At 50.0% G+C, this 144,179-nt stretch overlaps 1 protein-coding gene across 1 annotated transcript; it reads left to right on the plus strand.

Annotated features, from left to right (window-relative positions):
* Positions 1 to 320: 320 nt before the first annotated feature.
* Positions 321 to 88,583, plus strand: LOC144159751 (uncharacterized). The gene is made up of 11 exons (XM_077691446.1): positions 321 to 332; positions 11,516 to 11,554; positions 22,509 to 22,606; positions 27,189 to 27,269; positions 42,420 to 42,654; positions 45,695 to 45,854; positions 58,345 to 58,478; positions 61,929 to 62,055; positions 65,019 to 65,237; positions 76,594 to 76,746; positions 88,380 to 88,583. Exons 3-11 carry the CDS (start codon positions 22,561 to 22,563, stop codon positions 88,581 to 88,583), a joined length of 1,359 nt encoding a protein of 452 aa, XP_077547572.1. The 5' UTR covers positions 321 to 332; positions 11,516 to 11,554; positions 22,509 to 22,560.
* Positions 88,584 to 144,179: the final 55,596 nt, after the last annotated feature.

Raw genomic sequence — 144,179 nt, forward strand, 5'->3', positions numbered from 1 at the left:
TCATAGCTGGCTGGCTAGTGGCGCAACAGTTGCTAGTGGCGCAACAGCTATTGGCGCAACATTTGCGCAATAGTTTATTGCGCAAGCTGTTGCAAGTTGCGCCAAACTTTTCCCGGTGCGCGTGTTTCTCCTACTGCTCGCAGTTAGTGCGGCTCCTGGCGGCGACGGCTCGGGCGCCTCGACCCCCACCCTACGGCCGCGAAGAATCCCCGGGCTGCGCGCCCTGGCGCAGGCGCGGGAGATGGGCACCATGCTCCATCGGCGGGCCATGGGGCAGCGTCGTCGCAGCAGCGTGAGGGCGTCCACCACGTCTGCCGCCGCCGCCGCCGGTGGTGGGTGCACACTCTCTATTTGTCATGCGTTACGTATTTGCTCGTGCGTCGCAATACCGCATTGTCTTCGGCAGAGTGTCTACTCAATGTTTCCTGGAGCGGTTCAGTGACGTGCTTCCGTGTGCATCGGATTAGTATCCGGCGGTGGCTGGTGCATGCGCGCCACAGGGGGTGTCGGCGTTGCACTGCCTGCCAGTTTCGTTGTGAGTCTGCTCAGGCGTTGTTGCATCAGCTGTGGTATATTGACACCACCTCAGAACGTGATGAAACAGCGCGAGGCAACGAGCCGCAGAGCAGGGGACACACACGGCGTGTCTACAGTGACCATGTTAGCGTGTCCACAGTGTCTAGTTATACCACAGTGACTGGGACCTTGCACTGCCTTTCGTCACTTTCGCATATAATTCCTCGCGTTACGACACTGCAGGCGTTTCACCCTTTTACCTTCTCAAGGGAGCGAACCGGCCATGCCTCTCGATACTTCGTCTACCGACACACACCAGTGCACCGAATATGCCCAAGAAGACATCACTAGGGCCGATGAAGCACGTCGGCTCGCCCGTTTCCACCTCGCAGTTTCGCAGGTCGGCCAGAAGAGGAGCTATGACGAACCTCCCCGCGTGGTGCACTTCTCATCCTCGTCCTGCTGTGGTGCTCCACTCGTCTCGTGGAACTGTCCGAGAAGATGATTTCTCGCTATGCCGGCCCTGACAGAGCACTCCGCAAGTTACAGGTGTTAGCTATGAAATAACGTCCACCGTGTCTTCTGGCTCTCAACCAATACCTTGGAGTGACGTCGTCTACTTTGTCCGCCTCAAACCATGCTACTCACGCGACTCCCCTTCCTCTGCATCGCCACACATCACCGAGTCAGTGCTTTTCCTGCTGGTGAGCTGTGTCGTAGGGTGGTCACCAGAACACGAAGGTCATCGCTCAGTGTCTAGAGACTCCGATGGGAAGGGTGCAATCCCCCCGAAGTGGGTATGTGCCGTGGTTGTGTGGGCAGCCTAGCCAGCCGTCGTAAAGAAGGCGCTCTGGCGAGCAAGTGGGGGCACGCGCAGAACGACCTAGCTGCCTACCTGAATCTGCCTCGCAAATTATTTGTAAAGACATTATTATCTGTACATAACTTGCAATCAGGCCTTTTCCCTGCTCTGCAACACTATATTGCTTAATTTTCCGATCGTTCGCGTCACTGTCGAGCTTGGTTGAGTTGTGGAGGCCGAGAGCGAGCGCGTACACAGGCAGTAGTAGTATTCCAGTCCGTTATTAGAATAGCTCCAAAACATTTGAAACCGCCAATTCACGCATCTTCACGAGGGGAATCATGACGAGTGGGCGAAGCACTGGGGATCGTTCTTACCGTAAATCACCCGTGAGAGTGCTTCTAAAATGATTTCCAATCCAATCAACTCCAATAGAATTCAATCCAATAAAATCCTGTTGAATCCAATCCAATCCAACCCAACCCAAATCAATCCAATCCAATCCAACGCTCCTCCCGCATGCGCAGCACGGCTCTACAGGAGCACACACACACACACACACACTCTCTCTCTCTCCGTGTCTCTCTCTATCTCTCTATCCTTTTGTGAACCTTTTATTTTGTTCTTATTAACCTTTTGTGAACCTTTTGTTCACAGATGTTTCGATTTACACGGTGCTGTGCCGTGAGCACGGACGCCGGACAAGCCTTGGCCTTAATATGCTTCGCCCCTAAAACTGAAGGGTTGCACGGTACGGGGCATGGGCTTGTTCTAGCGTGCGTCGTGCGTCCATCCCTCCTTCTCCACCTTCAATTTTCCCGGAAACTTCTCGCGACCCTGCGTTTATTAATTATACAAGTACACCGTAACCGATATTACGAGTGGTCTCAGGAGATTAGTGTGGATTTCGAAGCCGCACCTTAGCCTTTGTTCGCCCCTGCATATCATTGCGCAAAACCATCATCAAACCTCGTTCTTTGACGGCCTTGAGGCCCTTTTTCCTCTATACGCATCGAGGGCGGCCTGTAGGGGTGTCACTGAAATCACCGTAGCGGCCCGTTTCGAAAGCAGCCGCGGGACTCTCCGGCCCGCTCCCCCCTGTCGCCGTAGCTTTTGGGGCTCGTTCAAGACTGCGATTGACCGTTTGTGCGCGTTTGAAATAGTGAATAATGTGGAGCAGGCATTCTGTTTGCAAGCGTGGTGAGTTTACGAGAGTATAAACGTTTATGAAACGATCTTACATTCGGTCTGTATGGGCACCAGGTGTGTTTCACAGGCCGGTGTCTCGAAGCCGGCATATGCATGCAGCTGATTGCCATTCCGCTGCCCTGAAATTTAGTGGCAGTGTCTCCGTAAGCAGTGTTTTCTCCAATGGTCGTGTTGCGGCCATACACACTATGATGTAAATCGGCTTTGTGCGCTTACATAGTCTTGCGGGGCACTCATACTGGACAGCAGGCAAGTTACGCTTGCCGATATCACATCTCAGATATTATTCACTTCATCTTGCGTGAAAAGCAGAGAAATAAAGCGCTGTATATTTAACTGGAAGCTGGAATCCGCACAAAAAATGTTTCTCAGTCAGCGGTTATTCGCTGGTTAGCTTGACTGCAATGCAATCGGTTCGTCAGATCGCAACTCGCCAGCTTGCTTCGAGCAGACTCGATAGAAAGACGACGCTTATTTTAATAGCACTTTATTTTTTACATGCGACGCATCTCTTGCTCTCGGGTATGTCCCTCCAGCGTCGTCGCGGCGTCCGCACACCACCTGCGCATGCGCAAACTCTCCTCCGTTCTTCTCGCCAACAGCTGTGTGCAACGCGCTCTTTGTCTCATTATCATAACAGCTGCGCGCGCTTCGCTGACGCTTCTCTCTCGCATGTGCTCTCGCTGCGCATGCGCAACTCTCCTCCGTTCGTCTTCTCTGCCTCAAGTGCTGAATATAAAGCGGTGAGCGCGCTGCGCCGGTTCAGTCAAGTGCGTTCGCTTGACTGCGCTTGACGACGACGACTCCGTTGCTTCTTCCGATGTAGTGCGATGGAAGCAACAGTCCAGTCAGCGAGTGGTTTGACACAATCGAGTACCAGCGTCAATCCAAATGCTGATGGCAACTCTCTCATGTCGCGTACGCATGTGTATGAAAAGTAAAATTACGCCCATCTTCCCGCGTATGAGAACACCCGCATGTGTTGGAATGCATCATACGCGTTTACAACACGTTTCATGCAATTTAGAGAATCAACCCAATGAAAACGCCAATTGACCCCCCCCCCCCCGATGCGTCGCATCACATCAGGGTTCTCTCGCGGGAAGATGGGCGTAATATTTTGTAAGTGGTTGTCACTGAAACCGAAGGAACATATGCGGACAATTTTTATCAGAAATAAATTGACAGCTTGAAGTGAGCTTGGGCACTACAACGTCGATGAAATTGACTGTGGAAAAACACGTGTGTGATTTTTTTAGGCATGTTCATACAAGTATCGCGGGTTCGAAGTTGTAAGCGAGACACCATTAGGAGACGACGCGTGACATTGCAAAAGACGAGCAGACGCTCCGATGACGGGATGCGAGCGCTGAAAGCAAATTCTGGTTCGACATGTACAGCGTATGCGGGACGCTTCGCGCAGCTCACGGTAGGCTGCTCTGATAGTACCGCCGGCCACGCACTCCCGGGTTCACCCCACGGAGCAATAAATATAGGAGACGAAACGGCGCATTCTGGCAAACGCGGGCGAGCGGCCAGATAATGTCACAATGAAAACCAAGACGAACTGAAAAGCTTCGTAGCTGCGGCGGCGATGGAGAGGATAGCGGTACCGGATGGACGAAATGATAGCGGCCGCAATTCATTCTGTGGCTGCGCAGTGCAATGCCAATCGTGGCGGCCGCGCAGTTTCTTCACCCGTGGCAGATGCCGACAAGCGCTTGTGACATTATCTGGCCGCGCTTGGTAGCCTAGTTTCTCCTCCTATCTCTTTCTTGCTCCGTGGTTCACCCTAAGCGGGCTTACCACTGTACGATTATCCTGCGCGACTAGCAACTAAAACGCCTATCCTAACGAACTCATTTGAAGCATTAGAAACCATCGAGAACGCCAACACTACAAAAACACTTGCCCACAAGATTGTTCACCAGGTAACCGCACTTAGGTGAATGGCTTGGACGCTCGCATCGATTACACACCCGGTCATGATCGAGGGCGCCTCTTCACCGTGGCATCAGGCAGCTCATAGAGTTTGTGTGCACATACGTACCTCCGCTGTTTTCCCGACACCGACGCCTTCGTACCACACCTCATCCTCAGCATTTTTGCAAATACACCGCTTCAAATTTACAGGCGAAAGCTTGCAAGAATGCAGGACCCCATTAGGACGCAATCAGCACTGAAACCCGTATTCTGAATAATTACCGCTTCACTTCGCCACACCCAGAAAACTGATTGATTGTGGGGCTTGCGCGGCAGCCCTTCACAGTCGATGGGGCGCGCCGTAGTGGAGGGCCCGGGCTTAATTTTGATGACCACCAGTTAAATTTCGCCTCTCCATCTTCTTGGCGAACTGATGGAGGCGAAATAGTGATGTTCTTTTGATGCGCGAGCCGAGAGGATGATCTCGACTCGCTCCGATGACCGACGACCGATGCTTGCAGCGGGTGAGGGATGAGGACTGCCTTCCTTGCTAGATATTAGGTTTATTTACATTATTTACAAAACTCCAACTTTACATCAGGTCAGAGTGACGGTTACATTGTCACTCTGACAGCAGCAGCCTGTTCGGCCGAGATCTATACTAAACTAGCTCCCCTCTCGACCGACCCTCGACAAAACCCAACACTCCGGTTTTGATAGCAAAAACCCCGCCTCCAAAAAGGGGGCGTTCAAGAAAGAGAGAAAAACCTTTCAAAACAAATTATAGAAACCCTTGATTGGCCACAGTAACCAGCCAATCACACACATGTCCTCACCTGCGGTCACGTGACCTAACCCTCTCTCTTACATACTCATAGTGCGTTTCCTACGCACGCTGTTGCACTCGGCCAGAAAATACAGGCCATCTGCGGCCTAAAGTGAACCATCCATTACGTTCAGCGTGCGGCATCTGCACAAACAACAGCCAAGCCGAGGGCCCGGAGCGGTCCTCGCGCGGCTGACCTCCCTCCGCGCGGTGCCTCCCGCGACGCCCGCGTCGCGGGACAATGAGGGTTGCTAATTCCCTCCCAGACGAAGGGCGCCGCCGCCTGCCGCCAGTGCCACCGGAAGACGCGCTTCAGGCCCACTCGGTGGTCTCCGAGGCGATTGACCCTTCAACGACCAACGCCGCCGCCGGAGTCGAAGATTTTCCAAACTTACACCGCGCGCGCTTTCAACACTAAGAGATACGATCATCTGGCCGCCCGTCAGCTTGTTATGCCGAATGACCCTGCCACCCTCGACGCGACAGAGGCACTCAGGCTAATCGCCCCCATCCTTTGACACACAAAAGGACGGGCACAACAGCTCTCCGCGGCTCCGAACTTGGCGTCCGCGCGGCTACATGAAAGGGACACTGAATAGCCGCAACCAGCGTACGCGACGCCGAACATGAGCCACCGGCGGCTTTCCTTAATTAAATGAGGAGCCCGAACATAACACCTCCGCACTAAGAATGTTGTCCGTACACTAGCTGTACGTACAACATTAACTCTCACTGCACGTTATGTCTTACTGCAGAGCCAGAACTAAAAAAAAACACTCAAGGCGTTACGCGAGTACAATACAACGTACAATACAGTACAACAATACAAAATTAACCTGGTACGCACCAACCCAACCAGCACAAAGCGCCGGCCAACTGCACCAAAAACGGATACAACACGGCATACTCAGTGCCTTGGCCTAGCCATGGCTTGCGCAACATCAAACAATAAACGAAAGCGCTCAGCTACAAGGCCCGTTAGAACAAACTCGCGGCACCCTCTACCATTAAAGGCAACAAACCCCACGAAGGGTATACATGTTTAAACTTGACAACTGAATGAATGACACCATCCATTCTTAGACGTTAAGCGCATGCAGGAACATTCTTTCAATCTAAGGAAAGGAAAAAAAAAACCACCCGAACAAACCCAAACGTACCAAACGAGGCTACTCCTGTACCAATAACAAAACGTTAAAAGAAAGTTCTCTTCACGCACTCGCGGACGCCGGTTCTTTCGGGATGCGACACAGATTCTTCGTCCCTGTTGCGGTTCACCTGCTGTCCACATTCGATGTACTGAAAGTTCATTTTTCAGTACCTCAAACACTAGTTCGCACACAAGCGCCACAAGTGGGCCCTACCTGCACATTCCATGGCCCACCATGACCACATGCCAACGAGCGCAAATAAAGAAAGGCACTCGCCATTGTACCCAGACGTAAACTCCCTAGCGCGCTGTAACAGCGGCTCGGCTGTACCTCTCAAGGAGACAGTTAAAACCGCCAAGCTGAGCTACTCGTAAATCACGCGCCTTACGACAGCTGAACACAACCAACAAATGCACAAACACACACAAAAAAAAAACTGACAAGGGGGAGAACGACAGTACAGGTAACTAACAATAACTCTCATCTAAGCGATCCCTACACACCCAGAGAAAAACACAAAAAAAAACAACTAAGTGTGCGCCAAACAACACTGACCTGTTCTATCTAGCACTGTACACTATTCAGCGCAAACACCCCTTTCCACGGCGGCACACACCGACCGTCGCACGGAAGCGGGTTCCGTTTCATGCACCACCAGCTGATTCTAAGCAAACCCTGGTGTGGCTCGCCGTGTCCCGTGCTCCCGGGAGAAAAGGAACAGCCTACGCGGCGGTAACGCGTACGACGTTGTCGCACCTGCGCCGTCACACCTGCCGCCGCCTTCCGCGTTCTCGGGCCTGTCGGAATCGACCTACGCGCACGACGCCGCGGACCCCCTGCGCATTCATGCTTCCCGCTCGCAAGCTCCACAATTAGGCGCGCCTTGCATGGCCCCTGCACTTCCTCTGACTCCTCTGAGATTAGCATGCTTTCCGCAGCTTCTCCCGATCTGTGCACTGGCTCATCCACGCGGGGCTCCTCGCGGTCGGCCGCGGAATCTATGTCAGCGCATGGGGCGGTGCTACTCTCGACACCTCCCTGCGCGGCCACGGCAACATTGCCCGCCGCCACAGAAAGAATCGCTGCAGCTAAGACATTTGTCTCACGCGATTCCAAGATCTCATCTGCAACAGTGGGAACGCCAACGTGTTGCCCAACAACTGGGGTGGCTTCGGCCACCTCCACGACATTCCCACTCTCCTTCTCCCGTGGCGCTCGAAGCGCCCACGAGGGAACAAACACCGTGAAAAGATTGGCGTCCTCTTCGAGTTCGCCGATCCTGCGGAGCTTCGCTTTCTCGTAAGCGATCTCCGCCCTCCCTTGGGCTAGTTGAGCACTGAGCTCCTCAGCCGTCCATACGGACGGGCTATCCGCGCCCCGGCTACCCGCTAGCCTAGCTTTTTCCAAAGCGTGCTGGGCATTTTTGAGAGCTAATTCAGCTCTCAACTCCTCGATCTCGAGCACAATGGCACTAACCTTCCGGTCAGTGCCGCGACATCCCGTTAGCATAGTGGCCATGGTGAACCCGGAGAAAACAAATCAGGGCCCACCTGTGCTCGCTCCGGGTTCGGTCGGGTCGCAGTGTCGCTGGTGCAGCAGCTCGTGGACCCGATGTGCCGCTCTCGCCGCTGGGATGAGGCCGCGCTCCCTGGGCCAGAGCCCACGAGGCCTCCCGCTGAGGTGTCGCCCCGTTCAACCGCGGCTTACGCCGCCCTGGGCCAGAGCCCACGAGGCCTCCCGCTGAGGTGTCGCCCCGTTGAACCGCGGCTTTCGCCGCCCTGGGCCAGAGCCCACGAGGCCTCCCGCTGAGGTGTCGCCCCGTTCAACCGCGGCTTACGCCGCCCTGGGCCAGAGCCCACGAGGCCTCCCGCTGAGGTGTCGCCCCGTTGAACCGCGGCTTTCGCCGCCCTGGGCCAGAGCCCACGAGGCCTCCCGCTGAGGTGTCGCTCCGTTGAACCGCGGCTTTCGCCGCCCTGGGCCAGAGCCCACGAGGCCTCCCGCTGAGGTGTCGCCCCGTTGAACCGCGGCTTTCGCCGCCCTGGGCCAGAGCCCACGAGGCCTCCCGCTGAGGTGTCGCCCCGTTGAACCGCGGCTTACGCCGCCCTGGGCCAGAGCCCACGAGGCTTCCCGCTGAGGTGTCGCCCCGTTGAACCGCGGCTTTCGCCGCCCTGGGCCAGAGCCCACGAGGCCTCCCGCTGAGGTGTCGCCCCGTTGAACCGCGGCTTACGCCGCCCTGGGCCAGAGCCCACGAGGCCTCCCGCTGAGGTGTCGCCCCGTTGAACCGCGGCTTTCGCCGCCCTGGGCCAGAGCCCACGAGGCCTCCCGCTGAGGTGTCGCCCCGTTGAACCGCGGCTTTCGCCGCCCTGGGCCAGAGCCCACGAGGCCTCCCGCTGAGGTGTCGCCCCGTTGAACCGCGGCTTTCGCCGCCCTGGGCCAGAGCCCACGAGGCCTCCCGCTGAGGTGTCGCCCCGTTCAACCGCGGCTTACGCCGCCCTGGGCCAGAGCCCACGAGGCCTCCCGCTGAGGTGTCGCCCCGTTGAACCGCGGCTTTCGCCGCCCTGGGCCAGAGCCCACGAGGCCTCCCGCTGAGGTGTCGCCCCGTTCAACCGCGGCTTACGCCGCCCTGGGCCAGAGCCCACGAGGCCTCCCGCTGAGGCCTCCCGCTGAGGTGTCGCCCCGTTGAACCGCGGCTTACGCCGCCCTGGGCCGGAGCCCACGAGGCCTCCCGCTGAGGTGTCGCCCCGTTGAACCGCGGCTTTCGCCGCCCTGGGCCAGAGCCCACGAGGCCTCCCGCTGAGGTGTCGCCCCGTTGAACCGCGGCTTACGCCGCCCTGGGCCAGAGCCCACGAGGCCTCCCGCTGAGGTGTCGCCCCGTTGAACCGCGGCTTTCGCCGCCCTGGGCCAGAGCCCACGAGGCCTCCCGCTGAGGTGTCGCCCCGTTCAACCGCGGCTTACGCCGCCCTGGGCCAGAGCCCACGAGGCCTCCCGCTGAGGTGTCGCCCCGTTGAACCGCGGCTTTCGCCGCCCTGGGCCAGAGCCCACGAGGCCTCCCGCTGAGGTGTCGCCCCGTTGAACCGCGGCTTTCGCCGCCCTGGGCCAGAGCCCACGAGGCCTCCCGCTGAGGTGTCGCCCCGTTCAACCGCGGCTTATGCCGCCCTGGGCCAGAGCCCACGAGGCCTCCCGCTGAGGTGTCGCCCCGTTGAACCGCGGCTTTCGCCGCCCTGGGCCAGAGCCCACGAGGCCTCCCGCTGAGGTGTCGCCCCGTTCAAGCGCGGCTTACGCCGCCCTGGGCCAGAGCCCACGAGGCCTCCCGCTGAGGTGTCGCCCCGTTGAACCGCGGCTTACGCCGCCCTGGGCCGGAGCCCACGAGGCCTCCCGCTGAGGTGTCGCCCCGTTGAACCGCGGCTTACGCCGCCCTGGGCCGGAGCCCGCGAGGCCTCCCACTGAGGTGTCGCCCCGTTGCCGTTGAATCGCGGCTGCTGCCGCACTGAGCCGGAACTCACGAGGCCTCCCGCTGAGGTGTCGCCCCGTCGATGCTTGGAGTCTGGCTCGTCGTTGGTCGGAGCCGAACCTTGCGTTGAAGTAGTCTCTCCGCAATGCCCCACCAGCTCCAGCCCATGGTCGTGGTCATCCTGTCGACTGCGCCAGTTAAATTTCGCCTCTCCATCTTCTTGGCGAACTGATGGAGGCGAAATAGTGATGTTCTTTTGATGCGCGAGCCGAGAGGATGATCTCGACTCGCTCCGATGACCGACGACCGATGCTTGCAGCGGGTGAGGGATGAGGACTGCCTTCCTTGCTAGATATTAGGTTTATTTACATTATTTACAAAACTCCAACTTTACATCAGGTCAGAGTGACGGTTACATTGTCACTCTGACAGCAGCAGCCTGTTCGGCCGAGATCTATACTAAACTAGCTCCCCTCTCGACCGACCCTCGACAAAACCCAACACTCCGGTTTTGATAGCAAAAACCCCGCCTCCAAAAACGGGGGCGTTCAAGAAAGAGAGAAAAACCTTTCAAAACAAATTATAGAAACCCTTGATTGGCCACAGTAACCAGCCAATCACACACATGTCCTCACCTGCGGTCACGTGACCTAACCCTCTCTCTTACATACTCATAGTGCGTTTCCTACGCACGCTGTTGCACTCGGCCAGAAAATACAGGCCATCTGCGGCCTAAAGTGAACCATCCATTACGTTCAGCGTGCGGCATCTGCACAAACAACAGCCAAGCCGAGGGCCCGGAGCGGTCCTCGCGCGGCTGACCTCCCTCCGCGCGGCGCCTCCCGCGACGCCCGCGTCGCGGGACAATGAGGGTTGCTAATTCCCTCCCAGACGAAGGGCGCCGCCGCCTGCCGCCAGTGCCACCGGAAGACGCGCTTCAGGCCCACTCGGTGGTCTCCGAGGCGATTGACCCTTCAACGACCAACGCCGCCGCCGGAGTCGAAGATTTGCCAAACTTACACCGCGCGCGCTTTCAACACTAAAAGATACGATCATCTGGCCGCCCGTCAGCTTGTTATGCCGAATGACCCTGCCACCCTCGACGCGACAGAGGCACTCAGGCTAATCGCCCCCATCCTTTGACACACAAAAGGACGGGCACAACAGCTCTCCGCGGCTCCGAACTTGGCGTCCGCGCGGCTACATGAAAGGGACACTGAATAGCCGCAAACAGCGTACGCGACGCCGAACATGAGCCACCGGCGGCTTTCCTTAATTAAATGAGGAGCCCGAACATAACACCACCTGGGGATCTTTAACGTGCACCGAAATCTGGAACACACGCGCGTCATACACAAAACTCATTCGGCTTCGCTCCTCTTAGAAAAAATAAAAGGGAAGAGACAACTGAGTAATGCGAAATAATTTCCACTCGCCTTCGTTTTGTTGCTTTTTTTTGAAAAAACGTGCACTTCTTGATAAGGCAACACGGCTTTTTTAAACACTTCTTTACACATTCAGTAATAAATGACGCCTGGTCAGGGGCTCCCTTTGGAGCTCTTGGTGTATTACTCCTGTATGATTTTACTTTTGAAGAAATTAATGAGCTCTGATTCGATTGTATTTGATTCTATTAGGCGCAACTGCTGGGGATGACGCTGACCGCACCACAGACGGTAAGTTGTCTTTCCTGCTCATGTGCTGGCTTTATACGGCTATGCATATGGCATGCTTCACTTTAGCCGCCTTATTAAGCTATATACAGCTGGGTACAGAGCGATAACACACTTCTGATCCCAACCTTTCGTGGCTCCCAAGAACGACGCTTTTTGACTTGCTGCTTAGGTAGATGACTGGTGTTCATGACACCAGAAATAAAGGCTAAACCTCTGAGTTTGAATGGTACCATCGAGTATAGACAACTTTCTTGAACTGGGTGCAAACTTTCTATTCCGTATATGCCTCTGTTGAAGGAAGAGAACCCCGACGGCACTTGCTAGCAACATTCGTCCTTTGTCGATTGGAGTACTTTGAGTAGTCCCTCTGTGCGCTTTAAATCATTGTCCCCCTTCCCCATGGAGTGAAAGACTCTCTGCAGGGACTACTGAACTGTCTTACGATGTTACCTAGGAAGATTTGCTGGGCTCGCTATGTCCCCTCAATCAAGAGGACTTAGGCAAGTAGTAACGTAAAAGCACAGAAATAGCTTAGGTAACAGGCTTACTTCGATAACAAGAAGAAACTGTACTATAAAGATACGAGGCTAAAGTTAGGGAAAGGTAGCGTCTCCAGTCCGCTGCCAGCGTTTCCACAAGGAGACTTGCCGGCGTGACGTCTTCTTATGAAAAACGTCTTGTCGACACGTAGGCAGCGTAAGGAGGGCGCTACCATGAAAAAGTTTTGCCTCTTGTTTGCTCAACGTTATTACGCTACCCGTGCGACGTAATAACGTCACCCGTCTCTTAACATGAAATTGCTTTTCTTTCAGTCATGCTGTAAGTACTTAACAATCCTTTGCATTCACCTTATTGGTGGAACCTTGGCAAATTTTTCTGTTTGCAGCCGTACATGATAGAACTGCCGTTTCTCGGTCCGTAGGTGAACCGGATGAAGATATCGCCTTTCATTCAGCCTCAAACAACCTTTTCTTCTAAGGAGCTGCTGTCGGTGCTGTTTATTCTTCTCCGTTGCTGGTGTTCACTGGAATATTTTGTTTTTTCGTGCCCTGCGTCACGCCCTCGAGTGCTTTGGCCAACCGAAATAAATGCATAAATAATAACGAATAAAGAGATACATTGGTAGCAGAAATAATTGGGCACGTCCCCCTCCTTCATCAAAGAATGCTTAGTTTTTGAATCCCCTTTAACCCTTTGAATCCTGAATTTTTGGTTTTCAACAGAAAACTTGTCCCTGCGCGTTTTCCTCAAATTTTGGACGCTAAGAGCTTACAAACTAAACGTCAAGCTTGTGGTGCAAGTAATTAGCGATTTGCAGAAGTTACATCTTATTGGGTCATAAGGTAATTAAAATTTTAAATTCCAACTTGCTTGTTTTCCTAAATTTCAGAAAGCCTTGAGCCCACTCATAAAACTTAACCTCGTAGTGCAAGGGTTTTTAGATTTACAGCCATGTCATCACACTGGGGATTTCGGTCCTTCGTGTCACCCCGACGTCAGCCTGGTCTTCACTTTTGTTCCTCTATCAAGCCTTCACCTCTAAAAAAACAAAGCATGCTGATATCTACGGCGAGGAGTATCCTTGAAGAAGTATTTCGCAGAAAAATAGCTGCTGGGGTCTTGTTGTCTATGTGCGAGGGAAATTCTGGTTAATGTCCTAAATAAAGGACACTAATGAAAAACGGAAGAAAATTGTGGCAACTAATATAAACACCTGGGGGCGACAGCACTTGGCGTCATTATATCGCCCCATTTCCATTGCTTGTGGGGTCCGCGGCTACAGATGGGACCGTATTACCCGCACGGCAAGCTAGAACACGAGAACCAAAGCCACAATCCCCACCACGGCGTAGTGGGGACGCCGCCGAGGGTTCGTTCGACTCACCGGAAGGTGCCAATAATGCGCTTGGAGCCAGGCGGTGCCGACAAACCCCGCTTTATTGCTCGGTCGTAAAATGGAACACGCACTGGACAGGCTGTCCGAGCTTGGACGGGGGACGGAGTCCCCACGAGCTCGGAGCCTTCCGTGGCCGCCGACTCGTCTCGTCTCCTAAGGGGACATGAGTGTCGCCTCGGGGTCGAGGAGCACCAGCTGCTTTGTTCGAACCGCACGGTTCCGCACCTCACTGGAAAAATCCCTAAGCAGAGCACTCCTGGTTACGACGTAACCTCGGTTGGAGAGAAGGGTCTCCAGAGCGGAAGGAGTGTGCCGGCGGGGAAGCCGGCGGCCAGAGAGAGAGAGAGAGAGAGAGAGAGTTTTATTTTTAACCAAAAGAGGGGAAATGTCTCTGTCGGAGAGCTTCATGGAGTCTGGGTGCCTCCGTCCAGGCTCCCACTGATGGCCTTCTCAATGAAGTCCACCAGGCCACGTTGCTCGTCCTTGGTCTTCTGGGTGGCCAGCTACTCTATAGTGTAGTGTCGTCTAATGTGTGCATAAATGCGGCACTCCCATAATATGTGTTGCTGGTTGGCGATCACATTACAGGTGCGGCATACGGGGGGTGTATCTGTCTTTCTACTTTGCATTAGGTGTAGTCTAGCAGGTGTGTGTAGTGTACCGGCTTGTGCTTGTCTGAATGTAGTCTGTTGGTGTCTTTCTAGGTGTGGGTGCGGCTGGGGTAACTGCTGCCTGGCTCTCTTGTAGCCTTTCAGGTGAAGCTGTCGTGGGCTTGATTCGGTTTCAGTGGGAGTTTCGCCGCCGTTCCCCGGAGCCCGGTAGCGCGCTTCTCGGGCGAGTTCATTTGCTTTCTCATTGCCCATTACGCCAGCGTGACCCGGAATTCAATATACCTTCACAGTGCCCTGGATATATCGAAATAGATGTGCCGCGATTTGGGGGGTGTGTCCTGATGCTTTAATTCGGCAGGCTTTCTTGCTATCTCTGTATATATTTAGGGGACGGGTTGGTTGACTGAAGCGAGATATCGCTTTTCCAATTGCGTAGATCTCTGCTTCTTCTGCCTTCTGGAAGTGCTCTCAGTGTATGATCGGTTGAGTATGTTCCAATATGCTACTGCCCATGTGTTGTTGGCTCCTGCCGCGTCTGTGTAGGCGTGCATTTGGTCCAGCTCCCTCTTCGGTTTCTTATTAAAGTAATTTGCTCTTATAGATCTTCTTTCTGTGTGCCGTATTGAATCCATATTATTCGGTATGGGGGCCACCTTGATATTTTGCCAGTCTCCTGGGTGTATTTTGGCAATAGGAGGGGCCGCTTGGCTGACAATGTATCCCAGAGACTCCAGGAGTTGTCGACCGACTGTGGTTTGGTTCAGTCTTGCCAGTTGGTTGTGTTTGTGAACAGCGACTATTTCGTTCACGGTCACTGTTGTCCCCATTTTGTCAAGGACTGTGTTTCTCGCACTGATAGGGAGACCTAACGATATCTTGACGGCTTTGCGGATTAGGGTCTCTATTTTTTAGCTGTGTCCTGGTAAAATTGGTGTATGGGGCTGCGTATCTTATTCGCGATATGACGAGGGCCTCGTGCAGTCCCAGCAGGTCATCCTCTTTAAGTCCCCTTTTATTGTTGGAGATCCGCTTCATAAGTTGAAGAACCTGCTCCCCTTTCTTTAGTATCTGGTTGGTTGTGGCTTGTCCCCCTCCATCTTTTTGGAAGTAGTGTCCCCGTACTTTGATAGTGGATGGAGTTGGAATAATATTGCCCGGCAGGGTTAAGTTAATGGGAGGATGTTTCCACCGCCTGTTGGCTACTGTTAGCAGTTCTGTTTTTTCTGCGGAGCATGATAGTCCTATTGTTGTTGCTGCTTGTTGTGCTCGATTGAGTGCTTCGTGTAGTTGCGTCTGGATGTGTCCAGGTGATCCAATTGTGCTGTATATAGTAACATCATCTGCATATGTGAGGTGTTTAATGTCTTCCACTTGCGATAGTGCCCTATGGAACTTGAATGTCGCTAATGTGAAGAGAGTTTGGGATAGCACCGCTCCTTGAGGAATTCCCCTCTGTGGATGAGGTATTGGTCCTGTTTCGTGATCCCCTATTGCTATCGTAAGAATTCTGTCTTGAAGGAATGCCTTTACGTAGTTATACATATTCGGTCCGCATTTTGTCGCCGCTAGTTCTTCGAGTATGGGGTAGTGGTCAACGTAGTCGAACGCCTTCTTGAGATCCACCGCCAGGATGGCTTTGAGTTGTGCCGAACTCGGTCCTGCCATTACTTCCTCATGGAGGGTAAGGAGTGCATCCTGCGTCAATAAATATTGCATGAAACCTATCATATTAAAGGGAATTATGTTCATCTCTTCAAGGTGGTTTGGAAATCGCTGGAGTACCATTCGTTCCATAAGTTTGCCTACGTTTGATGTGAGCGTTATTGGTCGCAAGTTGCTGACGGCTATTTTCTTTCCTGGCTTAGGGATGAATACCATCTTGCCTTCTTTCCACGTGATATGGAGAGGCTGCCTGCCTGTCCACACATAGTTCATGTTTTGTAGGAGTTGGCGATATTCTTCCCCTAGATTCCTGAGACACGGTGTGGTCATCTTGTCCGGTCCCGGTGCCTTGTTGCCAGTGCATTTACTGATTGCTGAGTTTAATTCTGCCAGGGTGAACTCGTCATCGAGGAGGGGATTCACTGGACCGACATATGCTTGATACTCAGGTTGAACCCGAAAGACTACGCAAGTTTCCTTTATAGTTTGTAGTAGCTGTTCGGGATCTAAATTCTTATGCTAGTCGGTACATTTTCTGTGTTGCCATAGTTTTAGTAGTAGTTGGGTTAATGAGGGCCCTTAGTAAGTTCCACGTTTCTCTCATTCCCATTGTGCCTTGGAGCTTGTCGCAGGTTTGCTGCCATTGTTCTTGGTATGCTCTTGTAGTGTACTCCCGGATGTGTCGGTTAAGCTCTGCTATTCGCTTTCTGAGGTTTCTGTTTGTCTTGCGTTGCTTCCATCGTTTGATTAGGCTATTGCGTGCTTCCCAGCCGTGGACGATGTGTTTGTGTACCGGTCCTTCGTTTTAATACTGCATGATGTTCTTGGTATGTCGGTGCACAACTTTTAGCAGCTGCTCGGTCCAGTCTTGAATGTTATAATGTGGTTGATTAATGCGCTCTTCGCGAACCTTGTCTCATTCTGTAATGCGCGTTGTCTTCCACTTTACACGTTTAGGAATGATATTGATTTTTATGCTGATGATGGCACGGTCGCTCCCTAGATATTCTTGCGTATTGCACCATTGCATGTCTACACCGCTTGATGATAGGGTTAGGTCTGGCGTTGTGTCTTTTTCTACTGAGTTGCCAATGCATGTAGGCTGCTGCAGTTCATTATGTAGAATGTATTGATGATCTTGAATTTCCCTTAAGAGGCGCTGACCCTTCTTTGTATTTCTAGAGTAACCCCATGCTGTATGAGGTGCGTTGAAGTCCCCCAGTAGTACGTGCTTGCTCTTGTTGTTTGGAGGGTGCATTATTGTTTTTATATCGGTTAGGTCATCGTTTGGGGGGCTGTAGAGGTTAGTAATGTGTAGTTGGTTGTGATTTGGTCCTATCTTGATGGTTAGGCTGATATCATTGGCGTCTTCTTGAGATGCTAAGAGATCTTTGCGAGTTAATGATGATATCTTGGGGGATGCCTGATGCGTGGTGTATCCCAAAAGCTTTGGGTTGTTGCCTGGCGCTTGCAGCGCAATAATATCTGGTTGGGGCTTGTTTCTTGTGAGCCATAAGTAGAGTTCTCCTTGCTTCTGCTTGAAACCTCGACAGTTCCATTGTAAAATTAGTAGATTATTCTTACTGTCCATAAAGTTTCTGCATGATCATGTCGAGTTGGCGTCGCACGACTTGTATTTGTTCTTGGAGCAGGCGGCATTCGGTGGGAAATTTTTCGGACACTCTGGCTTCTATCGTGTGTGTAATTTCTGTTACTCGTTGGTTCACGCATTGCATCTCGTAACGAATCTCCGTCATAAAGGATTGTAGGGTGCAGTTTAGCTCTTCTAACGTGACACTAGTGATTGTTTCATGGGTTTTGCAGCGTTTGTTTTCGGGTTCGCTGCTGTCGTTCTCCTGGTTGGTCGTTTTCATAGAAACGTTGTCTGCGAGCTGTACGTTGGGAGGGGGCGGGGGTGCTGTACCTATGTGTTGTTGGTACATTTGCGCATTGTAGATAGGGGCTTTGGGTATAGTTAGGTGTGGTGTGAGTGCCTCTCTGTATGTCCGGTTAGCTTGTTTGTAGGAAAGTGGCTGGGTCACTTTTTTGGGCTGTTGCTGTTTATGGCGGTAAGGTCCCTTGTCGAGTAGTTGCTGCCTGTTGGGGTTGCGATACTTGTTGGGTTGTCGTTGTCCGGGAGCCGGTTGATCTTGATGGGATTGTTGAGGGCTTGCTTGTTCTTTGGCTGTCTGGCTTTGAGCTGGCTTCTAGGGCTTCTCAGAAAGCTGTTGTTGGCTTCTAGATGACGATTCAGCGGCATGCTTACGTATGTTGAGCCTCTTGAGGTATGCCTGTTGCCGTACAACTGCGTCGGCGTCGAGTTTCTTTGAGCAGCTGGCGTCGTCCGAACGATGCGGTCCCTGACAGTTCACACATTTGGTGATACACGTGTGAGCTTCGTCCTTGTTGGCGTATCCACAGTTGGGGTAGCGAGCAGTCATTGCGCGGGTGCACACATCAGCTCTGTGTCCTAGGCCGAGGCATTTGAAGCATATTTGTGCCTTGGGACGGTGCGGCTTGCATCTGTGGATGGCACCACCCAGGCTCACGGAGAGGGGTATGTATGTTCCCTCAAAAGTTATAATTGCCGTCGTGGAGCCTTCCACCATTCTTGCCGCGACAATGTTGTATACGGGAGGGCAGTAAGTAGTTTCATCAGAGTGGCAGGATCGGTGTTGCGCTCGACTTCATGGATGACTCTTTTGCACGTTTCTCGAGCGGCCGGCGCGTATACACTGACGCTGTGGGTTGTCTGGTCGTGGGTGATTTGCGTGATCATCAGAAGCTTGTTAATCGTTGATATGTTATTGCTTGTCATCACGACGATATTCTTGAAGGGTTCCACAGTAGTAGCCATGCCTACCGCCTCCTCTGCGGTGAGGTTGCTTGTGAAGACTAACGTTCTATGCAAGGCGAGTGGAGTAATCTGGCTAAGTTGGAGACTGCCTGGAGCTCGGAGAATGAGTTTGCGCGGTTCACCTGACTGGGTTTGTCGTACTGGGTGGTGCCAGCCGTCTTCAGTGGTGTAGTACTTCATCGCTGGGCCTAGTCAGCGCTGGGTGGCACCGGGCGGGTCGGCGTGCTTAGTTAGGCTTAGCTCGGCCTCCCACGTTGGAGGCCGAAATTCGCCCTTAAACTCTCGGGAAACGGGCCCATATTCACTAAACTTTGTAGAAAGTCGTCGGAAGTTGTTCCGTACTTGGTCGCGATGGTCTGGTGGGCTTCCAAGGTGTTCCTCCGGGATTTAGCAGGGATTTCTTACAGAGCGAAACGCATGTGCGCCCGACAGGTGCGGCTGCTCGCAGCGCCCCCTCCCGGCGGCCAGAGGGCCGGCGCTTCGTGCGCCGATATCGCCGATGGGAAAGCGCGCGCTGCGCATGCACGAGGGCGCGCTGCCTCGCGTGGCATCCCCATCTTGGCGGCGCCGGGAAGCTTGCCTTAAGCCTTAATGGCGTCGCGCTGCCGGCATGGGGACCCATGTGGTCCCCACATGCTTGAATGCTTTGAGTGTGTTGCATAAGTGATAATTTTTTCTGATTTGCCTATTTTTTCAAAAGTTCCTGTAAGTGTTTCTTAATATTCTTTTGTACTAGGTGACGAATTGGATGCATTTATTGTGCGTATTTCATTTACGCAACGCAATTTCTTCCAGTTCTGGGGAAAAACAAACTATGTTCTTATTTTTGACACAGATGCTCCCATGACTGGAGCGAAGTATGTCCCCGCTAGAGATATTTTCTTTTTGCTTGAGCAATGCCAGCCGAGTCAGTTAACCATCTTGAATAAGCGGAAGCAATAACAATGAAGGAAGATGTGAACGAAGAATATGTATTGAAGAATGTTAAAGCAGGCTTAAAAGGCGCATGCTGGATAATATTTCGGCGCGCTCCGATTACTGCAACAAATATACACATTTGTTCAGGTAGTATACATGGAAAACGAAAGCACACTTCTTGCGTGTCGTAATTATTCCGACTTCAGTGCGATAACCAGGTAGGAGTAAAACGGTCTTGTACAGGTGCTTTCTAAGTTCTAATTTGCCCACGTCTATCCAGATTCATTTTTTAATGTTTGTCTTGTAACGCTTGACTAGAAGTGCATTGAAAAGAATGAAGTAATTCATCAGGCTGTTGGTTAGAGTGCCGTATAGAACATTCGTCATTTTGCAGATGATTTTTTAACACGCTAGATATTCCCGGATCTACAAAGATTTCCTTGACGTCGTATCCGTCGCGGAAGTGACACCAGTGCAACGGAGCACGCGGCCTGTAAAGGGTGCACCCCTGCACAGAGGGTGTTCTTGCGGGGAAGAAACCTTTAGTACTTGTTGTTGTTGTTTGTAGGGTTTAACGCGCCGACGCAACGCAGGCGATGAGGCGCGCCGTAGTGGAGGGCTCCGGATTAATTTTGACCACCTGGGGATCTTTATCGTGCGCCGAAATCTCGTACACACACACGGGCGTTTTTGCTTTTCACCTCCATCAGAAAAGCGGCCGCTGCGGCCGGGAATCGAACCCGCAACCTCGTGCTCAGCAGTGCAACGCCTTAGCCACTGAGCCACCGCGGCGGGTGGTACTTGACCTTGCTAAGCACATAATGTGTGTTGGACATTCCAAACTCTACCCGCGACCTCGTGTAAACCTTTAGTACTAAAGAGTAGGCTATACTTAGGGTTGTTCGTTTTCGGGTTTTACATTTTAACATGAAACAGCTTTATGTCGGCATACACCAAGATTTCTCTGACGGCATACCCGTTACCGCAATGACGCCAGAACACCTTTGCCGAAACGACCCGCCAGAAGGACGTCGCTCGCCAAGCACAAATAATGCTCAGCTTCAGACTTCGTTGCACATTTTCCTTTTGTGTACTGCCGGTTCCTATGACAGAGAAAGCAACCACAGTTCTTTTTATTTATGATGAGATTTCTGTTTCCAAGTTTAGGGACACCTTTATATGAAAAACAGCGGTTATGGACAAAGAATGTACTGGAAATCAAGCAGAAGTTTAGGCATTGAAGGAAGAAGCATTTCAACATTAATAAACAAGCACATAAATATGAAAATCGGAATGCCTGCCATTGGTACAAGTGGAATATTTGACAAATGCACATGAAACATGACATTAAGAGGAAAAGATTCCTTGTAAGCGAAGAGTTACAAAATACCCACAGAAGCAGCTGATCGGATAAGAAGTCGTGTCGTTGATTCCGAAGAAAAAAAATTTGATCCCTCCATCGGCGGATTTTGGGTCCAGATAAAGAGAAATTAAAACGGCCCCAGTGCCGAAATTTCGTAGCAAGTCATATTTCCGAAAATTCTATATGAATTGATAGGACGTGACACAGCGCGCCTCATAAGTCAGATGTAGCGTCGGCGCTTGAATGTCTCGAATTCCTTCAAGTCGGAAACTGTAGTTCACTTCAATCGTGGGAGTAAGCTCAGCATGGGCTTTCTGGTGTTATTAGCAAGAGAATTCGAAACCTACGAATCGCGTATGCGATGTAGGCTAAATATAGCCATTGCCTCAAGTTCCACTTGGCACGCACTTGTGTCTTCAGCATAAATGTCCACAATTTATCGGAATCTACTTCGTCGATACCAATGACATAAATCGCAAGAAGTAGCTGCGGCTTGGCTCGACTGGCCCGGTTATGCAAGCGAAAGCAGCCGACGCACTGTTTGCCTACCGAGGGATACGGTTTGTCGAGCGATTCGTACTGCGAGCACTCACTACCGCTGTTTCGTCAGTGTCCGAATTGTCGTCGAAGTCGAAGGCAAGGCGTTTATTTATTTATTTATTTATTTAGTGTACTCTCAAGGCCCGGGTAGGGCGTTACAGAGGGGAGTGGGTGTGATGACTGCATATAAGGTACAGGAGAAAGAAATGCAACAGCAGAATGAATGATTACACGAATGAAAAGGCAATACGTGTGCAGAATACAAAGCACCATGGTGCCAAAACAAACTACAACAACAAAAAAGAAGGGTAGGACACTGGTTACAAAGGCATAAAAAAAAAACACGCACATGCGGAGGAATGTATAATTCAAAGGCGATATTCAAACAAAAACAAAAACAAATACGCGCGCGCGTAATACAATGATAAGCGTACTCAGGCGTAGAGACATATTATAGCGGCAAAACTATAAGAACAAAAAAAAATTGCCACCACAAAAGCTCGTCGCTGTCGGGACAGCCCACAATTACTACTTTGTTCATTCCTTCGTTCAGCTACACGTTGCCTCCAACCACCAAATCAACGGCGCCATGTGTTTTGGCCATGCAGGATTTTTCTCTAAACCCTGAAACCACATTCTGGAGGAAGACTGTTTTCCTTCCTCTATCAGCACTGGCGGTTTTAACTCGTTGTGGCAAACCAAACCGGTGCACCTCCTAAGCGGCAAATTTCCCGTGTTTTTTGTTTCAAAGTTTTGCTTTGCCAACTTAATAAAGTTTCCACGGTGATCTGTCCGGCTTGTTAATCGGAAAAAAAGCGAAACTACAGCTACTTTGAAAATATGCGTGAACAATGAAAAAAAACTTCGAATTTAAATCTCCCACAGAGTAAAGCGAATGTAACCTGTAATTAAGATTTCTGCGCAAGAAATTTTCACAAAAATGACTTCGTTTATTCAGCTGTTCTCAGGCAAGAGAGGAACCAGAGCGCCAGAACGCTTTTGCACAACATCGTTGTGTCAATAATAGTCGCGTGAAAGGTTCGCCTAACGACCAACACCGCAGCTACATGCCTGTATGTTCACTACGGCTTTCAAATTCTCCGCAGATCCGAGCGCCGGAACGAACTCTGCGTCTGCATTTTGGTATTCATCTGCGGAATGTTGGGCGTCAAGTTCCTGATCACCGACCAGTACAGAATCAACCGTAAGTGAGGCAATGTGCATGTGGGCCTTTTTAAAAGGATTTATATATTTATATTATTTATTTAAAATACCCGAGTGACCTAGAGAGCAAAGGGGATAAAGGCCTTCAGAGTAAAGAGAGTAAAGTCCTTTAAAGAGAGTAAAGAGCGAACAGTAAAGGGAGTAAGACTAAAGAGAGTAAAAGAGTAAAGAGCAATGTAAAAGAGTTAAAATTTTTTTACTCTCTCTAAAGAGTAAGGGCCTTAGAGAGTAAAGTGGGTGCAAAGACAATCAGCCGCTTTGTCACACAGCCCGAATGAACGCATTCACCAAGACAACAAAAAGAGGCCGGCATTCGCACTCATGCCGTGAAGGTGGAATGAATGGGCCCAGGGTTGGCGTGAAAGTCACGCGCCAGTTTCTAGTGCATGCGCGGGCTTTGCCCATGATTGGCAAGAAGAAAAGCAGTTAGGTAGCGGAAGCAAGCACGAACCCGAGACGAAAGACATAAGCGTTACAAAGGGCAACAGACTAAGACGAAAATGTTCGGGATAGAGGAAAAGAAAACGTCCTGCGGAGGTTTTGCCGCAGTCTCTCGGGGTGCCGTGACATATCCGTGCAGGGTTGACGGAGAAGTCATTGCGTGGCTGACTGTATTAACGGCCCTCTGCCACGGGACATCGAGTAGGCATCTCAGACCTTGCACGTTGGTTGGCGCAACATGGCGCAACGACGGGTGTGAGCCAAACGTTCCACACTTCCGATGAACACACGCCCGCGCTTTCTCGCCTAGCGCGTCACGAGCTCCACGCACGAACAGCCCACGGATTGTAACGATCAGCGGTGGACGGCTCTCGGGAACAGCCGCGGTTGCAATTCAGGATTTCACCCCAAAACGATCACAGGGCCGCGCTGTCTAGTAGCGCGTCACAGGAGTCCACTGATCACCGGCCCGATTCGGTTCTCTGCCAGCGATAACTGCGCGCTCGGTGTCCTTCTCCTTCATCGTTCACCGGCCCCTCATCAGAAAAGCCCTCCTCCCCCCTAAAAAGAACTGAAGGAACGTAAAAAACGCTATCACAAATTTAATATCACAGAAAAAAGGAAGGAAAGAACATACAGAAACACAACCTCAGGAATCCGCAGTGACACGCCCCCCACGAAATGATATACAGTATCTAATGCGAAGTCACCTGATTGGAATTTTCTGTTAATTAGAAGTGATGTGCTGGTCATGACAGCTTTATACGTGCAATCGAATGGAAGAAATTGCTCGCTAATTAGAAGCCAAGGCCAGTTATATCAGTTATGTGGAAGTTATTCTGAATAAAAAATGGCCGCGTATCTGCTCTTTTCGTTCCAAATGTCCTCAAAAGACGATAGTCTTTGTAGACATTTGCCAAGGAAATGCCCCCAATAGCTTTCCCGCTCACCTCTCATGCTGTTCCTGTAGCGTCGCGCTCATCCCAAGGTAAACACACTAATGGTTTGCGCAAGGCGATTTGAATTTACCGCGTTCCACTGCTACAAGCCGGGTTCTTCGATGCCAGCGTTGCAGTACGGCGGAGATGCGCGTGAATCGAGGCGGCCGACTACAAGGTTTATAGAACCGCGTGGCCGTACGCCACGTGCGTTCCAAGCAGAACGTGGGACCTAGCTAGTGGAACCTTTCTTGGCTGTTCCCGCGTGATTTTTCATATGCCGCCAGGAGGCGGCGCGGGCAACAGCAGGCGATAGTTTTCTGCAGTAGATGTAGAATATCATTTGCTATCGAAAAACCAAGCATCAATGGAATTTTTTAATAAAGGAACACTGTAAATATCCCTTGTGTACTAATTGCTTGTCTTGTATTTGCGTAATGCCTTGTTCTTGTTCAACAATGTTGACAAGCGTGAACATATTAACCGGGCTTAGACGTTTACGTTCGGCTGTGAGCATATGAGAATATTGCGCAATATCTATTTTACTTTGGCCGGGTGGCTGAATCGAGTCACAAACAGATAGACCGACCAAATTTCTGGGTTTAAGTAGCCCAAGAAAGACTATCGTCGTTAAAACCGGCTGGAGGCCGTCATTTCTCCACAAAGTTCGAAATTTTGAAGCGCGAGAACAGCGCCGCACTCCGTACAATGTCGGCGTCATCACAACTGAGCGAGCGCACGATTGAGAAGCGGCAGGCTAGTCGGGGCTCGCTTGAGCGTACGCGTCTCTCTACTTTGAAGCCTTCACACTTCCATGTTGCGCACAGCGCCGTGTGCGCAGCTTATGGGGCGGATGCTTCAGGCGATAAGTCTAAACTTTCATGGAAACCCGTGTCGCTCGCACGACTTGGCTACAAAAATTAGCAGTGGCTTAGCCAGGATATACGTAGCGTGAGCTATGGTTCAGCTGGTTAATCTTAAGTTTCCTGGTTGTCTAGGATTAGCTGATTATTATGCTCACTGCTGCTTCAATGACACACTCACGGTATACGCATTATGTGACATGTATATTTATCAAGCGGCTACGGCGCAGTGTCACGTTCATGTGTCTGTTCATGGCTTGATCCCATGAAGCGTCGCCTTTCTCCTTTTGAACTTCAGCCGGGTTGCTGTGCGGCTGTGCTTCTGTGTCGGTCTTTGTCGTTGCTTTGTCTACCTTTCTAGCATTTTCTAGCATATATAGCTTCTCTAGGCTTTTCATTTCTGGCCCTTGCCAGTTGTACTTCTCCGATATTCATACTTTCTCCGTCGATGACGGGCTAATGTGAGTTATTCGCATCTCTGCGTGCATGCATTGTAGAATGGCGCTGCGGCCCCTGCAGAGGGGAGCCTGCCCTGGTTGGGGCTACATTCTCCATCGGAAAAGAGGCGAAAATATGGCCGCTCAGGCCGGATGCCGAAAACACAGCTTTTTCTGCGTGGAGAGGCGATTTGTTATGTGGCCCTGGGACACCGAAGGCTTGATGTAGACGCAACAGTTAGGGCGGTTCCGCCGAACTGCCCGCGGCATATGTGGTACATGTATCGATCAGCATCCTCTCTATACAACTCTACGCAATGCCTGGACGTGTCCTATGAAAAAATTACGCCCACCTCCCCTCGCGGGAACCCTGGTGTGATGCGACGCTGAAGGGGGTTCCATTGTGCGTTTCCGTTGGGTCGATTACTCGAATTGCGTGAGCAATCGTCGGGTAATGCGAGAGAGAGAGAGAGAGAGCAAACGTAGCGCGGACGACCGTCGATTGAGAGACCGGCCGGAGCGCGGCACTCCGCGTATATGCGGAGCGCGCCCGAAGGAGAGGAAACCGCGGAGAGAGAGGGCGCTGCACATGCGCACAGCGCGCTTGCGCTGCGCGCAGCCCCGCCCACCGGCGGAGTGAGAGAGCGCGCCGCACTGCCCGCGCCACAGATGTTGGGGGAGAGGACGTGCTATCACGGCGAGAGGAGAGGGGGTGAGCGGAGGAGAGACGCAGCTGTGCGGACGCGGACAACGACGACGCAGGAAGGACAGGGCCGCCGGCAAGAGATGCCCCTCTCTGCGACGCGTCTAAAATGAAGGAAGCTCGCACTAACGCGTAAGATTTGAAGGTAGCCAAGTTCGACGCAACAGCAGCGTGTTTGCTCTCTTTCGCCTCATTGCGTTGTTTAAGCGTCGCCGCTCTACGGGCGACCACATCTGGATGTTCGTCCTTCTCCATCGCACTAGGCTAGAGTTCCTGTATATCGCTTAGCGCAAGAGTTGCGCGTCTGAATGCCACATGCCGCGGGTTACAGTTCGTCAGGAAAATCCCGTTTTCAGGGCTGTGCACAAGAACCCATATTCAGTCAGTTCTGTTACACTGTTACATCCGCGACTGCGGAAGCAGCGGCAGCGGTGGCCGGTCAGCTGTTAAGCCGCCGTTTTGTTCATGCCGATCCTAGGAAGCCTACATGCGCCGCGCCTTCGTCGACGACGAAGGCGCGGCGCATGTACAAAGGCGCGGCGCATGTAGGCTCCCTAGCCGCTCCTGCCATTCCTCCTCGCCGCTTCCGCTCGAGCGGCGGCTCGGCGGCGGCTCTTACATGCGACACGGGTGGCTTTCACGGACGGCCTGGAACTCAAGATGGCGGATGGACGCGCAACTCTGCTCCCCTAAGGGAGCTTTATACAGGAACTCTACGCACGGCTCTGCGCGCACGTCGCCTTTCTTCGTCGCGCGCACTTATCGCTGCGGTGGCGGCGTCCTCGCCTTCCTCCGCCAGGTGGCCACACAAGTTCCGCGCGCATCTCCGTTCTCTCATCGCCTATCTCTCCCCGGGCACTGCTCCAATCCGGGCGCTTGTGGAAGGAGGTGTGGTTTGACCTCTAGCTCTCAAGGGCAAAACTGGTCGCCCCGCGAAGACTGCCCGAGGTAGCGTAGTGTAGCTTTCGCTACAAGTTGACATCGCTTCCGCAACACCTTTCCTATCCATGGTGATACCATGGGCTTCTCCAGAGTTCTCTTTTTCATGCTGTGGTAGAATATATTTTAGCTCAGATTAATTAGGAGAGATGAATTAAGTTACGCTTAGTAAAGGCACTGGTGATCTTCAGCGTAGAATCTATTAGCACCGGCTGTCCGTGTTGAATGCGTTTGTTCGCAGGCCGCCAGGAAGCACAGACCACTCGGGCACCCGATACTGCCTCACAGCTTCCTCAGGATTCGTTCAACACAAGCATTAACCGTAAGTGAGCTCACATCACATGGCCATAACCCATATTGTATTGCTTAAGTATGTTCACGGTTAAAACGGAAAAAAAGAACTTTTGACAAAGCCGACCCACATGCGACCCTGAAACTTCCTTAATCAAATCGGGACCAAAAGTATTCGGGATAACGCATCGCCTGGAAAGCAGGTCTCAGACATGCTTCCTCCAGCGGCATCGTTGTTTTGAAGTAGAAGTTAATAAGACTCCCGGTCTTTTTTTTGTGCCTCGACTTACCTTTTCACATCAGTGGCTGGTAAATGCAGGGATAGAAAATACTTTGGTAACATTCGTGGATGTTGTCATTCACTGCTTAAAGCACCTGCCGCGGCGGCTCAGTGGCTAAGGCGTTGCGCTGCTGAGCACAAGGTAGCGGGTTCGAGTCCCGGCCACGGCGGCCGCTTTTCTGATGGAGGCGAAAAGCAAAAACGCCTGTGTGCACGAGATTTTGGGCGCACGTTAAAGATCCCCAGGTGGTCAAAATTAATCCGGAGCCCTCCACTACGGCGCGCCTTCTCGCCTGCGTTGCGTCGGCGCGTTAAACCCTGCTATCAAATCAATCAACTGCTTCAAGTGTGGCGTGTCACCCGTTACGAGAGCAATGTTTTTTTATTGGTAGAATGTAAAACAGGTCTGCTGTACTGCTACTGGCCAGGAGCATACGCTGAACCAGTGGTTCAACAACACACCCGTTTATTCGCTGTTCACGACAATTGAGGCCTGGAGGTTGAAGACTGGCGTTACGGGCAATATTCGAAGGCCGGGTGGCGTAGAATTCCCCGAGATCTCACAAACGAAAGAAAGAAAAGGAAGAGGGCGAAGAGGAAGTGGCGCAGCCAACCAGTCCGGCTGCTTCTCCGCCGCGTGTGGGCGCTCGAGTGCGGGTTCTTTTGTCGTGGCTGCGGCACTGCCACAAGGCCAAGGAGACTTGCTTTCCCACCGCACGGCAGTGCTCCCGCCGCTTGATGCCAGCTTATTTCGTTGTGTGCCTGCTGCATTTCTGGTGCTAACAAAAGAGTCCCTCTAATACGCTTTTTTTGTGAAACAATATTCATTCGTCCATATGTACTGCAAATTGGGTTAAAATGTACTGCAGCCGGGCCTTTGCCAGTTTTCGCCAGTGCTCGTATTGTCATCTGCTGTAGACGGATCGCCTAATCGGAGCGCCGGTCTACAAGCTGGGTGTCGTGGGGCTTACAAAACAAATACAAATAAAATCAGCTTGCAGCTTTTGTTGTTCAATTGGCTCGTCGGATGCAGCAAGCGAGTAGACCCACACAAATGGAGGGATCCTATGAAAATCTATAGTTTTATCGCAGCTAGTATAGTATTCACCTATGAGGACTAATATTATACACAATTTCGCTTACCTTGAGGTCCTTCAACTGTGCAACATCGACATCGTCGCGCCGCACCGCACGTTTCCAATCGTCTCTTCGCTCGCGGTCTCTAGGGAACGAGAACAACCGCACTTTTGGTCCCCAATCGTAGTTTCCTCGGCACATTGGCACGCAGCACCGGCCCATGCTTCCAGAAGCGCAAGCAACATAAAAACCACGGCTTAGGGACACAATAGGGAGTTTTAGCTGATCGTTTTTGACGCTCCGCTATGCTCCCGACGGCCCGCTAGGCACAACCGCAGCGTCAGCGGCAGAAAGGCTTTTAGCTAAGTGATAACGTATCTCCCTCGACGGGGAATGATTCGCGTCACTGGTCGTGCCCTGTGCGAGGGCAAGACAAATCGTCATCGCTAAGTAAAGATGCGAATTGTAATTTGGTCCCTCGAGCAATGTAAAGTACCGTGTTTAGTGCCTTATTTCACATTTTTAATACAATGTAGCCGCTTACACAGTATAATGCTTCTAAATTATTTTAAAGAAGCCGATAAACTTTGGAGCAGCCAAGACACGGCTGTCTTTCTCAGCGCTGCATAGAAGCAGCCCCGCGCTTCGTTCGACGTTTTTCGCGCACCTTTGCCTTTATTCCTTTATTGATTCCGTGTTCCCCATAATAAAAAAAAAACAAAAAAATACGGGGAACGAAACCCGCTCCCCGCCAAGCTATGGCAGGTTAACAGCCAATAAAAAATAAATAAGAAGGAGCGATAGCCCAAAAATATTTTTTTTTATGTACAAACCAATTTATTTATCTTTGGTCATATCTTTGGACTTTGCCGGCTCCTTTGACTCAATATGGCATCCGGGGCTTCTATATTTCTTCCGGTCGCAACGGTGCCCTAGCAATATATACCGGCTATTGCATTCCTTTTTGGAGGGCCGAAAAATGTCATTTCTTTCACACTCCGGAAGTATTACCCATGCAGCGACAAAGGGAAGCCCCCAAGGTTCACCTTTAAGCCCACTATTATGGAATGCTTATATCCATGGTCTGCTCCCTCTTCCGATGCCTGATAATGTATACCTTCAGGCATACGCGGATGACACGATCGTTGTCATACATGGGCATACGCGAAGGCAGCTTGAGACAGCGGCTCGTCAAGCCTTGGAGAGAATTACCACTTGGAGCAACAACGCCGAACTTCGGATTAATCCGACGAAATGTTCCTGTTTGCTGGTTTCGAGAGGAGAACGAGGAGCACCTTTGCCTATTCGGAAAAGCTTTCGCGATTTCGTCGCTCGCGTTTCAAGTAAGGAAACGAAGTTCGTGGGAGCGCGCTCGCATCGCGGGGCAGCCATGTTGATATTCCGCACGGTAACGTATATAAGCTGCCGCGACGGTTCGCTAAGAGGCCCCGCTTAAGGGGTATTCACACGACGGAGCGTTTCAGCAGAGAAATATGAGGGAGGTCGTGACGTCTCCGCAGGCGGGCCTCCGCTCGGCCAACTCCTTCGCTCACACGGAGCATGCGTTTGCAGTCGCCTATCTCTAAAGCAGAACTGCCGTAGCACAGCCGATTCCGCTATGGCGGCAATTTGTGCTAAAGCCCCTACGTACTCATTCTGTCAGCCGCCCAAAAATTGACTGTGGACGCGATGTAAACGCTGCCGCGGGTAGAGAACGGCGCGCGACGCACGAGGCAGTGATCGAGCGCGCGCTGGGAGCAGCCGGCCGCCTACGGGCCCGCATACACATGTTAGGCTTAACACTGCGGCAAATATTCGATTGCCGCTCTCGCAAGCGGCGCAGATGTCGATTTTAAATGCGAATGCATTTCTTAGTCGAGCCATGTCAGGCGCCGTGCGGCGTCCACGCACCCGCAGGTGTTATCTCTCCGCTCTCACCCCCTCTCCCATAGCAACAGCTGCGAGCGCGCGCGCTCCTCCTCTCCCCTAGCAACCGGAGCAGGTGGTGCGGGCGGATCAGCGGCGAGTGAGTGGAGAGGAGGAGCGCGCTCGGGCGTGTGAGGGCGCTCGCATCGCGGGAGCTCGCCGGAGCTCCCGCGTGTGTGGGAGAGTGTAGGCGAGGGTAGGCGCGGTGCTTCGGTGCTTCTCCTCTCGACGCTCGCCCCACTCTCCCGTTCGCTCGGTCGATCCTCAGGTGAAGAGGCGCGAGGCCGAGACCAAGCGGCAGCGGCGCCGGGCCGATCCCGGTGCATTCGCATTTCCTCACGCTTCCCTTCGGGGAGGTGGGGTGAATTTTTTAATGCAACTTTCCATCACATCATTATCCCCTTTCTCGCATGTGCAGCTCTGTTTGCGCCTCGGGGAGCGGTAACAAGCTATCGCTCGAGCTACCTGCGCCGGTCTGCGCCACTTCGCGGCCGCGGCCGCCGCTCGCCCAGTAACCGTGCTGGTGGTATACGCGGCACGCTCAGTGCGCCTGTCGTGTGCGCGGCGCATTTTCGCGTCTATTTTAATAAGAAGCAGCAAAAATAGAGGGCCTGCAACCGCTCTAGAACTTGAGTCGCGGCCAGCTGCCCGACGAGCAGACGAAATCCCGCCGCCTCCGCCGCCAAGCATCGGATCGTTTGTAGCTGGCGAGCAGAAGCTCCGACCTCCCATCGGAGGCAGTGCGCCGGAGAGAAACCGTGACGTAGGGGTCACGTGATGCGCACTCCTAGAAGCCAAACGGCGGATTTCTCCTTCGTGTGAATACCCCTTTAAGCGGGATTCACACCACGGAGAAACCCTATCTTTCTGGCCCGCGGGGCCCGCTCACGTGACCAGTTTTAGGCTCCACCCCTCGGTGGGGACCGCCCGCGGATGCTCCGGGAAAGAAAATGCCTCCGCATGTCTTTCCTTGGCGGCGGCGGCCCTCCGCAGGGAATGAAACCTGTTTTTCGCACATAGGCCGGCACTGAGTCTGGCAATGCGTGGTCATTGTGGTCACGTGGTTTTATGTCGAAGCGGGTGGAATGGCGGCTTTTTTGACGTGGTGTGGTCGACACGTGGTGAAGTGACAGGCGCGGGCACCGCTTGGAATACCGCATGTACCTTGCGTTCCGCCCGCAGGGTCTTGAGATCGAAACCAGACGCCGGTAAGTATTATTTTTTATATAGTGTAGGGGGAGGGGTGCGGACCTGTTATTCAGAGCGAGGAGGGTAGCGTGATGCGGGAGAGGAGGAGTGGGGGAGAGGGCGCACCTGGAACGGCTGTTGCGGACGCCGAGGCACGCCAACGCCGGGTGACATCGTGAGTTAAAGAAATGCTCTGCATTTAAAAAAAAACCGGTCCCGCAGGGTGCCTCGCCGAGAATCCCCTCGCTTTTCCGGGGCCCCGCTCCGGTATCGCCGCTAGCGCCCTTGCGCGCCACGCATGCGCAATGGCGCTTCCGCTAGCTATCGCAGCGGAGCGGACCGTCAGAAACGGTCAGCTAAAACTCCCCGATTTCGTGCGATCGAAACACACAACAAAGTAAACGACAGCGTGCACTGCTCCGGAGATCCCGTCGCCCGCAAGCATGTTCTGTCATGCGGCGAGAGAGCGCGGAATGTTTGGCGAGCAGCGACTAGCGCCATCTGTCGGGAACGCATGGCAACTTTTGGTATCTTTTCGTCGGGCAAGGTACGCTGACGTCACGCCAGTACTGCGTGGGAGTGCGGAGGCCTGAAGTAGTCTAGGTGGTGTTGCTAGGTACGGTGGAATAGGAAAAAAAGAAGAAGCACCGATGTAAAGACGCAGACGGTGCCTCCTGGCGAAGATGGAGAGAGCGAAAGCAGCATGCTCCAGATAGCAGCGGAGGCTACGGGCCAGCCTCCGGGCTTAGCCTCACAGCAGGCCTGAACTCTAGTAGGCTTGTTGGGAATTGCGAAGAAGAGGAAGAAGGTGTGGCTCCTGGCTCGAGGGCATGAGTATCATTATCATTGTAACTAAGTCATCGCCATTAAAAAGGGTCGTTCGATCAGGGGTCCCACGGCTTCGTTTCCTTGCGGGGCACCCGCAACGAGGTGTCCGTTCCGCGACATTTGGTGCCGAAACCCGGGAAAACGAGCGGCTCCCACCGACGTGGGCAACGAGCGACGGCGACGACGAGTTTCTTCTAGAAACGGTCGCCCAAGCTTCGTCCTTTTCGGAACTGCACCCAGGGAGACAACGCGCGGACCGGGCTGCCTACTAAGCGAGTAAGCCGGACTTTTTCGCTGAACGATGGACCGGCTGAAGGCGAAACGCGCTGCAAGGCGAGCCCAAGCGACGAAAATTTCGACAGAGGTGACAGCACTCATCGAGAGCGGCTGCTCCGACCAGCTCGCGCTCCGGAAGGTGTTGGACAAGCTCATGGCTAGCCGCGAGGAGCTTAGCAAGATCGACGCCCAGGTCGAGGACGCGGTTCTTGTCGAGGAGCTGGAAAGGGAGTACGAGTCGGCGGCCCATTACAACGACAAGACGCTCGAGGCTCTGACTCGCCTTACGTACCGGCTCGAGGAACTCGGCGTCAGCGACACGGCACAACCTGCCCCCTCGGCTGCGGTTAGCATGCCACAGGCCCCAACGACGGTTCCATCTCAGATCTCTGGACCCCGTGTCTCCATGCTCACCATCCATCCCTTTCATGGAGACGTGTGTAGCTGGACGTCGTTTTGGGAGCAATTTAACGGCGCAGTCCACACCAACCGGGCTCTCACCGCTACCGACAAGTTTCATTACCTCCGGAACTACCTGTCGGGTGAAGCAGCAGCTGCCATCGCCGGGCTGCCAACAGCGGAGGCCTGTTATGAAAGTGCCGTCCAGCTGCTGAAGGACAGGTTCGGCGACAAGAACCGTATCATACAGCGGCATTTTCGAAACCTCCGAGAGCTACGGCCCGTGACGTCTCACTCAGAGGATAAGGAGCTCCGCAGGCTTTTCGACTACAAAATGTTACGCTGAATGTCCGCTGCCTAAACGTACTGGATGTTCCCACGAGCAGCTTCTCGGCAATGCTGCACGACGTTTTGCTGGAGGCGTTGCCGAAGGAAATCGTCTTGGCATTCCACCGCCACAGACGTCTTTAAGGTGATACGCCGGAAGCGGCGCCTTCTGCTTCAGTAGAGGCAACCAGTGCCACAACGTCTTGCCAGAAGCTAGAGCAGCTCTTGAGATACACGCAAATCGAGCTCGAGGCAAGAGAGCAATGCGCTCCAGTATCGACTCCAACCGAATCGAGTGATCCTCTACAAAGTAACGGCCACTCAACGTCGGTTCTGCACGCCTCTCAAGCAGGGATGACCGAAAGGAACGAGTGCTTCTTTTGCAAATCGCCGAAGCACACTACTGAAGCATGCTACGCTTCTCTGAGCATTTCAGAGAAGAAGAAACGACTATCTAGCGCTAGGCGGTGCTACCGATGCACTATGACGGGCCATCGATCAAAGGAGTGCCGACGAAAGATAAGGTGTACGACATGCAAGGGAAGGCACGTAACCGTCATGTGCGACCCAGACTATGCATGCAAAGCAAAGAGAGACGAGGCGCACACTGACCCGACCTGCAAAGCCCCGGTGCAGACGCACGACGGCAAGTCAGCATCACCTGCCCTCACTAGCTGCCAGTTGGGCGAGGACATTTACCTCCAGACCTTCCGGTCGTGGATCATCGGTCCCAACAGAGCATGTTAGATACGAGGCATTTTGGACAGTGGCAGCCAGCGAACATTTCTCAAGGAAGACCTCGTGGAGAAGTTGGGACTGAAGGTTGTGGGGGAGACAAGCCTAACTGTAAACTCATTTGCGTCGGCTGTTCCTTCGGAAGAAAGACGGCGCAAAATAGTGGAGCTGAGAATACGCAGCCAGTTCGACGACGCCGAGCATGTGGTGCGCGCAATTGCTGTACCAACGATTTGTTCGAACGCCCCAAATACGGAAATGAATGGTGCTTTCGTGAAACATCTACGGAAGTTTGGCTTGAGACTTGCTGACGAACGTACCGTTCCCGAAAAATGTAAGGACCAAGGCATCGACCTGCTCGTAGGATCTGACCAGCTCTGGACAATAATGACAGGGGACTTCATTCGCAGCGATCAAGTGCTAGGCTTAGTAGCTATGAAGACCTCGCTCGGATGGACGCTTCAAGGCCCTGTACGGGAACCGAGTCCTTCGGATCAGACAACGGCAGGAGTGTCTTGCGTGCTTAGTACGCAAGTGCCACGCAACGGCAAATCAACAGGGCACCCTGCATGGCGTCTACATAGCAGCGTTATTGTCCTATCTCCAGGTGCTGCATCTATCTCACAGCAGACCACAGAAAGAAAGGAAGCAAGGGAACATAAGGGTTTTGAGGTGGACTTACACGGTCAAAGGCTATCCAGCAAGCATCTGAGTTGCTGGATGCGTGATGCGTGAGCGGATGCGTGAGCGCAGACATACAACTCTTAAGGAATTGAGTCAATTGTCGACATCGCACCAGAGTTTACAAGTTGTCGACGTGTGCAATGAGTCACAGCTTATGAATTGTGATTGCGAAGACAGTGTTAGGGCGCATTCTATGCTGAAGAGAGGAGCTGCTTCGCTAACTGATTTAGCGGTGCGCGAGTACATGAATGGTTACCGGAACTGTCAGCACAGCAGGCACTGTTTCAATGACAATCTGAACACGTCAGAAGCAACGTCGTTTCTAAGCAGCATACGTCGAAAGAAAACAAGGAACCATACCGAACGGAAACCCAACGGAAAAAAAGGACGGTCTAGACGGAACTGGCATGCACGCTAGATTTTTACCGAGAATGATAGTGCAGTGTTTAGGCCAGGAGCCGCTTGTTACATGTGGACGTTGTTTCACTCATTTGTGGCCGGGAGAATGTTGGGAATTGCGAAGAAGAGGAAGAAGGTGTGGCTCCTGGCTCGAGGGCATGAGTATCATTATCATTGTAACTAAGTCATTGCCATTAAAAAGGGTCGTTCGATCAGGGGTCCCACGGCTTCGTTTCCTGGCGGCGCACCCGCAACGAGGTGTTCGATCCGCAACAAGGCTTACTTCCAGCACCGTCGAGAGCTAGCCTCGCACCCGGGCTCAACTGTACTCGGGGAACGCGTGCATACAAGAAGGTGCGCGGGAGGCACACAACGCCTCGTGGCTCTGCGCCGAGCAGATCCTTGAAACTCCCGCAAAACATGGGTCAGCCGGCAATGTACGTAACTCCCTAGAAAAAATTAGCAGTGGCTTATCCCGGCTATGCCAGGATATACGTAGCGTGAGCTAAGGCTCAGCTGGTTATTCTTAGCTTTTCTGGTTGTCTAGGATTAGCTTGATTATCATGCTTACTGCTGCTTCAATGACACACACGTGGTGTACGCATTATGTGACACATGTACTTTTATTTTTGCTCAACGTCTGGTCGCTTCTCTATTGCCACAAAGACCGCTCGGTGTTTCGGCGCAACGTCAGACTTGGCTACTGCGCAACGGAGGCGTACAGTTGGGAACGCGCCGACGCCAATGCACCTGTCGCGGCTATGAAGTGACTCCTCTGGAATGCGCAGACCGGCGAGGCGCGCGCGGCGGCGGCGGCTCCAGCGCGCCGGCTATGCGCTGTGTGACGTCACAGTTCCTCGCGCTTGCGCAGCACGGCTCTCCAGGAGCCACGCGAGACTGCTCAACCTCGGCCAGTGTAGCTCACGCTACAAAAAGACGCACAGCGCGAACGCCGTCGCGTCTCTGCTCGAGAACATATGAGACGGCTACGATCCAACCGCGACTATCGATCCCAAGCCGCCGTGCCTAAACGGTAGTGAAGAGCGGAGGATCCCGAGTACCGCGCTCGTCGGTCCCGGCCCTGACCTGGGATCCCAGGGGGAAAGAAGCTACATCGAACCCCAGCTCCGCTGTTTCTCCAGCCCTGCACCACTTGTGCAAGTTGCGCCATTTTCTCCTTCCTCTCAAGTTGCACAGGATCACCGGGAGTATAAGCTCATTGCTTGATTAATTATGAGGTTTAACTCGCCGACGCCACGCAGGTGATGAGGCCCGTCACAGTGGAGGGCGCCGGACTGATTTTGACGACCTGCAGATCTTTACGTGCGCCGAAATCTAGAACACACTGGCGTTTTTGCTTTTCGCTTCCATCAGAAAAGCGGCCGCCACGGTATAAGCTAAGAGATAGATAGATAGATAGATAGATAGAGAGAGAGAGAGAGAGAGAGAGAGAGAGATAAAACGTTGTTTGCTCAGATCTATGGTCGGGCCCGCTAGTCCGCGGCTTCCGATGGCCCACGAGTAGCTCTCTCTGCCCGGTCCGTGAGCCATTTCTGGCAAGCTGGATGCGGGTTGAGCAGGGTGGTCTCCCATTGTTTCGTGGATCTGTTGTTCGGTGTGAGGATCTTCATGTAGGGATTTTGTGTGCAGTGCCACATCATGTGGAGTAAATCTCCCGTCTGGTCACAGTGCGGGCATAGCGGTGTTGGGTATATGTTAAGGTAGTGTTTATGTAGGGCAGCGGGAATGGGAAGTGTGTTCGTGTGAACGTGACGGAGTAACGCCTACCCCATTCTTGTGAGCGAGGGATGATAGGCTGGAAATCTCCTCCTGCCGAGCCTGTGTGCAAGCAGTATCTACCTATTGGTGGTACGCAATGAAGGGGGTGAAGGTGATCTACTGGTTCCCATGCCTGGGGGGCAACCAGTGGGGGTGAACGCACCGGGAATAACGAATGGCGGGCTAACGCGTGCGCGGCGTCGTTCCCCCGGTCTGTCCCTGATTACCCAGATATATGATCTGTGCCCCTTCATGAGGATGATTCGCAATTATGCGAAGGGCCTCGTGACATATCCTGCCTCTGAGAAAATTTCGGCAAGCCTCTTTGGAATCGGGTAATATAATGGCGCGAGGATGGGCAGAGATGGCCAGGGCGATGGCGTCCTCTTCCGCGCGGGTCGGATCCGTCGTTTTGATGGATGCCATTGCAATGGGATTACCGCTGGTCGACCAGGCTGCTGCTGTGGTCATCCCATTACCTGTGCTTGCCCCGGCACCGCCAACGTAGATTGTAGCAGGGTGGGAGTCATACGTTTTGGAGAGGTATAGGGCTCCAAGTGTTTTGCAGGCTTGACCGTGTTCCGGATGCATGTGTCTGGGGAGTGGATGGACGTAAATGAGTTCTGTTATTTTCCTACGGATGTCGAATCGATCTTGCACCGCGGTCGTAGGGGTTATGTCCAGTCTATTTAGGATGGCTCTGCCTGTTTTTGTCCTCGTGAGGCGAATCATGTGCGTCAACGAGCTCTTTTGGGGTATTATGGACCCCAGAGCCATTAGGCCCTCGATAGACGTAGATATTGGGAGACCATTAAATAGTTTTACGCACTTACGGAGAGCCTGGTCTAGTGTGTTCTCCTCTCCGGATTTGAGGTTCAGAAAAGGAACAACATACGTGTATCTAGAGACCACAAAGGCTTGTACCAGCTTAGTGGTTTCAGTCTCCTCCATTCAGTGGTTTTTGGAGGTCACTCGTTTGATCATCCGGGCTACCTGGTTGGCCGCCGCTTTAAGGCGACTCACCGCAGTGGTGCTGTGCGCCGCGTTGGGGAAATGTATGCCGAGGACACGGATTTCCTGCCTGGCGGGGATAGGTATGAAACCCGCGTGCAGTTTGATCGGATCTAGTTTTGAGTGTTTAAGCTTTTTGGGCTGGACAGCTAGCAGTTCCGACTTATCCGGAGCACACTCGTGGCTGCGGGCTCAGATCTGCACAATTAAAAAAAATAATAATCTTTATTTCACATCACTGACTAAATGTGCGGGCCAGCCGAAGCAAAAAAAAAAAAAAAAGGCTTGTGGAGCCGTGCCCGCAAGTTGCTGCACATCACGGATGCAGCGATACAAACATTATGTCTTCTGTAAAGGAAAAAAAAAATAAAGGAAAAACAGTGAAAGCCTTGATGTAGTTGTGGGTTCTGGAGCCGCCACTAGTCTCCGTTAAGGTGCGTAGTATGACCGAGTGCAGGACATTTGGAAGTGCTCTAAACTAGTTCGAAGGTAACGCCTGTTCCGAGTACTTCGTGTTCACCGGCCATGTTTCTTGTTGCGCATCAAACATGGAAACTAGTCAACAACTAGCGCAGCAGCGAGTTCTGTTTGGTTACATTTTATGACAACGGGGTTCAGGGGATTGGGCTTGAGATACAGGCGGGGTCGCTAGCGCATCCCGCACTCCTAAACAAGATGTACCCGCACAGATAGGAGAGTACTTGCCCGTTTTGCAAGGAGAGAGAAGGCACTCCGGCGCACGTCCTGCCCGAGTGCGAGTCTTTTGGAAACCGCCCGCCCCCTCCTCTAACCCCCCAATTTCCACACCCGACCCCCGAGAGCGATGGGAGACCTTGTTGTCTAGCCCCGGCCTGACGACCCAGCTCGCGCTGGCAGCCTGGGGCCAGGAGCTGCTAGACACATATTGAACCCAAGATGGTCCCACCCCATCCGGTGCCTGCGTGCACTAGCCAATACAGGGTGGTGCGGCGATAATTGGAACACTTTAAACAATTTTCCTGAGCGGACCGCCGCTCTGCTCGCGCTCAAACTTCACACGAAGGTCGCATTTTGTGGTCTATTTTGTTTGACACCGGGAACAACGACGGTACTCATGTGCTAATTATGAAAATAAATAAAAACCATTTTGGCCTCTGGGAAAATGGGGGCAGATTTGGACGAGTTGATATTGGAACAATGGCGCCACCTGGGGTATGCAGAGCGAAACGCACGTTTGGGATTCACGGTAGGACACAGGAGCGAAATGGTGCTGGAGGCGATCAGAAAATGCACCTAGGAAGGAGCCAAATGAGCTGGCAGACAATCAGAACACCCGATTTCGCATTTTCTGATCGTCTGCTACATCATTTGGCTCCTTCCTACTGTGAATCCCAAACGTGCGTTTCGCTCTGCATACCCCAGGTGGCGCTATCGTCCCAAGATCAACTTGCTCTGGCTCGCACGTCCAAATCTGCCGCCATTTTCCCATAGGCGAAAATCGTTTTTATTTATTTTCTGAATCACCACGTAAGTACCGTCGCTGTTCCCGGTGGCAAAAAAAAAATAGTACACAAAATGCGACCTTCGTGCGAATTTTGAGCGCGAACAGAGCGGCGGTTTATTCAGGAAAAAAACTTAAAAGTGTTCCAATTACCGTCGCACCACCCTGTACCTTTATTGGACATAATAAACGTTGTTTCTCTCTTCCCACCCCCTCACGGGAGGGGAAAGAACGTAGGAAAAGAGGATCATCAACAAGTGAAGCAAGAAGTAGCAGTAGCACCTGTATGTAACAGTGGCTTCTCGCTTCTCTTTGCCCGTGCGGTTTTCCGACGACATTCCCTGCAAGAAGTAAAACTGTTTTTATCCGGAAAATTAAGGGAAATGCAGAGAAGGGCCTTCAGCGAAATTGTACACTCCGAGATGGCCTAGGCGGCCTAGTACGCACACGAGACAGCCCAGGCGGCCTAGAAAGGGATGATAAGTGCGCACCCATATCACAATTTCTCGGCGCCCATGTGCGGTATGTTCCCGCACAAATCAAATTGGTGATTAAGGCGCGAGCAAATCGCGCACTTCTCTTACGATGTCCGTGTTTCAATAGCTGTGCGAATTTCGGTTCACATGCGTTAATTAAAGTTTTGGGGGCTGAGGTCCTATTAGGGTGGCACACGGCAATTTGTTTGCATACAGTAGTTGTATTTCGTGCGAACGCTTGCACACACCAATGGGTGCACAAAGCAACAAATGTGCCCAATTTATTCCTGCGTTGCCATCCTCGACAGCGATATTTTGCATATGTTCCTCACGAGCTGTGCGCTGACAATAATGCTTAGCTACATGCATAGCAAGAGCCTCTGTTTCGGCAGCAGTCTTAATGTCCCGGGTAACATATGAAAATCCCAGCTAGCGGCAGATTGCTTTTCACAAAAATACGACAAGAAATGTAACAAGAGCGGAATACCAGCAATCTGAGGCTGTCCCATCATATGGCCGTCAGCACCGAACACCACAAACACTCTCAAACTATGGGAGGCAACGCCAACCAGCTCCGATCTTGGGTTCACAAGGACATGGTCTTTCGAGTCTGGAGAGGAGCGGAAGAGACCGGGGCCCTTGACGGAGGGACCTGGCCGTCGTCAAATCTCAGTCACTCGTTCCCAAATAAATGTTTTAACATGAAAGGGTTGTATTCCCGGATACACAAAGATTTCGCTAACGTCATATCCGTCACGGAAGTGACGCCAGTACAACGAAGCACGCGACCTGTAATGGGTACACCCCTGCACACAGGGTCTTCTTGCGGGGAAGCAACTTTTATTACTAAAGAGTACGTTATGCTTAGCGTTGTTCGTTTTTAGGTTTTATATTTTAACACGAAAGTGTTTTATGCCGCGATGCTACAAGATTTCACTGACGTCATATTCGTCACGGAAATGACGCCAGTACACCTTTGCCGCAGCGACCCGCCACCAAGACGTCGCTCGCCAAGCACACCCACAAGACAGCCGCCGACCCCGAAAAATGCTCAGCTGTAGACTTCGCTGCACATTTCACTTTCGTGTTTTCTGATTCCTATGACAGAGGAATCAACCACAGTTTTTCTGTCTTTCTCCGCACATGTAGTATACCTTCGAGCCGCGATCACGAGTTAAAGAAAATTTCCTCTTTGCCCGTAGTGTTAGAGGTAGTTCCCACCAACAGCGTTTTACTGAAGATACATTTGCGCTCAGGTATATGTAACAGGGAAGGGTAGTGGATCCGCCCCTCACGCGCAATAATAGAAAATTTGTTGTTTACACGCCACAAGGTTGTTTCCCACGTGCGCGTTTGTTAAATAGATTCTTCACCTTGCTGCCTACACCTGCAACTGTCGTGCTTTGTTGTATTGCTTACTCGAGGGTTGTAAAATTACCGCTGAGTGGTACAGGCGTGCAATGCGTCGGGGCGAGTTTTTCTGTTCATGTTGAGGCAGGCCAAATGAATGCATCATGCATTATGCTGGATTGGTTTAGTTTGTTTAACACTACAGAGGACTTTGTTATTGCTGAAACTCCAGGAAACGGAAGTGAAATGCAGGGTTGTGTGACGATAACTGGAACACTTTAAATTTTTTCCCTGAATGAACCGCCACTCTGTTCGCGCTCAAACTTCACACGAAGGTCGCATTTTCTGGTTTATGTTGTTTGACACCGGGAACGACGACGGCACTGACCTGTTTATTCTGAAAATAAATAAAAACGTTGTTCGCCTATGGGAAAATGGCGGCTGATTTGGACTGCGGACCAGCGCAAGCTGATCTTGGAACGACGGCGGCGCCTGGGGTATTCAGAGCGATACGCTCGTTTGGAATTCACGGTAGGAGGGAGCCGAATGGTGTAGCAGACGATCACAAAACCAGCTCATTTTCTGATCGTCTGCTAGCTCAGTTGGTTCCTTCGTAAATGCACAGGGGGCGCCGTCGTTCCAAGATTAACTTGCGCTGGCCCGCATGTCCAAATCAGCCGCCATTTTCCCATAGCCGAAAATCGTTTTTATTTATTTTAAGAATAAACAGGCAAGTATCGTAGTTGTTCCCGGTGTCAAACAAAATAGACCACAAATTGCGGCCTTCGTGGGAAGTTTGAGCGCGAACAGACCGGTGGTTCGCTGAATTTTTTTTTGAAGTGTTCCAATTATAGTTGCACCACCCTGTACAAGCAGTGTTGTTGAGGTTTAATAGACTACAGATTTCCGGAAACAGCGTTTGCCGCCAGTCATTCCATGTCCTTTTTACGGCGCCGTGTGTTTCAGAGGCATCGATGGTACCGTTTCCGCTGATCTGTACCTACGGTAGCAGACTCGCGGAATCAACGCCTCGGCCCGGAGACGGAATATGCGACTACCTGTACTACGACTCCTTCTACAAGCACGGCCACAATGAGTTCGGTGAACACGCTGACCACACGCCCTCACTGAAAGTGTTCTTCGGGAAAGTCGCGAACGGTTCTTATACTGCCACCAAACTCGGCATCGGATTCTCCCAGGTGTAAGCATGAAGACTTGTTTATCGCTAACAAGCGGCAGATTTGTGCAATTGGTCGTGAATCCCATATAAACGAGGGTGTCGACGTGAAAAAAATACCGGTTCGCTCACAGTTCCGCTTAGGGTGAATTCATTTCGTTGCTGTTCAGTTCCGGTTGGACAAATCATGGGGCTCAGCCAGTTCGGAAGCTTGAACCACTTCGCGAACCAGTTCGATTCGTTGAGTTGTCAGCGAAGTGAGAAAAAAGAATGTTTTCTATTTTAACGCTATCATAAACAAAAAATATAAACAAAAATTAAAATATTGCTTTTTCACAATAACCATGTGCGTTTTAAAAGAGAAGCTTTAAACGATTGAGCATGAAGTATTGGCGATACAGCAGTACTTTTCTCGACCAGCCGTTATTTACATTTTTATTTCCACGAAACATTTATATATATGTAGCTCCTTTACACGACGTATAAGTTATCAGAAGTTATTTCGCATGAATGAAACTTTCCCTTGCTAATTAAATCGCATGGGCGGCTTTGGGTCACATGCACGCTGAACGGGTCCCTTAAAATTTGAAACTTTTCTTCGCCAAAACACAAACGATTGCCGCTATCACCGCAGGCCTTTTTGCCTCGAGGCTATGCATGGCTTTAAAAGAGTTAAGTTATTTATTTCTGATTCAGGAAAGAAACTTTTTAGAACTAAAATAACAGGCAAGGTCCATCTGCAAAATTTGACAAAATGTTACGTCCCGTTTTTCTGTATTTTGCCAAACTAGGGAGCTCAATTTTTGAGTATTATTCGCCCATAATTTTTCAGTTTTCGTACCAATACTGGTCCATGCAAAATAAATGGTTTATTTGAAAAAATACTCCGCATTGCATGTAAGCTACAAAGATTTCTCTAATTTTGAAACCAATATAAAACGTCATCTTTGATTGCTCTCTTATTGCAGCTATCTCACCAGTGTTTTTTTGTAGTGTTCTTGTTGCATGCTCCGGGGAATTTTTTGTGTATATAGAGATGGGCAGATGAGATCAAGAAGTTCGCGGGAATAAATTGGCCGCGGTTGGCACAGGACCGGGGTGATTGGAGAATAATGGGAGAGGCCTTTGCCCTGCAGTGGGCGTAGATAAGCTGGTGATGATGATGATGATGATGACGATGATGATATAAGAGACAATGCCTCCTCTAAAACTAGTTGCGAGTGGGCGCTCCTGTTTGTCGTCTTTCTGCCGTCCTTGTTGGAGCGCGCTCTAAGTTTTAGCGAAACCCGTTACAGCCGTTTTCTGCAGCCATCATCCGCCGTAAGATGGCTGTGTATTGAAAGCAGCCGTGAATTGTGTAACAATTACAACTCCAATGTGAACAGATTGCGCCAAGTAAATGAAACTGGGTTGATTGATAGAGTCGCCCTAGCGGCAGATGATTTTAGTGTAGTTTTTGAAATATATTATTTCAATAGTATCGAGAGCTACGTAGCATTCACCACAAAGTTGGCTTTGACGCAAGACTGAAAATTCTGTGTTTGTGTGGGGACACACTGTGTCCCATTTGGCGTCCCCGCTCCAGACACCAAAATGCACTCTTAAAAAAAAAGGCCGTCGCATTTACTAACAGAACACTACCAGTACAGAACTACCAGTATAAACTAGGTACTCAGTGGATATTACTAACTGGTCATGCATAACCTAGTAAAAAGCTGTTCGCTACAATGTGTATTGGCTGAGCGTTCAGCGCGACATAGACACATTGAACACGCACATATCACACGTAGACAACCAACAAATAAATTCAGCAGGAAAACGAACGGGATTAATGGGAAGACCGCGTAAAACTTAGTTACCTTAGAAATTCATCTGCTCTTCTTCCTTTTAAAGCCAGAAGTGGGAAGTCATCTGATAGAGTTGGTCGGTTTGTCGCAAAAATAAAATATTTCAGCGATAACTTTAGAATTATGCATTTTGATGAGAGCATATACAAGTCAGCATGCGGATTTGCAAAAACTTTTTAATTGTGATTTGCAGTGGTAAAAGTGTTGTAGTTATTACGTTCAATAATTCATAGACTTTGTTTCTGTCAGTGAATGTTAGTATCAAACAAGCAACCGTTACTAAGTGCACGGTCTATACTAGTAACTGTTCCACACTTAGTGGCAGGACCTACGTAGCGTTCTGGGGGGTAGTAAAGTTCGTAAGGAGTTAGTAAGCACAACTGTTACTACCACTGTACGAGCTTTTTTGTTAAAAGTGTGTACGGCAGGTGGCTATCGCCAGCGTCTCTGTGAAGCGTTGTTGCGCCTTGGTTACATTCCCAGTGGCCATCCCGCAAATACAGCCCGTCAGTAGGCAACGGGTGACCTGTAAGCACTAAATCAGTTACGCTTAAGAGTAACGACACTGACTTACGGCGGCTGCCGTGTTGGTGCCTGCCGCCACAGTGGGCAGCGTTATGCGCCCTATTCGGGCCGACATTGACGGGCGGAATTGGTCCGGGCGCTGCTTGGCAACCATGACAGCTGTGTTTACTTTTTGAGGATTTCGAGCCTGCACGCCTGTGCGACAGAGCCACGCTCGGTTGCGCTAGCGTAGCTCATTTAGTCGATCTAGGTCGCACTAGAGCCACTAAAGAAGCTACGCTTTACTAGTGGCTGTAGGTTATGCCAGGCCACAGTCGGAATTCTCTCGCAGCGGGAAGCGAAGCAGGCGTTTTCCTCCGTCCGGCCGGTTGAAACAGCCCGGTAGAGAGCAGCACGGCATCGCTACTCTGCCTGGGGCTTAAAAACTCACTCTCGACGTGTCATACTGCCACACTGCGTTCCGAAACACGGTTTATTGAAGAACGCGCGCACGCGGCAACACAGAGGCACCAAAATGTCAGCGGCCATGGGTCGTTCGGGGTAAACAAATGTCTCGTGACGCGGTTCGACCAATGGCCGCTGTAGACGGCATACAACAATGACAGAAAAGAGTGCCGATACTCTGAAATTTGATCTAGTTGTTCGAGGGTGACCCTTGGAGGTGTCTCGAAGCGGCGGGCCTTCTCGCGCAGCGGCGCAGCGCGGGCGACGCGCGAGCTGAACACGTACGAGGGCGAGCAGTACCTGACTCGCCTGTGGCAGGGCAAAGGGCTGCGACACTTCGGAGTCCTGGACATCATGGCGACAGCGGACCAGACAGACAACGTGCTGAACCTCCACCGGCTGCTCGTGGTGAGCAGCCATTTTGTTGAACTACGCGCGCCCTTGCGCGACATGCTTGCGGGAGAGCGGAATAAGCTTGGAGTAAGGCCAGTGGTTGCTGCAAAGGGGAAAGTTATGGAACACACTGGCGATGTCGCGAGAAATACTGAGGGAAGCACATGCGCAAAGCGACCACGCAGGGGAAACAAAAAAGCATTTGTGTGGTCGTCAAAAAGCCGACGTGCATGATCTTTTTCAGCGGGAAAAAAAGCGGACGTGCATTATCTTTTTCAGCGAGAAAAATTAATCTCAGAAAAAATGCTTTCTTTTACCCTACAAGCGTGCATTACTCGTTTTTGAAAGTCAAGGCCACTTCTTTGTCAGCTCAAGGAACAGGTCCCTTCCTAAGTGAAAGGTGCACGAGAACGGCGGCCGAAGTGCTTGCAGCGCTGTCTGGGAGCAGTTAGGGCTTAAAGTTAAGCTAGTTGGTGCTGACTTAGAACCCTTTTACCAGCGAAAAACGGACAGGGACCTCGAAAGAAGTTGACGGTACAATCGCTAGATTTCAACTGAACAGATTTTACTTGAGACACGTAATATATGAAAACGCTAACAGGCAGAGCTAAAAAGATAACACTACAGTCTATCTACAGTCGATCGCTCTTACGGCGAAAGAGCTGAGCTTCTTGTAAGAGCGCATGCGCGGGACGTAGCTTGGCCGTGCGGGGTGGCACGCATCTATGGCTGTAGATTGTTTTTTTTAATGATTTTTAAGTGTAATTATCTTTTTAGCCCTGTCTGTTAGCGTTTTCATATATTACTTGTCTCAAGTAAAAGCTGTTGAGTCGAAGTCTAGCGATTGTCCCGTCTACTTCTTTCTAAATCGCTGTCTGTTTTTCGCTGGTATAATGGTTGGCTTAACCAAGCACTGGGGATCGTTCTTACCCTAAATCACCCGTGGCATTGCCCATTCGCGCATGTAAATGAGTGACAACGCGTGTGTACAGTATATACAATTCCAATCCAATCTAATCTGATATAATTCAATTTATTCCAATCCAATCTATTCCAATCCAATCCAATCCAAAGCTCATCGCGCATGCGCAACACTGTACACAGACGCCAATCCCCGAACAAAGCCCTAAGGTGCTTCGCCCCTAAGAGTGATTTCGTTTTAGGTGACACCCTGGTACTGTGCAGGGCGTAGATGTGCTAGGCAAGAGTCGGAGAAGCGATCATAGGATGGTTAAATGCAAAGTAGGCCTTATTCTAACAAGAGAAAGAGGGAAACTAGAGAAAGGTAAGAAACCCAGCATGAAGGCAGTGATAGACAGGTCTTAAGAATATAAAATAACCCTTGAATACAAAATGGAGTTTCTAAGCTAGGAAAGCTAGGATAGTGTTAACAGGCGAGATGGCAACCCAGCAAAAGATTACAGAATAAGCACCAGCTCTGGGATAAGAAATATGCATAAAACAAACCGTAAAACAAACTCAGAAAACAAAGAAACTAATTGCGAAACGGACGAACAGAAAATGTGGTTGATTCCTCTGTCATAGGAATCGGTAAAACACGAAAGTGAAATGTGCAGCGAAATCTGCAGCTGATCATGATTGGCGGGTCGGTGGCTGTCTTTTGGGTGTGCTTGGCGAGCGACGTCCTGCTGGCGGGTCGCTTCGGCAAAGGTTTACTGGCGTCATTTCCGTGACGGATATGACGTCAGTGAAATCTTGGTGTATCCTGGCATGAAACACTTTTGTGTTGAAATGAAAACGAACAACCCTAAATATAACGTACTCTTTTCTTGTAAAGCTTGCTTGCCAACAAGAAGACCCTGTGTGCAGGAGTGCACCCTTTACAGGCCGCTTGCTTCGTTGTACTGGCGTCACTTCCGTGACGGATATGACGTCGATCAAATGTTTGTGTATCCGGGAATAAAACACTTTCGTGTTACAATTAGTACGGATGATGAAACTGAATTAGAAGAGATGTCGAAATCGATTACCAGATGGAAAACAAACGAGATTTGGGCGTTAGATATGGCAGTGATCGAGGAAACACTGGAAATAGGAGGAAACTCAAGAGCAAATAAGAGGAAGCAGCTATCACCAAAGAGAGGATATACGCACTCAGAGATGGGCAGGATAACATTACGCACCACATGGACGAGATAATAAAAGGAGCAGAAAGATTCTACACCAGTCTATATGTCAGCGCGGTAAGTTCATGTAAAACTACTGACTGTAAAAGCTTAGCTTGGCATATCTCAGTAATAACTAAAGAGCGAGGAGAAAAGCTCTGAAGAGCGTGAAAAGGTCAAACCCTGCCTGTGACAATTGCCTAACGGTGGATCCTTAAAAAGAGGGAGGAAATATTGCACTGAAAAAGCTTGCAGCACTCATTTCAGAATGTTTAAGGATTCTAAAAGTGGCCATAGCCTGACAAAACGCCAACGTAATTTTTATTCACCAGAAGGGAGATAACAAAGACCATAACAATTACAGACCCATGAGACTAACCTCAGTTGTATGCAAGCTGTTTACAAACGTAATAATTATCCGCATAAGTGACAGCCTATAAGAAAGTGGGCTGGGTTTAGGAGACAAAAATTTACACCATCTTCCCGCGAGGAGAACCATGGGGTAGATGCGACGCATCGGGGGTTGCCGCTGCGTTATTCAAATCATTGGATGATGTCATCGGAGCGCCGGCGGCGGAACAACTGAGCGGAGCGGCGCACTTACCGCGTTTATATGCAGCGGAATGAGAGAGAGGAGAGCATAGTAGCGCATAGCAGCGCATGCGCATGTGTTAACCGAGCGCAAGCACGAGCGCAAGCTGCGCGCTAACGCGCAGCTGGCACGGCGACGGGAGCGAGCTGACCGCGCTGACGCACAGATGGCGCTGTGGTGAGGGCGGCGGAGCGCACAGCTGCCGCGCCGAGGATGCGGACTACGCCGCGAGAACGACGCGGGACAAGGCGAGTTAATGAGATGCGTCGCATCTAAAATACTCAACAATGGATCACATCCACCTCGTGAATCAAGTAACAGAAAAATCTGGAGAGTTCGCCAAACCCACTTTACACGGCATTTATGGACTATGACAAAGTGTTAGATCGAGTACACCCCGCAGCAGGGCAGGAAGCATTAAAAGACCAGGAGATCTACATAATACAATTAGGCGACATATATTAAGAATGTACCCTAGGATAATTTTTCACAAACGAAGCGACAAGTTCCCGGCTCAGAAAACTAGTGACAGGGAGATACAGTGCCGGATTAGGAAACTTCGGGGCCCGGGGCTACTTCGTTCTTGGGGCGCTCATGATGATGATGATGACGGTGATGATGATAGCGATTCCGCTTTACTATGAGAAAATACTTGAAGCCCATGTTATTCTGACTGATCAGTAAAACATTTTACATAATTTTACAGATTCGGGAAACTTATTTTTTCTTGTTGTCTATTATTATATAACGTATTTTATCAGGCGTGAAAGTTAGTAACGTTTGCTGGTCGGTCCATCACAATTTCTCAATTAATCGAAGTGCCGCGTCGGCCAGCACACGCCTTCGTACAGAAGAGTATTTTCTTACAAGAAGCACTTTTTATTAAGCCTTTAAAGCGATACTGACACAAAATTTTGAAGGAGAGGTAACTTCGGAGATAGATTGGTGTGAACACACATACATCACCTGCAAAAAATCAGCGGCATATACAGCCAAGAACATATTTAAAATCAATTTTAAAGTGTGCGAAACGCAACTCGAGGAGCCAGTGGATGACCTTGCGCAATCGACATTCCCTGGATGTTAAGAAAATAAACAACATCCAAACACGTCACGAGTTTGTGCTGACCGCTTCCGCACTGCGGGCACGCCGCTCCCATTGGAGATTGGAACTTCTGCCCTCGAGCAACGAACGATCCGATCGTTGGCGGCGGAGGCGCTGGGATTTCGTTGGCTCATCGGGCAGCTGGCCGTGACCTAGGTTCTACAGTGATTCCAAGCACTTTATTTTTATTGCTTTTTATTAAAGTACATAGCAAAACGCGCCGGGGACACGAAAAGCAAACTTAGCGAGCCGCATGGTCGCTGCGCAGACGGCGGCCACGGCCGCGAAGTGACGCAAGCTGACGCACGTAGCTCGTGCCATAGCTTGTTACCGTTGCACGAAATTGGACTCAACTTCCATACCACGCAGCACATACGAGAAAGGCGTTAGTGATGCGATGGCGGACTGTATTAAAAATCATCACCTCCACCGCTTACGAAAGCGGCGATCGAATAACCGCCACAGTGTCAAGCCTGTAGCAGACCGGAATGTCGGCTGCTGAAGGAGGCGATAAAGCAGACGTGGAGCTTGTTTGCAGTTTCAAGACTAGACTGTTTATTTTCAAAAGATGCGTACGCTGAGAGCATCCCCCGACGAGGGAAAGAAGGGGAATCCCCGCGACCTTCAAAAGAGAGAGGAAAAAGCCCCTCACAAGCGAGCAGACGGCAACGGCGCAAGGACTAATGCCAGGAGTTGGCCGGACAACAAGTTATGCCTCCCCCGAGGGCGACCGTTCAAGAGAGCGAGGGAATGACCCCAGTAGTACCGTATAAACCGGATTATAGGTCGACCCGGTATATAGGTCGACCCCCTACCTTGAGGTGGGAAAAGTTGACAAAAAAAAATAATCCGGCACAGAAGCGCACCCACAATGTCTATATTTATTTTCGACGCCCGTCCGTCACTGCCACTCACTATGCCTGCCGAAGTCACTCGTCCGAGCTCTCAGAGTCGTCCACGGATGACTGCTTCGCACTGTCATCTTCCATGCCATCAGGCGCGTTGCGGATGGAGCACTTCCTGAACGCTCGTGTAACCATGTCGTCGGGCAGCGACTGCCCAGAGAAGGACACCCAGCTTGACACGGTCGCAACCGGCCCGTATAGGTCTTTTTGTTGTCGCCGGCTATCCACTCATTGTACAGTTCGCAGAGCCCGTCCGCGCATGGCCTCTGGAGCGATCGTGAGCGAAGTTCCCGGACGAAGTTCTCGGACGAAGTCCGTCACTTTGTTCTCCAACTCGGGGTGCACCGCTTGGCGTCCACGGAACGATCGGTTTCGGGGGTTGCACGCGCACAGCTTAGCTCTCTGGCTCCGCCAGTACCGCAAACTTTTCTCCGAAACGCCAAACTGGCGTTGCGCCGCCATATTCCCATTCTGCTCGGTGATTCAATCGCCGTCAGCTTAAACGCCGCGGTGAACTGGCGTCGACTGCCGCCACTCATCTCGGAACCGAGACGTACAGAAATGTACGCACGCACTCACAATAAACGAGTAAAAGACGAAAAATTAGAGAAAAACGAAATCAGATAAAGGCCTGATGGTGCGAGAGAACAGTCTGACACGAATGGCGATGGCGACGGACTGCGCTTGCACATTGTTGCCAGACAACGATTTACATTCTGCCAATGACCGCTATATAAGACGAGGGGTGACTTTTGTGCGGATTTTTTGGGAAAAAAACTCGACCTATATTCCGGTTTATACGGTAAGCCATCGGCGACGTAGCCAATACGCGTTTTCCTCAAAGGCGCAGTGTCGTCAAGCCGGCGGCAGACCGGGGAGAAAGGAAAAGCCCCGTCTCGCGGGAGCCGCTTGCGCTGGGGTGCCGAGCGGCTTCCGTTACAGAGGCTCTCCCCCCCCCCCCCCCTAGATTGCGGAGCTTTTAAAGAAAGGCAGCAGTTACCGGCTATATGTCGAAAGGCCAGAGTGCACTGGTTATCACTGAAAACGTACGTCAGAGGCTGCATGGACAGAAACCTCAATATGAGCATGCTTGGCGCGGTCGACGGCGACGACTTCTCGTTTCCCCCACGTCGATTGTGATGGTCTTGTTATTACGTCTCAAAACTTTGAAAGGGCCATCGTACGGCGCAGTGAGGTGCGGCTTCGTTGCTTCGTGTCGCACGAACACATGTGTAGCTGAGTCCATGTCGGGAAAAGTGAAAACCTTTCTGTTGCGGGCGATGCGAGGTGCTGTTGGCCTGAGTTGCGCAAGCTATGCGCGCAGGTTCTCGATGTAGTTGGAGGCTACTGGGGCGGAAAGTGTCTGGTCGAAGAAGAATTCTCCCGGGAGGCGCACTGTTGAGCCGTAAACGATTTTCCGCTGCGCTGAAGCCGAGGTCTTCTTTCACCGTTGAGCGTACGCTGCAAGCGCTCAACCATTCCGTTGCTGGCGGGGTGGTAGGCGGTTGTATGCTGCAGCCTCGTGCTGAGGAGGGTCGAAAGCGCGGAAAAATGGTTGCTCTGGAATGGCCGTCCCCGGTCAGTTGTTATGCGGGCGGGGCAGCCAAAGCGGGACACCCATGTCTGAATAAAGGCCTGCGCGACGGTCTCAGCTGATATTTCCGCAATTGGTATAGCTTCGGGCCATCGGCTGTATCTGCCGATGCATGTGAGCAGGTACCTGAAACCTTGGCGGGGCGGTAGCGGTCCCACCAGGTCGAGGTGAACGTGGTCAAATCGCGACTCAGGAGTCCGAAATTCAGACTCACGAGTCCGGGCTGTAGTGCTGCCCGAGTGTGGCGAGTCACCTTCACTTGCTGACACGTTTCACATGTCCGTGCCCAACGTCGCACGTCCGCGTTGACGCCGTGCCAAACGAAGCGTTCTGTTATTAGCCGCTGGGTGGCGCGGACACCTGGGTGGCTGATGGAGTGGAAAGTGTTGAATACCACTCGGCGAAAATTCAGTGGCACGAAAGGTCTTTGGGTTGCCTGGGAGGTATCGCAGGTTATCGTGCCCTTGACGTAGGAAGTGCAACCTCCGAAAGCGCGAGTGAAGATCCCCTACCTTTCAGTCTCGTCAACTCAGTGTCCTCCCGCTGAGCCGCGGCCATCGCCTCGAAGTCCAGGACTTTTGTGCCGGAAGCGTTGACGCACGAAAAGGCGTCGGCTGCTTCCTTTTCGACCCGAGGAACGTGGCGGATGTCTGTGGAAAACTCAGAGATGAATGAGAGCTGAGGAATTTCCCGTTATGAGTAGGAGGAACTGTATTTGTTGAATACGTAGGTGAGGGGCTTGTGGTCTGTCAAGATGTAGAACTCACGACCTTCGAGAAAGTAGCGGAAATGCGTAATGGAACAATAGATTGCGAGTATTTCCCTTCCAAAAGTGCTGTACCGTACTTTTGCAGGCTTCAGGCGTTTCGAAAGGATGCCCAGTGGCTTCCACTGTGCACCCTCCTGTTGCTGCAGCACTGCTACGACCGATGTGGAGGAGGCGTCCACCATGAGGCGTGTAGGAGCGTGAGGCAGTGGATGGATGAGAAGGGTAGCAGTGGCCAGCTCGTCCTTAGCCTTCTGGAAAGCGTTCTGGTGTTCTTCAGACCAACAAAATTCTGGTGCCTTTTGGTCGTCTCCGCGCAGCAGGTAGGTCAATGGGTGGAGTACTCGAGCACAAGACGGAATGAACCACCGGTGGAAGTTTAAGAGACCGAGAAACTCTCTTAGCTTGCGGAAAGATGTTGGAGCAGGAAACTTCTTGACAGATTCCAGCTTCGATTCCAATGGCATAATGCCTTCAGCAGTGATGCGGTGGTCGAGGAAATTGAGAGCCTCGGCACCAAACACGCACTTTTCAGATTTCGACACCGGACCGTGCTCATCCAGACGCTGAAAGAGCTGGCGGAGGCGCTTTTCGTGCTCGCTAGGAGTTCTTCTGGCCACAAAAATGTTATCCAGGTCGACAAAGACGAAAGGAAGACCCCGGGTGGCTTCATCCATGTACCTTTGAAAGGTCTGTGCTGCATTTTTCAAGCCGTAGAGCACACGGACAAGCTCAAACAAGCCGAATGGAGTTGTTATGACTGTTTTTGGTATGTCCTCCGGTTCGACGGGGATTTGGTGGTATGCCGCTACGAGGTCGATCTTGCTGTATATTTTTGTACCTGGCAGCCGCGCACTAAAACCGTGAATGTGTGGCAGAGGATACTGGTCAAGAGTTGTCGATGCGTTTAAGGCTCTGCAGTAACCGCGCGGGCGCCAGTCGTCCCTGTCGTCTTTAGGCACCATGTGCAGCGGCGATGAATGGTTGCTAGACGAAGTGCGAATAATTCCCATCTGGAGCATATGCTCGAACTTACCGCGTGCAGCTTAAAGCCTGTTGCTGGACAGGCGCCGTGGCCGGGCGGTGACTGGCGGCTCGTTGGTGACGATGTGGGGAGTCATGTTATGGTTCACCGGTTGTTCCGTGTTGCGGGGCTTGGTGAGAGAAGGGAATTCGGCCAGGATGTGGTGGTACAGATACTGGCTGGAAGGCGCAGATGCCAGATGAGCAGATGTTTGACTCCAAACCACGTACTTTGAGGGCTGTGTTGGTATCCTTGAGGCAACGGTCACGTACGGTTACATCCAGGTTGAAGTTGCTGAGAAAGTCTACTCCGAGTATGGCGGAATTGACGTCCGCTACCACGAAGACCCAGTGAAACAGACGCCTGAGTCCAACGTCTATTGTGAGCGAGCGGAAGCCGTACGTAGCGATGACAGTGTTGTTCACCGCCTGCAGCGACGATATGTTGTTGCTACGTCGGCGATCTTCGGGGGTGGCCGGGACAATAGAGATTTCGGCTCCTGTGTCGACTAGCAGGCGCGAGTTGCTTACGCGGTCGACTCCGTCGACCAGCAAACTCCGTCCTGTCCATCTCGTGACTGGCTTCTCTGGGAAGAGCTTGGCCTTCTTGAAGGGGATCGGTTGCGTTGTTTCTCGTCCTGTTGTGGAGCGCCAGACAGCAAAAGTTGCTGCATGGTCTCGGTAAGTTGTTGCACTTTCTCCTCAAGGCGCGACAGTCGATCTGGTTGTTCGCGTGTTCTTGCAGCAGCTATGGGAGCGATGTTTGGAGCAGAGTATTCTGTGATGCGATCAGCAAGTTGCGCCAGAAGATCAAGGGACGTCTCATCTGAACCCGCGAGAACCACGTGCGCCGACTGGGGCAGCCGTTGCAGAAAAAGTTCACGAAGAAGTGGGAGCTGGCCGTCCTGACTCGCGTGCACACCGAGCAGTTGCCGCATACGGTGCAGCAGTTTGGATGGTCGGTGGTCGCCCAGCTCTTCCCGACAAAAGTGCTGCTGAAGTCTGCTTTCTTCAGGCGCCTCGAGGCGGCCCAGCGCCGTCTTCTTGAGGGTGTCGTATTCCCCTTCTGTGGGGGGGGGGAACCAAAATGTCGTCGATAGCGTCGTCGATTTCTGGGGGCAGGGCTGCGATGACGTGAAGGTATTTTGTCGACTGTGAGGTGATATACCGGAGCTGAAAACGGGCCTCCACTTGGCTGAACCAAACTCTTGGAGTTTTAGGCCGAAAATTTGGTAGCTTCAGTTTTGTGGCGAGGACTGCAGGCGTGGAGGCAGCAGTGTTGTCATCGGAGCTCATTGCGGCGTGTTCGTTGAAGCGTGTTCGGGTCACCAATTTTGTAGCAGCCCGGAATGTCGGCTGCTGAAGGAGGCAATAAAGCACAAGTGGAGCTTCTTTGCGGTTTCAAGACTAGACTGTTTATTTTCAAGAGATGCGTATGCTAAGAGCGTCCTGCACCGACGTGGTAACGTATGTGTGTGTAGACAAAAACTTTTCCATATCTTGCTAAAGAAAGTTGAGAGAAATGCGAAAGCTAAAACGCTCACTGAATGTGTGCCCGATCGATCGTTGAACCTCCATTGATTGATTGATTGTAGGGTTTAACGCGCCGACGCAACGTAGGCAATGAGGCGCGCCGTAGTGGAGGGCTCCGGATTAATTTTGACCACCCGGGGATCTTTAACGTGCGCCGAAATCTCGAACACACGGGCGTTTTTGCTTTTCGCCTCCATCAGAAAAGCGGCCGCCGCAGCCGGGAATCGAACCCGCGACCTTGTGCTCAGCAGCGCAACGCCTTAGCCACTGAGCCACCGCGGCGGGTTCGTTGAACCTCCAAAGACCCAAATCGCAAACGGAGGACGACGAACTTTCGCGCACTAAGGCAATGCTTATACGAAAGATCCGAATGTATGCCGATGCGTGCTTTATGCGATAAAGGTATACTATCGAACTCCTTGTTCATGATGGATGCGTGTATAGTGTCTTATCTAGAAGCGTCCGTTTATCGGGATTTTCAAGTAACCGCTTGGACACAATGCAAGCCCGGTTTCAAGCTCGCGCCATTTGTCCAGAGTTGTTATCAAAGCTTTTCAGTCGACCAACCGGTCTATAGGGAAATGCGTTAGTTCTTTGACAGAACGTCATCGGTCCCACTGATAAAGCTTTCGCTTTAAAAATACCCTTGAAGCCTCGCGTTTGTCCCACGCATTTTCTTGTGTCCCGTCGTACCGAATAAAATAGACCTAGAGTCACTTACAGTGGTTTCGAAGTTTAATCCCACGTTTTTATTTTTCTTCAATCACGAACCAACTCGCTCAGCAACAAGTTTTGTTACACTGTGGCTGACGGTCGGTGCACCGGTTCAGCACGAAGGCGACGTTTTTATAGGCACGCTCAAAAACATTTTCAAGCTCTTGAAGCAACTTAATATTTCAAATAGAATAGGAGTCTTTATTGAGTTTCTCCAAAAATATTAACATTGTTAACATTGTTAATATTACCATTAACCAGGTTTTCCGGGAAAATAGTAGGCACAACCTTTCCACCAAAAATACGCTTTACTTCCTTTTTTCTTAGCTTTAAAACAGACTATTATATTTTCCATTTCCATTACACACCATTCTATGCGGTTTTGTGGTACTGCGTTCGAATATACGGCCACTAAAACGTTTATATCCAAGCCAATAAGGAAACTAAGGCGAGCGCATGGTTTAATGGCGGCTCAAGACGACACCGACGGCCTTGATATGAACATCAGTGGTAATATTTCTAACAGAACTCTGACGAGCCGTTCTTCTGTTAGTATTCACCACACTGCGTGATATTCAGAAGACGAAGCGGAACACCCACAGTCCTTGGTTTTTGCGGGATTAAAATCACGAAATTCTTAATCGCTCTGGCATATCACTGACTTCTAACAGCGCATTTTACAAATGTCAGTGGACCCGTCGCGGTGGCTCAGTGGCTAAGGCGCTGCGCTGCTGAGCACGAGGTCGCGGGTTCAATTCCCGGCCGTGGCGGCCGCTTTTCTGATAGAGGCGAAGAGCAAAACGCCCGTGTGTATACAAGATTTGGGCGCTCGATAAAGATCCCCAGGTGGTCAAAATTAATCCGGAGCCCTCCACTACGGCGCCTCATCACCTGCGTTGCGTCGGCGCGTTGAACCCTGCAATCGATCAATCAATCAATCAATCAATCAATCAATCAATCAATCAATCAATCAATCAATCAATCAATCAATCAATCAATCAATCAATCAATCAATCAATCAATCAATCAAATGTCAGGGGATTTTTCCCATGTTCATTTAATTCCACTAATGGCTCCTTGAATTGCTTGCTTTGTGATTTGTCTGGTTGACTGACCCAAACTAAGAAGCAAGAAATTTTGTTATATTTAAACTGATGTAAGCTATTAACGTGTGAAAATGAGAAAACATGCCCATGCTTGCTAACAATTAAGCTGCAGTAATAGCTCTTCAGTTGACCTCCGGGGGCCTTAGAACGCATAATCTATCGAGTGGCACACGGCGCGCTTTCGACTAAAAAGTGAAGTGTCGTCAGTTTAAAGTTTCTCTGTATTACAGGTTTTACTGTAGCACCTCTGCCTCAGACGGTTCACCAATGAAGTCTTCACGCATAAAAGTTGGTGGAAAAGAGGAGGAGGAGGACAAGAAGAAGAAAGAAGTTTATTCAACAGAAGAGATGGTTGGTGGGAGAGATCAGAGAGAGGCTTTTGTGACAGCTTCACTATGTTCACCAGACAGCTGTTGACATCACTAGCACAGTTTGCAAGCAGTGACCTAAGTAGCTTTGTTAGGAGTACCTCATATTTCATGGCCCGTGTGTGGGTTTCTGCTGTTGCACACGTCAGCTGGCACTCTGCGAGAAGGGGAAACGGGCGTCACAAAAAAGCCTGAAAATTTGCCCTCAGCGCTGGATATGCGCAGATTCTGGAGACTTCTCCACAAGTGTGCGTATTAGTTTGCACAGCCGGACAGTTAGCACAGGTGGCTAGCTGAGCCCACTTTTGTGAAGGATGCAGGGACTGATGAACCCCGCCAGTGGGTGTTCGTTTTCAACCTCAGCTTTTCAACCTCAGCCTCAGCCCACTTTTGCAAATGGTAATGAACTCGATGTAGTCAAGCTATTTTGTATACTTGCCGCTATGTTCCTAATAGGTGGCAGTTTGAATGTAATCGCTTGCAGTGCGAGAACTCAACGAGTGCCATAATCGCCCTGCAATTACTGTCCTGATAAAAAAAAAACTACATTCCGACTTCTATGTGGGGTTGTTCTCATGTAAGTTCATAGAAAATGGAAAATTCAGCAGTATTTCTTGTTGTCAAGCACTGTTTTCGCACTAAAAAACGTAGAACCACCGGGATAAAATTACAGGAATTGCGAAGTCAGCAGCAAGACCTGCGCGAAGCGGAAGCAGATCCGAAGCCCACGGCCTACCTCGTGGTTGGTGTCACGTTCAGAACTCCAAGAGTTGGCGCCGTCTACACAGCCCTGGAAGAGTTTTTCGCGTAAGCATCAGTCAGTGAACAAAGCCCTCAGTTCCGTGTTGATGGAGTTGCGACGCCACTGACGTCCACATTGAAGTAATCTCTCAAAATAACCTACTAGAGTGGCCGTGTCATAGCGAGTGGTGGAGAAACTGCTGAGCCATTGCCTTAGTGGGACTATGAAACGCTCCTATGGTTCTCTCAGTGTTTCCACACGCGAAGGAAAGAGCGAACGTGTTTATCGAGATCGTTAAAGGCGTTGGCTCTTTCCTTCGCATCTGGAAGCACTCAGAGAACCGTAGTTACCGCCAGAGCGCAGCGGCTCTGCGGGATAGCGTCTTCAGTTCTGCTATGATGTTGTGGTTGTCGTTTTTAAAGTCGGAGTTTCATACTAATACGTTTAAGAGTGTCATATTACTATATGAAACTCTGACTGAAGTAAGAGTTTCATACTAAGAGGGAAATCTGACGCCACTGCCTAAGGGAGCCGCGCTTCGCCGAGCGTTCCGTCATGTACCGGGCAGGGACGTTCCATTTGTCTTTGGCATGGCTCAAAAACAGGCTGAAAAGTTGGCTCTGGCTGTAAAAAAGAAACAATATTACTGTAGAATGGTTCATCAAATTTGTTTTGTTATTATAAAATTGAACCTCCAAAACAGAAATATTTGTCAGTGATTATGTAGAAGCTTCATGCACGATGAACAAGAAAAAAATGTTACCATTTTTTGTTGATTTTGGCTTGGAGACAAAAAAGAAGTCTTATGGCTAGCTAAGCCAAGTAGGCGAGGAACGTCGCTAGCGGAAATGGCGCCGGCCACGGCGGCCCGCGACTGCAACAACAGATTTACCTCTAGTATATATTAGTATGAAACTCTTTTAAAGTGGCTGTTGAATGCCTTTATTGTTGCAACTGAACGAAAGCCGGCTAATACCCGCTACACTGCTGCATTGAGTAATTCCAGCGGTCGAAGAACGCCAAAATCGGCAAGAGACAAAAATCTTTTCAGCAAGCTTCTAAGTTATCTGATGGGACTATAGCAGTAACTGTTGCCGAGGTAGTTTGTGACCCCCTAGGTGTGCTGCTTGACTACGCTCTGGAAGCATTTTGGATTTCAAACAAAAGTTGAAAAATTTGTACTAGGATCTCTAAAAAAGAGCTGGTAATAAGCGCATCTATCATGCCGCATACCATGCTGGTTCGGCTTGTTTCGTTCGGCCCCGAGACTGCCCCTTTCCTTGCGAACCTAAGTTAAACCGGACTTTGGATCTACCTCGCACCAACGTTTTAGAGAGTATATTGTTTATTGTGAGCGCGGTACACTCAGAAATGCCTAACAGCCTAAAATGTTTCTTAGACGCCACAGTCATTTGACTGGACGATTAGCTTCCTAAAAGTGGGTCTGCATGAAGATCACATGACCGTACAGACACGTCTACGTATCTCACGCTGGAATTGTGAGAAACAATTGTATTGCTCAGAAAAATGACGTGTGATTCGTTATGGCAGATATCAATAGCAATGCGTCCACCGGCATGCACATGGCACTCACTGTAGCCGTGAAGCGGCGCAGGTCATGGTTAGAAGCAAACTCTGCGAAATGAAAATAAACCCTGCATGAAAAGTTGCTGGGGCGAGGCCAGGTATGCCGGAAACATGTCTCTCTCGATGATCTCACAGAGCAGAATAATTGGCTTGACATTGACACTAGATTCGTGTTATCCCCAGCCTCGTGTTACCGGGAAGTCGCTTCGCGGTTGAGCGCCTCGTGTGCCTGCCTGTTCTCCCGCCTGCCTCCTGCTCTTGTCGATGTTTGGCAAGAAAAGCCTGGGAGAATTTTCTCGCTCACTGCGAAATCCCTGTGCATACGCTTACGAGCGGTGCAATGAAGCGATGCTTTTCAAGTACTTGATGAGAAATCGATGGGGGGCCGGCGCACATACTTCGCAAAGGCACAACGGCAAGCCGGGGCCGTACCGCTCACACAAGCATCACACAAGCTCACACAAACCATGCCGACACATCACCTTCTACTAAACGCAGAGGAGGCCAGAAATCTCAGAAAAATCCAGACCAACACCTACTCACATAAGTCCAGATTAGCACTTGTGTTTCCGGATAACTACAACGAAGGATGCCATAAATGCCATCAGAAGGCAGACCTCTTCCACACTGTGTGGAACTGCCTGACCATATGACAACAGAACAACTACAACACATCAATAGAGTCCTGGGGAGCGGCACTGTCCTGCTCGGACCTGTCCAGCCAGCGAGAACTGCTGGAAAGAGCAAAGCTAGGGGCTTTCCCCACTGGAGCCCTGGAAATAGGATTCCACCCTTACCTCCACCCCATCTCCTTCTACCTTTGCTGTGAATAAAGTTTACTACTACTACTACTACTACTACAAACCGCCGCCGCTTGTGACGGGCACAGTGTGACCGGCCGCTTTAGCGTCCGCGCAGCAGCGAGGGAGGGAGAGAGAGAGAGAGAGAGAGAGAGAGAGAGAGAGAGAGAGAGAGAGAGAGAGAGACAGAGAGAGAGAGAAAGAGAGAGAGAGAGAAAGAAAGGCGCCGAGAAACAAAATGGCCTCGCCCATATGTAGACAAATATCACGCGGTGCCAACCGACCAATGCAAATCCTGGCGGCACATAACAATGAGAGAAAATAGTGCCGATACTCTAAAAGCCTTTATTTTGTGACGCTAGCTTACACGAAGAGATTCTTCTATTTCCACGTGCGCGGGCAGATCGTGCGTTCAATGCGCTGCTCGTCAGCTGTGTTTCGCCGTTATTCACGAAGTATGTCAACAATGTAACAGAACGTTAAATAGGTTAAACGTAACGGTGGAGCGTCTCAATACACGGCGGAGTGTTGCGATTCGATGAACGAGGGTTTGCAGATGGGTAAGTTGGTACACGGCGGAAGTTGAACAGCGCTTTGACGGGACGAATTGAAGAGTAACAAGCACGGGCGCTGATGCACAACTGTTTATTTCTTTTAAAATAGAAGATACTAACATTGATTTAAAACGCGCCTTGCGAGACGAATACAGTTTTGTGGCAGTGCTATTAGGAGCGATCTTTTCATGCGTCTCGTGCAAGTAGCAAATGCCACGGCATGCAATAACATAGCCTTACTTAACGCGTTCAGTGGCCGACTTGAGAAAAGAATTCAGGGGAAAGCGGTAGGGGTAGTTAGGGCTGAATAGAAAATAAGCTATGGCGGTGCTGTTTGTCTCTGCCATGCCTCACTGCGCCCATCCCACCTGTCGCAAAGGCTCTCGGGAGGAACATTTCGGAGCGACATGTCGCCGCAATTTGTGAGCAGCGTAGTAGTGTCGCGAACGCTGAATCGCCGCAACCGCCCCTTATCTTCCGTCTACTTCAGTGTCCAGTGCTTTGCATTTTGTGCGAATGCAGAAAGCGTCCACTCTTTGAACGAGAGTTGTTGAAAGCGCCTTCTGTCCCGCAGCAGGACGCCCACCGACGCATTGATCGCTCGAACGCACCTTGAAATGAGGGACGACATGCGGCCCGATTGCCGCATTACGGGCCCCACCATCTACAGGGAGCCGTACGCCGCCTACCAAGTGGCAATGGTGAGTGCCAGTGTTCGCCCATGCTTGAACAGCTTTTTACCAGGAATAAGTCCCAGTCGAGCGCATCTCTCTTGCGTCCGAATTTCCTTGTAGGCAAAAGGCCCGCTAGGTTCAGCTCTTTGTCCGCAGCAGGGCTTTTCATTCTTGGCCGATTGGCGTTTTATTTTATTGGTACCTTCCTCTAGTTTATAGGGTGCTCAACGAGGCCCAACAGTGTTGAAGCAAACGAAAGCTAATGGCGCCTACGCGAAGAAAACCCTCTAGCCACCACTAAAAAGAAGCGAGTGTGGTGCCATCCACGCCTTCCCGACTTTCAACATATTCGACCGTGCAGTATTACGAAGTGTTTCACCGCCAGAAGTTGCACGTTGCGTCGCAGGAACAAGAAAACAAACAAGCGCGAAAAGCCAACAAAGAAGCCTGTATTTCTGGCAAGTGCTGAGCTCTGGCGAGAAGTATATTTGCACCTTAACTCAGATAGGCCGAGCAGGTCTCCGCAGATAAACTGATTCGTTTGGGTGAAGCAAAAAAAAAAAAAAAAAGATGGCTCCAATCCTCGCTGTGAAGGTGGTTGGAAAGCAAAGCTGTAAACGACACCCGCAACTAAGGCCCGGGCGAACGTCACTTGAATTCCTACAAATGGCTCTACAAAGAGTGAAACGAGAGATTCTGTCAGCCGTTACTTGGTATTCGTGGGGGCGGCATCCCGAGTGCAGCAGCTTCGGCGACGGCCGGGCTAGAGCGGCGGAGGCCGCCGCCGTAGCTCGGCCGTACGTCGGAAGAAGGAAAATGGCGAGGAGCGGTGAGACAGCAGAACCTAGCCATCCTGATGTGCTAGCTCGGGGCTACACCACCGCGCGACACAAGCGTAGACACGGAAACAATTCGGCTTCTGAGCTTCGGGATTCCCATTTATACCAATTTAAACTAGTTTAGTAAATTTGGGTATTGCTAGAAAGCTGAGGGAACTTTTATAATCGCTACTTATCAGGACCACTGGCTCCTTCCGCCTTTTGAAATACCTTTTAAAGCACAACCGAATTGGTATTCATCAACTTAGAACACAGAGTCCCATTCGTGGCAAGCAGTGCTCAAGAGATAACGTATCTCTAGCGGCCGGATGTCTGTATGTGGTCTCAACATTTTGTTTTCCCGCCATTCGAACTAATCCTTAACGTATCTTTGCCGTACCACCAATTAATTTCCTGGGGTCCGGGTTACCCAGGAGGTGCTGTAGAACAAGTTAAGCAGTGCGAAGGAAGCGCGCAGTCAATTTGAAGCTGCGTCAAAACAGGCCCAAAACAACCGCACTAAAGCAGACGACAAAGCCGTACCGCTGACGCCGCCGCCACCAGTGAGGAGGCACTTCCGCGTTGGGAACGCTGGGTAAATTCGTCGTGCCATCTACAGTGTGCTCCGTGAGTGAAGCCCCCCGCCGCCGCCGCCGCCTCCGCCCCGTTCGGAGTTGATTGTCCCGCACGCCGCCAAAGTATCGTTGGCTCGTAGAGGTAGAAAGCTCTGCTTTAAAGAAGAATAGTATTGTGGACAAATTGGTGTGTCATAGTTTGATCCTGGTTACTCTACAAAAATTCCGACCAGAAAGAGACAGACGTAGCGGAAGACACACGCAGCGAAAGGTGTGTCTATCTCTTTTAGTGATCGTCATCTTGTTGCGCATCGTGCTCAAGAAATGTGCGCCTGCAGCAGCCGGCGTTCATAATCGCTATGACAGCGCCTCACAATTCAAATGAGAGCCAAGGAGTAGGTGTTGCCGCCACTTGTCTTCGGCAGCAGAACCTCAATTAGCAACTGTTCACCAGTAGGCCAACATCTGTTGCAGACTGCTTTGAAATTCCACGACGACAACGGAAACAGCTAGATGCAGGGGTATAGAGGATTATAGTAAATTTCGTGGATTTGAAAAAAAAAAAAGATCCATATTCCAGAGCGGAGCGAAGTAGTTTCACCGGGCCAGACGACATGTCAGACGGGCCAGACGGGCCAGACGGGCCAGACATCTACGCAGTGATTGTTGTCACTGTGTAGTTTTGCAATGGCGGCCAAGAATCATGAACATCCAGTAGTGACAAATAAGGCAAACTTTAGAACTGATATCCGTAAGGGGGGGGGGGGGGGGCGGGGGGACGAAGAACACAACAAGAGGACGGAGCACTGCACTCAGTGTCCCGGCTTCTTGCTGGGTCCGCCGTCCGCCCCCACACCCCGGCGCTTTTTTTTCGTCGTAACGATGACGAGAGCACACACAACCTCTCTGTCTGCCGGAAACACATGACAGAACCGAAACCCAATCATACAAAGCTGTTGGCGTATTCACGAAGAATTCACGAAATCGAGAATAAGGACCTCACTCCTACTGCTCACGCTCGTACCCAGGATGCGCAGCTTGTACTGGAAGCTACGCGCTCCAGTGCTCGTATTTCAGCGCATCGTCATAGCGGACAGAGCCCCAATGATTTCACTGCTGGCCCGATCTTCAACTTATCAGAGTTTGGGTTTGGGCTAGTTGGTAGCGGTAATCCGTGGCTTGCAAAATTTTGTCATGACGTGCTTTTTTCTGTTCTTTCCTATCTTTGGTTATTTATGATAATGTCCCGGCCCGGTGTTTTAAATTCACGCATTTTTTCAATAACCTCAGTTGGAAGTTGGCGCTTGTGCCCGTCGCTTCCCTGCGTCCTCTGTCGTTCTTTTTTTTGCGCTACACGAAGTCATGGATTACCGATCTTTAAAACAGCGTAACACAGGTTTCCTGTCAAAGTGTGGAGGCTACAGGCGGCGGCGGTGATTGAGCGGTCTCTTGCGGCTAACGTAGCCTGCCAGTGACGCCTGTCCGGCCGGTGTGTCATGCCTTCAGTCGAGTCCTTACTGCGCGGTATTACACACGTTTCACCGTCCACGTAACCAGCTGGTCCACACTGACCGTCGTCTCGCGGCCTATGCCGCAGGTCGACGTGGTGCAGTTTGTGCACGAAAAGCGCAACTCGTTCACCAAGCTCTCGGTGGCGGTGTCCTTCACCATGATGGCCCGCCTGTACCAGCCCGTGGACACCGGCTCGCACGGTTATTTCTCCTGGTTCAAGGTCGTGCACCCGTACCCGGGGTTTCAACCGGGCCAGTCCTGTTGGAGCATCGACGACGACGAGGCGTTCACCAGCTACTTCTTCGTACGCATTGCTTGTGTCGTCTGTTGCGGCGTGCGCCTCACAGCTGTACGAGTCGACACATCAGCCCTTCGTGTAGCATTAAATTAAGGCCGCACTTAAGGAGGCCGTGTGCCCGCCCGCTGCAGGTGACGACGGCATAAACGGGAGTCTTTTATAGGAAGGAGGTGATATCGTACTGGAAAAGCTTGCTGCCCACTTTGAGAATGCTCAAGCACACTAGAAGTGCCCGTAAGCTGGAAAAACTCCAACATAATTTTGATTCCCAAGGAGAGAGATACCAAGGGCCTTAAGAATTACAGGCTCAACAGCCTACTCTCAGTTGTATACAAGCTGTTTATCAAAGCAATTGTTAAGAGCGTAAGCCGAAGCTTAGATTTCCAAGAGCCCCGGGAACAGGCTGGGTTAAGAAGGAAATAATTTACAGTAGATCACATTCATATCATTAGTGCGCCAATAGAAAAATCCGCAGAGTATAATAGACTCCTTTGCGTTGCTATGAAGAAGCGTTGCTATGAAAAGCTATACGCTATGAAAAAGCGTTTGATTCATTAAAGGCGCCATGAAGACAAAATACAAGTCAGTTTTATTCGAAAGATTGCATGTTCTATAGTGCCCCCAGCGCTTTTCCGGAAGCAAACGATCCTTTATGCACTTCGAAATTTAAGCTAGAATTTTGATTCTCGCGCCAATGTGTGTTTGAACGACGTTTGCAATGACATCATAAGAACAGGTCTTTCAGATAAACTTGGTGTGGAGCGGAGACTTGTTTCCTGTTAGTCAACCTAGATGGCCCCACCACACCGCGGCAAGCCGTGTTCTGCTCTTGGTTGGCTTGTGAACCTCTTTAAACCTGGTTTGTTTTTGTGGACGGAGAAAATAATCGTTTCGGGAAACATAGTGCTCGCTCGAGAAATATGGCCACGTAAAACACCATCGCTTCCGTCAATCGGCCAGTGTCGTCTGAGACAACCCGAAAGGCCCGCAGTGCTGTCCATATAAACAAAGTATAGTGCGCGCAGTGCCAACAGCAGCACGCATCGGTACTTCTATGTTTACGTGTGCTTTCGTAACTTCCAGTCTTTGTACCACCATTCCTACTGATATAAAAAGGATTTGCCCTACATATGAGCGCAAATAACTCTTTCGGAAAGCTTATATGCCCTGCCTAATTTGGGTTTGCTCCTGTCGGCCTCCGCCCATCGCAGCGCTGGTTGGTATGGCATCATGGGTTCTGTTTCTGGAAATGAGATAGTTGGTCGCATTTCCATTCCTTTTTCCCCTAATTATATAGCTTATTTGAGCGGAGTTGACGTTAAAAGTGGTGTCAGAATGATTATCATGAGGCAATCTTTTGAATGAACCAAACTTGTGTTTTCTTTTAATGGCCCCTGCTTCCAGCAGGGCCGATGATTCATGGCCGATACTTCCAGCCCCGTGGCAGTGCTGGAAGCATTGAAGTACCATGGAACAGCGGAGGCCTACATAAGAATTTTAGGCGGCGTATACAGGGTTAGCAATCATCCACCAAGATGTACGAAAAAGAGTAATCGCGTTTATCGAAGAAAACCGACGGCATAATGTTTCCGGCACGCGACGCTGCTCCCGCCCGCATCATAAAGCAGTGCCCTCGAACAGGCTGCCTCTTGAAGCCCGTTCTACATGGAGCGAATTTCGCCTGCGAATCCGCTGGAACGAACATTCGCACTTGCGAAGATCGCAATGCCTGGAATTGTCGTCTACATGGGGCCTGCGAACGCGGCGATTTTCGCATTTCAGATGCGCCTTGTTTGCAGACTGAATTAAGTTTGCCACCAGCAAAGGTTGTTGTGATTTTAACAAGGGTGGTTTTATTTTACTTTCTTGGCAAGTTGTTTCTGCCTGGTTTGCGGTAAACATAAGTTTATTTGCGGTTTTATATAAGAATCGCCAATTCTTTATCAATATACGCACACACAGCAGAGAAGACAAACGTTTTGGTGTGCCCGCGCTTTTGTCGCGCTCAGACAAGCAACGCCATCTGGTTTCTAAGCGTGCAAGTGGTGCCGAGCTGTGCTCCTATTGGCCGCAGGTGCGGGCCCTCTACGCCGCACACGCCGCACGAGCGGCGTTTGCTCGACCGCTTCAAATGTTTGGCACTTCACCGCAGCAACGAACAAAGGTTATTTTGCCGCACGAGCGGCGCCGCATCAGCGAATTCGCAGGCGAAATCGCTCCATGTAGTACGGGTTAGCCAGCATGAAATAAAGAAAAGAAAGAAGCCGTGACCGAGTTTGCGTCTTATCTGCCACTCGCCCCGAGAAACTCGCTGTTCCTGCTCCTTCGACGCATGCCCTTATTAATTAAGGTGAGGCGCCGTTTCTTCTATCGTGCGACAGGCAACGCAGTTGCTTTCTATCAGCGTATTTGGGGGCGCTGGTTTAAGATTCGGGTGGGAGCGCCGTCACGTGGTATTTTTAATTTTTCGCGGGGTTTCTTTACCAGTCAGAATAAATGAGTACAAGCGCCTCATTGAAACTTTAATAGTTAGGACAGTTGATTGATTGATTGATTGATGGTAGGGTTTTACGCGCCGACGCAACGCCGGTGATGAGGTGCGTCGTAGTGGAGGGCTCCGGATTAATTTTGACCCCCTGGGGTTCTTTTAAAGCGCGCCGAAATCTCGTACACACGGGCGTTTTTGCTTTTCGCCTCCATCAGAAAAGCGGCCGCCGCGGCCGGGAATCGAACCCGCGACCTCGTGCTCAGCAGCACAACGCCGCAGCCAGGGAGCCGGCGCGGTGGGTATGATTGGGACAGTACTTCTGGAGTTAGATGATTACTTACAATGAAATAATTAAATCTCATTAACGGAAAAAGTGCTGGCCGCCACTCCAGTGTAGTGGAAACAATATGCACCACGTTTTATTTAAGTAACGCCAGTTCTCTATCTTAAAATCGTGTTACATGATAGCTGCAACATCCTGTGTAAGGGATGTATGTACGGCCGCGGTAATCGTGCACAAGAAAAGCCAAATATCCCCTATCAGAAAGGGAGTAAGACAGGGCTATACGATCGCGCCAAAATTCTTGACGGCATGCCTGAAGGAATGCTTAGGATCTTGACTGCGCAATCGCAGGATTACGGATAAACGGGGAATACGTGAGCCACTCGAGGTTTGCGGACGATTATCTTGCTCGGTGAGCCTCCAGCGCACCTGGGAAAATTTCGTGAGGAACTACCGTCAGAAAGTTTGGCCGTGGGACTACAAATAACTGCGACTAAGGTGTACTAAAGTAATGATAAATAGGCATGCTGGAAGCGCCCCCTTCTGTCTGCGTAACTCAACGCTAGAACAAGTAAAAGAGTATAACTACCTTTGAGTGGTCGTCAGTGCTCATAGAAACCACAATGACGAAATCCCGCACAGAAAAGGTATAAGGTGGATTGCGCGTGGCAAGAACTGCTACGTGATGAAAAGTAAGCTACCTCTGTTACTGAAAAAAACGTTATACAACAAATGCGTGCTGCAAATGATGACATGCGCGCTGCAGGCGGAACCTTGGTAGCTTACGGATGAACTGGAAAGAAAACTTGGGTCGGCTCAATGGGCCATGGAACGAAAGGTGTTAGGAGTAACACTCAGAGACAGCAAAATAGTTTCCTGGATCAGGGAAGGAACACGAGTAGAAGGTACCGTGGTTTGAATAAATAAAAACGAATGGAATTGCGCATGGCATGTAGCGAGCCGAAATGACAACCGGTGGGACAAGGTAACAGACTGGATACCGAGAGACGGGTATAATGAAGGGAAGGCCATTAACTCGATCGAGGGACTAAATAGACAAATTGGGAGGCCAAGATTGTATTACGGCAGCAGAGGACACGAGCGGTTGTAGATCAATGGGAGTGGCATTCGTGCTGCAGTGGATGTACATAGGCTGCTGCTGCTGATGACGGCAATAAACTGGGATGAAATGCAGCTTGAAGTAAAACGAACACCACTAAGACAGGAAGGGAATGCAGGACACACCGCTGCTAACAACTGATATTTAACAGCGTAGCCGTATAGGGGCTCGTAATCTCTGCTCAAGTTCGTCATGCCAGGCAAAGTTATCCCGCTGGGCCGATAGATGGCGCCACCGCCTCGACGGCAGTCCAGAGCATCCCCATACGTCGGCAACGATGAACAACCAGAAATCTGTGCGTGAGCTTCGAGTCTGTACAGTCGTCCACAGGCTTAGCTGGAACATCATTTTCGAATTTGGCGTAGCATGGCTCAATTCTTCTGTCGTAAAACTTTTGAAACAAATAACAAGGACATGAGTGCCACCTCTAATTTCATGGCAGTGTAAAAGGTGCGTCGGAATTACTTTACGCTAATGAGAAGACGGTAAGGGCAGAACGCTTTGCTCCAGCGAAGGCTGTGGATGACTGTACCTACATACCAGGGCGAGAGGCATTAAGAGCGCCTCCCCCGCTCCCCCCCCTTTCTGTGGGAGGTTGCTGCCAGGGTGCCGGAGTCGCTCCACTGTTTCAGGAGATTTCACAGGCGTGGAACTACATATAGCTATGAACTCACAAAAATTGCGCTGGTAGGTTATTGACATGACTTTCATTTTATTTTATTCACTTGATACCTGCTTGCCCTTTGCAGGCATTACGGCAGGGGGATACATAAAATACTCATCAAATCTGAGTCCAAATAACAATGAAATTAATCGCACACAGCGCGATAAAAATCATGATTAGAGACCATGGATACAATCACAGGCGGAAGATAATTCAACTCGTATTTATCTAACAAAAATTGAATAGCGCGATGCGTCACGTTTAAAGGACAATTGCTTTACTTTAAAATTGGGATCCCTTCTTCGGGGTATGTAGGAAGGCGCTTGAATATAGTTTTCCTTATGGGTTCAAATTTTGCAATGACAGATATTATGAAAAAAATTGAACCTGAGTTCTCGTAAACGATCTTTCACTTCTTCCAATTACAGTTCACTTTTGATTTCTCCCATACCAAGTTGAGCATCCCAATTACCCAAAACAAGCCCTATTATGTATCTTTTCAAGCGTGTCGGCCAGCTCTTTGGTATACGTATCCCAGCAAACACAGCGTACTCTAACAATGAGCGCGCCTTAGGGAAATACAGTTAGATGGAAGTTTTGCTGAAGTTTCGTCTTAGAAAATCCAAAACACATGCAGCCTTAACTTTTATCTTCAGAACGTGCCTAGTCCACCTGAAATAACTCTTTAAATAAACTCCTATATATTTATATTACCTGGCCGTGCTTATAATAGAATTATTTATGATATACGTATTGAAATGGTATGAACGTTCCCTTGTAAATATGACGTGAACACACTTTTGACATTCAACGACATTTCTGAATGCGCACTCCAGGATGCTATTATATTCAAATGCTGCTGCAGGTATTCCGAATCCTGTTCATTCGGTATAGTCGTGCAAACTACAGTCTTGATGTTGGGCTACTTGGGTACGCATTAGACACACTAAAGTGTGGTTGATCCCTCTTTCAAAACACGAAAGTGAGATGTGCCTTCACAGGATGAGTTGAATGTTTGTGCTGCATCGATAGGAACTTGCACATCGCTATTTATATTTCGTCGCTGTGGCACCTTCAGACTTATCAACATCAGACACTGGGTTGCACGCGCCGAAGCACTGCGTAAACCCGAATGAAACCACACGTGCTCGCAAACCATGCGAACGAAACCGACCGGGTTGCCAGCGAATCGTTTGGTGAACTCACGGTCCGCTGCAGCGAAAGAGCATGATTTGCAGGGCTCTCTTGTGCGTGCGCAAATGCTCGACCACTGCATCCCTGTTCCGTGGAGTGTACGGCAGACGGTTGCGTTGCGACGAGCTCAGCTAGCGCCACCTGTCGGCGCTCATTAGCACCACGATGCACTACTTCGCTTCATCTCTCTTAGACGGCAGCACTATCGAAATAGAGCAGGTTGTAGGAAAGATATATAGCGCATTCATGCGGCTGTCTGCGCTTCAGCTCGTAGCGGAGTCGGTAAAGCACCAGACACCTCCCGGTGCAGCGACGGAGCACCGGGCTGGAAACCTGGCTCTGCCGCGTTTTTCTGGCCATGTCATTTCCGTGACGGATATGACGTCAGTGAGATCTTGGTGGATCCCGGCATAAAACCCTTTCGTATTAAATAACAGCGCATAGGCTAGGACTGAAGAAGTGACAAAGTAGAGCGCTTCTTGTCACTTCTTACATCCTCGTCTGTGCGCTGTTTTTTAGTGTGAATAAAACTACGTAGTCATGCACGAATATTTTGAACGAAGATTTGAGGCCAGCAGTAGTATCGTTTATATGTAAACGAAATAAAAGAGGGCCCAGAACTGAGCCCCGACGAACTCCTGCGGTGACGGGAACTCATCCAGAAGAACAACCGTTGAGAAGGAGCGACTGCTGAGTTAGTGAGAGAGATACTCGGCTATTCATGCAAAAGAGATTCATTCAGTTTATAGCCCCACCAACAAGAAGGCCATGAGGAGCAACGTCCAAGGGATTTTTGAAGTCCAAGAAAATGGAGTCAACTACTTCCAATTAATTGCTAACGCCAAATCATCGTGAACCCAGCAAGCTGCGCTGAGCAAAAAAAAAAAAAAAAATGCGCGCCTATCCACACGGTGAAGGTGGCTGAAAGCGAAGCTGTAAACCACACCGACAACAATTACCCATGCAAGGTCACTTGAATTCACACACGTGACTCTACAGAGAGTGAAATCAGAGACAAGTGAAATGCACTTAACCAAAGCCTTTATTACTTCCAAGAGGCATTCTTTGCTAAGGTTAAATTAATGGATTATTTATGAAGTGGTGGGTTGTGTCGGTGAAGAACATGAGTGGAAACTACTTTTGTTATAAAATTAAAGGAAGCTGAAACCCAGTGTTTGACGGTATTATATCCCCTCCGTCTCTGCCGCTGCCGACTGAGGCGCCAAAATCGGGGGCATATACGGAGAAGTGAGATGCCATGCGTTGGTGTGAGCTTCCTGTTATTTTTTACTAAGTTCTAGCGCATGCGCAAGGCACGCACACGGCCGCTACACGCGCCGTGAGCGGAGCGCACAGTGGCGGAAGAGGTCGCGTGAAGCTACCAGGTGGCATTCCGCGAGAACGCATAAACCCGCAGATGTGCTCGGTGAGTGTATCGCATGTCTTTCCGGTCTCCGCATGGGCTCGTAGCTCAATCTGTAAGACAACAGGCTCTCCCTGCGTTTCGCTATTCGTTCCAGGTTAGATTCCTGGCGGCGCCAGTAACTTCTTTTATTCGTCCGCGTAAGTTTTCTGTTGACACCAACGGTCGCGACAAACCCTTCGGGGGACCCGCTACGGTGGCTCAGTGGCTAAGGCGTTGCGCTGATGAGCACGAGGTCGCGGGTTCGATTCCCAGCCACGGCGGCCGCTTTTCTGATGGAGACGAAAAGCAAGAACGCCCGTGTGTACGAGATTTCGGCGCACGTTAAGGATCCCCAGGTAGTCAAAATTAATCCGGAGCCTTCTACTACGGCGTGCATCATCGCCTGCGTTGCGTCGGCGCGTTAAACCGTACAATCAATCAATCGCAACCCTTGGGGAGTAGAGGTAAAACGCTTCGCTTTAAAACCGTTGCGAAATCTGTGTTGACTAGGATGCAGGAGATTATGTTTAACCAAAGTTGTCATTATACGGCTGTAAAGGACATGTTCAGATATTTAACGACACCGGCTTGCACTTCTCAACGTTCTTTTTTGGGCCATTCTAATGAACATGTGTAACACGTGCTAATTTCTAATCACCAGGTAGTGCTTTCTCAATTAAGAATTGTCGAAGTAAAAAGTGAAAGTACAACGAACGTTGCCGAACAGTTCATCATTATCGCTGCTTGAATACAATCTGGGCCACACGCTTTTTCTGGTTTTACACTTTCTAACCATTATCGAACACCAGACACACTAAAAGTGACTTCAGGCATTACTTCTGCTACAGCTGAAAAAACCGTGTTAACAACGCGCGAATAACTTTGACTAAACACTGGCGAAAATTAATTGCTAGAGGTGTCTGACTTGGACGCGTCATCGTTAACAAGTGTGTGAGAATATATTAGTGGAGAAACAGATGTATTTTAAAGAACGTATCTCCACAGCATAGATTGCTGCGCGGGAACTGGTTTTCAAAGCTTGATAAAGCTTCAGACGGCACACTGACGCAATTATTTCAAGCTTCGTCTGTCGTCATAGCTTCTAGAATTTCTCGCCCGAGCTTGTTTTTAGCGCGATAGCTTTAGCGCGATAACCAGACTAAGTCAAGCTTTTGCTTTGCATATCCAAGGTTACCAGAGCTAAGGCGCAGACATATTTTTCTTTCAAATATTGTTCCCCACTGGTGCTATCCCGTACTTCTCAGGCCTTTGGGGTACGAGCTTTCTAACAACAATGATTTCTTGAGGCCTCGAGGGTTTTTGGTGTGACGGACGGACATAGCTCGGCCGAAACAGATCTACAATTAAAGAATACTCAGTAACAGTAACACAGCTTATGAAAAGAGTGATTCTTTAAAAAAGAAAAAATCTTTAAGCACGTGTTTAAGGAAGACAATAAAAGATCGACATTTCGGCGAGGTGGTAATGGTTATGCATCTTGAACGACAGCGGAATAGACTAAGACAAGGGGGAGAAAAGATGACATTCGATTTTATCCCGATTTTATCCGAATTTAAACAGGCAAGCTGGATTTTTTAAATTGCACTCCTCTCGAAGTGGAATTCAGTTCTATTTTCTCGCGTAGCCTAGCGGCCGCGAACCACACTTCTGTCGTGGGGGCCCAGGTTATTTCTGATAAAACTGGCTGTTGGGTATTCTTTGCACCTACCACATATTACTTCCTATGAGTAAGTAGGCCACCGATTAGTGTTACTAGTATAATGGGCCATCTGGGCATCACCGGGTACCACAGCTAGTATATATAACAAACAGTAAAGGACCTAAACTACAACCATGTGGAACGCCTTTTCCAGAAATACGCATTATAGACTCAAACACTGACTTCTCTGTAAGTGAGAAAGCTCTTCAAAGAATTTCGAACTGGTCCGGTTATACCATGACATTCCAATTTATGGAACAGAATATTGTGATTAATGGTAGTGAAATTACAAAAAAAAACGGATTTCACAGATGTTCCTAAGAGAAGATGAATTTTTTAAATGTATCAGTTAAATACATCACTGCAAGATTACTGGAACTACAACCAGAACGAAAACCAAATGGGCAGGGCTTAAGAGCCATTTTTTTTTCGTTATAATCATCTTCGTCATAACCACAACAGAAACAGATGGGGCGCTGTGGCGGGTTCGCCGTACTGGGCGGAGGGCGGACTGGCTGAAGTGGTTGTCGCATCGGTGTTGCCAGACGCTGGTAGGATGGCGCAGCCTGCTGTCCAGAGGCTCCCGTGGTGTGAGAGCACGTAGTAATCGGCCCTTTCGGCAGTTTCCGCGTACGTAGTGTCACAGCAGTTCAGCGATGACGAAACAGTGCGCGGTGGAGCTTCAGCTACCGGCTGCCGAATTACGCTCCTCAGCGTGGACCCAATTGCGACACGGAGGCTACTTAATAAATACATGCATACATAGGACAGTTGCAAGTTGGGTGAGTCGTTTGGTGTTCATATCTAATTACAGCTCGACAGACGAGACAGAAAGGATAATAAGCAGAGAACGAGCTTTCAACTGAATTTATTAAGAACCCGCCACACACATTTATAGCAACGCCGAACAACGGCGTGCGTGGCAAAGTTGCATACAGAAAATCGCATGTGCCTTCACACTGGAACACGCGCGGCTACCCCCCGGTGTTTGAGGAAACTGATATTGTTACCAAGCGCCCGAAGCAGTTACATTGATAATTGAAGCCTATCGTATTATTAAAAGGGGCGAAAAGATTGATTGTAGGGTTAAACGCGCCGACGCGACGCAGGCGAGGAGGCGCGCCGTAGTGGAGGGCTCCGGAGTAATTTCGACCACCTGGGGATCTTTCACGTGCACCGAAATCTCGTACACACGGGCGTTTTTGCTTTTCGCCTCCATAAGAAAAGCGGCCGCCGCAGCCGGGAATCGAAGCCGCGACCTCGTGCTCAGCAGCGCAACGCCTTAGCCACTGAGCCACCGCGGCGAGTGAGAGGCGAAAAGTGTGTAAGGCACTCTTCAGTGGCGCTTACTGATAAAGAGGTTCAGTTCCTGGATAACCACAGATAATTCGTGTTTTCTTTTTTCTGTGGGCAACTTTGGCACGTGTGGCGTTGCTCGCTATAGATGTGTGCGGCGGGTTTTTAATAAATTAATTCGAGAGTCAGGGCTCCTCATGTGGTTATCTCCTGTCCGTCTCGTCTTTCGCGCTGTGATTACATATGCATACTTGCTTGCATGCATGCATACATGCATACGTACGTACAGGTGCCCCCAAAATTAAGCGGAGCACGAGTTGAAGATTGTGAGGGAATTTCTCCGCCATATGCCTAGCCAGCAACCTCTAAGTGACTTTCCCAGAAATTCTTTCTAGAATAAAAGCAGGCTGCACATATTCTATTCATGCTGACAGCCGCATAAAATAGAAATTATTCTAATTTTACGAAGCCGTACTCCTTTGAGAGTAGAAGGCAACGAGACAAACACAAGCGCTCACTGACAACCAAATGATTTATTGCATCGGGGCGCCAGTTTTATACATGCTGGTCGACCACCAAAAACAACAAGGAAGAAAGAAGAAGGGGTAGGGTAGAAGAAATAAGGGAAACCAGCACCAAATTGATTTCCTAAAATACGCACAGCAATGGTGACAGGAGACACGTGCTAGGTTTTGAGATAGTGAATCTCTTTCTCGATCAGCCAGACGCTAGGTGTACTGATGCGATCTTCACTTCGCTGTGCAATGCAAAAAGCCTCGTAATCTCGCGTGCCTTCCGCTCCCGATAAGGGCCCAATATAGTGCATTTTGCAAGCAAAGGCATGCAGTCACAACTGTTGCATTGGCGTGTTCACATAAACGGTCGTTAATGCAACGACCTGTCTGGCCTACGTAGCACTTTTTGCAATTCAGTGGGATGCGGTACACCACTTGAGATTTGCATTGAACATAAGGCCGAGCATGTTTCTTTTCGCAGGTCCGTGCTTCGTTTACTTTTGGGGGCACCTATACTTGCTTACATACACGAATGCATACATGCGCGCATACATGCATACATACAAGTGGGTGCGTAAACGCGATGTGTTTGTTGTGCAAAGCGCGCTCTGTGTTCGCACATTTTACCCGTGCCCGTCACTTGGACGAATAGTTACCGACGCTTCGGTTGCTCGCAGCTGTGCACCACCGAGGAGCAGCCCTATGTGGATCACCTGCGTACCCACGCGGGCGAGAAGGCTGGCGAGGAGGACAAGCAGTTCGTGTTCACCTTCAGCGAAAGCACGTCCCGCTCCATCCTATTTGACAGCGACGCTACGATCCGGAAAAAGGCGAGTGTTTGGCCTGAGGGACTACTCCCCGAAAAAAAAAAAAAAACGTACGGTAAGAGGACGAGAAATCACTGAAACAATCTGTAGGAGTTCAGAGAATTGTCTACTAATGCGTAGCATTCTTAGGCCTCTGTCTGGAGTGGGTGTTCTTTACAGCCACATAGGGCCATTAGTACCGAAACGCAAAACTAAACAAATTGACATCTTCATACATGCTATCGACTATTCTGAATTATAGGCAGTCGGAAATAGACCTACTACTTTTTAGTTCTGAGGAAAATGTACCAGAAGGAGTATTTTGAAGGATAAGTTGAATATCAATGGCCATACACCGCAAGGGCAGGTTTTGAACTTCTTTATTAACGTTTGTTATTAAGCGTACGTTACAATGGCCCGCAATTAATGCATCCGCTTTATCCACGTAAAGCACCGGACTGGCGTGTACTAGCTATAATGGGAGAAAATTTATACAAAATAAGACAAAATATAGCTACAAGAATGGATCCTTTAGGGACTCCTAAATTCCTGATTGGCTGTTACCAATGGGAACAAACTCATTCTGATAATTTTCTATGAATGCCAATTTAGAATCAAATTGTTGAGGGAATCAGGTGCTTTTGCAATATCTATAAAATTTATGCCGCTACACAACCCGTATTTATAAATTTTCGTACTGCATCTAATATCAACGTCGAAATAGCTGTGCTAACTAAAAAGATAATTTGGGTTCCCTTCAGGAAAGCATGGATATTGGCTCTTTTAAGCAAAGCTTTCTAGCTCTACCAGCCAACGGTTCTTTCGTGGCGTGCGGGACAACAAACTCCCAACACGTCGGAGGCGGCTGTTTGGGAAAGGCGGGGGGGGGGGGGGGGGGGTTGCGGGCGGAGGGTTTTACTCACGGAGCACACTAGAGATTGCGCCGCGAATTTACTAAGCGTTGCCCGCGCGGAAGTGCCTCCTATCCGGCGGTGGCGTCGGCGGTACGGCTTTGTCGTCTGCTTTAGCGAAGGTTGTTTTGGGCCAGTTTTGGCGCAGCTTGGCGTCCATTGCGCGGTGCCTTTGCACGGCTTGATTGACTTGACTGAGAGCGACTCCAGTGTAACCTGCAGCCGATGGAGTTAAGCGGTCGTACGGCAAACATGTTAAGGATTCTTTTGCAGGGCAGGTAAACAAAGTGCACAAACCCCATACAGACATCTGGCCGCTAGAGAAACCGTACGTTTTGCACACTGTTTGGCACGAATGGGACTCCATTTTCTAAATTGGCGAATACCAGTTCGGTTGTGTTTTAATAGGTATTACAAAAGCCGAGAATAGCAACATGTTTCTGATGAATAGCGAATATAAAAGTTCCCTCGGCTTTCTCGCAATTCTCAAACTTTCTAAACTAACTAGTCAAATAGGTATAAATGGAAATCACTGAGCTCACATGCCAATTTATTTTGGTGTCTGCGCTTGTATCGCGCGGTGATGTATCCACAAGCTAGCACATCAGGATGGCTAGGTTCCGCTGTCTCAGCCTTAGAAACACGCTCCTCTCCGTGTTCTTTCTTCCGAAGGACGGCCGGGCTACAGCGGTGGCGTTCGCTTCTCTAGCCTGGCCGGGGCCGACGCTGCTGCTGCGTTCGGGACTCCGCGCCCGCGAATTTAAGATAACCGCTGGCATAATCTCTGGTTTCACTCTATGTAGAGCCACGTGTGTGAATTCAAGTGACGTAGCATGGGCAATTGTTGTGGGTGTCGTTTAAAGCTTTGCTTACCAACCACCTTCACAGCGTCGATTGGAGCCAGTCTTTTTATAATTTTTCTATCTATTGATGTATTTGTTTTATACCCTCAGCTGTTTTTTTTCTCTGTGCGCGAATATGCCCGTGAGAAAAATAGCTTTACTATATGGGCGAACACGGGGTATATTTTATCTTTTACCAACCTAGTTGCGTACGAAGAAATGTTAACTACCCCACTAGCAGTCGTGGGAAACCCTGGTAGGTATCTTAGGCCTCGGCAAACAAGCAAGGTGTGGGTCCAACCTTTTGCTGGACGTGCGCCTTTGAAAAAAAGTCGTAGATAAAGCTAAAAAACTTGCATCTTGCTTGAACATTCAGTGCAAAGTCATTTCGCCGTGGAGCATCTAGCTAGAAGTGAAGGCACGGGACGTCTTTCTAAATCACAGTTGCCACGTTCTATTATGGCAGTACGCAAACTGAAAAAAAAAATTAGCAGTGGCTTAGCTCGGCTAGGCCAGGATATATACGTAGCGTGAGCTAAGGTTAAGCTGGTTATTCCTAGGTGTCCTGGTTGTCTAGGATTGGCTGATTATCGGGCTTACTGCTGCTAAAACGATTTCCAATCCAATCCAATCCAATCTAGTCGCGGCGGCGGCTCCGGCGCACCAGCTGTGCGCCGTAGCTGTGCACCAACTGTGCACCAGCTGTGTCACTTCTCTTCGCGCATGCGCACCACGGCTCTCCAGGAGTCACGCGTAACTGCTCAACCTCGGCCAGTGTAGCTCACGCTACAATAACTGTACCCCTGTGAAGTGATGATGTCAGCGTGCTAGGACCTCGGGGTACACGCGAATTAAATCGCGCACGGCCGTCGCCGGTGCTCGCGAACGAGCGAGAAGGGGAAATAAGAGTCGAGGAGGCAGGAGGAGGGGCGGCGCCGGCGGAGGATTTGTTTGTACTGCAATGATCTTGCCTGTATGTGTCAAATTGGGTCAAATTGCTCATGAACAATAGCGTGGATATTTTGACGTAAATGGTCACCCCTGATCCAGCAACAGGGGGAGGCAACCATCTTCGACGGGGAAAGGTTAAGTTAGGACGAGTCAAGGCGGCGGCGACGCTCGCCGAGCGGTCCATGCTTTGGCGCCAACCGTGGTTGCTCAGCATGGCTGGCCGCTTCGGCTGGTGCGCGTCACGTCTTTGTTTGTGCGCGGCCATGCGTAGCATGGAGCGAACGGTGAACTGAGTGCATGACCAGGAAGACGGCGGGAAAAAAATCCGCAGAAATTCTGAGAATGGTCGACCAAAGCGCGAGACACATGGAGGACTGGTGCATGCGATTCGCATGCGACTGATTGTTACGACTGATCGTTAGGACCGGTTTTAGAGTCGTTCGCTGGTCGGAGGAGGCTCACGACGTGCGACTTGCAAGCCAGGTGCAATCGTGCCATCGTTCCGATTGTCGTGTGGCCACACCAATGAGAGCCCGACAGCAGAGAAAGTTAATTTGAAAGCCCTAAGGAGGCGCCAGTGGCAATTCGGAGTATTGTGTGGGCAGCAGTTGTGGGGAGCAACTTCTGAAGCGTTGATACACAGCGCCATCGCCATCGACAGCCATTGGCCTTCGGCTGCGAACCATCTTTACAAACTGAGGTCAGTCTCCTTTGGCTAGCATCATCATCATTATGGATCGTGCTTCACGAGCGCACGCATTGCTTCTTTTTCTTCACCTTACCGCTCGACGTTCCATTAAAGGTAGACCTTGATGGTCGCTTCTCTCCTACCTTGACGCTCGAGTCTCGTCCTTGGGAGTCGACGGATCCCACACCGTGCGCTCTCCGCCTGGTAGACACATGCTGCCATCGGTACCTACAGCATGGACGATCGGAATCATTGGTGCTAAATGTTCCCACACTGCTGTACTGAACATATAATAAAAATGCAACGTATTACGTAATAACACTATTCATTTTCATTTGAAGTTGATAAATGTGCTCTTTTTCTGCTCGGAATTCTCTTGCACATATCCGAATCGGCCGAAGTGCACCTAAACAGGGAAACAACCATGGAGCAAAAACAATGGGCGGAGCGACGCCAACGACGCATCGCACGCGCGCATCAGACCATGTGTCGCAAATTCACCCGTACGACTAGTCGTGGCGACAGCCTTAACGATCAGTCGCATGCCAATCTCATGCTATAGTCGTGCCTGTGTCTCGCGCTTAATGCGTGGCATTTTATGCCGCTTGTCTAGAGTTCTTTACAGCCAAATAGGGCAATGAGTAGCGAAAGAGTTGGGGTTACTTTATTCTCCTCAGTTTTCTTTTGTTTCTTTTCGCTCAGGAATGATATAAATGTACACCATTATAGGGATGAAGTGCCTTTACTTTGCTAATTACGTTTTGTTTCCTAGATGAAAGGATCACCAGGAGTGGTATTTTTATACGAATTTCTAACCAATTTTGCTAATCTATTATCCGCAATTTCATCGTTCTTTCCTGAATTTCTTAGTCTATTTTCCGGGTTCGGGGATAAATTTGTAAGATGCAATTTTTGTTATTTTGTCAGATCTTTTTGTGAAATTTTCATTTTTTCCAAGGACAGCAAACAACCAATTGCGGGGAGGCCACATACAACTTCGTCCGGGCCTTTCTCAAGAACCGCACCGCAACGCTTCGTATTGGCCCCCTCCAGTCTGACCCTTTCCCGACTCCGCCGAAAGGAACACCACAGGGTTCTGCAATCTCTCCACTCCTTTTTAACATAGCCCTTCTTCAACTCCCAGCCCAGCTTTCTGCCATCCCGAACCTTCAGCACGCTTTCTATGCGGATGCCCTAACGTTCTGGACTAACGCAGGATCCCCCGGAGATCAACAAGACATTCTCCAGCAAGCCGTTCATTGCACACTCAGGTACCTGCAGCAGCGTGGTCTGACATGTGCACCACATAAATCCGTCCGCACTCCTCGTTCTTCGAGCCCGCACCCGAGGCCGTCCTCCAAACCCAACTGCGGACCCGTCAGTCACAATCGATTCTACGCCCGTTCCCCAAGTGCCCTCACTCCGTATACTTGGTGTGACGTTCCACGCGGATGGCTCTGGGGCGGCGATTCTCCCACAACTTCATGTCACAGTCACCCAGCTCACACATCTCATCAGAAGAATCTGCACCCAGCGCCATGGCCTAAAAAACCAGACACCTGCCGCCTTGTTCAAGCCCTACTGATCAGCCGCATTACATATGGTACTCCCTACGTCAACCTCAAACCAAAGGAACATGCCAAATTAGACGCCCTTATTAGGAAATCGTACAAAATCGCCCTCGGCCTCCCTGCCTTCACGCCTACTGCCCGCCTTCTGCAATTACTTATCCACAATTCCCTTTATGAGCTCCTCGAAGCACAGCGGGTCCAGCAACTCACTCGCCTTGCCCTCACCCCTACGGGTCGCACAGTACTGCATAAATTAGGCTACCGCACTCCTCTTCCTTTAGACACCCCCCAGGGTATCCCTCCGTCACTCCGCGCTCATATCTTCGTGTCTCCCATCCCCAAACACATGCACCCTTCCTTCAATCAAGGCAGAAGACAGTCCCGCGTCACCCGCCTCCGAGCCGACTACCACAACAAACCGGACACCCGATACACGGACGTCGCTCCGTATACATCCCGCCATGCTCACGCACTGGTTGTCGTCGACTCCAAATCTGTTAATGTTACCTCCCTCAGCATTCTCCACACAAGCACCACGACGGCTGAAGAGACAACCATCGCTCTAGCAGTGACCACGGCTTCCTCTAACTACGTGGCAATCCTCATAGATTCGCAACAGACCCGCCGCGGTGGCTCAGTGGCTAAGGCGTTGCGCTTCTGAGCACGACGTCGCCGGTTCGATTACCGGCCGCGGCGGCCGCTTTTCTGATGGAGGCGAAAAGCAAAAACGCCCGTGTGTACGAGATTTCGGCGCACGATAAAGATCCCCAGGTGGTCAAAATTAATCCGGAGCCCTCCACTACGGCGCGCCTCATCGCTGCGTTGCGTCGGCGCGTTAAACCCCACAATCAATCAATCAGGTTCGCAACAGGCTTGCCGCAACTAATGTACAGGCCGCATCTCTCCCTCAGCGCTGAAGATACTATCCTCAATCAAGGATCCCCTCCCACATTCAGATTGTATGGAGACCAGGCCATTCTTCCCTCGAGGGAAACAAGGCGGCACACGCCGCTGCCCGCGCTCTTACATTCCGGGCGTTTCCGTCGACGGAAGAGGACCTTTCCGAACCCTCCATCTATACCCCGGTCCCTCCCCGATACACTGAAATCCTATAGCATTATCGCCAACTGCGGCTTCAATACCCTCCCCCTCACCCGTCCCTCAGCACACAGGCGGCTCGCATTTGGCGTCGACTGCAGACCAACACGTTGTACAACACCACGATACTGCACTACATCTCTCCCTCCACTTACCCCTACAACTGCCTTTCTTGCTCCGTCCTAAACACTACCTACCACCTGGTCTGGGAATGCCCCTACGCGCCAAACCCCCTTTCTTCCCCATCCCCTGAGCAGTGGGAGCGCGAGCTGGCCAGCTCACGGTGCGAGGACCAAGAAGGCCTCATCACTCGAGCCCAAGCCCAGAAAGCCACCCACTTTTATGCTCATTAAATGTTTTCCAATCCAATCCGAAAATTCTGATTTTTAGAACTTTTGCTCTGCCAAATATCTCTATTTACGCTATTATAACGAATGTAGGTGCTACTTCCGCATAATGTTCATTTTTTGTGGAAATGCTGCGTATTACACGGTCAGCCATTACCGCTAAGTTTTTATACGTATTTGGCCGTTTCTGTCCTGAGTTTCTCTGTTTATTCTTACTTTTTTTTAGGGGAGTGCGGGGGTATGTATAAGATGCATATTTTTGGCTCTGGCAGATAATCTTTGTGGAAATTTTATTTTGCATGTTTTTGTTTTTCTGTGGTTTTTTTCAAAAATATGTTCCACCAAGTATTTCCAGTTACGCTTTTATAACGATTACAGGTGTTAGTCCCGCCAAACCTGCGTTGTGAAACTGGAGGGCATTACACGCGCCTGGCTGTAGGGGCCATAGCTCGGCAAAACTGGATGCCACTCACTCACACTCACTCAAAAAAATATATTTATACTGAAGCACTCACTCGCACTCACGCTCGCCACTCCGCCCTCACCACTCGCTCTCACTCACACTCACGCTCGCCCCTCCGCTCTCACTACTCGCACTCACTCGCACTCACGCTCTCCACTCGTCCCCACCACTCGTACTCACTCGCGCTCACGCTCGCCCCTCCGCCCTCACCACTCGCACTCACTCGTGCTCACGCTCACCACTCGTCCCCACCACTCACACTCACTCGCACTCACGCTCGCAACTCCGCTCTCACTACTCGCACTCACTCGTGCTCACACTCGGCGCTCGTCCCCAACACTCACACTTACTCGCGCTCACTCTCACCACTCCACCCACACCACTCGCAATCACTCGCGCTCACGCTCACCCCTCGTCCCCACCACTCACACTCACTCGCGCTCAAGCTCACTATTCGTCGTCACCACTCGTACTCACTCGCGTTCACGCTCAACACTCCGCCCTCACCACTCGCACTCACTCGCGCTCACACTCACCACTCGTAGTCCCCACTCGCACTCACTCGCGCTCACCACTCCGCCCTCACCACTCGCACTCACTCGCGTTCACGCTCACCATTCGGTGTCACCACTCGCACTCACTAACGCTCACGCTCACGACTCGCATTTCCTATTTACACTCCCTCGCAATCGAACTCACCCCTCGCAATGGCCACTCACACTCACTCGTACTCACCACTCGCTTCCTCCACTCACGCACTCGCCACTCCCATCGCCCGCTTACGCTCACTCACGCTCACTCACAACCGCCACTAATTCGCATTACAACTCGCTTTGTTCCTTTGCAGAACGGGAATTTAATTTTAACTTCGCTTTGTTTGTAAACCAGATGAATCGTTCCATTTTGTGGAGACCTTAAATGTGGCCATATTGACACCGACACCACAGTGATGTCTTTTCATGAAGCGAAAAGGAAATTCGGTGTTTTAAGAGCTTCACATTGGCTATGGGGCGTGCCCCATAACAATCGCTAACTCCGAAAAACTTGATTCAACTGACAAAAAATCAAACTGTTCTCTTAAGAGAATTAAAACTCGAAGCTTTCTCCCGTGCAAACTGAGTCAAAGCCTCAGTTTAAAATCCAAACGGATTCAACAGTGTCGAAATGGCGCAATCGGATAGACGTCGGCTTCATATCGCGGGGGACCCAAGCGCGATTCGCACCATGAGAAAGGTTTTTTTCTTGAGGCGCTTCATGTGCCTTCGCTTATCATCATCATTGCTTTGTGAAACCCACTATAAAGTTGGCTTTCCTGCGGTGCTTTTTACTCAGACGCCGACGCCACCAGTGAGGAATGGAAAGCTTCATTTCAAAAATGGCGAAGCTTGCATTAGGTCGTGTAAGGGTTGAACCACATCGATCTGGGTGATTTCTTTCTATGAAAGCATTGATTGGCCCACTAACACGCATTGCATTATGTTCGAAATTATTTATTTACACGTTGCCAGAATGCAATCCGGGAGTTGTTTTCGAGATGTGCGATTTATGACTCTTCGGAGCACCCAAAGGTAGTCGTGCGTACTAGGATTAGGTCTGAAGCCGGTTAGCGATGGATGAAACCAACCAGTGCGCTCGAGATGGAACTGAAGTCGGTTGTTAATTAATCGGTCGATGACCTTGCACATGATAGGAGGTAGTGAAATAGGTCGCAGATTTTCAGGTTTTCGCGGGCGTCTTTACTAGGCTTCGTGATGGGATGAATGATGGTCGTCTTCAAGTGCTCGTGGACTTGTCCCGTTTCCCATGATTCGTTGACAACACTCAGAAGGGCTTCATGGCCGTGCGTTGGCAGATTGCGGAGATCTTGCCAAGTGATTTTATCATGGCCTGGAGCGGATCTAGATTTGCCTTGAGCGATGGCAACGTGAAGTTCTCCCAGGGTAAAAGGAGTGTTGAGTTCGTCTAGAGGGTGTGGTATGTCTATGTCGGGAAGAGATTTTAGTGCCGTTTTATCCTTCGTAGCATGCGGAAAGAGAGTCTTGATAATAGTTTCTTCTACGTCATAATAGTCAGACTGCAGTCTCATTTGTCAATGATAGGAAGCTTTGCTTTACCGCAAAGGCTGCGAAAGATGCCCCATTATAAGTGAAAAAGGCCTCTCCCTCGTGCCGGAGCCGATGGCAAAGATTTTGCCAGTTTTCACTTTGTAATGTCTTTTGGTAATCGTTGATTTTCTTGTATAGTCGTTTCAGTTTAATGAGGTCAGGGTGACGTTTGCCACGTTCTTGATACTACCTGGTGGGACATTGAGCCGTTCGGAGCAACCTATGCATATGGACATCTGGGTTGTCAACCTCAACAGTGCCGATGACTGATTCGGCAGGAGATGTACGAGCATCGGAGACGTTATGTATAAACACATTAAAGAAGTCAGCACGAGTGAATGCAACCTTGCCTTTGATAGCTTTCCATGCTCTCGCTTGGAACGCGTGGCCGAACTATGTACACTTCGGGGAACAAAGTAGGGCAGTAAGCGGGATGCGTATTGACCGTCTTGACATTGCTTTTGGCGTCACTCGCGAAGTGCTGTGAATGCATATTCTTGTGCCGCCTTTTGGTATCCATTCGGTGCCGTGAACCGTGAATGGCGCTAAAAAAAGGTTACTGCTGATAAAACAATAGTGGCGGAAGCGGTAATACCTTGTGTTATGCAACTACTACGACGGCATGCGCTATCGCAGCGCGTGGTGTGTATGAACACTGAAAGCAAACGTTTTAGTTTTACGGGCCTTCGTGTCTGCGCTGCGCATAAACGGTAATCGTACTCATAAGTTTACTCCTTCCACTGACAAAAAATGTCATGACTTTTTTTATTTCCTTGACTTTTCTTACTGCTAAAATCATTTCTTGCGACGCTTATTCTCCCACGGCTGCCCGAGCGAGAAACCTGTACAGAACGATGGCATGCTGCCTTTCGCGATTGTGGCTGCCCTTCGCGCAGCAGTAGCGGCGCTGCCACTAATTCTTTCCTGCAGCCTTTTGATCCTTTCAGACCCTGCAACTTGCAATTATAACTGTTTCTTAAAAAACTTCCGCTGCACAACGTCGAACCGCACGCAGCGCGTGTGTTTTTACGTGCGCTGAACGTCCGGTCGCGACATCCACGACCCAGAGTTTCTAAGCGGCGGCGAGAGGCGGCGCTGGAGTCGCGCGCAAACTGCAGTGTCCGGTGCGAACGCGGGTTTTCTTCGGCGGCATACCGGGCATACGTCGCGTTGGCGATCGCGGAGGCGGCGGTGTGGCGGCGGCGGTAGCGACCTGCACTTTCTCGTTTCTGCCGACACTTCGTACTGACACTTCGTGCACCAGGAAGCGTCTGGGGCCATTTTGTTTCTGTCTGTCGTGCTGCCACCTCTCCCAACGAAACCGCTGCTGGTTGTGACGGGCAGAGTGCGACCGGGCGCTCTAGCGTCCGCGCTGTAGAGTAAAAGAGAAAAGAGAGGCGCCCAGAAACAAAATGGCTGCGCCAATGTGTAAATAATTATCACGTGGTGCCGACCGACCAATGAAAATGCTGGCGGCACACAACAATCAGAGAAAAGAGTGCCGCTACTCTAAAAGCCTTTATTTAGTAACGTTAGAATTAACCGCGCAGTCGGCACCATAGCACCGCTCATTTCGCGAGTGCACCCGCCACTCACGAGTGGCGAGCGGGGCTCACTACTTGCGAGTAGTGAGTGCACTCGCACTCGTGAGTGGTGAGAGCACTCGCACTCGTGAGTGGTGAGTGGGGCTCACCGCGAGTGGAACTTGCACTCGTGAGTGGCGAGTGGCGCTCGCCGCGAGTGGAACTCGCACTCGCGAGTGGAACTCGCACTCGCGAGTGGCGAGTGGCGTTCGCCGCGAGTGGCACTCGCACTCGCGAGTGGCGAGTGGGGCTCGCCGCGAGTGGCACTCGCACTCACTCGCACTCGCACTCACCAGCCCACAACGATGGCGAGGCTCACTCACCACTCACTCATGAGTGGTGAGTGAGTGCACTCGTGAGTGAGTTTGCCGACCTATGACCTATGGTAGGGGCATTCGGCAAAGAATGCTATGCATTAAAAAAATGGCAGCATCTCCTTTCTGTGCATGATAACGAGGGTACGGAGTACGGGGACTCGAAATGACATCCAAGTTGCGCCCCGAGTGACATCCGATTGGCGCCGCGACCGTCATTCGATTTGAGCCGTAAGTTGCATGTTGATTATTCCCTAAATAAAACTGCAACTCACGGCTCAAACCGAATTTCGCTTGGTTTTCGCTTGATGGTGGGGTGCGCTCGGATGGACGCGGACAGACATTGGGAGGTCCTAAGGTACTCCGCACCATTACAGGCGAAAGAGTAAGCCGTTTGACTCTCGGGTACTAACTGACGAACGTAGCCCAATGGGTAACACGACTAACACTAACTCTGCCGGGTTATTCTGCCGGTGCGTGTGTGATTTTTTGCAATTGTAAATGCTGTGCGTATGCACGCTGACGGACATTGTGCGGTCCTAAGGTACTCCGCACCTAAAATTCCCTAGACCACTGTGAACATCGTAGCGAACGGCATCAGTCAGGCGCTGTCGGTGTACGCGAATGCGGCTCGCTAGCGGAGTGCCAGCACCTGAACCCGAGGCAGATCCGCAAGCTCGGGAGGAATGCCACTTTAACGTCTGCTAATCGATCATTCTTCTGTTAGCTGCTTCATGTGCATCGTTCAGGTGGTTTACGGGATATGATCTGTGGTTGCGTGCAGTACTGCGAGCTCCAACGCATCCTGAGCGGCGTCCCCTACGGAATCGCGCTGTTCGACCTCGAATACGACGCTCTGGAAGGCAGCAACTGCCGGGACTGGAGGAGCAACTTCGCTCGGCTCAACATCACCCGCCACCTGGTCGACCACATGGCGAGACCCAATAGCGGACGCCGGTCGAGTGACGACTGCTTAGCGATTAAGTGAACACGCGACACCAGAAACGGCTTCAGTTCCTGGACGCTTTGAGATGCTAAAGTGTGTGGAGCTTAGAATGAGTGTGGCACTTACTGTACAATACCCAAATAATATGCTGGGCTTATGCTTAGAAGGATCAGTGTTAGCTTTAGGTCTTAGTGTGTAGAAAACCTTCAGAAGCTCGTTTGTAAGTGCCTCAAGAGAGAAACCATTGCGGTAGCGACATGTTTCCAAGTGCGGGCCTTTGTTTGACCTCATGTTCAATTTATTCCGGACTTGTAGGTAACGCGTTACGTGCAATGAGTGACTTGTAACAGGTTATAGTTTGCAAGTAATTTACTTCAATTACGTTCTTGCTGGGATGAAAATCCTTGTAATTCAATTACAATTGTCCAGCAAAGAATAAAAGAATTGATTGCAATATCTCTGGACTTTTTCGTAGGAGGTGGTTAGATGCGCTGGAGTCCCCCAGCTTTGGGCAAAAATAGCCATTGTTGGAAGGGTTACGATACCACTGATCAACGTGCATTTGTTATCATGCTCAAGGTACAGTTCATAAATTGCATGGTGGGAGTGGTCTACGTCATCCATTCAATTGTGGTAAAAATATATTGGGCAGGGGACGCGTTGTCTCAAATAACGACTCCATGAGCACGCAAACAATTTGCTAACTGCAAAACAGGGCATTTGGCCGCCTACTGCCGTAACTATCAATGTACCCTGTTGTTTCATCAGAACCAGAATCAGAATCAGAATAGGATTTTATTAGGCAATCGATAGATTACAAACGTTTTGTATACAGAAGGAGGTCCCATAGTCAGGGACTGAAACGGGACGTCCTATATTAGTGAACATAAGAAATATATTTGAAGCAGCAAACAGTAGTAGCGAAAAACAAATAAAATACATCGCAGGCAACACAAGATATTCCACAACAGAACAGCAAAAAAGCAAGAATTATGGTGAAAAAAAAAGGGTAATTCAATATTTCAAATTGTGAGATCGATACACACAACAGAACAGCAAAAAAAGAAAGCAGAAATTATTCAACAGAAACAGTAATTCAACATTCCAATTGTGAGAGTGACACAAGTTGGAAAATAGCAAAAATGATAGCGCAAAAAGAAACCACAATTATTCGCAGCGATATACAACAACCACCAATGAGGTGATTCATCGGCAGAAGGTTGTGGAAAGCTTGCCATGAAAAAGAGAGGGACAGAAAGTAGAAAGGTCAAGAACGCGAAGAAAAGTAAAAACTATTTAAAATAATGGTGATAGTGGCATGGACGTGAGGAACGTTTTAAGAACTTTTTTGAATTTTCCAATTGATTGGGAAATTTTTATTTCCGGTGGTATGGTGTTCCATAGCCGGATACCGATGAAAAGAGCTGTTTGTTTGCCGTAGTTGGAATGAACTAGAGGTAAAATGAAATTGTGATTACGTGCAAACCTTGTGAAGTTAGTATTTAATAGGTTGCATTCGGGGATTATGAACACAGGAAGCTGATTGTTTATTTGTTTAAACAACAAGATACCTAGCTTGTATTTGAAACTGTTTTTAATATTTAGAATGTTGTTCTCAAGAAGGAGTGTTTTGGCGTCACTGTGGTAAGGACTGCGGGTAAGTATTCTAATACATTGGTTTTGCATAGTTTGAAGGGAGGAAAGGTGGGTGCTGTAGGTATTGGCCCAAGATGAAATTTATATTTATATGGGATTTTATAATTTATAATTTATACGGGAATGAACAAAAGCGTAGTATAACGAAAGTAATGTAGGCCGAGAAAATACATCCTGGGCCTTAATCAAAACACGTATGCCGTACGCTATCTTCCTTCTCAGATAACAAACGTGAGAGTGAAATTTCAAGTGACGGTCCAACTGAACCCCTAAAAAACAGCCTCTTCTTCTGCTTCAATTGCAAATTGATTCAGAAATGCTCGTGGGACATAATTGATTACACGTTGGTGAGAGTGAAAAACAACGAACCGTGTTTTAGTATGATTAATGTGTAGTTTATTATGAGAGCACCATGCTGCCAAGCTTGCCAGGTCATTGTTTATTGATTGATTGTGGGGTTCAACGCGCCGACGCAACGCAGGCGATGAGGCACGCCGTAGTGGAGGGCTTCGGATTAATTTTGACCACCCGGGGATTTTTAGCGTGCGCCGAAATCTCGTACACACGGGCGTTTTAGCTTTTCGCCTCCATCAGAAAAGCGGCCGCCGCGGCCGGGAATCGAGCCCGCGACCTCGTGCTCAGCAGCGCAACGCCTTAGCCACTGAGCCACCGCGGCGGGTCAGGTCATTGTTTAGTTTTTCTGTAAGGGATTGGAGGCATTTATTAGTGTTAATAATTGTTGTGCCATCTGCATAAAGTAAGCAATCTGAAGTATTAAGAGAGTTCGGTAGATCATTTATGTAAATTATGAAAAGAAAAGGCCCGAGAATAGAACCTTGAGGTACGCCTATATTTGTTATTTTGGGCCTAGAGTTAATTCCTGATACACTAACAACCTGACTTCTGTTGAGTAAGTAATTTTTTATTAATAATAGTGCGGGACCAGTTACTCCTATTGCTTCAAGCTTCATAAAAAGAATGTGGTGGTTGATAGTGTCGAACGCTTTGGTGAAGTCTACAAATACAGAGCCTGTGTAGTACCCTCCATCAATTGCTTTCTTCAGCTTATCGGTTAAAGATAACAAAGCGAAGTCAGTGGAATATTCCGCACGAAAACCAAATTGAGAAGGTGTCAGAATCTTAAATTTATTGATGTAATTCGCGATGGGAATTTCAAGTTTTTTTTCAAACACTTTACTTAGAAATTGTAGTATGCATATCGGGCGATAGTTAGATATTATTGCACAGTCTCCCTTTTTAAAGACGGGAACGATTTTACCCCTTTTCAGTTCAACAGGAAAGATGCCAGTTTTGAAAGTTAGGTTGCCAAATGGTTGCCAAAATATCTGAAATAGCGTGCGCAAGCATTTTTATGTGGGTGGGGTAAATACTATCGAGACCAGGGCTTGTTGTTTTCAGGCTACGGATGTCATCATGGACTTCGTGAGATGTGGTCGGAAATAGGTTCTCTTTGGCTCTTAGTTCTTTCAATAATTTTTCAGTTATCCAAAGGCTCTGAAGACTGGCGTATATTTTTTTACATTTACGGTTCTGTGTATGGCATTGAATATGAGAAAACAAAATAGAAGAAAACTCTGAAAATGCTATTTGAGGACCGTCTAAGGGTATCACTGAGGGCCAATCAGTGCGCTCTACAGTATCAGTGAACGATTCCTTGTCGAAAACACCTCGGATGAAGAATTTGCTGGTTGGAATGGTGTTGCTCGTAAAGCGCACGAAAATTGGATAATGATCAGTAATGTCGACATTAAGAACGCCTGCGTCGGGTGCAGGTGACAGATTAGAAAGACTATGATCAATTAGTGTGCCCACACCATTAATGCAGCGAGTGGGAAGGGAAATTAGAGCTCTGAAAAGCGCTGGAGTGATTTAAAGAGCTAGGACAAGAAAGATCAAGTAAGTTTATATTGAAATCGCCCATAATCACTACATTTGTGTCTTCAAGAGATAATGTATGAAAAACTTCATGAAGAGCTCCACAGAAATTAATGACTAACGGTGATGGAGATCGATAGACACATCCAAAGATGAAATTCTTATTGTCAAGGTTGAGAAAATTATGGTTTAGTTGCACCCAGACACTTTCGCAGTCCGTTACATTTAACTCTAAGTCATGTCGACGTTTATACTTAGTTGCAGAGTTGATGTACACGGCTACACCTCCGTGATTGCTATGTGCACGATTCGAGTACTCGGATTTGTAAGAAGGGAAACAGAACAAATTTTTGTCGTCGTCGGAAAGCCAGGTTTCAGATATACTGACAAGAGAAAAAGGATTTTAAACAGAGGAAAGAAGATGCTGTATGTCGTCAAAATGTTTACGGATGCTTCTTGCATTTATGTGAATGGCAGAGGAGGAGACAGGCGAGAGCAAGCAATTGAGTTGGTCAGTTGAGAAATAGGTAGCCATACGTGGATGTATTTAAGTCCAAAAAAGGAAGAATTTCGGATTGGATGAGGTTCTCTAGCAGATTTTAGATAGGTCAGCGTCACAAGTGATGCGAAGCACCTTGCTTTCTGTGGTTTTCCTGGCTTTAATTTGACAATTTGACAGTTGACAGTTGACAGTTTGACATCAGAGCAACATTGTCTGCAAACGCAGCAATCCGCGAACTCAAGAAATAATTGAGGCAGATTACATTGCCCGTAATGTACAATCACTGCATTAGTACGCCCTCCCTGCCGCTTTGTGAGAAAGAATTGTATTTGTTAAGACATGCCGATTCATGGTATTGGCGGCACATTTCGGACACGTGTTCCAGAAGGGTTGTGTGGCGGAACGGTCGGGTGACATGGTATGTGGTGTATGTATAAGCGTTTACTTCGTAATAAAGTTGGCTGCAAGTTGCGCATTGTCTCGAGTTCTTTCTGTCGTCTTCGTCTAGACTGCGCAGTAAACGCCCAGTACGATTTACAAACTCGCCCAAACCTCTACTTTGTTATGTCTAGGAAAATATCTTTAAAGGGGCCCTGAAATGCATTTTGAGCACTATAAATGAACTAGCGCAATCGTTAGGTTGGGTGGTTAACGTCAGCTCCAAGTATAAATTTTCTACGTTATGATCAAAATTTTCCTGAATACTCAATATGCTCAGTACTATTTCCGATAGCGGAAAGCTCACACTTTCGTCGCAAAGTTTTTGCCGCGTTCCCACCCTTTCCTCCATGTTTTCGGGCTCCGCCATCTTCTTGTGTGTACGTCATATATCCCCCATGCGCGTCACGATGGAGAAATCTTGTGATTGGACGGCTTTTTATCTCACTTCCAGAGAAGATAAGCGACGTCTGATCAGCGTCCACGGGTCGCGCCGGCGCATTTGGTTAATCGGCGCTTCCTGCAGCATGCTTAACAATGTCGTGTTCGTCCATATTATCTTCTTTACTCTATTACCTTGCTTCTCGATAAGGCGCGTTGTCTAGGCCGACACGACGACGACACTTCCGAGTTCGCAGAGCGCTTTGTTACACCGCGCCGACGGCGACACGAAAAGGTCGGCCGAAAGAAAGTGCGCGCGGTGCAATTTTACTGGAATAGCTTGATGGCATGGTGTGACTGGCGCGCTGACCGAAGACGCTGACAATACCGATCGGCCGAACGGTCTTCCGGAAGCGATCGCGAAGTGAAAACCGCGTGCGACCCAACAACATTTGTGCTGTCAATAATGCGGCTCTGTTCTGTTAGCTCTTCGAGTTTAATAAACGTAGTGAGGTCCACGAAGTTCATACAATTCAACATTAGCGCTAATGTAATCCGTATTTCGGCTTAAGACGCTTCGGCCGTTCGCAGGCAACACTTCGTTTCCCGGAGTTGCAAACAACATATTCGTGTGCGACCAGCAACGCCTGTAGAAAATATAAACTCAGTTAACAGCAGATGAGTTACGGAAAGTTTATTGCGTAATAAGGAGTCAATAGAGAGATTTAGCGTATGGTTACCGTGTTTACGTTACCGTTTACCGTGTTTGCGGGAATCAACTGCGCAGTACAAGAGTTACCGCGAACGGTAACTCACCGGCACAGGCTTCACCATCGCCAGCGGCTGCCGGTAACACGGTAAACTGTAACACAAACACGGTAACAATATGCTAAAACACGGCGAAGTCGCAGCCGCAGCCTAAACGGTGATATTCCAGGAGAGAGAGAGAGAGAGAGAGAGAGAGAGAGAGAGAGAGAGAGAGAGAGACTTTTCTTTCTGGCGAGGCTCAGTGCTAGCGAGTGTCCCGTGTCCCTTAGGTGGGGAAGGTGCGCCAGGTAATCTTGAGCCATAGTGGTGGTCAAGAGATGTAGCTCGCATGAGGAGCTCCCGGTCACCAGCCAGGTAGTGGGGGGGGGGGTTGGGTGAACGGAGAGGGGGTAAAAAAGGGCATTCCCAAATGGTGTGTGGCGTGGAATCTCGAGCGCCACATGGCGGGCAGTTTGGGTGGTGATACGATGTGGGATAGATGTGGTGGAGGACGTGTCTGGTGGGGAGGGAATGGGTTTGTAATAGTCGCCATAACCTGTCTAAGGGTGGAGGGCGAGACGTGTGAGGGGGAGGTAGTTCTAGCCGCTGTAGGCGGTAGGGCGTGGTAAGGTCATTAAAGGTAAGCAAGGGTTCACGGGAGTTTCGGGCGCCGTGCTGCGAGGCGTCTACTTCTGATGCTCGGTAAATCAGTCCTCTAGCAGCCAAGTGAGCCGTTTCTGCATCGCCAAAGCCAACGTGGCCGGGGGTTCTGCTTCCTCGGCCTCGTGGGGGTGGGCTGTGAGGATGGTGGCTGCCGCTGCTGGCATCGGTCTGTCACCTGTAATAATAGCGGCAGCGAAAGCTTGTCGGTGTCTGTATTTTGCGGCGTCCATGTAAATGGAGTCAGGAGAGGGGGGGAGGCGGATAGGCGTGAGTGCGCCAAGGCGCGGGCTCTTCGTCGGGCAGCGTGGTTGGACGCATGTGGCGGGGAAGGGGGAGGATGTCGATGTTTTCACGGTAGGATAGAGGTAGATGGTAAAGTTGGGAGTGGGGGACTTGGAGCAGCGAGGTTGAGTTGGTGTAGGAGGATCGAACATGTGGGGGTTGCGGGTAGACGAGCGATTTCAATTAGGCGGTGTGCTTCTAAGAGCTCGGGGATGGTGTTAAATGTGCCAGTTGAAAGGAGGCGGATCGCGGAGGCGTTGGGAGGAAGACGTGGTGCACTGTACACCCCGCGCTGTAAGGCTTCCAATTTTCTGAGTGCCACTTTTGAGAGTGGTAAGTAAGGTAGAGAGTACGTGAGGCGTGATGTGACAAGCGCTGTAACTAGTTGTAATCACTCTTTCTCGGCGGGACCGTGGCCGCGGGCGGTGATCCGGCGTGTGAGTCCTACTATTTGTGTCGCGTGTCGGCTGAGTGTTTGTATTGTGCAAGAGTTGCCTCTATTTTGCTGTAGGGTCAGTCCGAGTATGGCGAGGGTTGGCGTAGGTGTTATTGGCCGGCCAATAATGTGGATTTGTATGAAGGGAGGCCAAGGGGCAGCCCGGCTGCGTGGGGTTAGGAGGAGTATTTGGGACTTTTCAGGGGCACACGATAGGCTTGCCGACTCGGCGAAGTTGCGTATGGTGTCCGTAGCGACTAGAAGGGTAGATTTTATGTTGGCATCACTGCCATGAGTTAGGTACCCAAACTGTAATGTCGTCGGCGTATAGACTATTGTGGAGGGAGGGGATCTTGGCGAGTGCCGCAGCGAGAGGAATAAGAGCTATATTAGACAGTGTGGGAGATAAGATCGACCCTTGAGGGGTGCCACGGTTGGGAAGGTGCAGAATTGGGGATTGTCTATTGCCGAGTTTAGGTGTGGCTGTCCGTTGAGACAGACAGGACTGAAGGAAATAGAATAGATTTGTGCGTACTTTCAAGTTATTTAATGAGGACAGGATAGCTGAGTGTGTGATTCCATCAAAAGCTTTCGTTAGATCTATGGTAAGGATTGCCGAAGTGTCTTGATCCGGAGGTGTTTTAAGCAGTTGGTGATATATTAGGAGGTGTATGTCGTTCGTTGCAAGATGTGAGCGAAATCCGAACATGTTGTCGAGGATCAGACGCTGTTGACCGAGGTGGCGATTGAGGCGAGATGCTTTCGTCTGTTCGAAGAGTTCGCAGATGCACGAAGGGAGGGAAATGGGACGTAGGTTGTGGCCTGAGAGAGGCTTATCAGCTATGAAGAACAGTGTACGAGTTATTTCCACTGCATCGCCCGTTGGGCTGTTGCGCCGTGGGGCAGCGGACGAACGCCTCGCGCTCGCATATCAAAAGTCGTGGTTTCAAAACCCCGCGTAGTCTTGCTTTTTTCTTCTTTTTCTGTCTCTAAGTGGCATGGTTTGCGAATCGTGTGCGTGCATCCAAAACAAAACTTTTTGGTTGAACTGTGGAACTACCATATCAAACGAGAAAGCATCGTTTAAGTGATAGGCACGAATTGTTCAGTTTTAAACTCGTGCTTTGTATATATAGAAAGGCAATTGTACTTTCAGATGACGAAATACTGACGTGCGTATCTTGCAAAGTTTGTATGTCTTTATATAGAGTAAGCATACTTTGTTCCCATCGACTTAAACAAGATACAAGGTAGGCTGGGAAGGTGGGGAAGAGGGTGCATCTGGGGCCGCGGATAGCAAGCTAACGATCCACGTATGTCTGCTGGCAGCACTGCACGTAAAAAATGAACGAACAGCCTCTAGAGCTCCCGACGTGGTTCAGTAGGACTTGCACACTTTATGCAGGACTCCCACGGCTTCCGCTGGCTTGTGTGCATGCGTGTATTGGTGTCCATGTGTGCGTTCGTGCTTGCGTGTATACTTGCCAACAAACGAGTATGTACGCACGTGCGTGCTTGCATGTGTGTGTTGATTGATTGATTATAAGCTTTAACGCGCCGACGATACAGAGGTGACGAGGGCACAGAAGTGGAGGACACCGGAATAATTTTGACCACCTGGGGATCTGCGTGCGTGTGTGCGTTCGCACGTGTCTGCGTGCGCCTGTGTGTGTACGTGCGTGTTGTGTGCGTGCATGGCTGTGTGTATGCGCGCCAGTGTGCATGCGTCCGCGTCTGCGCAAGTATACGTGTTTCTGTTAATGCGTGCAACCGGAGGATTGCGCGTGCTATCGCTAGTACAATGGGTGCGTGCGGGCGTGCGTGCGTTTCTGTGAATGTGTTGCATGAACACGGCCGTGTGTTTGAGTGTGCATTCGCACCTGAGGGGGTGGGTGCGTGCGTGCGAGCGTGTGCGTTTGTGCATGTGGTTGTGAGTGCGCGCGTACTATTCCTGCGTGTGTGCAAGCGGCCACGTGAGTGAGTGCGCGTGCGCCGATGTGTGCGTTCGTTTATACGCGTGTGTGCGTGCATGCGACCATGCGGCCTGTGTCGCGTGTGCATGGGGGCGTGGGTGCGTGTCCGCGTGCGTGCAGCCGTGTGTTAGTGTGCATGCATGCATCCGCGCGTGCGTGTGCGCGTGCGTGTGTGCCGGCTGCATGCATTCGGCCTGTGTAGGAGCGTGCATGTCATCGTGGGTGCGCGTGTGTGCAGTCGTGTGTGAGTGAGCCTGCACACGTGCGTGTGGCGTGCTTGCATGCGTGAGTTTGTGTGTGTTCTTCTTTTGAATCGGTGCGTGTGTGTGCGCTTTGAGTGCTGTTACGGATCAGCCCGCCGCTCTGCTTCAAGCTTTGTGCCACACTCCGCGGCTGTGTGGCGAAGCCTCCACTATGTGCGCCTTTCGAGCAGGCCTCCCTATCGGTGACTCGCGCTTTCAGCCGACGGATCCAAACACGCCGTTACATGCCTGGGAAAGTTCGGATCGCTGTCACCTCTCTCTCTGTGTGAGTCAAACTTGGGCGGTGTCAGACGAGATATGCAGAGACTTGTCCGAAGGACGCGGAAGCCATTTCGGAGACCTCCTCTCTCTCCTCTCTGGGACTCAGCGTGCGCCGCTACTACCGACCGCTCACGAACCCTGGAAAGAGCGTTGTGTGTGTCTGTGCCATTCGTGGCGTGTGCAGAAAGCAAGAACGCTTGTTTGACCGTTAGCGCTTTCGGTATAAATAAGACCCCCCCCAAGCGCTGTAGTTCATTCCTGTTTGAGCAGTGAGTCAATGCTGTCACTCTGCTCGAGTCCCGTACTGTAACCTAGCCCGTCTAAGCATTGTTCTTACCTGGTTTCGGCTCATCTCTCGCCATGCAGTAAACAAGTTAAGTTTGCCTTCGGCTTCTGGTCTTCTTCAAGGCAGTAACATTGGATGGTAGCTCGCTTCACCACGCTACCACACGCATGTCGGAGGCGACGGAGCTCGGCTCGGGTACGCCTTCCCATACGCAACAGTGCATGCTTTTGTACGTGCGTTCATGCGTTTAGTCGTGAGTGCTTGCGGCCGTGTGTGAGTGTGCATTCATCCGTGCGTTTGTCCGGGCGTGCGGCCGTGCGTGGGGGTGTGCATGCGGACGTGGGTGTGTGCGTGCGCGCGTGCAGCCGTGTGTGAGTGTGCATGCATCCATCCGCACGTTTGTAGGCTTCATGGAGTGTGTCCATGCGCGTGTTTTGGATCGAATGCGTACGTGCGTGGGTGCGTTCGGCGGGCGGCTGTGTGGGAGTGTGCATGCAGTCGGCGGTGTGTGCCTGCATGCATCCGTGCGTGCATGCATGCGTACGTTTGTGCTATGAACCTCCCACACACGGCCGTGCGGCCGTGTGTGGGAGTGTGCATGCGGGCGTGTGAGTGTGCATGCATTCGGCGTTTGTGCATGCCTGCGGCCGTGTGCACGTGTGTGGTTGAATGCGTGCGGTGGAAGGGCGTGCGACCTCTGTGGGGGTGTGCATGCCGTAGTATCCGTGCGTTTGTGCATGCGTGCGGCCGTGCGATCCATGTGTCGTAGTGTGCATGCGGGCATGTAGCCATGAGTTAGTGTGCCTCTATCCGCGCGCCTTTGTGTGTGTGCTGGCGGGCATTGGTGCGTGTGTGTGTGCTTGGATGCGTGCGTGCGGTGGATGTGGGAGTGTGCATGCTGGCGTAGGTGAGTGCGGGCGTGCGTGCAGCCATGTTTTTGTTTGAGTGTGCATGCATCTGAGCGGGTGTGTGTGACTGCGTGCATCCGGGGTTAAAGTGCTTGAGTGCATGCTAAGTGTGTGCGTGGATGGCATGCATGTGAGTGTGCGTCCGTGCTTGCAGCCATGTGTGTAAGTATGCATGCGTGCGTGCGTGGCAGCAGGGAATGCTGGGATACTATAGCCGCCATATTGGAATCCCACGCCACACGCTCCGCGCTTCTGTGAAAGCGGGAGCGAGTACTACGCGTTTCCGCTTTGATCTTGTGCGCTATTTTTGGCTGCTGAAACCGAAGGAAGTCAAATTTGAGAGAAAAATTGATGAACACCAACTAGAATTTTTTGTCTACCGACAGTGGTGGAGAATAAGTGTGAGAAGGCGAAGAAGCTCTATGCGAGGCAGTTAAGCCTTGATTGATTGATTGATTGTAGGGTTTAACGCGCCGACGCAACGCAGGCGATGAGGCGCGCCGTAGTGGAGGGCTCCGGTTTAATTTTGACCACCTGGGGATCTTTAACGTGCGCCGAAATTTCGAACACACGGGCGTTTTTGCTTTTCGCCTCCATCAGAAAAGCGGCCGCCGCGGCCGGGAATCGAACCCGCGACCTCGTGCTCAGCAGCGCAACGCCTTAGCCACTGAGCCACCGCGGCGGGTCAGTTAAGCCTTAGGAGCTGGTATTAAACGTATTGGTCTGCATTAAACAATGTTCACATTTTAGTTTCCGGTGCTCACGTTGTCACAAAGAAGACAGAAACGCTTACAGAAGATCTATGCGTCCCGTGCGAATGCAGAATTTTTTTCATGATTCTAGGTAGGCCACATAAGCCTTGGGACGATGCGCATCCGGGCGGGGCTCGGTCGCTTTCGCTTGGGCACAGTTTTGACGCGCGCATCTACCGAGCATTATGAGCGACTGAAAAAGCTACGTGTAGAGAAAAGGACCACAGAAGTGGACGGTGCCATGGTGATGTTACAACGAGCGGCGACCACGCAACCGACGGGCCCGACCACATCGTCGATGTCGCGACCGTTCCAGATCGCCACAGTGGAATGGACGAGGTCAAAAATGAGACAAGGCAGCCTTCCCCTCTTTATTTTAGCACCGGAAACGTACAGTAGGGTGTGAAGAGCTCTACGGCTATAGATAATTTTTCGATGTGGTTATCAGATGACGGCGCACCCGTACACTCTAAGAACTCGAGGAGTGCTGGGCACTCTGTCTAGGAGTAAAAACTTTTGTCCCATATTTCACTCCCTTTGGAAGCATTGGGCGACTCTTCCGAGGAGTAGCGCGTGGCGGCCGAACGAGAGGCGAAACACTCCCCGTGGGATTTACTTGCTGCTTTCGAAGCGGAGTACTTGAACCCTGTGTGGGAATTGCAATGCCATCTCCAAGGCAGCGTTCCGTCACTCCCTTTAGGCGTAAATAAGCTGTATTGACGGCGTTCCCGGATACTGCAGACGGGTACTACTACTCTCTCTTAGAAAGCATCTCGTTACGCCTCAGAGCGTTCTGCTATTCCCCGCGAGGCAGCGTGCTTTCGCTCCGCCTGCTACTAGACCCCCCCCCCCCCCTTCCCCACGATGGTACTATAGGCAGCTACAAGCAAACAAAACAGGACAAGCTATTTTGAAACATGGAAAAGAAGAAAAAACAAGCTCAGACTTTATTTTTCAAAATACCACAACAATCGGTTCATTCTGCAATTTAACACAAAATGCAATTTATTGGGAATTAAAATATCGCGGCATAAAAACGGTTCCTACTCCACATGCACACAGGAGACGTAGCGCCTATTTAGGATACATCTAAGAAAAATTCACAAATAAAAATGCAGCAAAGAAATTTAAAACACTGAAATACAAACATTAAATTATCACGATAAAAATGACATTAACATCCACAAATAAAAAGGTACTGGCATTAGCATGAAAAGCGTCAATAGAAATACAGCAGTGGGAGAATAGTTAACAGTATTAACATAAAACAAAATGGCCTTAGTACATCAGTGAGTGCTTCACATGGACTGGAAAAGCCAGCTCTTATTTAGCACACATAAAAAATATTTACAAATAAATTTTGCGAAAGAAAAATCTGGGACTAAAACAATTCAGCGTGGATTAGTATTAACGCATTACAAGGTGCAATCAACACAAAGATACAAAGCCATTGACACGGCAAATTTGCAACAGATATATTTTGGTGGTACATTAGGAAACCGCAGGAAACATTCCCACTGGGTTTTTTAGGCGGGTGGTTCTCAAATGAGGATGCGCTAGTAAGAGTTAAAAAGGCATAACTTGGTATTAAAAACAAACACGTTCGAGCTGACTGCTTCATAATGTTGGTGGCGGCCTTCAGAACAGTACCGACCAGGGCACCGTGCTTGAGCCAAAGTAACGTCTACACAAGCAAGAAGGTGCGCTTCGCCTTTGAAGCGTATTACACAATGAACGGCCAAAACACAGACAGCAGCAATGGGAACCCATCCACGATGTCCAAGGGTGTGAGGAGAAGTGTCTTGAATGCGACGGCCACTGCTGCTGACGCCTCGGGGATCTCTCCCTCTCTCAAAAAAAAAAAAATCTTCGGGCAAGTAGCGTCTTCCCGTGGTTCCTACATAGACAGAAAGAGGGGGACATCAAAGATAAGTTCTACAATGAAAAAAAAATATTAACGAGTTTGACAACGTTAAATGAAGTTTATTGGGTGATAGATAAGTTTTTGCGCCGAGAGCACGCACTGAACCCGTATTGGAATGCCATACTGCTTGGCGCAGTAACCAGTCTAGATGCGGATGTGGTGACCTTGGATGCCACCACGCTCATTGTACCACTTGGCCGTTCACAAGACTAGCGTGGAAAAGTTGCTAATGGGTCATATAGCTACTGTTTTCTTCATTCTCGAGTACGCTTCGTTGCATGCACGCTGCAGATCGCAACATTTGATGAGAACCAATAGGCTCGTTATTGAACGATCAGAACGCTCGAACGCTCGAGCGACGGCGACAACCGACGCGAAAAAAGTAATGTAATGGGTACAACAAATAGTGTGGGCGACAGCGACAAACGAAAAAAAGTAATGCATTGCTGCCAATGCCCTTCGTCGTCGTTGCTGCCGCTCGCTTGTGGGCTGCTTCTGTCCGGGAATAAACCCGCGACGGCGACGGCCCGTCGCCTGCCGCTGTCGCCGCCGCCAGCGGCCTGTGTAAAAAATTTTCGCTTGTCTGTGTCGCCCACAATACCTGTTTGCCGTACACACTGAGTGAGGTTTCTCGCGTCGCTCATCGCCTTAGACGCATGTAATTACTCCTTAACAGTGCGGTGAGTACGCCCCGAAAAGTCCCATTTCCGTCCATCCTGCCCTCAAGCAAAACGTAAAAAAACTTGTCTGAACCGCATTTCAGTCTGCTGCTGTACGCGCGGCGGTCACTAAAAGTATTGTAATTTAGTGACTACCACGCGCTAGACGCGCTCCTATCACTCAGCCTATTGTACGCAATTCTTTGGAGCCGCGCAGGTAGCCACAGCTACTGCACGGCCGCCACTCTAACCCTAGCCGCCGAGCTAAGAGTACAGCGTAGCGCTGCGACTACTCGCGCGACCATGCTTCCTATCTGCGAAAACATTCCGCAAGGATACCAACACTTCACGAATCAAAGGGATTGAAACGGTGCAAGAATCGACGCTGTTTGCACACGGGTACAAAAGCCGCCCTTCAAAACTAAGCAACGGTCAAAATCAGTCACGAAAACGTTAGGACTAACCGCTTCCGCGGACCGAAGTACCGAGAGTAACTGCTTCGTTAAATACACAAGACAAGAATACGAGGTTAACTAATGGCTTACCTCTACTTCCTGCCAGCAGTTCTTCGTCCGGTAGATAAATCCAAGGTCGTAATAGCTGCGAAAGATCCCAAGCTCAAGGCGCGAAGCCTGCGACGGCCGCGGATACAGTCCGGTCATAGCGCGCGCATCGTTACACAGTGCGCATAGTTCCGAAATCGGCCTCAGCGCTGTCGCCGCTGTGATGTTCGTCCGAAAGAAAAACTAGTACCACGCACGAACGCACGCACGAATGAACGAATATACGACTTGCTCGCGTGTGCATAATGTCGCGCTGACGCACAAGCGGCCAGCAGTTAGCCAACACGCGTCGTATACTGTGTCGAAGCAAGTATGACGATAAGGGCAGGTCCAACTTCCCATGTTGCACGAAGCGTCTGCTTGAAAGCCCACTTCGTTCGTAGCACATTGACATCACGGTCTGGTGCGGGCAGCGGCCTGTAAGTCGCCCGTACGGCCTTGGCGGGTTCACCGCCTGTGTAGGTTTTTGCAGAACACGCGCACTTCGTGGCTCGCTGAAGGTGCCTTTCTCACGCTTGCTCGGGCGGTTCGCGTTACCTGGTCCCCCGGATGTACGACGCGTTACGTATCGTGATCCACGCCTGCGCCGCCGCGGGGGGGGGTCATCATTTCTGTTAGCTTAAAAGGCGCTTGAGTTTAGCTACCGATCGGTGTGTACGCTTTTATCGTCGCTCGTCAGCCGACGAGATAGTTTTCACCGTAGAGGGTGTATTTGAGATGCCCTCGCAGTGGTATCGCCTGTTCCTCACACTCCGATCTTGCAGATAGGCCCCATATTGCTGTTAATACCAGTTATGTATACGGATTTCCTTTATTTAACCTAATAAAAGCTATCGTATGTACATGCCTATCTCGGCGACACTAGCCACGGTTGTTGGGTCGGGTTCGTGTTGCGCTTGCTGTTTGAGCTATCAGAAGAGCGCGGACTTCACAAGTTGCAACACCATTTTTCTCAATCGATCTCAGATTTACAAACCGTTTTTTTTAGCTAGACTAGGCGCGGGACAAGCGTACGTCTATCAAACTCTTTCAAAGCGACCGTCTGCAGCGGTCCGTAGATTAGTTCCTTCGGTTTGCCGCCTGCCGCCACTGAACGCTGCGAGCAACGTTACACGAATTCATATTCTTGCACGTTTAGAATGCGCGGCAGAAGTAATCGGGCGCTTTTAACACAACCGCTTTATATAATATATTCGTATGCAAATAAAACATCGCTGATGAGTTGGTGTGCGCAGATGGCAGGAGTGCATTTCCATGCTTACTCCTGCACTAGACAAGAATGAAATGGCAATTCTACTCTTCGTACTGGAGATGGGAGACCATGCGCAGGTTTACTCTTCACTGGTGCGGGAGCAGAACTGGGGCTGCACTCCGCCGCGCACGAGAAGAGTACGCGGTCAGTTTTTCTCTCCTCCTCATGGGGAGCGAGCATTGCATCCAACTCCCCGCAGCTTTCGAGGGGAGTCCACCAACGCCTGCAAGAGTACAATGACGGTTGGACTCTTCAACTGCTCCCCCGATTTCTTAGAGTGTAGATGACCGCACTGTCCTTTAAAGGAGCTCGTAAAATTCTTTGAACTTCCAGCTGACGAAGCCGACAGAAACGAAACTCGCCGAACTGTTGGTTACATGTATGCTTCTGGAATTTAAACCTGGACGTTTGTGGAATTTTAAACAGGTTTATTGAACACAACGTACCACGTTCAGTGCAAACCACCACGTTACTGTAGCATGTTTTTTGCCCTGGGCATTGCTGTGCAGAATGGCCGGAGGATGCGAGACGTGGACGTCGCGGATGTGTTGCGTTAAACGACCAGCTGCACAGCCAGCAGAAAGTGAACGAAGGGCTCAAGTTGGCAGAATAAGCCTTTAGAACTAGCGAAGCAAGAGTCTCCTTCTACACGGGAATGGGAAACTTCGCCGTGCTGCTTGCTTTGGTCAGTCTGACATAGAAGTGAATCTCCCATGGCGCCAACAACAGCTTAACTAAATTTCGGAGACTTTGCCCGGTTTTTGATGAAGATCAAGTTAAATTTACAAAATCTTGTCTTTGCGTTCAGGTTTGTGGTTTCTGAGTCCACGGTATCACGCATATTTCGTCAATGGCTGCACGTCGCATATTGTAGGCGGATGTCACTGATAGTGTGCCGAAATGTATTACTAGAAACGATGCCACAGGCATTTTCGGCATAATGTCCCCGCAGTCACTGTCTCCTTTACCGTAAAAATTCAGACACAATCGTCATTTTTGCCACCAAACTGAAAAAATTAGTAGTGGCTTAGCTCGGCTATGGCGTGAGCTAAGGTTCAGCTGGTTATTCTTAGCTTTCCGGGTTGTCTAGGATTAGCTTGATTATTATGCGTACTGCTGCTTCAATGACATACACACACGGTATACGCAATATGTGACACATGTGTATTTATCCAGCGGCTCCGACGCAGCGTCACCAGTCGCCCCAGAGCTAAGCTGGTTCCACAGGCGCACCCCGGTGTTGCCGCGACGCACGAGCCATCGGTTACACACCCGGTCACACCTCGCATGGTCATCAAGTGGACCGGGCCGCCACGTGCGGATTGAAGGTCGGCGAAGGCACTGGGCGCGCGGGGTGTGTGAGGGACGCCGGGCAGCGAGCAACGTTCTGTGCGCCGTGTGACGTCACTGCTCCTTGCGCATGCGCAGCACGACTCTCCAGGAGCCACGCGAAACTGCTCAACCTCGGCCCGTGTAGCTCACGCTAAAATGGTCGCAGTGCCAGGGAAGCACGGTCACATTTTAAATCAGATTCGCTCCTCTAGGCGTTGCTGCTTTCATATCGGATGGAAGGGTGGGCAGGGAGGGCCAGTGACAAACACATTACCGAGGAATGCTGTCTAGTAGGCATTTTACTACCTGGTGATAATATACTTTCCGACCGTGGCTTGAGTATATCAGATAGCGTTGGCTTTTACTGTACCGGTCCTCACCTGCCAGCATTCAGTATGGGCAAGAAACATCCGCCAGCAAAAGAAGTCGAAGACACAAGGAAGCGTTCGAATGTGCGAATTCACCCGAAAAGAAGTTTTGGCCTCATCAGGAACAAGTTCGTTATAACAGCGAGTATTCTACCGATTCAATATGTGGCGAGGCGCCCTGGACAGGATCTGTCGCCCATCGACAAAATTGTAACTGTGTGCTGTGCGCTATCCAATCTCTGTACTTCCATTGCTGCCGAACAACAGGCTAATAAGAAGCAGTCTTGTCATTAAGAGATGTAATGTCGTAGGTCAATCTCGATTGTGCAGTTTGGCACCAGTGAAAAAAAAATTCCCCGAATTTCCCCGAGGGGAAGAATGTGAAAGTGCTAATGCACGAGTTGAATTTGCGCGGTTCGGTAATGTTCGCGAAAGAGAGATCACACACACACACACACAACTACAAAGAAAGAAAGATGCATTTATTCACAGACACCTACTTGTGTTGTCGTTGTACTTGATTGCTACAGCGGATCTGAGCTTTGAAATTTCGTGTCACTACTCCTTTAAGCGGGTGCCTTAGCCCTTCTCACGCCCGATTCCTGGCCAATCCCCCACGTGGGTATGTGCCATGTAAGCGGCCAGGCAGCGCGCGCCCATCTCCCCCCGTTGCCAAGGAAGACGAGGAGATTCCTGGCCAATCCCCCACGTGGGTATGCTATGCGGACATCGCCGGTGGACGCAGGTTCAGGGTCGCTTAAGAAGTGCATTCGCACTTAATAAAAGCTTCGCGACACTTCACACGTAAGCACTGATGAGAATTACTGTCCAACTGAGCACCGCGAAGTGCTCCTTATTCCACTGCACCAGTTTTTACTTTTTCTGTGCGGTATGTTTTGTAGTTTTGTGATTTATTAGTGCGCACCCTTTACCAAGTTTTGTGTTAGTGTGCAGGCTGTAAGCACAGTCATCTTCACTGCGTTGCTTGAAATTCAAGTGCACTCAGTCACATGCAATCCATTCTAAAACGTCCGTGTAAGTTCCAGTTCAGCGATATCTTTTGTGGCCACAATTTCTTTATTATCTGAAGAAGGAAGACTGTCGCCGAGTAATTGCGTTGCAAAGACGAGCTGGGTTTAGCAGTGAGCACACTCTTTGTGATGCGGCAAAACACGTTTACGCGCTGCAAGTTGCGCACTTACCTCTTCTAGTGGGATGCCCTGTCAAAGTGTTCTCCAAGAACCAATTTGACACGGCGTAAAGTGGATACGAGAGATGGTTGTTTTTAAATCATGTTTTGTTATGCCTTCCACTCCCTTGCCTAATGTGGAGTGTACTGGGAAGGACAAATGTGTTTCGCATCTGGTTGCTGAATATGTGTTAGACCTCAGATCGTTATACCTCAGCATGTTAGACCTCGGCATGTGTTAGCTTGTCGTTAGGCTGGATGGTTACTCGTGTTGAAACGCAAAACTGCGCGCAATTACGGCACAGTGAAAAATGAGTGACTGCGCTAGTCCTGCCACTCCTTTTAACAGAAGAGCTGTTGGAGCTTTTGGTTCCGCCGTCGAGTGTTCCCAGACAACTCAGCCCAGCCAAGCGCGGATTAGTGTGTGCCACGCGAGGAGTGCCCGGCGTCGGCCAGCTCGACCCTGAAGAACACTCTGCCCAGTGTTGAAGGCGTCACGCGCCGTTCTGCTGTCCAGTTTACGTGCGTTCCCGCCTGAGGTGGCCAGCCCAGACGCGGAATTGCGCTACAGATGCGGAGTTCGCGAAGCCGATTGTCGTGGGTTCTAGCGCGTTCTAACGCGGTCCATTTTGGAGGCCCACGTGTTGGAGGGCCACGTTTGGGCTCAGCTTCCCCGCTAACAAACATGTTACCATAAAGAGAACGGTGCAGCACAATGGTGCAGGCGAGGACACTTAGGAATGGAAACTGCGGCAAGTAAAAGGTTATTTGGGCGTCTTTTACAAAGAGTTGGGGCCAGACCAATCTGAACAAAAAAATGGCTCCAATCCACGCTTTGAAGGTGGTTGGAAAGCAACGCTGTCAACGATCCCACATCAATTCCACATGCAACGTCCCTTGAATTGACTCACGTGACTCTAGAAAGTGTGGAACCAGAGATTCTGCCAGCCGTTGCCTCGGATTCGCGGGGGCGCCGTCCAGAACGCAGCAGCGTCTGGCACGGCCGGGCTCGAGCGGCGGACGCCACCGCTGTAGGCCTCCTGTGCTGTCCAGGGTGCGCTGCGCAAGCGGCTTCCGTGCAGTACTTCTGGGTAGTACAAAGCTGCGCGGGTCCCATAGGATCCCGTGTTGACAGAAGCAACATGAGCTCGATGCTCTCGATTGATTTGCGATATGGTCACCAGCCCGTCCGCGAAGCGTACGATCTCTTCCAGCGATCAACTTCGCATCAGGGAAAAAAGCTTCGCAGCGCTAAATACGTTTACAGCGCCGACGAAAGTGCCGGGACGCTGACGGCGCTCTGCCACTCGCAGGTTCACCGATCGATGGTCGTACGAAGAGAAATTTGAAGTGAAACTTCTAGTTTAAACTCTCACTCTAGGTGACAAGGACTTTCCAACAACAGCCGATCAAAAAATAAGAATGACGCAGTCGGCGATGATCGCGCTTTAAAAAGCCAGCTAGTCCGGCGGACCGCTTGCTAGCTCGAGCGCGCCGCTGTTTTGCGTACCTGCGCACTATGCGTGCACTTTGTTTGCAGTGCTTGTTTGCGTCGCCGTTACGAATACATGGTGCAGTGTTAGCTTGCTGTTTTGTTGCGTGTCTCAGTGACAAAATGCAGCAAGCGCCAGAAGAGTGAAAGCTGCTTTGCGATTGCGAATTAGTGGCCGTAAAACAAGGCGGTCGGGCGAACTGAGGGTCCGCTCGCTTTCCTTGTTTGCTCTCGCTTTAATTAATTACGCCCTAGCATCATATATTCCCAGTTCGCGCTTAATAGACTAGAAGAAGGGTCAGCAACGTTTTGAGGTGTATGGCCCGGCCGTAGCATGCAGCCGACACGGAAGAGGGCTGGACGGCAAATCGGGTGGGAAGGTGAGGGGGGCTTTGAATGCAAAGAGAAAAAAATTCAGCGAATTGCCAATGTTATTTGACAATAATCTGTAATCCAGATGTAATCCAGATTACATCTCGTCCCGAAGGGATCATTCACACAAAGTAAAAGAAATTTCATGTAGAACAGATCTGTTGAAAATGTCCTTTTTTTCGAGGTATATATCGGAGTGGAATAGTCTAAGTCAGCAGGAGGTGTCTTTCACGTCGAGTGAATCTTTCGCCGCATGCCTGCAGATGAGGTGATTCATTTCAATTGTATGCTGTCTTTGTTCGCCGTTGTACAATCAGTTTGTGTTATTTCGGTTGTTACTGTTCGATTTTGCTTTGTACAAACCTGTACTCAGTGTTTTCTTTGATTGTATGTTTCCGCCACACTGTAATTCCGACTTTGGCGCTAAATAAATAAATAAATAAATAAGTGTGAAGATGGGGGACACTTCAACTGGAGGCGATCAATTCTCTGTTCTTGTCTCGCTGTCAAACTCCATTTGAGGACAAACTGACGTGTCGGCGTTCAGATTGTTAGCGACGACCCCTGCACTGGAGATGACCAACAGAGTCAGTGATGATCGTATGTAAATATTCGAGGTCGAGCGCCGTGTATGCGGCTGTGTTATGTTATGCAAATATAGAAGTACACATCTCTTCAGGCAGCGGGTGTTGTACGATTTGGTGCTTGTTTTGCATCCTTTAATAGCGCTTAATTGGTTTATTTGACGCTATTGCCTCACTTACTCCCTAGTATACATGTACCCTGCCGTTCGTAAATCGTGCGGCGTAAAATGTTTTCGCAAGAATCATTTAGTTTTTCCGTGTTTATGCTACTGGTGAAATGTCCTTTGTCGACCGTACGCAAGAAGAAAAAACGATAATTGTCGTCAGAAAGTTAGACTACCCGACCTGGTGATACTGTCCCACGCCGCGGCGACCGCGACAGCTCCCTCAAAAGAAAGCCGAGGTTATTATTTTGTTTAGCCTCTGCAACTACTTTAAGGGCTATTTAATACAGTATGCAGTCATGTAAACGCGCCATAAAGCGATTAAACTAAGTACAACCAACGTGCACTCTGGCTCGTAATTGAAAACACATAGTAGAGGGCGGTGAGGGTCGTCTGCTTTTGTACTATCCAGAGGCGTCGGCTACTAGGGGCGCTGCATGTCGCCAAAACTCCAGCGCAGGAGCCCTGTAGCCCGGCCGTGCGTCGGTAGAAAGAAAACGGAGAGGAGCGTATTTCGAAGGGTGAGACAGCGGAACCTAGGCATCCTGGCGTGCTAGGTCGGGGCAACACCACCGCGTGACACAAGCGCAGACACCGAAACAATCCGGCGTGTGAGCTTAGTGATTCTCATTTATACAGATTTAAACTACATAGTTTAGTAAGTTTGAGAATAGCGATAAAGATTGATTGATTGATTGTGGGGTTTAACGCGCCGACGCAACGCAGGCGATGAGGCGCGCCGTAGTGGAGGGCTCCGGATTAATTTTGACCACCTGGGGATCTTTATCGTGCGCCGAAATCTCGTACACACGGGCGTTTTTGCTTTTCGCCTCCATCAGAAAAACGGCCGCCGCGGCCGGGAATCGAACCCGCGACCTCGTGCTCAGCAGCTCAACGCCTTAGCCACTGAGCCACCGCGGCGGGTGAATAGCGAGAAAGCTGACGGGACTTTTATAATAGCTATTTATCAGAACCAGTCGCTCCATTCGTTTTTTGTAATACCTGTTAAAACACAACCGAATTGGTATTCAGCAATTTAGAAAACGCTGTACAATTCGCGACAAGCAATGAGCAAAAGGTGGCGTTTCTCTATCGGCCAGATGTCTAAGTTTTCCCGCCGTGCAAACCAATTCTTAAAAGGACACTGAAGTGAATTTGTCAAGCTCCCGTTTTTGCTTGCACTGCGTAGACTGGCTCAAATTAGCACACTTTTCATCGTTTATTCGGTTGACAAATCGGTAATTATTTTAAAAAGCGCGAAAGAAGAAAAACTAACATGCGCGGTTTGCGTCGGCCGCACCAACTAAAGCTGTGACGTTAGGAGGAGCGGACACCGTGATTGGACGATGCCCAAGGTGAGCAACAAAACAAGTTTCGGTTTCGGTTTCGGTTCTGTAAAACACAATCGTTGGCTTTGTTGGATGGGCATTCTCAGTAATTCAGTAATCATCGTACCGCGCTTCTGCCATGTTGTCAGCTGTAAAAATGCATAAAGATAAGCCTCCTAGGACGGATCGGAATCGTAGCATTCACTAGCCGAAACCTACGCACTGCATGAACGCCATCCGCGTACCCGCAGACGCCCAAATGTCATGCGCTTTTCCCCCATATTTGGAGCTTGCCTCCCTCATGCCTGTGTAGTAAAAAGCGTGTTTGCACCAGGCCAAGGGTCTGTTCATTCTGGCCTGTGCCCACTGCCTGCAAGCAGTCGGTGCTTATGGCAACAGAACGCCAACGAGAACTCGCTAGCGCGCCAGTGCCAGCCTGCGCGCGTTTTGTGAACTTGTTCGTGGAGCCATGAACGTTGCGGCCCAAAAAAAGGTGAACTCAATATAGAAAACATCGGCGGAAAACGAAAAAGTTAACTTACAAAAAAAAAAACCATGTACCCGCGGGGATTCGAACTCGTGACTTGCAAAGTACTTACGGTGGCATATCCAGCAACCCAGACCGCTCGGCCACGGTGCGGGCTCCGGCGGCACAGGTAATATAGGGTATATATTGTACAATCAGTTTACACTTTTATTTAGCTTTGGCATTTCAAGCAGCTTAGGTGACTATTTGTTGCATTGCGCATGTGCAGTAAGCGTCGACCGAGTTTCCACAATAGCTCAGGTCTAGCAATTGCATTTCGTAGACGGAAAAGCGCTCGCAGATGCGTAGTCGTGCTGCTCACCGCTGTGCTTGTTCGCCCAGCGCAAAAAAGTGCTTCCCGCACCCTAGTTTTACGCTGTACGGTAAAAATATCAGTTGATTTTATTTCCTTAGTACCTATATTGACTTCGCTCACTCTTCGCCCCCTTCAAGAGGCCTTATTTTCCTACTGGCATACCAGTCAGCGAAGCGTCGCATGTGCGCTTGTGCAGCGCTTGTGTGAAGCGACCTTTACTTGGAGCTAGATACAGTGTACAAACTAACCAAGTAAAGAAAGGCAAATTCTACCATTCACAAACGTGTCCTGGCTTCGTTTCAACTGAGCGAACGAATTGCGACGACCCGTCGGCGGCCGGCGGACGAAACGCTGGGCCGACTGACTCTGTCTGAAGGCCGGGGAGCCGTGCAGTAGCGCAGCCAATTGCCAGCTTATCCCCTCCTGACGTCACACGAAAACGCCGCAGAAAATGGGCGGGCGTGAAGAGAGGAGGACAGCATTTTCGAATTAATTTTTCTACTAAATAAAATCGCGTAAACGCGCCCAGGGTGGTCGAAACATGGCCTGGGGACTCCGGACTACAATTTGCGCAAGTAATCCCGCAATGTTTACATATCACTTCAGTGTTCCTTTAACGTATCTTTGCCGTACGACCACTTAATTCCGTCGGGTCCGGGTTGCCCAGGAGGCGGTGTCGAACAAGTTAATCAAGCCGTGCGAAGTAAGCACGCAATGGACGCGAAGCTGCGTCAAAACAGGCCCAGCACCATCGCTAAAGCAAACTACAAAGCCGACGGAATGGTCCCGACGACGTGCCTGCCTGGGGTGAGCACGGGGAACGCTGGGTGATAGCGCCCTATCGCAGCTCCATCTACACTTTGCTCCGTGAGTGAAAAGCGCCGTGCGCATTCCCAGCCGCGTTGGGAATGCGCAGCGAACAGCGAAGAGTGCCACCCGTGGCGAACCGCTCGTCGGTGGAATGCAGGTGGCGGTCAGCGCAGAGTTATTGTGCAGGGCTTTCTGTCGTTTTTCTGCGGTGCGGCTTGCAAAGTGTGCGTAACCACAAGGATTTTTTTCAGATCGGTAAATCTTGAGCGCGGATGTGACCTTTACGAGGCATGCCATGTGTGTGATTTACGCCCATACTCAGTATTTACAAATAGCAGACGACGCTCAATGCACCAAGCTGGATGTCAAGCTGGAAGTGAAAGTCCGTTCCTTTATGTAATTTTTTCATGCCTGCATGCAGTTTCGCGTATCGAGGAGTATATTGCAGCTAAATGCTCCCACAAAGCCGGTGTGTGCAACCGATCCAGGAATGCTGCGGCGCTGGCCTTTGGCAGCTGACGACAAAACGGCGTCGACGTCGTGCACAAGCGAAAGACAAAGTTTGGGGGTGCCTTCTAAGATTTACCTCAAAACAGAAATTGTGATGGACGACGCTTCCGTAACTTTATTACATACGGCTGAAACGTGCTTAATTTCACAGAAATGCTCTTACTACAGTCATCGGGAATCGTTGATAGAATAAATACTGCATGATAGTAGAACGTTATTGCTTGTCGTGGAGAAACATTAATTTATACGCCTCGAGCTTTGCGATCACTGCGCCGCCTGCCGCCACTTCTCCGCGGAGTTAACGGGATTAGCGCTACGCGGCCCATAGGGGCTCATGCAATGTTTTGGTTCTCTTTCGCTTCTTTTTGCCCTTCCAAGTGCTAAAAAACTTGTTATGGTGACGTCTGCAAGTAAACAGTACGCTTAGGTCACTTCAAAAGCCGCTGCGTCTTGGTAGGGTGCTCAAACACCAACAATAGCTATCCGGGAACGCGGCTCTGCGTCCGTCTCGGCCGCTGTTACGGGCGTCGGCGACGGCAGCAGCATACCATCGCTGTCACCTCCGAATGCGTCCGGCACAAGTGAATTTTATTGTCGCCTCGTTTAAACCTGATACTGGCACAATGAGAGGTGTGTTTTGTTTTGTAGCGCGGACAACGAATGCGGCCTCATTACGAATATATGCGTCGTAGAAAAATATATATATATCGGGGATGCGATGGCCATACCTAATAACTTGTGCCTTTTATAAGAATATAAGCCACGCGAAAATGTTAAGTATATTCCAAGGCTCTGCGTCGTGAAAGATGTGCACTCATGCCTTATAGCAAGAACCAAGAAAAGTGAATTAACCATTGAAAAATTAATTGTCTGCAAGCCCGGTAGAAACAAAATAGCTCCTACAGAAATGAAAAAAAAAACCCCTCAGTGCAGCTTCTGAAATTCTAAAGACGTTCGTATAAACTTAACCCGGGTAGGACTTACGAGACCAACAAGTATGCGAAATGCACTGCTATTTCGCGAGACATGGGGAGGGGGAGGGGGACGCTTACGTATTGTTGTGTACGATTGCGGAGCGAAATCAAAGAAAGAACGTTTTAGTAATCACACACACAAGCTACTCGTTCACGTCACTCTAGTTTTTAGACTTCAACTAACAGCTGATCCCTCGGCGAACGCATTTTTTGAGGTACAAGTTCAAAACTGATAAAAGGTGTCGTTAGAAGAGTGGTGTATCTGATAAGGCCTGATTTCCGTTTGTGCTAGATTCTGCAGGCTCCCTGCGTCGTATGACTATGCTTCGAAGAAACGTTTAGTCGCTAATGGGCATTACTGTAGAAGCCATTCTCCGGCCACTCGTGGAGGATATATGTAACATATATGAATGTTTGCGGGCGCCAAGCTCACGACAAGACGCCCCAGCATTATTTTTCTTTTTCATAGGTGCGCTGATCCCGGGTATAATTTTGGATTATCCATCGTACTTAATTCGTAGAATGTTCGGGAAGTTTATGTCCAGGGTAGTGATCAATATCTGAGGTATGTTATTGGCAAGCATAACTGGCGTGCTGTCAGGTATGAGCGCTCCACTAGGTTATATAAGCGCACAAAACTGATTTACATCGTAATGTATAGCCATGGCATGGCCATCTGGGGAAATTGTGCTTACGGAGACACTGTTAGTAAATTTGAGAGCAGTGGAATCACAATCATCTCCATATGCATATCCCTGTTTCTCGACGCCGACCTGTGACGCACACCTGACGCTTGTACAGACTGAATGTACCAGACTAAGATCGCGTCACACACATTGACACTCTCGTAAACACACCACATTTGCAAACAGAGTGACTGCTCCACATAAATATGTATTTCCAGCGCCTACAAACGGTAAATCTCCGTCGTGAACGGGCCCCGAAAGCAACGGTGACAGTGAGGAGCGGGCCGGCGACTCCCGCGGCTGCTTTCGAAACGGGCCGCTAGGGGGATTTCAGTGGCGCCCCTACAGGCCGCGCTCGAGGCGTATAAGAATTGGAATGGTTGCTGGCTGGTTGGTAAATGGTTTTTCAAAAATCAATTCACGCGTGGCTGAAGGACGCAAGACAGGAGGGTGCCCGAAGCCTGTACTCAGCTTCACAACTAAATGCTGCGCTTACAAGCTGCCACCTACGCATGAAAAATCATGAACTCCTCCGTCTAACGACGATGATGGTTTATTGCAAAGCTTCCTCGTATGAGTTTCATTGGTTGCCTTCTGGATTTAAACTTTGACTAGTTGAGCTTCGAATTTGGCCAGCACGCAGTTTGGTTTTTTGATCGCAGTGTCTTTGACCATTTCCCATTTATTTCGCACGAAGAAAGCTTTGCGTTCAACCAGCGTAATCATTAGACGAGGGGCTACCCAAGCAGCATTGGCCGATAGCCAATCATTGGACGCCCCTTGGCTTCCCTTTGGCTTCCGATAGCTTGGCCACACGCCGGCCTGTACGCAAAAGCCATTCGTGGACAACGCGCGCTATACGACCGGCCTTGAGGACACGCATTGGCCGGTGCGCGAAAAATCGCACTGGACAGCGCGCTCATTCAGACGTAATTTTTGATCATAAAATTTTATGAAGACTAGTAGCCTATATGCGACGCAGGTATTTATGAGTGCCTTTACACACGTCTTGGCATGTTCTTGTTAGTTGAATGACCACTGAAGTTCACTCAAAATATTACTGAAGTTGCCGTGTTTTTGAATTTGTTTTCACGCGCAGCGCACTACAAAAAGTAGTTCCAAATCATTTTCAAGCTTGTGTCAAGTATCACGTTTAAATAAAAAGTATTGGCGGGTGTAAATGCCCACAGCCTTACCTGTTGTTGCATACCGCTGCATGAAGTCTCACTGTAGAGCACTCGTGTGCGTTATTATGCGTGTATACATGCGCACCCGGCGCGCAAGCAGCACCACTCGAGGGCAGCACTGCGGTCGTTGCCCGCGGCGGTTCCCCAACATGACGGATTACGACGGTTAGAGCGCGGTGAACAGGCCAAAACGCAGCAAAAAGTAGTTACCTAAAGAGCCACAGCACCGTGCCACGAAACAAAGCGTACTTAAACTAAAGTGCAGCTTATTCAAAACAGCGTGAGAGAGAGTGGTAAATGTTCAGTAGGAATTGGTCATTTGTGTGTCCTAACGCAACGGTGAACGTCGGACTACTTCAGCGTTGTGCCTTTGCGCGTTCTTTGAACCCGCGGCGGGGCCGGTGGACGGACGCGTTGCACCGACGGCTCCGTCTCTTTTGTGGCATTGAAACTGCGGTAGTACTCCTGTACGTGTCTGTAAGGTGCGTTTTGATGTCGGTGGCTGTGTGAAGTATACCTGACTGGTGTAATAACATCGTTTGCCTGCTACGGCCGCCGCTGAAAACGTAAGTCACCATTTCATTTTTTCGCGGTGCGGGAGTGCTCGCGCTCGTTCCCGCCAAAACTTCAGCTGTCGTTCGCGAGTTCTGGCGCTCGCGAACGACAGCACTTGCGAAGAAAAAAGTGGTCACATACATGTGCTTCCAATTGTGTGACGCCAGTTCTAGCTATCCTTTTTCCGGCTTTGTGTTTTCCGAACAAGCAGCCGTGCTCCCACTGCAGGTTCACGACGTTCAGCATGCGTTGAAGCAAGACTCGTGTGCAGTATAAGAGTTGCGGATGTATTAAGCTGGCTAATTAAAATCTGGCTATTAATGAAGCTTTTGTTTCATTATTTTCTTGAGCAACGTAAAGGTATTGTCGAGCGACAAAGTAATTACACTACCGCTGGGCTTCTCCGTCGGTTCCGTTCGCGTCTTGCGCGTCTGACGGGGCAGAAGTGAGCGAAGGCACAACAAAATTTCACGGAACAGCTGGCGTGTTGCTTTGTCTATTGGACTTTTTATATTACCTTGCGCGACTGCAATACGACTGAAGCCCATTTTCGGTGAAATTCCGGACTGTTTTCTCAAGAACGAGCCAAGTAACTGCTACCGTAAAACGCAGTATTGAAAAATGAATAGTGCAGTACGTTTTATGTTTCATAGCGAGTGTTAACAAGCTAGAACTTTAGGCTGAATATTTTCACACGGACATGTGGTAAGGCTTGTACAGGTGCTGTATTTAGTAAGCAGCGTGAATTTAGCATTATAGTGAACTATTTTTTTTACTTATTACAGGCGCTACGACGCACAGGTGTTTCCCGTGGACAAGTGGCGGGTGCAGCAGTGACAAGCTTTCCAAGCTGGGCTATAGTGCTGTTCAACAACATATTGTGATCTTGGCACGTCGGCGAATTACCGGGAATGAGGGTCCTGCTTTCATTTACCTGAATGCTTCTGTTTTGTAGGCATCTCAAGCAGTTAAACGAATGATAATCGGTTCGCGCTTCATGAGCAGCGCTTTTTAAAATTTTTTCTAGACTGTTGTGTTTGTGTTTGCTTTCATGTGTGTGTTCGTATTCTTGCCACTGTTAAGCCAGGTTTCTCGTATATTTGATGTGCATAATAAAAAAGCTACACAGAGAGACCCGGTGTGTTGTGTTGCTCAATTGTTTTTGGCAAGTCACTTATCTATAATTGCTTCGCAAAGTTGATGCAGTTTGCTTATTGTGCCTCGCGGTCCCATTTCTGTTTTATCCATGCCATTGTACAGGAAATTATTTAACGAGTGCGCATTCAACAAATAATGCGCACTCGTTTAATAATTTCCTGTATACTGGCATGTATAAAGCAAAAATCGGGCCGCGAGGCAACTCATAAAATAAGCATTGGTCATAAGGACTGGCCACAAAGCCAAAAATGTGCATGAAAATAGCGTGGGGTCCACCCATTGGCATTATCATGGCAAGATACTTTGCCAAGCGTTGTCCAATATTGGCCTTCCAGGGCTTGGCCAATTGTTGGCTTGTCACCTTTCCCAAACACCAGCCAATGATGGCGGCCGAGGTATTGCCAAGCTCGGACACATTGGCCACTGATGATTTGCCATGCTAGGGCTTGGCAATTTCTGCTGCTTGGGTAGATGATTTTGCTGTTTAATTTCTAACTTCCATGCACCCCTCTCCAAATCTAAACTTTTTCCAGCGTGTCGGAAATGTGTCTGTGTTGGAGGACTCGGGCTGATGCAGCCATATTTGAGGTAACTAATCGCGCGTTTTTGGTTTCTTCACAACGCATTACACTCTGTAAAGAATACTTAAGCGTTAAAAAACACCGGCTGACGTTAACACTGCCACATTTTTTAACTATCGGTCTTAGCCTTTATTCCACGCAGGTGGTAAAACGGGAAGGGGAGGAGGGATGCATGGTTTGTGGCTTGTGCGGTTGGGTGGGTGAATAACTTTGGCACTTGATAAAATGACCACTACAAACGTGGGAGTTCCACTTCGGCTTTCAGGCTCCCATGCTGTCACAGTGTCGCTCACCAAAACCGAAGGCACAAAGCTCACGGTTTCAGAAAGCGTGAACTACCGCAACGTTTCTACGGCTACACGGTAATCCCCATCGTACGCAAGTGCCTTTCTCTACAAAGCACACTTATCGAGGTATCCCAGCGCTAAGGCTGGCGCGGAAACCGTAGTCATTGAAACCAGTGAAGATAATTTAAAGTGGCAGAAATGAATAATAATATCGCTAATACTTTTATTCCTACTCATATCGCGCGGAGCCAGGCGCAGAGCGCTGCAAAAAGCGCTCGTGTCAATGCAGCCCATTCCCAACCTTACAAGCATCCAATAAGTTTGCGTAGCCGTTACTGAATTTAAGAAAAAAATAATACAATAATAGTAGTTTTATTCTTACTCAGAACGGGTGTAGCCAAGCGCATATCGCTGCAAAAAGCGCTCATGCCATTGCAGCCGATACCCAACTTTAGAAGCGTCCGACAAGTTTACGTAGTCATTACTGCATCTAAGAACCAAACACATCTGTCTAGACTTTGTTTCACCGCACATATACGCTCACAACACCACCAAAACATTCAAAGCACCGAAGCAAACACGACAAAAACAACGGGAGGCTGTGTAGTCCAATGCACCGGCTCATTCCAGTGACGAGGGCAGCGCCGAGTGGTGGCGCCACCCGTCCAGCTGCCCGGTCCCTATATGCAGGCGTAGGGACAACAGGAGCAGCCTAAGGCACAGGCCGGCAGCCGGGAGGGCTGGTGGGCTTTCGCCGGCGCAACAGAGTTGCATCCGGCTGATAAAGAAAGCGTCACATACCTTCGGCCAACGCCCTCCTGGAAGCGCCTCTCCGAACGGATCCCCGCCCAGGGCGCGCGCTCGCGTCCCGGCGAAAGGGGGAGTTTGGAATCGTTCAAACGGGCCAATGAGGTGAGATTAGCTCCACTACCAGGACGGAGCATTCGCTGGGTGACAGTGTTTTATTGCCGCAACGGTCGCTGCAGCCATCACCTCAGGCAGGAGTTTGAGAAGACGGCTCGATCGGCTCTACACAGTGGCCCCGAGACGAGCCGGCATTTTGAGGAGAGAGGGGAAAAGCGCCGCGCAACGGCACAAAACAAGCGATCGCGCATGGCTCGGGCGCCAGGATGTTTTTTACTTCTGGAGCCCACTCTCGATGTAATCAGCGAGGCCGTAATGTTATCAGAGCATGCAATTTCGATTTTGATTCAAAGATGCAACCGTCAGGGACTGTGACGCAAGTGTCCTGGCGTGAGTGTGAACGTGTTGAACAGGATGGAAAGTTGGGAGAGTTGGTGTTGATTCATCTTGAAAGCAGGCGCGGAAAAGACGTTGACGAAGAAAAGAAATACACAGGACGACGCGCTACTACCATCTGGCAACATTTATTTCTTGTACAGAGGTCTCTTCTGAATGTTCTAACACAGTTATATTTAACCCTTCGCTAGTAAAGAAGCCATGAAGACAAAACACAAGTTTGGTTCATTCAAAAGATTGCCTCGTTAGAATCACACTGACACAACTTTTAACGTAAACTTCGCTCAGATAAGCTATCTAATTAGGAAAAAAGGGAATGGCCATGCGAGTCACTAGCTCATCTCCCGCCACAGAACCTATGATATCATACAAGCCTGCTCTGCGATTTGGTGGAGGCCGGCAAAAAATTAAGCGCAAATTAGGCAGAGCTTATAAGCTTTCTGAACGAGCTATTTGCGTCTAAATGTAATGCCTATCCATTTTACAGCCGTAAGAATGAGGCGGTAAACAACAAAAGTTACGTAAAAACACGTAGACATAGAAGTACCGATGCGCTCTGCTGTTGGTACTGGGCGCACTATACGTGTTCTACCTCCACAGCAGTCCGACACTCTGGAGTTGTCTTATGCGACGCTGGCCGAGTGGCGTAGGCGACGTTGCCTTACGTGACCCTGTTTGTCAAGCATACCCCATGTTTCACGAAGCGATTACTTTCTACCGTAACAAAAACAAGCCAGGTGCAAAAACGGTCAAAAACAAAGCAACGGCGGAGTGCTGAGTATGCTAGCGCCATCTGTCAGGTTTGACGGCAAGGATGGCTGGAGAGCCGAATGGCGCAGTGGAAGTTCGTTTGTATACGCGCCGTTATGACGTCATTACAGACGTCACCAAAGCGCACGATTTGGCGGGAGAATCAAATGTTTGGCCTAAATTAGTTAATTTCTCAGTGAATACGGCATCATTTGCTCCCGCGCAAGCGCCAGGGACACTATAAAACAGGAAATCTTTCAAATAAAACAAACTTGTGTTTTGTCTTCATGGCACCTTTAATGACCCTTATAGGTGTGTACGCGTGCAAGGTGGTAACGGCGTCGTCGTACGCAAGAGAGTCGAAGTGCCCTCCTGGCCCACGAGTGAAGTGAAGCAGTTACAAGGTAGAAACTTGGAAACGTTTTTCTCGGTGAAAATGCACAAGCCGGAGACTCCTTTTGGAACCATTGTCGCAGAAAAAGGTCCGTGGTACCGTTCTGTGTCTAAGTACTTGCAGGTGCGCCTGAGTGGCCTGAAATTGGATGACCCTTTCATTATTCCGTTGTGGTCAGTTTTCTAAGGGAAGGGGGCCTAAAAGCGTCTTATGAGTTTAGCAGTGATATTGAGGACTGGTATTACTCGTTGCCGCACAGTGAGTTGATGAACAGCGTATAGCAGTGCACATACAATAAAGACGAAATGATTACAAAATGCGGAATTTCCGTGGAGAGGTTTCTAGAGGATTTGCGATTTTACATGAAGCCTACATACGTGGAGTGGGAGGGTAAGCGTACATCCAGAGATCGGGAGGTGGATTTGAGATGGATTTGGACGGGCTTGTGCACAAAGTGTACAGGTATGTAGATGACTACTTGGTGCTAGTTCAATCTGCTAACTTTGATCAGACGTGTGAGGAAGTGCTCGGGCTGTTTAAAAAAGCAGGATGGGACTGACTTTCACGTTTGAAGTGCCAAAGAAAAGGAAGCTGCAATTTTTGGATGCGTGCCTATCTTTCAAGAAATACCACGTATGTTGGATGCATTCCCCGAGAACAGCAAAGCCGCGTCTTGACTATCGCTCAGGACACTCCCGGATGGTTAAGAATAGCATAGCATGGGCATGCTTACGATCAGCACTTGACAAGTCATGCGCGCACTTGATGGGCACTAGTTTGGTTGCCAAGTTAAAAGATTCAAGGATCAAGGCGGGGTTTCCGGATGGCGCTACGGCAGCCGCGTGCGAAAAAATTGACGTGACATCAAGCAAGCCAATGACATGCTTGTTTCGAAGCCGCAAATTCCCCTCAAGAAAAAGATTGGAAAAAAGTCTGTATGTTCATTGGCTCTTTGATGGCACCAAGAGAGTGCGTTCCCGATACGGCGTGGACGTTGTGTTTTCTGCCGAGACGAAGGTAGGCCAGGTGTGCCCTGCCGCTGGCAGACGCATCGATGTGCCGGCACGGCACGAAAAAAGAGGCTGCCACGTAAAACATGAGTAGCAATTGGTTGCTTGACCCCATCAGTGGTGTACTGCCTGCCGCTAGTTTGTGGCAATGTCTACATCGGGCAAACAGGAAGATGCTTGAATATACGGCTACGGGAACAATACAGTTCGCTTTTGGGTATGCCTAGCACGCACCAGGCTTCGCACTGTTAAGAGTGCCAGGTACAAGGGTGCAAAGCCATTTTCGAAAAAAAAAACAACCGTTGTGCCGGGCACAACGCAAAGGGAGATTATGGAAGCTTGGAAAATCAGTCGGGAGGGGTCGATGTGCGTGAGTCATCTTTCGATCAGTCTACAAGACGCAGGGTGGTTGGCGTTTCGGGGACGACACGTGCGGTGATAGCACACTACACATGATACGTTGTATTTTTTTTGCCTGGTGTATTTTTTTACTGATAATGTCTGTATAAGTGTCAATCTGTTGGGTTATGTCACTTGGTTGCCCTATATATTTTTCTCTGAATAAATGTTGCCAGTTTCTAGTAGCGCGTCGTCCTGTGTATTTTTTTCTTGGTCAACGTTTTTTCCGCGCCTGTTTTCAAGATGAACGTGTTTATGTCTGGCTGGAATCATATCCGAAAAAAAACGTCCTAGTATCCTTACGTTTAATGACAAATATTTCAGGTGTTGCACTTTGCTTCAAACTAGATAAAAGTCAGTCAAAGACAATCCAGTCTTCTGTACGATAGCCGAATCGTATGCAGTGTTCAGTTTACATGTTTTTTTTATAAACAGCATCTGATTGTACAAAGTAGCTATGCATTTCATTTCTTTGCGTAAAGTACTCCCCCTGTATATACTGGAGTTTCCAAGCCCCAACGCCCCATTTGGCAATAAATTAGGTACCGACCAAGCAAGACCCAATCGCTGGAGGGGAACCTCCAGGTAACAATTTCGGAGGGATAGAACCTCCGGCAATACAACAGGAAAGGTCAATTGTTTCTTCCTTTTGACAAAAGCAGCACATCGCCTATGGCGCTATGAATACGCGCTGAAGATAAAAATTGAAATTAGGCGTTGGGCAGCGAAAGCTGGACAATGTGACCTCACACTGTTGAGACTGCGCATACTCACACTTCCAAGAGTACCGGGGATGTTGAGAGCCTGGGCAGCCAGAGATACTGTCAGGGGGGAAGCTGTCCAGCGAACTGCACCTTCGAACCTAGTTGCAACAACATCGGCTATTGGGGCCACAGCATCAACCAGAGGATCATTCAGTGCTACACCTGCCAGGTAATCAGCGGTTTCCTTAGGTTCAATACCTTTGTTTCCTCGGACCCAGACCAGAGGGATTATCTTGATATGTGCCGGTATAAGCTCGGCTAGGTCAGCTGGTATACCCCCCAGGTAACCGATAATTGCGCCAATGGCGCCAATTTGTCCCCTGGTGCTTGGTAGGCCAAACTGTGAAACCAAAAAACAAGAAAAAATCACTAATGCTGCTATGGCAACGCTTTCGTTGATGCGCGAGGAGGAAGCGCCCTGCTTAATATTGCCGCGACTTTATTATTGTGGGAGCAATCCCCGACCGGCTAACGGGGCTGTTCCTAGTAATGGGTATGTGCTGACTGGTGGACGGAGGAGAAAGAAGTCCAAGCTCGCTTGCTCTAGCTTGCTTGTGGATCGCCAGTGTTTGCCGGCACAAGTTCGCCCTGTTAATAAACGCTTTTACTCTCCTTACTGGAGCTCATCGCTACATAAGTGGTGGAGGTGCGGGGTACATGATACCCCATCCGTCAAGGACGCACAGCTCGGGGTCGCCAATTCAAGTCGAAGTTTCGCCCGTCCACGGGCGAACCAGCCGTCGTCTACTCGGACTTCCAGCGGAGTGCGGCCTTTTACCTGATCGCACAACCAGGATGACAGGACGGGACGCTGGCGCTGTGAGCACGACTCCAACGGGCGGCCATTTTCAGTACCTGGTTCAGCAGCAGCGGCAACCAAAAGTCTTTTACGGAGAGCCTTATGAAGACGCGGAAGATTGGCTTGACCACTTTGAGCGCGCGGCAACGTTTAACGGCTGGGACAACAGATTCAAGCTGCGAAATGTGTACTTTTCACTGGAAGAGAACGCCCGAACCTGGTATGGAAATAATGAATCCACGATGTCGTCTTGGGAGGAGTTTTGCCAACGGTTACTAGCGACCTACCCAAACAGTGACCGCAAGGAGAAGGCTGAGGCTGCCCTTCAAAACCGAAACCAGCGTCCGAACGAGAGCGTCGCCATGTACGCCGAACACATGGCTCATCTTTTTAAGCGCGCTGACCCCTCAATGACCGACGACACGAAGGTTCGACATCTCATGCGCGGCGTCAAGCAAGACATCTTTGCCGGGCTGATGCAGAGTCCCCCGACAACGGCTGCTGAGTTCGTCCGCGAGGCTACCACGATTGAAAGGGCTCTCCACCAAAGGGCGCGGCACTACAGTCGCAACGAACCAGCCCTGCCCAACGTATCCGGGATGGACAGCCTCGGGCTCCGGGAGCTCGTGAGACAGATTGTTCGCGAAGAGCTTCAAAGGCTGCAGCAGGGACAGGTTCCACCGGCTCCGCTGTCCATAGCAGAACTAGTTAGGGAGGAGGTAAGGCAGGCTGTTCGGGTACCAGAACAAGTTGATGTGTTCCGGCAGGAAGAACCCCGCTCCTCATATTCAGCAGTCTTGCGTCAGCCCGTCTATGGCGCTCCTCCTGTCGTTGCCTCGGTCGCACCGCAACGTACCCTGGAGCTGACGCCGCGTACACCCTACTCGACGGGAACGGGTCGCCGGAAGAGTGACCTGTGGCGCACCCCTGACAACACGCCTCTCTGCTTCCACTGCGGGGAAGCAGGGCATATCTACCGGACCTGCCCCTATCGCCGAGCTGGTCTGCGTGGATTTCCGCCGAATGCACCACGGCCGCAAAACGGACAGAGACCCCCCGAAATCGTGGACTACATCGCCGGACGCCGTAACGTTTATTCGCCGGAACGGCCTCAGTCTAGGTCCCCGTCCCCGATGCGACGCAGGTCCTCCAGCCCTCGATTTTCCTCGGACCCTGGCAGTCGGCCCTCTGGTAGCCCAGAAGGCCGGGGAAACTGAAGCCAGCGACTTCCGGAGGTGAGGCCGCTGATGTCGCAAACTGCCAAGATCCTCCACTGCAACAACCGCTACGACGAGACGACGAGCAGCCAGTACCTGAAACTTGTGTAACCCGACCGATTGCCTGCGAAGTGCTGGTAGATATCGACGGCTGTATGACGACTGCATTGGCCGATACCGGTGCTGACCGTTCAGTCATCAGTAAAACTCTGGCTTCTACGCTAAAGAAAGTCATCACACCCTGGACTGGCCTGCAAGTTCGCACTGCTGCAAACAATCTGATCACCCCAGTGGGTAGGTGTACTGCGCGCATAAAAATTCACGGTTTCACTTACGTTAACGACTTTATTGTGCTTCCTGATTGCTCGAGGGACTTAATTCTGGGCATGGACTTTCTGCAGACAAATGGGGCAGTTATCGACCTGCAAAAATCGAAAATTAGCTTCTCGACCAAGGGAGCTATAGCAAGCAACATCGACGACAAGCGCGACGGAGCACTACGCATTGTTGACGACGACGTTACACTGCCTGCCCGTTCTAGCCTCTTTGTAATGGTCAAAAATGACAAATTCTCGGATTGTGAAGGCATCGCTGAAGGCAACATTCAGTTATTGTTGGATAGGGGTGTTTGTTTAGCTAGAGGATTTGTCAACTTGCATTACGAATGCACTCAAGTTTTGGTCACCAATTTTTCCAACGAACGTCGACATCTTGCGAAAGGCACTACAATCGCATTCATTGAGGAAGTCGCTGACGTTACGCACGTGGGCGTGCTCGGGACGCTGTCACTTGATTCGCTCACAGGTGACACCGACATACCAGTTGAAATAAACAACGACCTCCCGACCGCTCAGAAAGAAGCCCTAAAACGGCTAGTGCACGACTTCGCCGACTGTTTCGCCACGTCTTCCAAAGTGCGCCGTACTCCCTTCGCGAAGCATCGCATCGTGACTGATGAATCGACTAGACCTATGCGTCAACAACCCTACCGCGTGTCGCCTAAAGAAAGGGAGGCCATCAAAACGCAGGTCAAAGAGATGCTCGCCGACGACGTTATCCAACCATCCAAGAGTCCGTGGGCCTCCCCAGTTGTACTCGTAAAGAAAAAGGACAACACGCTTCGCTTTTGCGTAGACTACCGCAAGCTGAACAGTATCACTAAACGCGATGTTTATCCACTTCCCCGAATAGATGATACGTTGGACCGTTTGCGTGACGCTAAATTCTTCTCGTCTCTGGACTTAAAATCTGGTTATTGGCAAATAGAAGTTGATGAAAGGGACCGTGAGAAAACAGCATTCGTTACACCCGATGGCCTATACGAATTTAAAGTCCTCCCATTTGGCCTCTGTTCTGCCCCTGCAACGTTCCAGCGTATGATGGATACCGTACTCGCTGGATTGAAATGGCAGACTTGCCTTGTTTACTTGGACGATGTAGTCGTGTTTTCTAGTTCTTTCGACGAGCATCTCACACGACTGCGAAGCGTTTTGGAAGCAATCCGCTCTGCCGAGCTTACTATTAAGCCTCAAAAATGCCACCTTGGGTTCCAGGAGCTGAAATTTCTTGGACACGTGGTTAGTGCTCAAGGCGTCCGCCCAGATCCGGAAAAAACAACGGCCGTGAGCTCTTTTCCAGTACCAACCGACAAAAAAGCTGTCCGACGCTTCCTAGGTCTCTGTGCCTATTACAGACGCTTTGTCGAAGGATTCTCTGGAATCGCGGAGCCACTCACGCGCCTCACAAGAGAAGACGTACCCTTCGTTTGGACGGAAGCGCAGAAAGTGGCATTTGATGAACTGCGTAGCCGCCTGCAAACGGCCCCAATCTTGGCACACTTCGATGAAGATAGCGACACAGAAATCAGAACTGACGCCAGTAACGTCGGCATCGGAGCTATCTTGGTTCAGTGGCAGCAGGGTGCCGAGAAAGTTATAGCCTACGCCAGTCGCACACTGTCTAAAGCTGAACGCAACTATTCGGCGACAGAAAAGGAATGTCTTGCCGTGATATGGGCTATAACTAAATTTCGGCCATATTTGTATGGAAGGCCCTTCAGAGCCGTAAGCGATCACCATTCGTTGTGTTGGCTTGCCAACCTCAAGGACCCCTCCGGTAGACTTGCGCGATGGAGCCTACGGCTTCAGGAGTACGACGTAACGGTCGTGTATAAATCTGGAAAGAAGCACAGTGATGCCGATTGTTTGTCGCGGGCGCCAATTCTGAATGAAGCACATGAAACGGAAGAGGATTTCCCGTTCCTCGGGGTCGTCCATACTGCGGACATGGCCCTTTACCAGCAACGGGACGCAGACCTACGGCCACTGATTGAGCACCTTCGCGGCGAAAACACTACGCCACCACGCTTCTTTCTTCGAGGTTTGGCTTCGTATTCCCTGCGAAACAATGTGCTGTACAAACGAAGCTACGGCAGCAAGGAGAAATTTCTTCTGGTAGTGCCGTCTGCTCTGAGAAGCGAAATTTTACGAGCCTGTCATGACGAGCCTTCCGCCGGGCACCTCGGCGTTAGTCGCACCTTCGCTCGGATTCATGAACGGTATTACTGGCCCAACCTTCTCCGATCAGTACGACACTACGTGAGGACTTGCCGGGATTGCCAGCGCCGCAAGAAGCCTCCCGTCAGGCCACCGGGATTCCTTCATCCAGTGGATCCTCCCGACGCGCCGTTCCGGCAGGTTGGGATGGATCTCCTTGAGCCTTTTCCAACATCGGCGTCGGGGAACAAGTGGATCGTAGTAGCCACTGATTACTTGACTCGTTATGCTGAGACCAAGGCCCTTCCCAACGGCACCGCTTCTGAAGTCGCCAAATTCTTCGTTGAACACATTGTTCTACGCCACGGCGCGCCGACGATTGTAATAACAGACAGGGGCACCGCTTTTACTGCCACCTTCCTACAGGACGTCTTCAAGCTAACCAATAGCACTCACCGGAAATCCACTGCCTACCACCCTCAAACCAACGGCCTTACCGAACGCCTTAATAGAACCCTAACTGACATGCTATCCATGTACGTGGACCTGCAGCACAAAAACTGGGACGAAATTCTTCCCTACGCAACGTTTGCCTACAACACTGCTATGCAAGAAACAACGCGACGTGCACCGTTTGAACTTGTTTACGGACGCTCTGTAACGACAACCTTACATGCAATGTTGCCTGTCGATTCAACCGACGTGACCAGCACTGATGCCGAGGCTTTTACCCAATGGGCGGAGGAAGCACGCCAGCTAGCCCGCGTTCGCATTCGACATCAACAAGAAATCGACGCCGAGAAATACAACAAGGGACGCCGTAACGTCGACTATCGACCAGGCGACCTTGTGTGGGTGTGGACGCCGATTCGCCGCAGAGGACTTTCGGAGAAGCTGCTTCGGAGATACTTTGGGCCTTACCGCGTTCTTCGCCGTCTGTCCGACGTTACCTACGAGGTCGTACCCGAGGACACAACAGCCCGTTCTTCACGACGGAGGTCCGATCCAGAAGCTGTCCATGTGGTACGCATCAAGCCGTACTACACCCGGTCTTGCGAACCCGAAGCATGATGCTATGCGAGCTTACGTACCCTGACTCTCGCCCATCACTGAACACATCTACGTGCCTATTTTGGGTTTTGCTACCCTGGCATCGGGCCGATGCCAACTTGGAGGAGGGAGCAATGCCGCGACTTTATTATTGTGGGAGCAATCCCCGACCGGCTAACGGGGCTGTTCCTAGTAATGGGTATGTGCTGACTGGTGGACGGAGGAGAAAGAAGTCCAAGCTCGCTTGCTCTAGCTTGCTTGTGGATCGCCAGTGTTTGCCGGCACAAGTTCGCCCTGTTAATAAACGCTTTTACTCTCCTTACTGGAGCTCATCGCTACAATATCGTCTTCTATAGGCTCAAAAAGCGGGACTGTGTGCTGCAAGCATGAACAAACACCGCTTGCATTTTGCTTTTCAAATTGTGTTGCTGCTGCACATCTTGTCTTCGACAGCTTCCAGTTGCTAATTTGCTTAGACTCTCAGCACGTGCACAAAACATTTGTTTGGATATCTTTCTTAGTTGAATACACGCGAGCCAGCACACCCTGAAGCGTGACAATTTTGTTTGGGGCAGAAATAGTAGTAGGCGGGAAATGTGGTTTATTCACTGATTTGATTAGCAACGTATTGCAAGCGAAGTTCAATACATGCCAAAATAGCACAGAGCTGTGTATCCCGTATAGTAAGCACAAATGTCCGCATTCTGTGTCGGTTACACAAACAAACATCTTCGTACAATTCATCGTATACAGAAAATTGCTACAGAGGTCACCACGTTCATTTGCTGTACACAATACAATTCTACAGAAACGATGTTTCATAAGAACACGCGTTTGTGAATAATACAATGACTTTGATGCGAAATGACCAGCTCATTTCGCCACCATTAACAACCACCCCATATTCTTATTCTCGCAAACTTGCTAGCCTAAAAAACGTTTTATAGCTAGCGAATTTTGGCGTAATTTTGCCATACGTCACACCTAGTAAACAGGAGAAATACCACCACGGATATCAATAAACAACACGTAAAAGCAAAACAAATATTCAGAGTGCAAACAAGGTACAAAAGATGTATTCTAGCACAAGTTGAAAAGCGAAGCACAGCTCGGCCGTCGCGCAGGTAACTCGAACTCGAACGCGCAGGTAACTCGAACTCGAACTTTACTCGAACCAGAAACAAAGTTCTTTCTCTCTCTCTCTCTCGTAACACGTAATGCAAGCGCTCAGCTGGCACGTTAATAAATTTCGGGGTCATCTTTCGTGTTAATAAACATTCAAAGGTGGTAATTTCACTATAAGAAACTGATCGTCGGAACGCTCTTAAGCCAAACCAATTCGTTGAGGAAACATTTAAGCACATTAGGAGAACTTATTTGCAAGCTTTTCTCTGATGGAAATAAAATGAAGAGCAACCGCTCACCAAACCACTACCGAAGCGAAATTTCCGTCTGCGTGTCCGCTGGCATCAATCGGCTCACGAGAAGCTGTCGACAAGTAGCTTCACATGCTTACAACATTACTGGAAAATGCGTTGTACCAAACAAAAAGAAATTCCCTGTAAAGCAACAGCAGATTTTTCGGTTCGCCCTGCAGCTTTTTTGATAAGGATAGCGCTTGCTTGCTCATAACGTTGACTGAATAAAAGTGTGCTGACCTGCCGTCCACTTGAAAATGGAAAAATTTCGCTGTGCTATTCCTTCCCGAGTTGTCGCAATGCATAGCATCGAAGCACGCGTTGTGTCCTTTTCTCAGTTTCTTTGACATTTGCATCTGCTACGAACGCTCCTTACGTCCTTCACTCATTCGAACTACGCCAAGAAGCTACTGATACAACGAAGGCGCGCGAAGCTGAACGTCAACGGAAACGACGAACTGAAAACTAATGGGAACTTCAATCGACCCCACGGCTGCTTCGCATACTACTCAGGGTTACCCTACGGGACGATGGTGTAATTTTTTTCTGGGGTGGGCCGTGGGTAGTCATGCCATTATTATAAACGGTTACAAACTTGGTCTTAATGGCACTCCCGAAATATAGTGCTTATTTCAAATTTCGTTTCTGCTTTACATAAAATACATAGTTGAGACCGGGCACAGTTTTAACTACCGGTTTGCACCATCTAGTCATTTTCTTTGGAATTAGCTCTGATGAGTGAGGAGAATAGGTACTTATGTGATGGGCGTGTTTTGGAGCTGCATATAAAATATTTCGGAGGGTTTCAATGAGCCCAAGCTACTATGACAATGCGACGCGCCGTGATGGAGGTAATTTGACCGCCTGGGGGTCGTTGGCATGCGCGGAGATATCTACACACGAGTATTATTTTTCACGTCCGTTAGAAAAACGCCCACCGTGGCCAGGATATAACAAGCATCGTTGGGCGCAGTTGCACAACCCCACTGAGCAACTGAGCAACTGGTAGCTGCGTACATTTACCACCATATTTCTTGTGTGTTCCCGTGATTGATGTTTGATTTGAGTAGTTCCGTGTGATTCATTTCGAGATCTGACTTAGTCTCTATTATCGTATTTATTTGTGTTCCACTGATATGTTTCAGTAATTAGGTGATTTATTTCTGAACGAAAACATTTTGTTCTACTGTCAAGTTGACGTGCCCATCTGGAAAGATAGATTAATGTCTGTTTGGTTCTTTGCAAGTCTCCATTAAAGTTGTGTTATGCGTTCTTTGAAATTCTCGATACTGCCCTGCTCAGCAGGGTTTTTATCAACACAAAATACTTAACTAGACACTCGAAAACACTCTTCCCCGTGGCAGAGCTTTTGGTGAAATGAAATTCTCCGCCGAATGCCTGAAGACGCTCTTCTTCAGGGGTGTTTTGAATGATATTTCCACGTGTGTAACTGCGACCCTCCAGGCGATAAATACGCAAAGACTACAGGGCAGGCTACCAACTGTGCAGGCACCTACAGGGCTGAAATGGGTGTAAGTACCTGTGTGTAGAAAGAGAGAGAGAGTGAGAGAAACTTTAATGAAGACCAGTGATGTTAGCCGAGCCGTTGCGCTGGCTTGCTACGCTAGATGATAGAAGAAAAAGACAAAGAAAGCGAAAAACGATTGAAAGAAAGAAAACAAAAACAAAAACTATAAACACGAAAAGATGTCGTTTGATGCGCCCAAAATTTCCAGTCACAAAACTCTGTCCAGTTCTGCGCTCCGAAGAAACTCCAAGAGAGCTTTGATTGCACATGCAGCCTGACTGGGATCCCACCAAGGTCCCGAAACAGCCCTGAATTCAAGGCCCGCACCCAGCCGCCTGCACAAAGATAATATTAGTTTCTGTCTGTGCCTGTGTAGTACCTAAAGCCGTCTCTTTTGGCACAGCGGACGACGATGGTGTGCGTTGGCTCGTGCCTCGTACTTAGGGTTGCACGCCATCTTGCTTGCCACCGCTATTGTGCATCGCCCTGCCTTTCATCTCCCGATAGCCACATCGCCTAATGGGGTGGATGCCCTCGCGTCGATGCCCTGGATGCCCTGCTAAGGCGTGGATGCCCTGCTCCAGACGACTTCAGGGTGTAGATCACGTCAGCAGTCATCGATGAACATCGTGGTCGACCACTTCCGAGACAATGGGCTACAGCTTGTTAGTTTGGACAAAGACGCTGGCTTCGTGGTGTTGCCGACTGACTTGTTCACAGAGAAGGCGAAGGTTGCCGTGCAGAAGAACTTCGTCCCCGTGAAGCTAAACCCGCAAAAGGTAAAGAACACAGCGGTGTACTGCAATAAAAATTGCCTGTCTGTATTTTTCGCTGCAAGACAATAAGGATGACATTCCCTCCAGATGGATCGTCAGTGAAAATTGTTGCTGGCAACGCGAACTCAGCAGGTTCCTACAAAAGCACTTGCAAATGTTAATTGCAGATGACCAGTTTGTTGTCAAGAATTCATGTGATGTCATAGCCTACTTGGACAATAATAGCTCGGTAGGAGATGTTTTTTCCGTGGATATAGAGGATTCATTCTTTTCGAGTGCGCATGACAAATTGCTTTCGTGTGTCCAAGACAGAATTGACGTTAATGAAGTAACCAAGCTCAAAAGGCGATGGGCATGTAGACACGTTTTTATCCCTCCTGCATTTTATTTAGGCGCTACAGTTGTGAAGTTCGCAGAAGACCTGTACACATAAAGAAAGGGAATCTGCATCGGTTCGTGTGTGGCCCCTAATCCGTCTCCCATTTTTCTTTCCAGTTTTGACCGGCGGGTGCGCGAGGAGGTGAACGATGACGTGGTTCTTAGTGTTTTTAGATACGTAGACGATAACCTGATCATTTTAAGAAAGTGGGAATCTGCAACCTACCACAAAAGTTTGGAGCAGATTTTGGATTCTTTAGGAAGGTAGGAGGCAGCCTGAGTTTTCCTCGCGAGCTTCAAAAAGGGCAGAATAATAAGTTTGAAAGTTGGGCGAGTTGGTAAAGGAGGGGGGGGGGGTCTTAACTCATGTGGTATGCGGTTATCTTTGCTGTTTTTTGTCATTCGCGTGCTTCAAAGTTTGTTTTGTGGTTTTGCTATTACTGTTTTTTTTGTACGTGCGGCTGAGTGCGCCGAGAACAGTGACGCATTTGGGGCGTGTCGCATGGGCACTTGGGCATTTAAGGCTTTGTAGTGTGTAATAATAAACTAGTTGCGAGTCGGCGCTTGTGCGGTATTCATGTGTTCTTGTCCACGTTAATTTGCGTGCAGTTTGTTTTTTGAGAAGAATATTAGAATAGCAGAAAACCACGTTCGCTGGATGTACTGTCCAGGCGCTAAAGGGCTCCTTTCTTTTGCATCCGGTCATTCTAAAACTATTAAGCGTGCAGTAGCTATTTCGTACTTAAAGTCTGCCCTCACCGAATCATGAGTTCATCGCATGCAGGCCAGTTTTGATGCCTGGGTGTAACGACTTGAGGAAGCGTGTTATCCTCGCAATCTACTGCCAGTTTTGTCTGAGTCGCTACTAAAGGAAATGAAGCACCGGCCGTCGAGTCGTCGGTGACCAGTGAAAAGAAAAAGGAACCCGAGGTAGTGCCTCATATGCACAAAGTGGCCCATAATACAAAGCATGTGGCCAAAAAAATATAATTTGCCTATTGTATTCTTCGCGCCGTGCAAGTTGGCGAGCCTGTGTAAGCGCATCAACAACAACAACAAAAAAAACAAGTTGTTGCAAAAAGAAACACGGTTCGCAGTATGTGGACCGCCAAGTTGGCGTCATTTTACGAATTCCGCTCACTTACAGTCAGGTGTACAGTGCGGGAGTGGGGTACACTGTTTATGGGAAAACGGCTGCCGCGCTCAGAGAAGCGCTGACGTCGAGAAGTCGCGAGAGTCGGAGACAGCTGGCACATGCGCACTGACGCTCCAGGTGGCTGAAGCCGCGCTGTCGCCTGCTTCGGCGCTTCGCCCTGCTGTTCAACATCCTCAGCAATCGCAAGTTGAAAAGCAGGGCGAGCGCCGTAGCAGGCGCGGCTTCAGCCGCTTGGAGCGTCAGTGCGCATGTGCCAGCTGTCTCCGACTCGCGCGACTTCTCCACGTCAGCGCTTCTCTGAGCGCGGCAGCCATGCGCTCACCGTTTCCCTATAACAGTGGACCGCACTGTACTTCGGTCAAACAGGCCTATGTGTTTATGACGGCCTAAGGGAGCATGCCTTTCCATGAAGAATGGCGATGGGTCGCACTTGCCTCGTCACTGCGTCAGGTGTGGCAATGAGTGAGTTCTGCGACTGAATGAAACAATCATTACAGGAAAACGTCGTGACACAGTGGCGCCTTCACTACGTGAAGCGTATATAATCAGAAAAAAAAAACAGCCGAGGCTGTATCAGGGAAGCGTCGCTATCACTGTTTTCGGATGAGTAGCGGTGCCAAGACAACATGCGTTAAAAGATGTGATTGTTGTCTTAAGGAGTGGATACTTTCTTCTATCGCATCTTCTTAGATCGCGTATTTTTTGTGTGCGTGCGTGTGCGTGCGTGTGCGTACGTGCCCGTGCGTGCGCGCGCGGGCGCGTGTGTGTGTGTGCGCGTGTGTGAGTGTGAGTGTGAGCGTGAGTGTGTCTGTGTGTGTGTGTGTGTATGTGTGTGGGAGCGTGTGCGGGTGTGCGTGTGCATGTGCGTGTTATATAAAGCCAAGAAGTTCAGCCAGGCTACCCCGATAAACACTTTAAACATTGGCACTTGCTTTCTCTGTCGAACTGACCAACAACCACGCAAGCGTAGATGTCCTGTGAATTTGCAGTGCTGCGATGATTAAAACCCTTGCGGCTAGTCTAGAACTAGTTCATCCCTGAACTTGAGTGCTTGGGACGCATAAATCGCAAATATAGCAACTCCGTTCCTAAACGCTCTCTCGACGGGGGAGTAACGTTAGTGCTTCATACATCTTAAGGACTATACGTCGATATCATCTGCATCTTTTCGTTTACCTTTGTTTTAGATGCCACGCATCTCTTGCTCTGACGCATGTCCCTCCTGCATCGGCGTCGGCGTCGGCGGCGCCCGTACGCCACCTGCGCATGCGCGCCTCTCCTCCGCTCTTCTCTCCGACAGCTGTGCGGAACACTCTCACTCCGTCTCATCATCATAAACAACAGCTGCGTGCGCGCGCTTTGCTCCGCTCGCGTATGCTCCGGCGCGCAAGTGCGCGCATGCGCGACTCTCCTCCGCTGTCTCCTCTCCTTCAGGCGCTGTGAATATAAACCGGGTAGCGCACTGCGGCGGTTCAGTCAGCGCTCGCTCTCGTTCGACGCCGTGTGCCTTTGCTTGACGACTCCGTGCTTGACTTGATTCTTCCGATGAAGACGTAATGGAAGCGACGGTCCCTTCAGCGAGTGGGCTGACACAATCCAATACCAGCTTCAGCGCAAACACTTGAAGCAACGTTACGACCAATTGAATCCCCCGATGCGTCGTATCAAATCAGGGTTCCCTCGCGGGAAGATGGGCGTAATTTTTATTCTGGGACAATACAATTCTTTTTATTATCTTTAATATTGCACTTCTGCCTATCTCGGTCGTTTGTCGCTGGTTCGTAGTTTACAGATTGATTTATGAAACACACTTGATTATGTGCGTTGGTTTCTTGCTGCGGGCTTTTTGGCCCTGTTGCTGGTGGTAGGGTCCTTAGTGGACAGTGTCGCTGGCTTGTGCTGCCTGCTTGCCTGGCTGCATGGGGCACCCAGTCTAACAACATCCAGCGTTACATTTGTAGTATATCGGGCCTCATTTCCCGTGCTTCTTCGTCTTCCCTGCAAAATGCGTGCGTGTCCCCCTCATCTGTCCGCACGACGTATGTTCGCGTTTGCCATCCGCAATTCTCACGTCCCGCCGGAAGTTGCAGCCCTCGGCGGACGCTATGATTTGCAGGATCCGTCACTTCGAGGCTCATTGGCACGTTCGCTCTCTTCAGCCTTGCTCGCAAGCTGCTGTGCTCGTAGGTTATCTAGTTGGCTTGCGCCGACTGGCGCAAGCCAACTAGCCAGCCAGCCTACCACATTCCAAAGCGAATGTGACGTCGGAACGGAAGTTTTCCTCGAGGGGCCGGCATTGCATTCCGGTAAGCTTCGTAATAAACAGCAGCAAGCTCTACCCCCACAAAAGGGGGTGCTCACGGATTCCTATAGCACCTCATCTCGTTGTCCTCCTACCTGCTTTCTTCAACGGGCGTATGTTCTCGTCCTTCCTCATCTGGCCGTCGTGAGGAGGTTTAGTTCAGGGAATGTGCGATTCGATGAACTCAAATTTTCCCAAAGGTATCAGTTTGTATTTCCTATCCCGAACTGCGACCTACGCCATTCGAATAGGCATAGTGGACTCTGGACTGGCAGCGCCAGGAGTATTTACGTACTTCTAAAACATCGCACTATCGTGTATTTTCGGCTTTCGCGTTTATCCCGTGAAGTAATTTGGTTTTAGTATGAGCATTGTCATTTTTTATGCTCGTGATGAATGAGCCGGTGTACTTTCTCAAGCAACATGAAATTGATAGTATGCACACCAATACCCTCCTGTGAATATGATCAATATTTTGATTGATTGATTGATTATAACCACTACATTGGGCGGATAAAATTTTACAGTACATCAAAAGGTTCATTTTGTCTTTCCCGCTGTTAGCCTATCCCTTTGAGTTATCGTATTTATTTATGAGAAAACAGCAGTGGTGGAAATGTGAGTGTTAAGCTATTAATTAAAGCATAAAATAATGGTCCGTTGACGGATTAGGGCTGCCACGACGTTTGCGAGGCGCGGATAACACGGCTGTTCATCGTCTTCAGTGGAGAGAAGGAACGACGTTAGAGGAGCTGGGTGATCGAATCGCGAGGAGGCACTTCTCATGGAGCCAGCAGTCGGCGCTAATAACGGAGGACGATGAACTGCCCGTTAGCCAATGACCGCGGAGCAGCACGTGACAAAATAAAGGAAACAAAAAAAAAAAACTGGCCAAAAAAAAAAAAAAAATCTGCTCACTTCGCTGCATATCTCGTTGCAAAGAGATAGTCTTCTGTCGCCGCTGCCTCGTAAATGGCTGCCTTCTTTCTCCCGCCAGCCTCTCCAACTATTCCGCTTCGCTGTAGCTCCCCCCGCGATAAGCACAGGGAGGTTTTGCGAAATTCAATTTTCTCGCGTGCCGTCGCTCGCGTGCAATACATTGGAACCTTTTGTTGCGCGCCATATATTGGAACCTTTCGTTGCGGTTTAACTTAAGAGCTTGCCATTGCTCGCGTGCAATATATTGAAACCTTTTGTATGGTGCCATATATTCGAACCTTTCGTTGCGGTTTAACTTGAGAGCCGCCATGTGGTCCAGGCGCAGTGCCTGCTTTGTTTGTATTTTTGGGTTAAACATTTGTGGATGCAAAGCATCTCTTAGTCGAGGCTCCGTCGTCCGGAGTCCGGCGTCCACACCTCTCCTCCTCTCCACAACAGCTGTGATAACGCCGCTCTCTCTCCCCTCCTTCTCTCCACACCACCTGTGCGGTAGCGCGCGCGCTGCTCCTCCTCTCACCCTCTCCACACCACCTGTGCGCGCTCCTCCTCCTCTCCCCTCCTCCTCTCCACTTCAGATAACCAGGTCCGCGCCGCTGCTCCCTTCAGTTGCTGCTTTCTGTCGAGACAACGCTGCGCCGTCCGATGAGCTGACAATGGACGCCAACGATTCTGGCAGTGAATTGGCTGTCACGCCTTCAACCAGCAACAAACAGTCCACTTCCAGAACCGCGAGCTCATTCGAAGACAAGGCTGCACAGAGGAGAGCTCGCGACGCCGAACGTAAACGGCAGCGTCGAGCAGCCGATTCCTCGCTTCGAGAACGAGATGCCGCAAAACGTTCCCCACTACTCGATAAATAAAGACATTTAATACGCTACTACACGCGTCTTTACTCTAACAACCAATTAACACGCTACTACTCCACGGCTTTGCATCCCCTCAGGGTTCCCACGTGGGAAGATGGTGTAATTTTTTTTCATCAGGTATTTTTTCCTTGCTATGGCAAAACTCAAGCAGCCATGCATTTTTCTAAACCAACACTGCGAATGCCACTGAAGTGATAAAGTCATGCCCCAATAGGCCCAATCCTTTCTTCTTTTCTGAAGAACGTTAACAAGTAGGAAATGTGTTTCCAGAATTGGTGACTTCGAAACGTTTTGCCGATATAATCCACTCGTTCAAATGCACTTGTATTCTTTGTAGAGATGGCCAAGGTGAAGGAGAGACAGCCACACACACATATACACCGACCAAAATATTCGTGTTCTCTTAGCCAACAAAACACTGTCGCCTTTAGCAAGAATAATAATCGAGGGAGCGGGAAGGAGACGCGGAAACTCAATGGCAGGAGCTTCGCAGTTCCTGGCGAGTTGCCTGCTTGACGCTAACGCCGAGGTGACCTCAAAGCCGCACCGAATCTTGCTCTCGGCCTGCAAGACTGCCTGAATTCGTCGAAGCCTAGCCGCGAAAGCGGTGGCTGTATGGAGGGAGTAAGGAACACGGTGAACGGGGAGCGCTCTACCAGAAGCGAACGTTCAGGGGATCTCAACTCCGAGCCACATCTTCTTCCATCTTTCTCCTTCGGCCACGCAATTCGCCTTGTCACATCAGCGAGCTCACACCCCAAAAGGCCACGTCATCAGTCGACCGGCCCAACGATCAGGACACCGTTACAGCGACAACCGTTTGTGAGCTTGAAGCCTTGTATGTTTGATTTTAATATGTGTGTGACGACAACGCAAACTTCACGCGCATAGAAATCAAAACAATTAACCGCGTATCTGCCCCTATCGTTCCAAATGTCGACAAAAGACGATAGTCTTTCGTCGACATTTGCCAAGTGTATGCCTCCCTTCACTTTTCCGCTCACCTCTCATGCTGTTCCTTTTCCGTCGCGCTCCTCCCAAGGTAAACCCTCGAGAGGTTTGCAAGGTAATTTAAATATACCACGTTCCCCTGCTCCAGGCCGCGTGGCTCGATGCCAGGGGTGCTGTACGGCGGAGACGCGCGTGAATCGAGGCACTCTACTACAACGTTTATAAAACCACGTTGCCCTCCTCCACATGCGTTCCAAGCGGAACGTGTAACCTGTCTAGTGGAACCTTTCGTTACTGTTGCCGTATGATTTCTTAAAATGCCGCCAGAAGCTATAGTCGCGGGGGCGAAAGAGTGAATACAATGAATGCGGTATTTTATTTGCTATCGCAAAAAGCAGGCATTCATGAATTTGTTATAAAGGAGCCGACTACTCGGCTTCCAGGTTAGCAGCTGCAACAGTCCCAACGCATGAATTCGTACCCTACGTACAACCTGCTGACAGGCAATGCACCTAATTTCCCGCGTATCAAACAAATTCGGCGGATCCAGCCAACGGGCCTGTCTTACCCTTGCGCGAGCGGTGGCAGTCGGCAGAATCACTTATGGAATACGAGCATACATTCTGTCACAAAAACATATACGGTACCTCAATTTCCTGACAATCCGGACAATCACTGGACTCCCTAAACATACCCGCATTGATATCCTCGAACAGGCCGCTCAACCACCGCCACTCACCAGCATAGTAGAGGAAACGCAACTTAGGCACCAGCAACGCCTTGACCTCACACCGCAAGGCCAAGCATTTAGACAATGGGATCTGCAAAGGAGCGAAGTCGACCCCATACTAATGCTCCCTTCAGTCCCACCCTACGATCGTCAAGGAACCGGTATCGTGCGCCGGAAACCAATCCCAAGACGAAACACGGCTGTACGGGAATGATATATACGCAAACTTCAGCAAGCCAAAGGTCCTGATGAATAAGACATCTTCACAGATGCCTGGTATGCCCGGGTATGCTCTGAACACCCTGCCCTCAACGGCCGCCGCCAAATTGCGCACACCTATGGCCTCGCCAAAGAAGCTAAACTGCTTGGAATACTCGGGGCGCTTCAACAACTGCAAAGCTCTGCACCAACTAACGTCACCAAGTTCAGACTAATAACGGACTCTCATAAAGAGTTGCACGAGCTCAACAAGGTCTACACTCACAATGCAACTGCCAATCACATCATAGCACTAATACAGACCCTCCAGCTAGAAGGGACGATTGTTTGACTTGCGTGGACACCTGGTCACAGGGTTGGAGCAGATGTAAATCAGCAAACCCACGACGCTGCAAAGGAGTGCCTCCTAACCTCTCCTCCCATGATTTACAACCCTCCGACGGCGCCTACTCTAGTAACATGGTATTTGCAGCGCCAACGCTTGCAACAAGAAAGCCGTGAGCGGCTCCAAGACATTACCTCTCAGGGCTTCTTGCCTGCTGGAATCCCCTTCAGACAGCAAGAAGAAATTTTTATTAAAGGAGTACTGACACGAAATTTCTAGCTTTCAGGTGTTATGCTGTAAAGAATACGTATTGGCCCAGTAATTACGAAAATCGAACCGAAAGCCGTCAGCTGCCAGCATAGAATGAATTATAGCACGTTTATTGCAACGAGTTTCAAATTCGGTCACCGTGCGGGAAAATGGCCGTCGAAGGCCAGTATACAAGCGGGCCAGCTTTACGTCACGGTCTCCCCCGTGACGTCAGGGATGTTCGCCGCATCGTCTGCTACGATTGCACATGGTCCGCACTCACCCGCGGAGAAGACATGTCGTCTGAATCGTCAGACTCGGATGAGTCGCTGCCACCCGACAGACTGAACAACTTTATTTGGCCAAGCGATTAGGCGGGTGGTGTCTTTGCCGTCGTCCATTTTTTAATATCACTGCGCCTCGAACCGGCGCAGACCGTGATAGCAACAGCTTGTCGCCATTCTTATAATCAACCTGATCGCGAAAAAGAAGTTCCATATGCGAGAAAGTAGATGTTAGTGTGGTGAAAAATTGTGCTAGGCGTTGTTATCAGCGCTGAATCTAAAAGCGGCGTTTAGATATATGCCGCGATGGTAAGCCTACTCTGACCGGCAGCGGAGGTTCGGCGCTCTGACCCAGCACTGCCGGCACCGCGGTGAGGCAAGCGGCCGAAAGATGCCGCCACCTGCGCTCTAGAATCAAAATAGGCCACGGCAGATGTCTTGATCACCGATCGCTGATAGGGGAATTATCGCCAAAATAAAACTCTATATGCGAAAAAGGGGATGATAGTGGATTGAAAAGGTGTGTAAGGGATGACCATTCGCAGTTGTACAGATACCGGCGATCAAATATTCGCCACGATTCTAAGCCTAAAGTTCCCAACACCCAAGCTGAACCGAGAAACGCCGAGCCCGCTGGCTTGGGAGACAGTTCTTGCGGCCGCCGCCGCGCACGAACTCAGTCCACGTTTAGCACTGCATGTCGTCGCGTGGAAAATAATGCTTCTTGGCGTCGTTGTCGATTTGCTCGGAGAGGCTTCCACGAGCAGTATTTCGCATTCCGCGAGCTTGCCATAGCACAACTTGGGTGCGGTGCGCGTCGACATCGCGCACCGCGCAGTGCCGGCACCGCGCAGTTGTCGGCACCAGTGCAAGGCAACACCATGCGCCAGCCACGAACTGAAGAGCAAAGACGTCGAACACGCAAAGTGCGCAAAGTTTACAAGCATTGCTCACACAGCTACAGCCACGTCTCCTGCCCAAACGAATACCACCGACAACAGCAGCGCAGGATATCGTTTCCGGTTCCGAAAACGACTATATGACGTCACCCTGAACCGGCCAGACACGCGGGCCGATGTTTCGTCACGCCGAAAGCGATTTCGCTAGTGCTGCCGATTTGTGGAAGCTCGCGGCCGGGACAATCAAACTCGATTTTAGATGTGACTACGGCCTCGGATCGCTGCAAAAATTTCTGTGAGGCATCTGTACAAACTACTGAAGCCAATTATATCATTTTTTAGGCGTCAAAATTTGGTGTCAGTACTCCTTTAACAAGGCCTACGCAAACGCGGCATATACCCCAGACTTAACCGAAAGATGGTATAACGGTGCCACTTCCCTCACATCGGCACCCACGTGTACCTTTTGTGGGCAGGCTACAACGCCTAACCTGTATCATTTATTCTGGCACTGTACGACATTCGACAATGGCAGAGCCGCCCTTCTTGATAAATGGCCACTGCCATCTGACGCTCAGGCGCTCTTACAGCTACTCCGGAGTGACGCATCCTTACTCGAAGCAATAGGCCGATACGCACTGGAGAGTGGTCTCTGCAAAGCAGTAGACAGCGAGCCCGACCATGTGTTTTTTAGGCGGCACAGAAAAACGAAGACGCCCACGAAAGTACCTATGATCCCACAATAAACTTTATTGGCATCCCCCTTCATCCCCTCCCTACTTACCTCATTACCCCTAAAAGGGCTTCGTGCCTCCTTTAAATAAAGCACATTCATTCACTCATAAAAGAACGCTGAAAATGTCACTTATGTATTGATTTTCTGCCTCATATTTGAATGATGTTTTGTTCTAGTTCAAGAATGTTGACAAGGATGAATATTGCCACCCATTAAACGCTTAGATTTGGCAGTGCCTATATAAAACTTTTGCGCAGCTCCTGTTTCACTTTGGCCGGGCGGCTGAATCGAGTCACAGACTGGCAGAAAGAACAAAATTTCTGCGTTTAAGTAGCCAAAGTAACACTGTCGTCCTTAAAACCCCCAACTTGTGTTGGGGGTTTTAAAGACGGGGGTTTTAAAAAAGAGTACGCAGCCACAAAGGCTGCGGCAGTAGAGTTTGAGGCTAAGGGTATCACGACAAACTTCCCGAGAAGAAATGGTGCACTCCAACGTCTAACGACGGTGATGGTTGAAGGCGAAGCTACCTTTTGCGTACTTCCTTGGTGGGCGCCTAATTTTCGTCTTTAAATCGAAGACGGTTTAAACTTTGACTCGTTCAGCTGTGACCTTCACTCGCACGCAGCTTGGTCTTTTGATCGCAGGGTCTTTGACTTTGACCTATCGCCATTTGATTTCGCATGAAGGAAGCTTGGCTTTTAACCGTCGTCGTCGTCAGAGGGAAGGGTGCGTAATTTTTTACTTCTTTAAAGGCTTCTCACGTCTGGGATGATGATTGTTCGTTCTATTTTTGCACGTCAGTGCACCCCTCTCCAAACTCAAGCTGCTTCGATTGTGTGAGATTGGCGCAGTTGGATGGACCTGGCTTCGTAATGCGAGAAACTGAGGTTCGATTGCGACCAAGGGCGGCGCTGTTTTCTGTCACTTCGCTCACGGTTATCATCATCGTCAGAGCGAGATTTTTTTTCCTGCAGTGTAGTTTCCACGCGACATAAGTGATCAACGAGACATAGCAAGCTTCGCTTTAAAAGTAAACGATATCCCCCTTTCAAAACACGCGCTGGCGCTAATACATGGGCCCGTTGCTTCGGCGTAATGATACAACGCATGAGCTATTGCCGTTCTCAATTTGTACCGGAGTATATCAAACGCGTAGGCTTCAGAAAAACCCTCTGATCCCACAAAAAAACCGGCAATGGAAACGCCACAACCCAACAAACGCAGTAAACTATGTCGTATTGCTAAGCATCTGAAATTTCCTGTCAGATAGAGCCACCCCCGGATTGCTCGCACATGCTCCCTTTGTTCTAGCCGTGTGCCTACCCCACCGCTTTTCCGGAAATTTTATTATAGTGACAGAACGCGTCACGCATTTGGTCAGGGTTCACACAATAGCTAGCTCGCAATTTCCATTTCCCCCAACGCATCGCAAGATACCCGGGGTGTCCATCTGGTGATGTATTTGTGGTGTGCATATGTGTAT

This window comes from Haemaphysalis longicornis, unplaced genomic scaffold (assembly GCF_048455015.1).
Source record: "Haemaphysalis longicornis isolate Haplotype H1 unplaced genomic scaffold, Haemaphysalis longicornis Haplotype H1 scaffold_10, whole genome shotgun sequence".
Taxonomy (NCBI): domain Eukaryota; kingdom Metazoa; phylum Arthropoda; class Arachnida; order Ixodida; family Ixodidae; genus Haemaphysalis; species Haemaphysalis longicornis.

Coding starts and splice junctions, on each gene's coding strand:
- LOC144159751 (XM_077691446.1), top strand. CDS start 22,561: ATGTTGGGCGTCAAGTTCCTGATCACCGACCAGTACAGAATCAACC. Junction 22,607..27,188: donor CGACCAGTACAGAATCAACC/GTAAGTGAGGCA, acceptor GTTTGTTCGCAG/GCCGCCAGGAAGCACAGACC. Junction 42,655..45,694: donor GGCATCGGATTCTCCCAGGT/GTAAGCATGAAG, acceptor CTTCTCGCGCAG/CGGCGCAGCGCGGGCGACGC.